We start from the raw sequence: 144,179 nt of genomic DNA, 5'->3' as shown, positions 1-144,179 counted from the left end.
TCACTTGTTCTATGGCTTTAGTCAGCAGTGCCTTACTCTTTTACTGATATGTTTGATTAGCTGTACTGGGATTTCATCGGGTCCTGCTGCCGTGTTATTAGGGACCTTTTCTGCTGCCTTTTTCCAATAAAAGCTTTCTATGCTAAATTTTGATCTCTCAGGCTTCTCTGTTGTTGCTGGATCTGTTGTCTGACTATACTCTTTCTTTCGTGCCGAAGTTATCCCTAATAGCGTTTGGGATGTACTGAGTGCATCGTCTCCTTCGTAAATGTTACCGTTTTCATCCCTTGTAGCCGTTTGCGAGTTTTTAGTTGGAGCTCCGAGTGTTTTTACGTGTTTCCACAATCTTTTTGGGGCGCCTTTGTCTCTTTTGCGAAGGTTATGCACCCAACGTTCACTTACGCATTTAATTTTCTCTTGCACGAGCTCACTCGCCACCCTTTTAATTTCTCGGTATTTGTTCCATCTAAGGAGCACCTCTTCTTCCTGTAATCCCACCATTTTAGCTTCTCGATAAGCCCTAGATGCCTCTTTACGCTCTTCTATAGCTTGCTTTATTTCCTTGTTCCACCACTTAAGTGGTTTCTTCTTTCTAATCCAACAGTTTTTTTTGCCGTGTCTGTCTTATTGCCTGCTCCATAACGTCTACCAGTTCCTTATCATCCTACAGACTGCTGTAGGAGAAGTCTCAATTTTCCTCTATATGATTTTCGCGATCTCTGTTATCTGCTCTTCATTCATGTTTAGAAATTCTGATGCTATGGGTTCGTGTTTTGCGTTAGTATTTCTCCAAAAATTTAATGCTAAACGTCCATTATCGCCACCCAGGCTATTTCTTCCATTTTCGTCTATTTTCATTTGGTCTAGTTGTTCGTAGACAATTTCTGAGACTAAGGCGTAGTCGATATACGACTGCCTGTTTCCGCATTGCCACGTTACCTGTCCATGACACTTATTCTCCCTGTTAACTACTATAAGGTTCTGCTCATCACACAGATCCAGCACTTAGAGAACACGATGCCTCGATAGCAGCACCGTCGTAGGGAGGGAAGTGGTACTAGCCAGGCACCCTAGCAAGCACTGTGTCATTCACTAGTTGATTCGCCTTATCTGACGCTTGAACAGGTGACTGGACAGGCTTTCGCGTTTTGAGACAGACAGGGTGACTGCTAACGACCTTGTCGACGGGATCAACCGCATAATATGGGCACACTAAAAACCTTTTCCTTTCTCTCTCTCTTTCTCCAAAGGCTACACGGACCTGCGAGGCAGGAAGTTGCGTCAGAAAACCGTCATCCACGCGAAGCAAGGAGGTTATGCACTGAACGCACTGCAGTAGCTTCCGAAGCATTGGTGCGCCAATGAACGCCATCAGAACGAAGGAAGCTATAATGAAAGATACGAATAAAACGAGAGCGGGAAAGAATGAATGAGAAAAATAAGAAGTAAGCAAGTAAACAAACATAAACCGACGAACGAAATTAAAAAAAAAAAAAGTTGTCGCAGTTTCACCTGAAAGGCGAAGCATCAATTGCGATAGCAAATTTGTAGAGAGCTATACGGAGTAATGATATTAGCTTTATCAGCTGTATAAACTTGGACATGTAGCAGCACCGGCAACACGCAGAACTATTGTCGACGCCGTCGGCGTTTTGCCCGCGTTCGCTCAAAATGCGTGCGGCGTTGGTGACTGTTGCCGGAGCCTCTGATATAAATAGGCACTTGGTGCCGCAGCTAAACGTCGCCTCCCTTCCCTCCACCTCCCCCCCCTCCCCCACGGCCTCTCGCGCGTCGGAAGAAGGCGCGTTTGCTCTACATATATGGTGATTGTAAAGGAGGAAAGAGACGCTTACTTCTGCAGCCCTTAAGCGAGCACGGCGCAGAACGCTAGTTTGTTCTCCGCCGTGCGTTCACTCCCCGTGAAAGCGCGCGCCCCTCGCGCCCTTTCACTCGCACATACAGCGTTCGGCGCGCGGCGACGATTTCATCTCCATTGACGTCATACGGAACCTCACGGCGACGGCTACGGCGACGGCGACGCCGACGGCAGAAATCTGGTTTTGAGTGTCCATATAATTGCTATCGCAATAAAATTATGCGCCGGAGGCTTAACTAGGCAGGATCGTCGCCATCAAGTCCCATCAGTTAAGCCGCTTCTTTTTTTTTTTACCTTTTATTCGTAAGCTTTTTGAAGTCCACCTGTGGTCATCCTCGATGAAGAGTGTCAGCGTAAACAGGTTATTATCCGCAGGTACCCGCCCCAACCACCGCTATAGTGTCGCACGTGTTGAGATTGCCTTGCAAAATAGCCTGGACTCCTAATTTTCCTCGTCGGCTGAGCACGAAGACTTGAAATTCTGAAGGCTGTACTTTTTACGTACGCATGGCCGATGTGTAATCTCATGTCTGAGTCGCGACGCTTCTTCTTCTTCTTTGTTGTATCGATGAAAAGAGGTATCAAATTTTGCATGCTAAGAGTGCAGGTATTGCCAACGAACCTAGGTTAGTAACGTTGGATATTGCAGTGGACGGCGTCAGATTACTCAAGAGGAAGCCGACATTTCTGGCATGTTTACAGCGCCAATAATTGACACGCTACTTAAAGAAGACAGGGCGGGCCCTGAACATCAACTGGTTTGCTAAGACACATGTGCTGGAAGTCAATGCCCTTGCGCCATTAAAAAAACCAAATATCATCATTTAGAAGTCAACAGCAGGGCTGGAATTGATAATCAAAAGAAAATTCACCACTAATCGCGCATTGCGCAGTCAGAGGCTGTGCGGTCCGCATGCTCAATGAGTGGCGAATTTTTATTAGGATTCTTGTTTTTCTAGAATATCGCAAGCCTTTACTACTGTCCAGCCAGTAGCTCACTTTCACACTGCGAAAGTGACGTACTGGCCGCACAGCCGTAACTCAGCGACTCTTCTTGAGGTTGTCTGTTCGTGTCTTATGAACTAATTATCCTTACATATATGTGCGCCAACTTTCACGAAATGCTCATCAAGTATTGCGTCAGCGCTGAGTTGTCGCTTCACAAACAACCATTTGTAGCGTTATGCTGCTTAGGGAGCAAATCTTGCGCATATTTCGTATCTAGCGCGGACAAAGATTCTGCCCCGGCTGTTTAGGCCAATTGGCCTCGATCCATCATTTAAGACTATCATTATCTATTTCCTCCTTTTCTTTCAGTTCTGGGGCCAATTAGCACAAACCGACTACGGGAGTCACGCCCAGGACAGGACAACGGTGTGAAACAGGAAGGAGAAATTCAAATTCAAAAAGAACACTGGTGAATCATCGCCTTTCGCATCGTTGTCGAAGCAGATTGTCTCGCGCTTCGATCTTAGGTAAGATTAGATAGGTTTTAGGTGGTGGATCAGGTTTAAAGGTAAAAAACACGTGCTTCCGGCTGCTCTACATCTCTTAGTGGTTCTGTCGCGATATACCGACCTGTTCATGCCTTCTTGCGAGACTTCTATAGAAAAAAAAAAAAAAACATACTGCGACCACTCACGAGAAGTCTGTGGATGCTTTCCTTCGAAGTCAATAGATAGCCTATGCGCTACTTGTGGGCTTATAGTCTAACAGACCTTGTTGACTAGTGGCGATAAGCTTTTTGCAAACAACTTACTTGTAACTTTATGGACCACAAATATACGCAAGGAAAGAGACATTTTGACGACGTTTACTTAGAGCCATAAACTTTACATAGTCGAAGGCGCGTCTGTGAAAGACAAAGCAGTCTCCAGGACGTCTTTAGACAGTTTAGCGAGTGATAAAACAAACGTTGTAAATGTTCACCAGCACAAAAAAGAAAAAAAAAAAAAAAACGTGGGTAGCTTGCACTATAGTGGTGCAAGGCTGCAGTAAACAGCGGAGCTGGTGATCGACCTAGCTGCTTCCAGGTTTTACTAGGCTTGGCTAAGTCTTGCTAGGAAATGCTAAGTGCTGCTAGGCACGGTATCCCGAATCGGCTCGCCGCCGACGCGCAGATTCTCGCTTGGTCGCGCGATGCGCTTCAAGATGAGCGGCTTCTTCCTCGGGTGTCCGGATCTTCTATGGTCGTCCCATGCCAAGGCTATATGGTACTCGCCACAGAGTCAACGAGAGTTATGCCGCCGTCGAGGCGGCTCCGAGCTTTGTCTCCCCGTTGACGTCACGGCCAAGCTGCGCCTCCACATTTGCCGATGCGTGGCTGGTCGAAAGCTTCCGAGCCAGAAACCTTCCGAGCCAGCAGTCGCCAGAAGCGCCTGCTGCAGTCACGGACACCGCGCGTGTTCGGCGCGAACGCGGGGAAACGGGAAAACGCGAACGGCATTGACAGCTGCTCTATGCGTTGCCTCGTTGGTGCTGCTACAATTTTTTTTCTCTCTCTCTCTCGCTCTCATTTTCTCTTTCTCTCTACCGAGCATAACGCGCGCCGCGCGCGTGCTCTCCTTCCCTCTCCTTAACGTCCCATGCCAAGGCAACATGTGCACGGCACGGAGAGGAGGCGAAGCACACGCCGCTCTGCGAGGTGGTTGCTAGGCAACGCGCGGTGACGTCATCGCTCAGCGAGTTTTTTTTTTTTGTACACGCTCCACGGACGGTGGGCTCAATACAACAGCTCCACTGTTGAAAAGACTATCAGGTTTGAAATCTCGCCTCTCAATTTCTCAGCATCAACGCCGACACATATAGCATATTTACGCCACCACTTTCTTGCTGTGACATCGTGGAAGCCTAAGGACGTATAGAAAGAGACGTTTTGACTACGTTTACCTATAAACATAAACATCAAGTACCCAAAAAGGATGTAAATAATAAGACAAAGCAGTTGAAAGGGCGTCTCTTTCGACAGCCTATCGACTGCTAAAATTAACCTTGACAAACAAATGCTACATCAGACGTGAAATCTCCTTTCCTCACTTTCTCAGCGTCAACCTCGACACAAATCTGTTACGCCACCACTTCCTCGCGCTGACATGCTGCCGGCATCTGCGCAAACTGTCGATAAAGTTCTCTTTACTTCGTCTTATTCCTTCCTAATCGCGTACCGCTTCAAGCCGCTCATTTACGCGAGTATGTGGATCAATGCGCACGACCCACTTCGTGCTCGTCTTGAGACCCGCGTAGTCGGTCATGGCCGGCTTGTTCTCCTTTCATTTTCTTTTCCTGCGCCAAAGAACGGCTCATTGCGCAAAAAAAAAAAAAGAAAAAACATACACTTCATCGCCATGCTATGCTGCATTCACGTAGCTGCAATGCGATGGCGTTGTTTCGTGCTCGCCCGTCTTGCCGGCGTTCGATCGTGTCGAAGCACGTTTCTTGAGCGGTTCTACACCTTGGGGGTCTGGGCAAACTTTCTCTGGAACCTTGTCGCCGGTGGGTTCGTGCTTACAGAAAAGAGAGATTCACTAACGCACCGGTCCTCGTCGGTGGTGTGGCACGGAGGACCATTCTATAAACAATCGATTCAACAGTGTGTGCGTTGGTTTCCGTAATCGGTGTCCGAGTCATTGCTCAGGAACTTACTTGAAGCAAGGTTGTGTATACGCGCATGCTTGTAGTATACTTTTGGGCGAAGCCCTTTTGATCCGTCGACGCAGCGGGGTGTGTGTGTTTTGTCCCATAATCGCTGTAAGGGTGCGGGCTCGGAGGCTTGCCCGACTGGAGGTCGGCTACAAGAGTTGGCTGCAAGAGACTATGTCAGATGGTTCGGGCAATGGCCAAGCTGCTGACACGATGGCGGGGCCTCATGCAGTCTCCATGCCGTTGTTGCCAACCACGAAACACACGTGCGTCGAAACTATTCGTGTGTCGTGTGTCTCGTTGTGCCAAGACGATAGGACAAGCTTCTTGCTGTATTTTCAACAAGTTTCCAAGAGTCCTATCAACAATTCTTCCTGCGTAAAGTCCGGTGGATCGGCCGGTTATGACGCGCATGCGTTTACCACTGTATCGCCGTCTTCGGGCCATTCTTGTGTTCTGTCGCTGTCGTCGCGCTAGTTACAGTTCGTTCGGGTGGCAGTGTAGTAAACGCCGTATTGAAAAAAACGGGTCTATAGCTTGACTCTTAATTCGACTCGATGTCGTCGCGGCTATTTCCTTTGAATCAGGCGGCCACATGTTCCGTGCAACAGATCCGATTCTGAAACACAGTCTCCCTTCGATTGAGGAAGACACTGCGCTTCAACGACACTTTTCAACGATTCTTACGACGACAAGTCACTTGAGAAACACACCTTTCCTCGTGTGGGCTCTAGTGGCTATCGGTGTTATCCGTTTTTTTTTTCAAAATGTTTGCTCTGGAATTGCCGTAAAATGTCATTGAAGCGCAGTGACCGCTTTTGTAGATTAGCAGCGCTGCAATACACTTTCTTAAGTCGTAGTACTTTCTCGGGACTCGTGCTAGCTGATAGCTTTCGAGTTGAGTAACGTGCTACAATACCTGACTGAAGGGGGCAGGACGTTCTACATATATTTATAGCGATTTTTTTCCATGCTGATATGAGGTAAACCCGCTCTTTGGTACCTTTCTAAAGCATGTAACGTGGCTGCCTTTCGTATAAGAAATAAATATGCCTGTTGAGCGATGTTGACGCCTCTAAGAGGCCTCAACATGGTTTTTTTTAATGGTTCTGCACTATGGTTCGAACATGACTCTTATGGTTCTCCGCTCACACAGACTGAACGTTTATGTTCTGGTGCGGTAATTGTGTCGGTATTCGTTTTACGAGCATAAAGATGTATGCGCAGACCACGCGAACGCTTCCTCAACTGCATTTTGTACGCCACTTTCGCTTTCTTGTGCTTGGCTGTCCTTATTACTGGCTTCGGAGTCAGTGAACTGAATTGTGCGGTTCAACGTCCCCGAAGTGCTGTACAACGGGGCTATGAGGGACGCCGTATGGTGGAGGGCTGCGGAATAATTCTGAGCACCTTAGGTTCTTTAATGTGCACCCAAAGTACGGTAAACGAGCGCTTTCGTATTCCGCCTCAATCTGAATGCGGCCGCCGTCGCTGCCGCCGGGAACTGAACCTGCGACCTCGTACTCACCAAGCCCACCGTCACAGCCACTGAGAGCCACAGCGGCAGGTGTCGAAGTCGGTGCCCGGGGAGCTTGTGTAAAGCGACACTGATGTATTCGATAGTTCGACGGAAGCCCGTCTGGTCGGAATGAAACACGACAAAGTAATGCATACTCCGACCAAATAAAACTTAAGCAAGACGTCTCGGCTTGTTTGTGAAAGTTTGTGAAAGAGAAATACTGTTGCTCTAATCCTAAAAAAAAATGGCGTCAACTTGACTGTAGCACAAATCTACAAAGAAAACGCCCTACGAATTCCTCAGCAGGACAGCTTTGCAGTCGAAGAATAATTGCTTTCCTCCACTTTGCAAGCTTCCGCATGATTGGCCATATTATTCAATGATCCAGTGCTTCGAGTTGTCGATTAATTCGCCGTCGCTATGAAACCTGCTAGCGTCTTGGCTAGCTCAGATGGCAAAGCGACCAAGGGATGGCGAGGTGTTGATCTTGGGTTTGAATCCCGGACCAGGACGATTTTTTTATTGCGATAGCAATTATATGGACACTTCAACCGGATTTCTGCCGTCGGCGTCACCGTCGCCGTCGCCGTGAGGTTCCGTATAGATAAAATCTTCGCCGCGCGCCGTATGCCCGAGCGGAAGCGTGCGGGGACGCGCGCTATCACGGAGAGCGAACGCACTCAGTCTCCCACGCACAAGCAAGGAAGCGGGAAGCCAGCGCCGGAGGGAGTGGGGGGGGGGGGGGGGGGGGGCGCAATACTACTCTGCCAACAACCGACCATTCACGCCAATTTTGGGCTGTCCAGAGAGCCCACGATGCGGCGCTGGAGCTTGGTCTCCCCGTCCCGACGTGGGTGCGGCCCGCGGCTTCGTCGCCTCCCTGAGAGGGAGCAACAGAGCTTCTCAGGACCTCCATTAAAGTTCTTTGTCTGTCTGTCTGCCAACAACCGCGCTCGTCGCTCGCCCGCACCGTCTCTTATCTCCACACGGCTCTGACCTTTGTATGCGCTGTGCATTCGCCGCTCAGTTTCCGTTGAAGCGATAGACCGCACGTACCTTCGCCCGCTGCGGCGTATGCTCTTGCTGCCAGCGTTTTGACAGTCGTTGTCTGCAGTCATTCAGTGTGATCTATTCATGTTTGTGCGCGCTCACACCACGCTTGTTCATTCAGTAAGTAATAGTCGGGTCACATTTTCCAACGCACGCTACACATGCAATGCTGCCCGGATCGGCAGTGCAGCGCTACAGGTGTGTCCCTTCGCACGCGCTGCCCACGGGAAGCGCTTCTCATCAACACCACCGTTTCACAAGCGCCTTCTCGTGGTCATCGAGTCTCTCTTCATGTTGGTCTACTTACGCCGCAGCACACCTGCTTACTTAATCAGCTCATGTTTACTACAATTCATATTGCTACCAAAGCCGCTCACCTTACTTCGTGTGACATTGCTGTGTTGCTATCGCATTCATTGCTTCGCCCTTAGGGCGAAACTGTGACATTTTTTTTGTTCAACTGCAGAGCTTTCTTTCTGAGAAACCAGAATGAGTCTCCTATGTAGCTTCGTGCCACATAGCCGGATGGGGATGACAGTTTTTTTCCGTGCGTGAGCATTGTTGCTGTTTATTAAGTGTGACAGTATGGACAGTTTGGCTACTGAGTAGCGCTAGAAGGCTTAAGACTGACACAATAATCACAACACACGGCGCTAACTACAAGCTGGTCGTTTCAAGAGACACGCTTATCTTTATACGGACCTCGTTGCGCATATAAATAAGAGCATGACACCCCGTCAAAGATGGCGCGGGTGCGTGTCTGTTTTAGAGAGCCAGTTACACACACTGTTAGGGAAGCAGTGCTCACACATTTGACTGCTGAATTTTGAATATTTGCTGCTTCAGTTAACTCACGTTCTATAGCTGCTCTCTGGATCTGCGCATGACGCTGCACTGATGAAACTATAGTGCGCTTCATACATAGCGTGCAATGCTGTGAAGGTATGCAGGGCTTCTTTCGGTAGCTGCGTTGACAACAATACATTGTTTTGTTTTTTTGTCAGTAATTGTGAAAACTTCTTTGTGTTGGCTCAGTAATAAAGAAAAACGTTTCAATCCTTCAAAAAATGAGCAGACTGTATTATATGGCTAATAATACGTTGTTCTAGGTCATTCTAAGTGATTATGCTTGTCGCTGTCTTTCTTTTCAGGTTTTTCGTTAGCACCCCGGTTGCGGCAAGCTTGCGCGCAGGCTTGCGCGACCATGTGTGACCACGGGAGCAGACCACGAAACGCGCAGGGTGACACGTTTTGTTGACCGAACTTCTTGCGTAGCTCCCATAGCGTTGTATGAAACTGAGCACATACGCGTGTACTACTCACACTCGTGTGAAACCCGCACTCAGGGAAAAGCCACCCTTTGACAGCGAAGCTGTTAGCCTCTAGTTTGCCGGGATTTCTCGTGTCCGTGTGCGCGATCCTTGCTCACACAAAAATGGGGGCCGATTCCGGAGACAATGCAAGGAAGAGGGAATCGCACAGTGTGCTGCTTCTCCAAGAGGCATCACATAACGTCATCAGGTGACATCATCACTTGACGATGACATCATTGCGTGACGTCACGTTTGACATGATGACGTCATCACGTCGTCAGGCGATATTATGACGTGACGATTTTTTTTTGGGGGGGGGAGGGGGGCAGGGGGGATCTGCCGACTGAACGCAGCGTGTTTTGCATTGCTGTGCGCATTCACGCCAGAGTCAATGTGCCCGAGCGATCGCGATTGCGCAAGTGTACGACATCGCGCTGGATGAACACACAAACCGAACGCGTGTATGAGGGGAACGCACGGGCATCCGTTGCGTATGCGTAGTGAATTCGATGCACGTCTGTATGAGGACACATTGCGGGCGCGTTGCAGCGGATCTGTCCGGGACAAAGCTTCGCTGGCACGCGTTTTGGCGACGCTGGAGTTAAGGAGGCAAGTGTAATTAAGGCCGCGCGTCTTTGCAGTGTGCGCGCGCGCGCCTCACTCTTGTCTCAGTAGCCATACTGTGTTTTTCTTTTTTTCGCCGGTGCATGCCGCCGGTGCATAGAAGACCGTACGGGCGTTTATTTGCAACGCCCCCTCGCGATTTTATTCTTGGAAGTCCTTGAGGCTGACCCTCAGTGCTCGGCCGGACTTGCTACTCAAGAAGCCAAGCCATGAAGACAGATCGGTCATGAATGCGAAGCTGTTTATTCTAAAGATTAAGTGAAAAAAAAATGAAGAGAAACAGAGGCAGAGGGCCGCAGAAGGCAGTTTTCTCGTCCCACCAAGACACGTTCGCATGCCTGACGACCTTAATGGAGGGCTTAGGAGACGCTACTCTGTACCATTTTCTTTACATTTGACATTTATTATTAAAGCGAATAGCTTTCTTTGCATCCTTAGCCTGTTTTCGTGGTTCGTCGGTGGTCAACGGTCGGTGGTCGGAATCGGCAAGGAAAGCGTTCGTTCGTTCGTTTATTCGTGCGTTCGTGCGGTCGCACGCTCGTTCGTTCGTTCGTTTATCCATTCGTTTGTTGGTTTATTTTTTCGTTTGTTTGTTTATTCGTTCGTTCACTCGTTCGCTCGTTCATTCGCTTGTTCGTTCACTCATTCGTTCACTCGTTCGTTCGTGCGCTAGCTCGCTCGATCGTTCGTTCGTTTGTTCCTTCGTTTGTTTGTTTATTCGTTCGTTCGTTCGTTTCTTCGTTCGTTCCCTCGTTCGTTCGTTTATTTGTTTCTTTGTTCGTTTATTTGTTCGTTTGTTCTTTTATTTGTTCGCTCGTTCGTTTGTTCGTTCGTTCGCTTGTTCGTTCACTCGTTCGTTCGTGCGTTCGTTCGCTCGTTCGTTTGTTCGTTCGTTTATTCGCTCGTTCGTTCGCTTGTTCGTTCACTCGTTCGTTCGTGCGTTCACTCGCTCGCTCGTTCGTTCATTTGTTCCTTCGTTTATTCGCTCGTTCGTTCGCTTGTTCGTTCACTCGTTCGTTCATGCGTTCGCTCACTCGCTCGTTCGTTTGTTCGTTTATTCGTTCGTTCGTTCGCTCGTTCAGTCGTTTAGTCGTTCGTTCGCTCGTTCGGTTGTTCGTTCATTTATTGGCTCGTTCGTTCGCTTGTTCGTTTACTCGTTCGTTCGTGCGTTCGCTCGCTCGCTCGCTCGTTCGTTTGTTCGTTCATTCGTTCGTTCGCTCGTTCAATCGTTTATTTGTTCGCTCGTTCGTTTGTTCGTTCACTCGTTCGTTAGTGCGTTCGCTTGCTCACTCGTTCGTTCGTTTGTTTCTTCGTTTGTTCGTTTATTCGTTCGTTCGTTTGCTCGTTCAATCGTTTATTTGTTCGTTCGCTCTTTCGTTCGTTGGTTAATTTATTCATTAGTTTGTTCGTTCGTTTATTCGTTCGTTTATTCATTGGTTAGTTTGTTTATTTGTTCGTTCGCTCGCTCGCTCTATTAGCGTACATTGTTAACTATCGTCGATGGTTTCTGCACATCGTTTTTGTGTGACATTACAAACGTTTTTAAAGCTTAAAATGTTTAAACGTTTTGAGCATTTAAACTTTTAAAACGCTTTAAACTATAGACGTTTTATGAACCAACTAGCCCGCCAGAACGTCCTACTAGTGACATTATATATTTATATTGTATCGCTGGCAGGACGTCGTGGCGGTGATAGTGTTTCGGCATTGGATTTAGCAAACCCACTAAGAGCCAGAATGCTCCATAATCGTTACGACTGCCATTGCAGCGAAACTAGGACCCACTGTACCAAATGACTGGCAGCCTATGGAAGCACCTGAACAGAGTTCGATGAAAAGGTGATGTTTTATTTTAACGATCTGCATGTACATGAGAACTTAACACCTTTGGGTGGTACAACGACTGCCCCTCGTCGCTGGGCGAAAAAAGAAAGCGAAAGCATAAACAGCCCTGAAAAAGCAAACTAAACAAATAAGCAAACAAGCACCAAAACAATCTAAACAAGACAGAAGTTGACAGGACGATGGAGGCTTGAAATGTTTAACAGTGGCTGAACAAGGTATGTCGCGAGAGCCAACGTTTCAGCAACAGTGTTTGAGTTTGTATTCATCAGGGCGACGAAGATACGTCCCCTTGTCGAAACGTCGGCTTCAGCGATATTTCTTGTTCGAAGATTGTGTAACAACACGAGCACGTGCAAAGTTCGGCACGCGATTCCATGGAAGGCACACAAGAGAGCAATACAAGGGGGAGGAAGAGAGACACAGACAGTGAATACACCGGCTGGCTACCCTGTGCTAGAGCAGGGGGGGGGGGGGGGAGGGTGAAGGCCATTAACGATGACAGAAGGCGACACGAAAGAAATACAAAATCCTACGTGAGTGCCATGCAGCGAGCGACGCTTCTCAAAGTCTGCCACTCGGTCCACTTGTCCTCAAGAAGCCAAACGCGGTCGACGCCTTCTGTGCAGATGACATTGTCGACCAGGATTGTCGCTTCCGTCAAAGAGCGATTTTCCAGCCTGTCTATCGTGCTTGATTGTCCTTTTCCAGGCGCATCCCAAGCGAGGACATTCACGAAAGAGACGCGCAATTGTCTTCTCGCCGCAACAGTTGTCGCATGTATGCCGCTGTCGGCCATTCCGATGCGAAATGAAAAAAAAAAAAAGTCACAGGGTCTCTTATGTTATCCCTAAGACGACTTCAAGGCGAAAGCCAAAGTGCCGATGCATTAAAGACTGACCCACTTAATTCGCTTAGTCTAAATCGCTTAGTCATCCCCGTTACTGAACCTCTTAATTTGCTCACTCATAGAAGACGATCACGACGCTGACCCACACACTATCAGAATTGTTGCTTGAGCGTTTGCATATAGGTAAGCTATACGGGGGGGGGGCTATGAGCCATTGATGATGATAGTTTGTGTACCTTTCGTGTTGCGGCGTGTTTTCACTCAGGGATTTGAAGGTCGACTGAACAATGAGACATATAAGGCTTTCGCCTTAATAAGCGTTCGTGAAGGCCACGCCACGCCAGAGAGTGCAAGAACGCGCACAAACATGCACGTTGGCGTAGACGAGCCAAAAGAAGTGCTGTTCCGTTTCTTTGTAAGAGTAACCTACTCCAGCTCTTTCATACGGGTTCGGGACGCGGGGTTCCCCGACCGGAACTTACGTTGCTAAACGCGCTGGCATAACAGCGGTATAGGTGCGCAGCCACGGGCACATAGACCTGGCTCGCGGTTTGACGCGCGCCACGCCCGGGCGCATCGTGATGCGATGTTATTGGTACGGCGCGTTGCCCCCCTCGATAAATATTAATTTACATTTCCTGTCACACTCGGTGGACTTGCTTCAGACAGCACGTTGAACTTCAAGCATTCGTCGTATTTCGAAAAGTTGCGAGGGCACCCCCTCCGTATATCGCACTTGTACGGTGCACCGGCGGAAAAGCGTGCAACGTCGCTGCATCCGTTTCGCGAGAAAGGCAAACGTTGCACCGTTCTCGATGCCATTTCCTCGATAATTTTTTTTTCTTTTTTTTCTGTATCGTGATAGAATTTATATGGACACTGCAGGTGAATTTTCGCCGTCGTTGATCCCGCCGCCTACGTTGCTGTGAGGCTCCGCATGTATTTAGGTACATGCATGCTATATGCTTATCCGTGCCGTTCATGCAGGTTATATTGCTACACTATTCAATCACCTAAAGCTGCTCATACCATGTCTTACGTTCTTGACTAAATTATTCGTCAGAATTTTGAGAACCCGTCGTGGTGGTTTAGCGGCTGTACGGTGTTGCGCTGCTAAGCACGAGGATCGCGCGGGATCAAATCCCGGCCGCGGTGGCCGCATTTCGATGGGGTGCGAAATGCAAGAAACGCCGTTATATATCTCCTGGCACGTTAAATATCTCCTGGGGGGTCAAAATGAATCCGGCAGTCCCCTACTGCGGCGTGCCTCATAATCAAAATCGTGGTTTTGGCCCGTAAAACGCCGGAATAATTCAAATCAGAATTTTGAGAATGTCCGCCCGCAAACAAATGTCATGAAACCCTAACATTCACAGCGCATGCCTTTACTCTTAAATCTTCTTAGGACTATTAAATACTGGAACTTCAAAACAATGTCAGTGCTCAAGCCTGAAAGTGATTTAATTTTACTGCCGCGGCTCTTTACGGGCAGCGTACACTGTAAAATAATTTACACCCTTAAAAATGTAAAAGGGGTGTAAATGTGTCTATAACTCACACCCTAACACCAATAAGGGCGTTTGGGTGTGAGTAATAGACACATTTACACCCCTTTTTCAATTTTAGGGGGTAAATTATTTTACAGTGTAGTGGTGCCTCTGCGATATCATTGCAGGTTCTACACGGCGTGTTAATGCTTTTAAAGGATACAAAAATCTTGCCGCCCCCGCGTATGTCACGTTCGCGTTAGTCGGGCACGCATATAGTTAGAATACCGTGCGAGGAGCTCAGGCGCAACACTAAACCTTTTGTAGCGAGAGCTGCATTGGCCGTATTCTCACCGTTTCGCTGTTGTCGGTGGCCGCACAGTGAGCTGAGCCGTTGCCTAGCAACCACCGCAGCTGGCAGCGCCGCTCGCCGCGCCATCTGGCATGACGTCAGAGGAGGAGCCGGTGAAACCGCGAGCTTAGCCGTTGCCTAGCAACCGCCGGCGTTGCAGTGGCGTTGCCGGCGTTGCATCGCCGGAGGAGCCGGCGTTGCATCGTATATATAGAAGGGGCGGCTCGGTGGGATTCGTCGGCGGATATAGAAAGTGAGTAGGAGAGACTGAAAGAAGCCAGGCTTCGTCGTATTTCTTTATTACTTGATATGTAGTAAATGTTGACACTCTTAAATGGCACCGCCTACTCTTTTTCACATAGAATGGTTTGTTAAGAAGACTGAAACAAGCCGGCACTCAACAAAATTCACAAAGGCACTTAAGCCTTCTTACGTGCATTGAATGCGAAAGCATTCTGACTCTTCCGCATGATACTTTTCACTTGGTCATGTGCTCGAATTGGGCGAAGTCAGTTTTGAGGGTGGGCCGCCCAAATTCTCGGGGTGGGCTCAGTCAATTTTGGGAGTGGGCCAGGCCAGTTTTCAACGTGGGTCAACTCAATTTTCGGATTGGTCAAAGTCATTTGTTTTAGTGTGGGCCACGGCGTCCATCCGACTCCGTGGCTGTTCACCGTGGGATTTCGCAATGCGAGCCGCAGCAGGTCCAGCGCCGGGAACGTGACGTCGTCCCTCGGTCACGTGGGATTTGGCAACATCGGATGTTAACGCCGGACGCTCGCCGAATTTTCCGCTTCATAGGGCATATAATGCATTTGCATTAAAAAGAAAGGCAACAAGAACAAAAAAGGTGGTATAAGTGCGCTAAGGGCAGCTCAAAGCAGAGATAGACGAAAGACAGGCAGGGAGGCTAACGAGAACACGGATCCGGTTTTCTACACTACAATGGGTGGTGGGGGAGGGGAATGTAGAAAGATTAGAATGAAATGAGTTAGAGAAACAGAGTACGTGCACACAACAACTGCTGTTCAGAGCATAAGTTAGAGTTAACAAGTCTGTCAGTGCTAAAGTAGCTTGTGCCGGTTTGTTGTCCATAGGAATTTCAACAATGCATTCGTAGCACTCTGCTGCGACGGCTTGTGAGGCGCATATATGCTCCTGCCGCCACTGAGACGCTCACCGCATATTTATTGTGTTTGAATGCTGCGCACCCCCAGGGATGCCATCCGAGTGATCTCGTCGTAGCTCCTAGCGGAGACCGCGTAAAACATAGCGGTTTACGTAAAGTCAGCTGACACAAATGCACGAAAGAAAAACTCGCAAAGGTGGTCAAATGAAAATGCACTGGAATGTACATTCAGTTCACATAAGTGCGCTGAAGGCAGCTCACAAAGGAGGCCATATCAAACAAATTGGAGCGTCGAGTCATGGTAAACACTATGTAGGCTCTTGCACGCTGCAGACGAATGGCCCGAGAATGAATGTTGGCTGAGAACAGAGGTTTATTTACGGGCGACTTACGGGAAACAAATATGGGGCTGATTTCCCGAAAGCTTGTCGTTCGTATGTACTGTTTCCTCCGGCAAGCCGACCGGCTGCTTTCGCTAATAATATGTCTACAGCATCAGGATTGGCCGGAATTTTCTCTTACGAACAGTACTTTAGCGTAAGAGCATTTTGTGAAAATGGGCCATGGTTGTTTTACGCACTATAATGATACCTTCGACAAACGTCACCAAACCTGGATGAAGTATACGCTACTGTGGTATATACGTTACGTGCATAATACATCTACAATGCGGTATACACAACTCTGTCGCGTTTTGCAGTCCGTCTGGGATTATAACCAGATGATTGACTTTATGAGGCCAGGGCGCTTAGCCTTTCCTGCTTTTTAGGGCGCAGCTCTTAGGCGCCCGTTCCTGCGGTGAGCGTCGGCGTCGGCGTAACCGAGCGAACGAGTGCAGCGAAGGATGAAAGAGCGAACTCAGAGCGCAGCGGGGATGAAAGACACGAGGAGGAAAGCGTAGGACGAGGTTGCAGCGGAACCATGAGGCGGAAAGCGGAGGACGAGGGTATGGCGAAAGCGTGAGAAGAAACGTGTAGTGCGGTGACGATGGCTACAAGATGACGCCAGAGTAGCGCGTGTCCGCTGGTAGGTCTGTCGACGGCGGCTGCTGTGAATCGCGCCCACGCGTCACCCACGCGCTGGCTCTCGCAATCTCCAGATTAGCGACGCAATAGTGCCACACTTCACTCCGTTTGCAACGTGCCGCACGAGACAGAATGTCCGCGTCAGCCAGTATATTGCGAAATAAAAACATGTATTGCTTGCGTCTCGCTCTTAACGCGTATAACGTAGTAAAACAACGTGCGGCCTTTTTGCGTTACGAGGCTGCAGCGCTCGGTATTTGAGAGATCGTTTCCGCCGTAATGGCCTTGGGCAAGGCCACTCCGAAGAGCGGTGCGGTGTATTTCGACGCGCCGTTGAAACATGAGCTCGAGCTTCTTTGATTTAAAGACAGCTGGAAATAAGGTCACTGCACACCGCCGAGCCGTTCACCCTGAGACTAACTACCGCATGCTGCAAAAAACGCTTCGCGGGAACCCTGTAATAGAAGCAGCTGCAGCAATCGCCACACTTTCACTTCGGCTTCTCAAGCCGCACGAAGGTATGGCCTACTTGCGAGACCCTGGCTATCGTTGACCGAGGGCACGCGTGACGTATTTGCATGCTGAGTAAACTGCAGGGAAAGCAACAGCGTTAATCGGCAGTGAATGTTGCCGCATAAATAACTAGTACTCGCTGTTAAGAGGAATCCAGGCAAGTGAGTGGATTGGTTAGTGAATAGGCGATTCGGTCTCGGCCGTCACCCAGCAGACGTCAGTGAAGTCGCACGAGCAAAAGGAGAATACTAATGCTACATTCGACAGGCTCCCGTGGTTCTCTATGTTTGCAAAGAATGTGGACACCTATCTAGATGGGATCCAGAAAATGTCTGCCTCAGCCGAAAGTCCAGCCTGCTTCCAGAGCAATCGGAGTAGCCGCGTGATCGAGTATCCGTCGGATCTCGGGTACGCACCTGCCCTTTGAAGGTGGGAGCGCTTCTGAGCGCTCTGAGCGATACAGTGCGGCCCTCTGAATGAACCAAGCGAATGTGTTCCGAGCGCTCGATTTGGATCAGCAGAATAGAATACGCACCACGAGAGCGCTCTGAGCGCTCGAGGGTGAGTATTCGAATGTGCCATAATCGAAGCGGTGCTTGTTGCCGTCTTCGCAAAACACTTCCTGCATAAACCTGGTCGTGCCGATAGTTTGACATGCACTTGTGGCCACGTGGTTGAAGATGTACTACATCGTTTCTTACTATATACTCCCACAAGTATGTGTATGAATATGTTGCCATGTTGCTGCCTGTTCTTGACGGGGAGGTGGGTCCAGCCAAGCTGCCGTTATGCAGCTTTTATCCTGCCATCTCCACTGCTTATGCACATCAGTGTAGTTATGTAGTAGATAAATAAAATTTTTCTAGTTATTGCCTAGAAAGCGTCGCACATCAAAAGCAACTGCAGTGCGATACGTGCGGGGTCATTCATTCATTCATTCATTCATTCATTCATTCATTCATTCATTCATTCATTCATTCATTTATTTATTTATTTATTTATTTATTTATTTATTTATTTATTTATTTATTTATTTATTTATTTATTTAAACATACCTTACAGGCCCCTGAATGCATTTTGTAAGGGGGGTGAGTACAATCAAAGGTAACTTATGCAATAATTAGAATACATATGCAAGAAATATAGGGTAATAAATGCTCTAATATACAGCATAATATAGTGGTACAATGCATGTTCAAGGAACAAACCGAACGTTTTTGAACGCTACAGCTCATTCAAGAATAAAACTTAACACATTAAAATATTATCAATAGAATTACAGAGCGAGCAAGAAATAATTAGGCTATAAGAAAACAGTATTTAACGCGTAGTTGCACGTTAATTACAGGAAAGGCAATGACAAAAATAATAATTTAGGTTCTGTAGAGTTTGAAGAATGAGTTGGAAGAAGCCGGAAATTGACTTGCTCACTCTCATGAACTATGGTGTTAGGAAGGTCGTTCCAAAGACGAATGGCTCTTGTAAGAGCAGAGTAGTTAAGTGAATTAGTCTTTCCGTAGATGCGCGGCCCTATTCTAAATAGATTTGAGTTTTTCGATCAAATATTTCTGATGGGGAGACCAGACGGATGCAGCGTATTCAAGCTCAGGTCGAACAAATGCTAGGTAAGCTAGTCTGCGAATATGTTTAGTAGAATTATGATCGCAATGCTCCGCAGCGTTATTATTCTCTCGGCTAAGTAAAAAGAGAGAAAGAGAGGTAGGAAAGAAAGAAAGAAGGCTGGAATGACGCAAACCTCGACCAAGAGACAACGTTTCGACTATAGGGGTCTTGACTTCGTATCAGTCGTCGCTCTAACGAAGACAAGTCCCACTGTCGAAATGTTGTTTCCATGCTTCCTTTGTTCAGGCACTGTTGATCACTTACCAAAATAGGTAAAGTTAGCAAATAGTAGGACATTCTCGGCGCATAAAAGAGCAAGAACATTTACTACGTACACAAATTAAAAAGATCCAACATTCTCAACGCTGGTGGCCTTGTGTCATGAGCGAGACCTGTATGAATCGATCCGTATGAACACGAAAAGGTTAGTTGTGTCAAGCGTTGTTGTCAGCTGATATTGATTTCTTTGCGGCAGTATTTCTTTATAATAACAGGATGGGGGGGGGGGGGGGGGGGCAGTATCGGTGAATTTCGTTTGCAGGGTATGCTGGGTATCCTATATGGAGAAAAAGAAAACGCCGAAAAATTGAAATGCGGATGCAACGACTCCTTAAAATTTCCGTACCTTCTTCCCTGTGCGTTACGGTTCGTGGTATGGTCTGGAAGGTGCTCGTTAATGTTTCCTGGTTACCAAGAATTGCACTGTATTCAAGTGTAAAGGGAAAGTGGCTACACCTGAATGCAGTTCTTTCGTGCGCGACGAAAGAGTAAGACACGTAATAAAAATGTAAAAAAGAAAGCATGCGACGTGACAATGACGTCATCACTGCGGAAAGGATGTTCGGTAGATGTTTCTCCTTCCTCTCCGCTAATAACGAACTGTCTCTTGTGCCGAGAAAATAATGTATGACTTCGTAGACAGTGGGCAAAGACCGTCTTCAACAATGCGCTCAGAATTGTGAAGCTAATTGATCAACTTGATGGCTTTGAGCGATGGCTCATCGGCGATGCGTTTCATAAGTTGCCGCTGCAGCATCTGCATGAAACTGGCCTCCATGCTTTCACGTAATTTCACTTCCACGTTAAACCCAGGCGAATAAAAAAATGTGTTTGTTTAAATTCGTAAATCCTGTGGCTCGCAAGGCTAGGCACAAACTCGCACACGCAGTTATTTTGCTTGCCGTTCTGTAGAAACGGCAGTCGGCTATGTCTTTCTGAATACGCCGGCTCTCTTCAGATCGCCCAAGCGAAGCATCAGTTCGGTCCGGTGAGTCGTTGAGTAGGAGATCGCCGGGGAATTCCGACTACTGCTCGATTTATCGCTGTCGCGGCATAGTGCTAGTCCACGCCCCAAGAAAGACAAGTCGCGGAAAGGGATTTCCCCCACGCCCAGGTGACTCCCGTACCTTTGAAGGACCGGCTGTTAGTCTAATTGGTCTTGCACTCTGACTGTGGCGCCTCAGCGAAAATATGTAACCGCCACTCTCCGCCACTTTGCATTGAGTTACGATAGTCAGGACTCCTGCGTCGCTAGTGGGCCTCCTGTTGCGCAAGTAAGGCTCGCTGCAGCTCGAGAACAGTTCGTAACCAGACATTATCTTCCACACGATTTCTCGGCCAGGCCTTTCACGGGGAGGGCACGGCTATATAGGCGGGGCTCAGCGGCAATGGAGCTGATAGTGTCTTTGTTTTTGCTTTGAAATATGGCTGTAGATAGAGAGAGCGTGAGAGAGAGAGAGAGAGGGAGAGGGAAGGGAAGACAAAAATGTTAAAGTCCAACTGCAACAAAAGTTTGGACGATGTTGCAGCTAAGTGGCTGGATTTATCAGATGCAGCTTAAGCGCAGAGGCAGACAAGTGATTGTGCTAAAATATATACCGCCGAGACCGAATGTCGAAATCTTAGCGACTGCTAACATAGTAGGCATTGCTTGCTCAGCGGCACACCGTTATAGAGCGCTATAGACAGCAATGTAAACGTTTGTACCAACTAGCCCGGGAACAAGTTCCATTGAGCACGTTAACTCTGCCTGTGCACAACAAAAGTATCTAAGCGCGCTCTACCGGGGGTGTATCGAGAACTCTCGAAGGTGTAGCTCAATGTGGGACGAGCAGTTACATCTCAGAAGAGGATCGAGTTGCCAGGACTCCCTCTCAGCGGCATAATGCTCACGCACGCCAGCACCGAAAAGTATTACACACTGCGGATAGGTCGGCAGAATAAGAGGACGCTCACTCGTATTCACTCACCTATATTTTCGCAGGCTATGTGCTCACTCACATTCACGCGTACTCAAACTTTTCAGCACTCACTCACGTTCCTGCTCACGCGCCTATTCATACTCTCCAACGCCGACTCGCGTTCATAGTGGCATTCCATTCACACTTACCGGCACCCACTCACGCTCATACTCGCGTCCACTACCATTCACCGGTACTCGTATACATACAGTCAATCAGGTGCATACATCCACTCAAACTTACCGTCACTGACTCTCCGTTCATACGTTAACCGCCATTCACTGCCGGTTCACGCTCGCGCCCTCTCACACCCTTCGTCGCTCACTAACGCTCCGTCACACGCCTGTGGAATGAGGGTGGAGCGAGTGCACGAGTCAGTGTACCCTTGAGTGAGTATGTCCAGCTATGCCTGACACTGGTGGGGAAGTTTCGTTCGTGCTACGTCGCAAGCACTTTCTCGCGCTTATCGCTCACGTGGGAGGAAATTGCCGAAGGCGCGCTTCTTGCGGCAGGTATTCGGGTAGCCAGGCGTTGGCGGGTTCTTTCTTATCTCCGTCGTTGTGCAAGACGAGGGGGTCTACCGCGCGCAAGGCCGGAGTACTCAAAGGTGGCGCGTATTTTTTTACGTCCTTTCCCATTATTAGGCACTGTGGAATGTAGGGCATTGAGATCAGTTCTATGATCTGTTTCACGGCGACGAAGCAAAAGCGGAATCAACGGCGTATGTGAATGATGTTTAAGGAGGGCACGTCCGACGTTTAGCACGCGCGCACGCGCACACGTGTGTACGTTTCATGATTTCCTGATTTGTTTTCATTGTTGATTTTTTCATGCTGCTCTGCAATTGGAGATACTCAGATTATTTTTTCCATTCCGCCTAATTACATAATCAGTATTCATAATGAATGAACTTCTCAAATATTATAATTAGATTAAATGTGTCAATGAGAAAATTGTTGCGCAACATGAAAAACTCCCGATGCAGCTTTCTGTCGCTCAATACGTGCTACATACGGGCATCGACGGCACAAGTGTTTTACCGAGCTTGAAAGAAGCCCGCGAATACACGCAAAATTGCCGCGTGACTGGCCGCTCGAGGCACTTTGCATGTATATTCGCGGGCTGCTTCACACTCCGTAGAACAGTTATATATATATATATATATATATATATATATATATATATATATATATATATATATATATATATATATATGTATATATATGTAGCACGTATTGAGCGACAGAGAGCTGTATCGGGAGTTTCTCATGTTGTTCTAGAATTTTCTCATTCACACTTTGAATCTAATTATAGTATATAAGAAGTTGATTCATTAATTAAGATTAAATATCCAGTTAGGCGGAATGCAAAAAATAAGCTGAGTATATCCAAGTGACGGCAAACAATATTACCTTGGTTCTGTCCAGCTACGTGGCATTTTCATATATTTAAAGTTTGGTGCATGATAGTTGGAACACCCTGCTATATACGCACACACATAGCTTTTCGCACTCTGGACACGAACAAAGCCTGGCATTTGCCGTAATGAGGAGACACCGTAGCGGCAATGGGTCGGAGTTTCAAAAATGCTTGACAAGTATCCGCTGGCGACAAACATTTGTCGATGAGGCAACACAGAACCTGTCGCACGCTCCACATGCGGAGCCGAAATCTTTGACCAGAGTGCGACCTTCAGGTTTCACATGTATCGGCTGCTATGAGTACTTGTGGACGGTTCTGGAGCTTCACCGCTGCCTCTCTCGACTCGTTTCGCGTAAGTATCTCGTGTTCGCGTTTCAAAGTCGTTCCATCTGCTATCACACGCCCTCTTTTCCTTGGTATCTGCTTTTTTTTTTTTTTTGTCGCCATAAAAGCTCAAACATTGCTGGAGCGACTCAGGAGACCCTGTAAGGAGTTCTTGACTTCGCGCTGCGTCGCGTACGTTACAAATGGTACTACTGTTGTTCTTTGTTAAGTGTTATGAGCACGCGGAAATAAAGGGCCGGCTATTAAGCCAACATCAAAACCGGGCGAGGAGGAAAAAGAAAGTCAAGGTAGAAAGAAAAGGCATTGAAGGAATAAAACATCTATTAAGTCGAGCATATACATGTATATATAGCTAGTCGTGCTCTATGCATAGTCAGAGAGTGTGCTATATCGTCAATACGAGAACGTCCAGTCATAAGCACAAATTACCAGCACATCTTTACCACGACCGCATGAAGAACATACAAAAGCAGAACGAAATGAAAGTGGTACAACTCACTACGCCAGTAAACGTTGAAGCCATTACAGTGATCGCGCTTGATGTTTGGGAAGATTTGCAAGAGCAAGGCACTACGCGGTGCCCCCTAAATGGTGCTCAAGCATGCACGTCGACTTTGCTACGCTTTTGCGTTCAGCATTACAGCTGTGTCATTGCCATATAAAGAGTGGTTGTTTGTTCGCAATGAATGCTTCTGTGGTTTTACGCGTCAAAACCACGATTTGATTACGAGGCATTCCGTAGTGGGGTACTCCTCCGGATTAATTTTGACTACCAGGGGACCTTTAACGTTCCCCCAATGCACAGGACACGCACGAGCGTTCTTGGATTTCGCCCTCATCGAAATGCGGCCGCCGCGGCCGGGATTCGATCCCGCGTTTGTTGGGAAAGCAAAGAACAAAGGCGGCGTGATGCTCGTAACTATTTTCTTTTGTGGGCGTACGAGCGCTTGTTTAGGCAAGCTGAGCTAGAGCACTAATTGAGTTGCTGCAAAAACGCTGATGCACCGTCTGATAACATCCGATAATGTCGTAATAAGTGTGCGTAAATTAACGGATGAAAGATTCCAAGTTTAGAGTCACAATCGCATGCTGCGAATCAGCATCGCAAAGACAAAATTACGGCAATTATCTGGCGAGTGCTGCGTGACAATTAGCGAAATGTGTGCCACTAGCAGGAGAATCATTTCACTGCCCTGGGGTTCTGCACATGCACGAAACAGTTGGCGTAAATGCGAATATCCTGGGGGCTGTTGCCACAACTGAAGCATTTCGACGAAAGTAGCCGAAGGTCAAAGTGTAGGCCTACACTTGCTAGCTTAATAACGAATTCTTTTTTCTTCTCGGTTTGTTACTCAATCGTTCACTCACTCGCTCTCTCAGGCACACATTGATGGGACACTGAAAGATTGTTAAGCTATATTACTAAATTACGCTTCTGCAATAGCGGAATACCCACTAATTTTGTGGGAGGAGGTTTATTACGCCAATAATGACCTTCGATGCTGCTTTGATGCTGGGCAGTGCCATGTCTAAATTTGCTAACAACGGCCTCGAACGGTTTGCTTTGTGGAAATCATTGACAACATCCAACAGACAGCATCATACATCTAATAAGCAAAAATGTAATTGCAAAGAAACCATTATGTAACGCTTCGGAGGCTGTGACAAGCCATGTAAGCGTAAGCTTATGTTGAATTCGGCCTCGGAAACTTACACAGAAACATATCAGATGGTTTGTCATTGTCACGGTTTGGAGGTGGCGTTTCGCTGCGATCTACTATCTCTGCAGTCATCAGTAAAGAAAGCGGGCCACCTTATATAACTTGTAAGGGTGGTCCACTTCAGAGGAAACTTTAGTTTGGAAGCTCCTATCTAAATGCATGGGAATGAATAGATAGTTTGTCTCGACAACCATCATTTTCATGGGCTTCTTGCATTTAAAGGGAAATGTTTAAGTCGAGTAACTGTAGCGGGGGGATTAAAAAATGTGCCATAAAATTTCAATGAATGTTATTGAAAAGTACGTGTAACATACAAAAAAAGTTAAGTATCAATTTACAACTCTGACAGAAGTTCACAGGAAGATGGAGGCTTGAAGTGATGATTAACAGTGCCGGATCAAGGAATTTCGCTGAAGCCAGTGCTTCGACAAGGCCATTTGTCCTCGTCAGGGCTCTGACGTTCAGGACATTCAAAGTCTCATGGCCGCTGTACCGCGGGACATCGCGTATTTTATTATTCACTGCGGAACTAACTAGTTGATACACAACACGGCTGATGACACAATAGAGGCCATAAAGTGACTGGTAAGCGATGTGCAGACTAAGAGACCAAACGCAGAACCCACCCTGAAAACAACACTTCCGAACATCGCAAACAAACACAAGCCATTTATTGACGTAATAGTTCAGCGGAAATCCGCTAGGTGGAGATAAGTAATTAAAGGGAAACTGAGACATCCACCCAAATGTAGCAATTGCTACAATGGAAACCCAACCGGGTTCCTCGAAAGAAAGCCTCGCAGTTGAAGAAAAATTCGTCCTGGTCCGGGACTCAAACCCGGAACCACCGCCTTTCCGGGGAAGCCGCTCTACCATCTGAGCTAACCAGGCGGCTGGCAGATCAAGTCAAACACTTGGTCAGCTAGCCGCCGTCAGCTAGGTGGCTAGCAGGCAAGTCAAACACTTGCCTTTGCTTCGAGTTGTCGACAAATTCGACTTCGCCCTGCCATCTGCTAGCCGCCTGGTTAGCTCAGATGGTAGAGCGGCTGCCCCGGAAAGGCGGTGGTCCCGGGTTCGAGTCCCGGACCAGGACGAATTTTTCTTCCAACTGCGAGGCTTTCTTTCGAGGAACCCGGTTGGGTTTCCATTGTAGCAATTGCTACATTTCGGTGGATGTCTCAGTTTCCCTTTAAGCCATTTATTCAACAATCAGATACCCACCTAGTTCATATACAAGGGACACGTAAAATTATTTTCCTCTAAAAAGTGAACACTCAAATGAAAACGTAATGTCACTCATCATGCGGAAGAACGCCTGGAGCCCGACATTCCTCTTGCTTGGAAGGAATTTACACCCTACCTATTAGGCGTCACAATAAATTCCAGGCACGACAAGTACAGCACCAGAAACGCATTTAAAGAGACGCTGCCACCAACACACTGTAATGGACCGTCCCATGGAACCGAACACGAGACGCTAGAAACTTCCAACGCTAGCTGCAACTCGGCTTTCATCGAAGTCAAGACGCGATAAGCATCTAATCAGACGGTGGACGTGTAACCAACACCACCCGAACAACACGCGCAACAACACACAACCACACGCACTATTTGCACGCAAACCACTGCGTACACAAATAAACAAAACAGATACACGAACAGACATCGAGGCCTACGTCACCACCAACACAAAGCATTAAAAAAAAACGACAAAAAAAAAAAAAACGTTTAAACGGCACACCTATAGGGAGTAAACGGTACTCTCCGAGGTCTGCCCGGAACAAGCGCAAATGCACTACCGGCAGCACATACAACTACAAATATTGCTCTGTTCTTCAATCACCTAAACTCACCGCAATGCAAATAAAGTACAGACTGCACTTGAGAAAATACTCTTGTTACACTACAAAAAAAAAAAAAGGAAAATTCTGATAGGTCTTTGGATAGGACGAAGAAAACTCCCCTTGTAGCGTTTGCTTCAGCGACATTCCTTGTTCGTTTGTTGCTCATCAAATTTACAACTCTGTAACTCAGGGGAAAAAATTCGATAGCACAATTCCGTAAGCTCTACCTAACGATACATTTAGAGTACACAAAATTGATGTATTATACACTGCTCGGAAATATACCACTTATACGTCAGTAGGACTTTTGCAAAACCCTTGTAAACACTGTAATAAAGTTTACAGAACTGCGATAGATGTTCCTGGTGCAAAGTTATGGATTTGTAAATCTGGTGCTTCGATTGTTGAGTAACTTAGTAAAAACATTTTGTAAAAAAGAAAATGTCGCAGTTTCGCCCGAAAGGCGAAGCATCAATTGCGAAAGCAAATTAGTAGAGAGCTATTCGGAGTACGGATAGTAGTTTTATCGGCTGCATAAACTTGGACACATTCTCTTACTAACTGAATTAACAAGCGTGCTGTCAGTGCGCACAAGCAAACATGAATAGATCACACTGAATGACCACAGACAACGACTGTCAAAACGCTGGCAGCAAGCGCAGCCGCCGGAGCGGGCGAAGGTTCGCGCGGTCCATCGCTTCAACGGAAACTGAGCAGCCAATGCACAGCGCATACAAAGGTCAAAGTCGTGTGGAGATAAGAGACGGTGCAGGCGACCGCCACCGCCGGGCAAAGTGCAGAGGAGTTGTGCAGAGGAGAAGTTGTTGGCAGAGGAGAAGCTGCCCCTCCCCTCCCTCCCGCGCTGCCTTCCCGCTTTCTTGCTTTCACGTGGGATATTGAGTGGCCAGTTCCCCTTGCGCCCGGTTGCAGGATAAGCATTTGGTGAAGCAGCACAGCGTCGCCGCGCCTCCCTCCCATACCCCCACGACCTTTCGCGCGACGGTCGCGTTTGCTTTCCGCCGTGCGTTCGCTCTCCGTGATAGCGCGCGTCCCCCGCGCGCTTTCACTCGCGCATACGGCGCGCGGCGACGATTTCATGGCCCTTGGACTTTATACAGAACCTCACGGCGACGACGACCGCAGAAATCTGGTTGAAGTGTCCATATAATTGCTATCGCAATAAAATAATTGGTGCCCTAATTCAAAATTCTGCTTCCTAGAGATAATCGAACTTAAATTTCTCTCAACTGCGCCAAAATTAATTCAGTACGGTACGGCAGTTGTCTCGTAATGACATGCCTTACGTTTTATATGTATTTGAATAGGGAAATTCGAGTTGGCCCCGAGGTAAGCTCCCTCTTAAGATTACTCCTGCTTATTAAAAAAAATAGATTATGTAAACTCATTGTTTAGGGAAACACAGTTGTACATATCGCTTTCGTCGTGTGTGAGTGTGAGGCAGAAGAATAGCGAAATGTGCAATGAAACAAGATTAATGAGAACAGCAGAATCTGTTATGGCAACGCATTCGCTGTATGGGCTCAGAGAAGTTGAATCGAGCAGTGACATTCCGGCAAACACAAAAGAAATGTGCGTAGTGCACTGGTTTTTACGAGAGTCATTCACATTCCGCGAAACGGGTCTCGCGCAATGGCCAGACGTGTCGCGGGTACTGCAGGCAATGCACTCGCGGAATACAAATCTGACTGCCACGCGCACGACACTCAGCAGAAGAGAGACGCACACAACCGCGTTTTCGGACGAAAAAGAACGTATGATTCCAAATCTTTTGCATTGTCTTCCGCAATGTGGGCTTTCCGCCTAAATATACACCGCTCGTGCAACACAGGATAATGTTGCCGGTTGTCTCTTCTCTGTGTAACCACAATAATAATAATAATAATAATAATAATAATAATAATAATAATAATAATAATAATAATAATAATAATAATAATAATAATAATAATAATAAAATATTGGCTGAGGTTTAACTCTTGTAAACCTAGTTATCACGAGCTTTCATTAATGCACGCTTCCGCGCTTGGTAAGCTTCTCTATAACGTGCTAATCCGGCCTCCCTTTGCTCCGGTGTTTCAGCAGCCAACTTTGCCTTTGCTTGAGATTTCGCAGCCTGCCGTGTAGCTTTATCTACTGGACTGTGTGGAAATCAGCCTGTCGCTTGCGCTGAAGCGCACGCACAGACGGCCCAGCCGTCGCGATATCCATGGCGAGACTGAGCAATTAAGCGCCGGCGAAGGAGCCGTTAAACCCTCGCTTAGTCACGTGGTACCGCAACGGCGAGACTCCGAGCGAGCGCAGCTGCGACGCCTCTCCGCAGCGGATCACGTGGTGTGACGTCACACCTGCCACATTTGCTCTCTGGTGACTCGCGCTCCGGCGTCTCAAGGTCATTGCGACGCGATGAATGACCATGCGAGAGATGGCGTAGTAGAGCTTTCGCTCTAAAAAGTTTGACTTATCACTGCGAAACAGTTTGCAAGCTCTTAATGGCGCGAATTGACACACTCGGGCTCGAATGCGTGCGTCTCGCTTTTCAGCACTGGAGACACATGTTACCGGGGTATCGTAAATGAGACAACGTTAGATTTGACGAGGATATAGCCCTGGGTAGTTCTGACTCTCTAACTTGCTGTTTTGCTTATGAAAACTCGAAATCGATCGCATGAAATGTTCACACGAGCTCATGCACGCAGTTAGTAACATTACTCGGCTCTCACCGGGGCGAAGCGGCGCTTCCAAAATGTTTATACTACAGAAATTGCTTGGAATTATACAGGCGGGGGAAACCCCATTCGAGAGAGCGCAATACGTACACGGTGGCACGATCGACGCGATCTGTGGCATCCGTAAGTGCAGCGGGCGTTCCATAATATCGGTGACCTTGTGCCGTTTCTCTCTCTTCTTGCTATTACCAAAGCCCAGTGGGCTATCACAAAGCCCAGTAGGCTGGCGCGAAAGGTGGTGTCGTAACGGGCATAATGGGCAAAGGATTTCCCCCACAAATTCCTCTAAACAGCATCTTTATTTTATTCCCTCCACGTCAGAGCATTTTTTTTTCTTCTTGAAAGCGATGGCGTACCCCCCTGGTACTCGACCACGTCGGAAGTTTTATGCAGAGGCGCGGAAGAAAGTTTTTTTTATTTATTTCTATTTTTATTTCAAAAGTACCCGTAAAGGCCCTCAGAGGGGATATTGCAAAGGGGGTGGGGCTAATACAATACATGAGTATTAAACAATCAGTAAACACACTATTGTAAACAGTGTGGATTGTAAACAGTGTGAGCTTTCAATATCATCCTTAAACATGCAAACAACTCGTATAATAACCTTATAAGAACCTTTAAAGAACTTTACTTTGAATCGTTTCCTCTTAAGACATATCACAGACCAAGGAAATCGCGGGAACCATGGATAACAAACTACCTAAAGCGACAGATAAACCATAAAAATAAACTTTACCAGCAGTTCGTTAAAACACGTAATGCGGACTTATGGACTGAATACAAGAGTGTTAGAAATAAGTTGAATAAAGAAAAAGAAAGGGCGAAAAGAGACTACTACTACCACATATTTGATCCACAACGTCCAGAGCGACGTAATACCATGTGGAAAAAACTGAACGAAATACTGAATAAAGGAGCCACTCCCACTAAAATCGATAATCTGGAAATAGACGGAAAAACGTTGAACGGAATTGAGCTCGCAGAACAATTTAATGATTTCTTCGTGAAAATAGGAAATACCAGCCACAGCGCAGAAACAACAACCGGCATAAATACGATACCAAACACGCTTTTTCTTAAACCAATTTCCAGTTCTGAAGTAATTACACTATTCAGTAGAATAAAAAATAGTCGCAGCTGTGATCCTGACGGCATAGAAATGCGACCAATAAAGTATGTATTAGACGTCATAGCAGAAGTACTAACACATATCTATAACTTGGTGTTATCAACAGGTACTTTTCCTACACTCATGCAACTAGCAAAAGTTACCGCAATATACAAAACAGGAGATAAAAACAATTTAAGCAATTATCAGCCAATATCTGTACTCCGCATTTTCTCGAAATGTCTTGAAAAAATAATAAACGATAGAATTGATATCTTCTCGAGAAAGTACAATCTTATTACCGAGTGTCAATATGGTTTCAGAAAGAAACGTTCAACTGAAAGTGCTCTATTAGCACAGAAAGAAATCATATTATACAATATCGAAAAGAGGCTTTTAACACTTGCATTATATTTAGACTTCAGTAAGGCCTTTGATCGCGTGAGTCATAAGTTGTTATTAGATAAATTAAAATGCTATGGATTTAGAGGAATCTCACTAAAACTTATCCAGTCGTATTTGAGTGCGCGGTTTCAGTATGTTGAAATAAATGGCTTTAAATCGCGCACACAACCAATTGAAACCGGGGTGCCACAAGGCAGCATTCTAGGGCCTGTATTATTTTTATTTTACATCAACGACATAATCAACATTGATGAAGATTGTAAATTTATAATTTATGCTGATGATTGCACACTATTTTTTACTGGGAAAAAGTTAGGTACTCTCGAGGCGCTAGCAGCAAACACCTGTTATAAGCTTCGCGATTGGTGTACTAAAAACAATTTAACGCTAAATGAAACAAAAACAAAATGTGTCCTTTTTCGAGCCCTTGGCACATCCCTACAGCTACCTAACCAAATTACCCTAGGCCCATACAAAATCTTTTATCAACGGTGTGTGAAATACACGTGAATGATATGTCTCAGCATTGCTTCTCTTTCCAGTAGGTAATGCTAGCGACTCATGAAAAAAAAAAACTTATAATAATTTGCAACATTATTGGGGATGGAAACATCGCAAACGTGCATGCAGAGGTCATAAATATATATATTTACTTAGTAACCGAAGTGAGGTCAAGCCGGATTCATTCGAAATCAAAATCAATAGCAGTCATGCGCAGCAGAGCTTCTACTAAGACTCAAGAAAAAAAAAAAAAAGAGGCTGCAGTTTTGCCTGAAAGGCGAAGCAGTATTAATGATAGCGAAGCATTAGACAATTACACGAAAAAGATTCTTCCCGTATAAATCAGTGTAAGAGCCGCACCCCCAACATGAAAGCAAATATTTTTTTGTAATCCAACCGAGAAGCAATCGCGGTCAGCGCGATTCCGAACGCGCTCCACTGCGAATTTTCCAGCGCAGCGTATTTTCACGCATCGCAACTATATATATAAAGTCGGTTATAACTTTAGAAGATAGGAGAGGCGCCCTGCCCTGACCACTGAAGCGCAGCAGCCGATTTCCACTGCGACTAAAGAAATAGTCCCGCTGATGCGACTCGGCCCAGCTCGAAGCGCGGGCTGCCATGTCCTCCGTCGGCGGGGTCACCCGCCGCCCGGCTCGCGACGTCATTCTAGAGTGCCCGTCCATTGGTGGATTCTCGTGTGAATCTGCCTTAGAGGGGCAAATGCCGCTGCCTTCTAAAGTTGTACACGATTATAGATGGCGAGAGGAGGCGATCACGGAGGTTTACGGCGGATTTCATACTCGTAGTTGGAAAAATTAGATAAAATGACCCGGTCCCTTGTAAGGCTCGTCAAAATTGCGGCAGAAAAGTGCGGCTTTCACACGAGTCTGTACGTTGGTCACATCGCCCATATGAATTGTAGCAACATTTACTCACTAATTAAAATAACAAACATCGTGCAATGCACGGACCGTGTAAACCTGTAAATATCTCACTGTATGACCACGAGCAGTCGCTATCACAACGCTGACATTATGATGAACGCCGGCAGTGGGGGCGAACATTTCGTACAGCCACGTGATTCACCGCGACTCCGCATATTCGATTCATCATCATCATCTGACTATTTTTATGTCCACTACAGGACGGCGTCTGTGAGCGCGATCTCCAATTACCCTTGTCTCTTAACTTCGGATATGCGATCTGCAACACTTTGGGGTCGGAAAAACAGCCTAAGAAGGAAGACAGCGTGCATGAAGTTAGCAGCCATCCCTGCTCGCGCTTGATCATTGCACCCCCCAATGATTACCAACAATTGGATACGGCACGGGGGCCGCGTAAGCGTCAACCGCACACAGTAATTTGCAGCTGCGGCAGGGCTAGATGAGAAGACGCGTGCTCTGCTTCCCATGCGCGCATTTGATCACGTAACCTCCAACTAACCCGAATATTGAGCGCGTGGGAAGATAATGTCCATCAAGTGTTACGGCTCAGCGTTGCGGGCTTTTTGTCGCACCCGAAGTGTATGTGTATCTCACTCATATGACTTTTGGACTTTATAGGAAATATCACGGTGACGACAGCAGCCAAAATTTGCCTGGGGTGTCGATACAATTGCTGTAGCAATAAGAGGAGAAATAGAAAACAGGCATCGAGCTCGCTTATACCGCGGCTGCGGACGTTGCAATGTGCACCGGCTACAAACACAGCATGACCATCAACGACAAAACCAATACTGGGCACCTCGCTCATCGGTACTTCGCCAGAACCCGTCTGACGCTGAAAAGGAAGTGTATTTTCCACCGTATAAGCATCAGCGGAAACATAACACTAGGCGCGCGGGGAGATTGCGCACGCGAAGGGACCAGCCATCTCGGATGGCCCAAGCTTGAACTCGGCGCAGATTAACTCCAAAATGAAGCGCGTGACCCACATATGTATGGCAGAGGCAGGAAAAGTAGAAGTTGAGGACCCGTGTGTTCTATAGCCGCTAGGCGAAAGAAGACTCCACGCCGCTATCAAGAAGGTTCCTCAGCTCACGTGTATCCATCAGTGAGCGACATGTACCGCCAGAGGTTCTATGAAGTACTTGACACAGTGCGTTCTTCGTTAAACAACAGGTATCCACCTGATATGTGGCAGCATAAGTGCCACATTGAGCACCTTGCCATAGGGAAGGAAGACGAAGCATATATAACATAATTCTACGGTGACGACCTTGAACCAGGACGCCTGATTTTGCACAGAGATATGCTGATTGACATTTTAAGCCAGCAAAGGTCGGTATCATTGCACACATTTGGGGACGTCGTGCACATGTTTACGGGGGGCAAGGGCGAACACCTGCGAAACCTTTTGCCGGAAATGGCCAAGCTAAAAAATTGCGTTGGCCATACCGGTCTCGTCGACCACATCCAAGAAGTCCTTTTCTTGCCTTCGGCGACTGCAAATGTACTTGCGGTCGACGACTAGACAAGCCCGTTTGAACCATCTGGCAATTGTGCACACCCACAAAGAACTCTCCCGCAAAATCGATTTGAATAAGATTGTCGACGACTTCATTTCCAGATCAAGTGCCCGAACGAACACTTTTTCAATGATAGTGAAATCGCCACATCAGACAACGAACTGATGTCTTTAATAGGAGAGAGAAAGGCACCAACTTACAAGTTAAAGCAGACCACCTGACTTAGAATACAACGCAAAAAGTTATGCAATGGAACGAAAATGGGGTCCATAACAGCGCAAGCACAGTGAGGGCATTTGGGTAAGAAAAGACGCGTGGTTGCGCTATTTGTAAAATTCCCTAGTCTATTTGTACATTTTCCTTAATAATTTTATTCGTCGTATGCTGCATTTGCCTCTCAATAACGCAATCCAGGATGTTCCTATATTTGCTATCGAGTCCTTTCGCGTTTTTGAGGTATCGCTGTCTTATTTATTTATTTGTTAGTATGTTTATTTATTTGGGCACCTTGATAATTATTACTCTATAATCCTTTGTTCTGCCTCCGGAAAATAAAGGAAACCAGTGGCATAAAGCATGCATATATATATATATATATATATATATATATATATATATATATATATATATATGCATGCATGTGTAGCGTTTGGAAAGCTGGTCAGGCCCCAGCCCCCCACCCCGGACAAATGAAAACTTTCCGGCTATGGGCTAGAGCATGCTAGCTCAGGCTGACCTCTCTGCCTTCTTTCAAATAAATTATCTCTCTCTCTTGCTGCATTTGTTAAGTCTTTTTCCAAGTAACTAACTCATCTTGGCGGGCTAACGAGGGCAGCCTTGGCCTGGACCAAATGCTTCTACAAGTGGATTTGTCTTCGTCAGTGCCGTGACGAAGACAGATTCCTTTGTCAAAACTTTGTTTTCTGGCTAAGGCTTCCTTTGCTAGTGCATTCAGAAATGTCACTTAAAAAAAAGAAGGAAAACAAAACCTCCAACTGCTGCCACAAATTTCTGAAGCAAAGCGACTTGTCTTCGTCAGGTGGTCAAAATTATTCCTTTGTCTCCCATCGCGGCGTGACTCATAATCAGATCGTGGTTTTGGCGCGTAAAATTACAGATTCTTTTTTAATTTAGAAAGCAGCTTGGACGTCGTTCGTACCCCCCTTTCAATTTCGCTCTTCGCGCTGATAAGCGATCGGCGGACGCACTTGGCAGATCTGTGAAGATGATACGACGCTGATCGGATCAAAATGGGCTTCAATGACGTCATGGGCCCACACACTCACGGCAGCAAGGGCTCTGATGCCGGCACAGTCGCGTATTTTTGAGCGGTTTGATTTTTCTATCAGCTGTCACTCAGTATACCACGTTCGAGACGCGGCAGCCATCCGGTGTACAAGCGGACGGCTGACGTACTCGAACAGTCGAGTAAATAACTCCCTGCTGTATAGCTTGCCGCTGTGCACGGTGATTCTCTTACGGATTAGGCGCCGGCCATCTGGGTGCAGTGCGCGTAATCTCTTCCGCGCCATCGGATCACGTGTACACAGCACATGGAAATACTTCGTGCTAGCGCAGTATTTGTTACAACCGCAAATAAGATCAATATAAGATCGTACGCTGTCACTTAGTGGTGCTTCTGTGTAGTATATATTCTGCTGCAACGGCGTCAACGAAAAAAAAAATTGAGCTCGAATGAGTTCCTTTCCTCACCAGCCGCCCTTGGGCAGAGGTAAGGTGATCGCAACGCTGCTGCCGCGTTTTTACAGCGAAGCTGTTAAGGGATATAGTTCCGCAGGATCACGTCCGCGTGTAGAAAAAAACTATCATCATCAGTATTTCGGCTCCATGGGCGTGGTGGTTTGGCTCCATGTATGCGGCGGTTTCCCGCCAGTTGTGCCTTAGCACACGTGACAAAACGGATGACTAACATGACTGATAGGTCATAACATCAATAGCATCACATGCTGGTTAGTTACGTCACGATTAACGATAATAAAATCACGTGTGGTGCATACCCGCATTGGATATGCGTGTATGAACCAGGGACAAGAACGAAAGGAAGAAGTAAGTAAGTAAAGAAAGAAAGAAAGAAAGAAAGAAAGAAAGAAAGAAGGTAAGAACGAAATCACGCATGGCTCATACACGCGTTGGATATGTGGGTATGAGCCGCCGAGAGCAGGAGCAGGAGAGATTTCACATGATCCTGACACTGCCGTGCAGTGTGCCGCGGCTATGCACGCTGTGGCTCATACGCTAGTCTATGACGATGGGGTGGCCTTGGCGCAGCAAACGCACAACTTGGCCATCGCGCCGTGGGAAAACAAAACGCCGGTGTCCTTACTCTTTGACGAACATGCCGAAGACGCTCAATACAGTCAATAATGATAATATATAAATTCACTATAGCAATATTCACTACAGCAGACCCACCATGGTCACAACTTCGTTGGCTTCCATCTTCACAGTAGTGGACGAGCTCTGAATTTTTTGTGAGTGGCTTGTGGAAAAGCAGCAGTGCAAATGACTATATGCCTCACAGGTAAAAATTTACACGCCTTCGGTCTATAGAGCCTTCGACGGCTCTGCTTCAGACGAAAGAAAGCATCGCTACCCATCGTGGTGACTATATGATGTCGATGACCCACAGTGGTTATGGCGTTCTGATAGTGAGCACGAGGTAACGTGTTCGATACCCGTAGGGAGACTACATTCAAACGGCGTTGCATCTAGGCTCCCTAGATACCCGCTGCTCGCGGCGGTGGCAATTCGGTGGAGGCGTAATGGAAGTACTGCTTATGTACTTAGATTTAGGTGACCCCAGGTAGTCAAAGTTAATCCGGAGTCCCCCCACTACTGCATGCCTAATTATCGGACCGTGGTCTTGGCCCGTAAAATCTCGCCATTTGTTTGAAACCAGCACATGTAAGCTTCGAGCCTGGTGTCTAGAACTTAGCGGCTGCTGACATACTGCGCCGTCGTAACAGTTTCTTATTCGCGTAGTTTACGCATTGTATGCACGCAAATATAATAGGCATTGTTTGCACCGGATGACCTGCCGTGGTTGCCTAGTGGATATTGCGTTGCGCTGCTAAGCCCGATGTCGCGGGATCGAATCCCGGCCGTGGCGGCCGCATTTAAGTGGGGGTGAAATGCAAAAACGCTTGTGTACCGTGCATTGAAAGCACGTTAAATAACTCCAGGTGATAAAAATTAACTACGGCGTGCCTCATAATCAGATGGTGGTTTTTGCACGTAAAAACCCAGAATTTGTTTTTAATTACACCGGAGCAGGTCGCTTGAGCGCTCTAGGGAGCAATGTTAGATGTCCGTACCGGTGGCTGGCACCGGGCCAGCCGAGAGCTCGCGTAACCATCGCAAGATGACTGCAGTGGATTGCGATTTTTCCGCAGATAATTGCATTAGGCTGTGTGTATGAAACTTTCGCACCAAGGCAATGCCTCAGAATTACAAACACTAGCGAAAACAGAAAGGCAAAGAGGGATAGAGAACAAAATGTTTAGTGAAAAAACTGAAAAGAAGAAAAAAAAACCGCATCTCCTAGGTGATCTTTGGTCGTTGCATAAATAAAACCCTTGCCTGGCTGTCGAGCATGCATAGCAATGAAACATTCGATTGGCATTAGCTCACCAGCTGCATCAAGAATCCAGTTTGTGATAATGGTATCACTTGCTTCGAAGTCCAGAGAGGTAGCTGCAGTGCATTGCGTATAGTGCCGGACATGTCCCCAACACTCCCATATGATTTTTACAACATCCTATATAAAAACCTGCATATGTTTCCGTAATTATATGGGATATAATTGGAAATATAAGGTAATGAGCATATGTGCTTCTTTAATAACTAAACGGTTCACTGCAAGCTAGTTCACCTCTCCACTCCTCCACCAAGAAGCTCACGCAAAGCAACTTGTCGGGGCTAGAACGTGCGCGTGGCCACGGTTCCGGTGGAGGATTGTCCCGCACCAGCGCTCTGGAAGCCTGGAGTGAAGGGGTGAGGCTATTGGGTGAAAATCGCTTTCAGAGCAAGATTGATTGATTCATCATCTGTTTTTTTCTTATTTAGGAGCGAAGCTCCTTATGCTCTCACGATGTCCGTTGTCGCCGTCGTCGTCGTAGCTCCCCGTCGCGCACGCAGTGCGCATACCGACCGCGCACAGGTGGTGCGCTGCGCCGGCGCCGCTGTCGCTACACTTAGCACTGCAGTACGGAGGAGCGTGAACGTAAGCGCAAACGTCGTGACTTTGATCCTACACTTCGAGAACGAGACGCGGCAGCGCAATGGCAACGCCGCGAAGCAAATCCCCTGCTACGAGCACGAGAGGCAGCAGCACGCCGGCAACGGCAGCAAGACCCCGAAGCGAAAGCTCGAACAGCAGCCGTAATCGTCCAAGGAGCTTCGCTCCATCATCAGCATTCACTTCGTGGATCGGCTGCCAATTTTTTTACGCATGCACGTAGTCTGCATATTGTAACGTCCATGCCAAATTCTTCCTCCTATTATTCCAAGGAGGCATGATGATAACTGACATCTTCCTGCCACGCGGGGCAGATCCCATGCATGGTGGACGAAGGACCTTAAGCGATGCGTGCACAGTTGAGTATGCCAAGGTTGTGCATCAAATGCAAGAACGCTGCTGAAAAGGCAGTGATATATAAAGTTTAAATAATACGTGCAAAGTGCTTTCATAAAAGAAAGTCCGATGATTACGATACTTCCTAATGCGAAATTTGAGCGCAGCTGTATATGTGTTTTCATTTCGCGATATACTGAGGCGCTACACAACAATTTGAGACCGAAATGACCGCACCCACTGGTAGTGGGACAGTGCTGTCAGCGCCTTTGCAGAGGGAGGGGCAGTGTGGGAATGCTGGCATGCTGAGCGGCATCGGAGCGAGTTGTGGAAGAGGACGACGACGAAGGCGCCACCAGTGGCACGAGCGCGTTCGCGTGGTTACGCCGAGGTACGGCGACGCTCACCCAGGAACGGGCGCCTAAGAGCTGCGCTCTAATACTATGGCGCCATCTCGCAGTCTCGTACAGCACTCTTCTTTCGTCCTCACCCTTTCGCCATACTCTCCTCCTCCGCTTACCTCCTCGCGCACTCTTCGCTATCGCCGTCTTTCATCTCCTGCTGCGCTCCGCGTTGGCTCTTTCATCTTTCGCGGTGCTCGTTCGTTCGGTTTCGAGGGACGCCGAGGCACGCCGACGCTCAACGCAGGAACGGGCTCCTAAGAGCTGTGGTCTAAAACGAATTGAAAAGTATATGAGCGGATGTATGCCTTCGGTAGGCATGAGTACGTCGTTACGTCGTCATATAGCGGGTTCCATTTTTATGGTTCTTCAGTGTTTTATAGCATGAGTATTTTCCATTTGGTTGGATAGTTGCTTTCCAAGTTTGCTAGACATCAAATAGTTGATGTTCTCACATCTGACGTTCCTACGAGAGTTCTGTCATGGAGTCCACATTCTGCAAACCTGGTAAAAGACACTGAAAAATTGAAAAAAAGTCGCTGTTTCGTCTGAAAGGCGTAGCATCGATTGCAATAGCAAATTAGTAGAGATATATACGAAGCAAGGATAGCAGTTTAATGGGCCGTATAAAGTTGTAAACATTCGCTTACTAACTGAATATACAGGCACGGTGTCACGCGCGCATAGGTAAACATGAACACATCTCGCTCGATGACCGCGGCAACTCGCTGAACGCCGGAATGAGAAGGTGCGCCAGCAGCAGCGGGCAAATTGACCTTCGCGCTGTCTCTCGTCTCGCTTTGACGCGAACTAAGCGTCGATAGCACAGCGCATACGAAGCTACCGGCACACTCGGCGCATGCACTTTGTCCCCATCGCAGATCGCTTTGAAGATGAAGCCTGCGCGGGTGCGCACTTCGCCCACATCGCAGATCGCTTTCAAGATACGGCGCCCGCGCGGCCGTGTTGTGAGCAGCCGCCGACGGAACAGAACGCCCCCCTCCCTCACCGTCACCTCGCCCCCGTGTTTCGCGCCCAAAAGAAGATCGCGCGCTTCCGGCACGCCTTCCTCCCTCGCGTGTGCTACATTGAGCCGCGATTGCCGTATCGCCCTCGTACGCTTTTACTGGCACATACAGCGTACGGTACCCAGCGTAGATGTTATCGCTGTTGGACTTTATACGGAACCTCACGACGGCGACGTCGCCGACGGCAGAAATGCGCTTGGAGTGTCCATATAATTGCTATCGCAATAAAAAAAATTGAATCCGTTCATAAGCTTTACGTTTTTCATGTTACTGATGATACAAGAAATGTAGTGAAATTAAATTTTCGATGGAAAATATTGCCTGGTGCGTGAATGAATTAACAGGTACTGCTTCAAGAACGCAGCGCAAGAAAATAACTAGGACATGAAGACAATGATCTCTCGATCCTTCTCTTTCCTGTCCTTGTCAACTTGTTTCGCGCTTAATTTTTCTTAGTTCTTTTCGAAGTGTTGCTGGTTTTCTGGTAGAACATCTGCTCTCCTTTCCTACACTCTATGAATGATGTGCAACGCCCGCTACACGGGGCCCGGGCTAGAACCCATAAATTACACAATCGCATACGCACAACATCTAGACGTTGCGTCAGTGCTTTTCGATTCATATCGCTTCGCTATATGTTATACCAAAAAGGAACCAGGACAGAAGGGACATCCCGTATATATAGCTGGTCGTGCGTCATCATCGATTTATTCCGGTTCCAACGCGCAGGTTGGGAGATTGCTATCGCACGTCCACATCCGGTCGTTTACGGCAAACGGCGTGTCCGTTGCACACGCGGCTGCTATCGTTCAATTCGCTGCGACGGCGTAAACTTGTCGCGAACGGGTGATTGTTATGCGCGTCTTTATGTTCACTGGCTGTTCTACCTTGCTATGTGTTACATCCCCGTCTTCATTCTATAGTTATTTTCCCCCGGCGTGCGTCTTTTGGGCGCCGAGAATAAATTGCCGGGGAGAGCAGCGCTTTTTGCCCGCAGGGGCCGGACAAGATTCTCGCACCCGTTCTTCGGTACCGCGAGTTCTCATAGTGCGTTGGTTGATTGCTGTTTTGCTTCAGTTCAAGGCCGCGTATGAATGACGCTCAATGCCTCGGCGCCAGCTAGCTGAAGTGCGTGCGAGGAACCACTCCTTGCGTCGGTGCCTCAATCGAATCAATTAGAGCAAATCCCAGCTTGAAGAAAAAAAAAGAAAAAAAAAAGAACAGCGGCAAACGTCGAGGTAAATAAATGATCACGCCTGTGCCCGGTCCGAGCGTGCCTTTTCACGGTAAGTTGCGTATGTAGTCACGACGAGCGTCTCCGCAAGGCCACTGACCGTCAGTTGAATCAGCGCCAAGACGCTGCGAAGACCTTGACTTCTTTGTAATTTCTCTCTTTGTACTTGTCCCATAAGAGGACGACAGTGAAGTAGGTACTGTGCGCTATACAATATGTAATGAACATTAAACCTGTATTCTTAAAACGAAGAAGGAAAAAGGAAATTCATCCAAAAATTCCTCTGGTAGTTGTCTAAGTGTGAGTAAGCATTGTGCCACCTGCTCATCTACACGCAACCCGGTGTCATTATCAATATTAACGCGATAGCGTTAAGGGCCCCGTGCTGCAGAAAATCCGGCGTCGGCGGTGGATGTCGGCGTCCATGGCGGAGAAAATCATTCCCAAGCTCGCAAGGGGAACGCGAAGTCACATTTCTCTCAAACGCTCTCGTTTCAAAAGTCTCATGATTCTGGCTCTTTTCTGTGCACTTTATTTCGTAATAAAGCGCACTCCAATACACGGCTGCTGTTGGTCGCTGCTGTCGGCTAGTAAGTAAGTAAGTAAGTAAGTAAGTAAGTAAGTAAGTAAGTAAGTAAGTAAGTAAGTAAGTAGGTAAGTAAAGTAAGTAAGTAAGTAAAGTAAGTAAGTAAAAGTAAGTAAAGTGAGTAAAAGTAAAGTAAGTAAGTAAAAGTAAAGTAAGTAAGTAAAAGTAAAGTACGTAAGTAAGTAAGTAAATGTAAAGTAAGTAAGTAAAAGTAAGTAAGTAAGTAAAAGTAAAGTAAGCAAGTAAGTAAAAGTAAAGTAAGTAAGCAAAAGTAAAGTAAGTAAGTAAAAGTAAAGTAAGTAAAGTAAGTAATGCCCCTGTCAAGCGGGCAAGTTAAGTGCACTTACGGAGAGTGTCACTCGGTTTAAGTGCACTTTGCCAAATCTAAACGTCGCAAGTGGAGTGTCACTCGCAGAAGAGTGTACTCCGGTCGAAGTGCGTTCACGGAACGCACTTTGCTGGCTGAGTGTGTAGCCTCGCCGCCAGCGGTTTCAATGGTACAAAATGTAATGCATTAAAAAAGGACACAGAAGTTCATTTTAGTGGTTGAACAGCTCTTGCGCACAGATAATAGCCTAAAACCAGCTCATATTCTGTTCTAGCAGGATCAAATGCCGTTTCGTTGCACGCCGCTAAGTCGTTATGGATTGGCTAGGCATTTTTCTTGGGCGGCATTGACTTGCCACACTCTTATAATAAAAAATCTTTTCGGTTTTTGCTGAAAAAACAGATTAAGTTTGTTTTTATTAATAATACAACGTAAAACAATCACTTTTTAGAAATACTTTTCTTTTTAATCTGCATCATCACAAGAAGCGCTCGTAGTCTGTCGCCATTTTTTATACTGCGAGTGCGCTCTGTTTTCCCGTTTAGAACCGCGTAGACTAAAGTGTCACTCAAGGTCCCGAAGTGCACTCCCCGTAAGTGCACTTAACTTTACCGCTTGACAGGGGTATAAGTAAACGTAAAGTAAGTAAGTAAGTAAGCAAAAGTAAAGTAAGTAAGTAAAAGTAAAGTAAGTAAAGTATGTAAGTAAGTAAAGTAAGTAAGTAAAGTAAGTAGTAAAAGTAAAGTAAGTAAGTAAACTAAAGTAAGCAAGTAAGTAAAGTAAGTAAGTAAGTAAGTAGAGTGAGTGGTCCTGATCCCTTTTGATGCAGGGCAGGCGTTTGTCAACGCCACAGGAGATGTAGAAAAACAAGAAAAGAAATAAAGTGAGGCGTATTAAGTAAAGAGAGGAAAAACAAAATACAGTTCGTCACACTGTAGTCATTGTAGTCACAGTCTTTGAGGCCGTCTGGTTGGTCCGGTTCACTGTTCACCACTCGTCTCGGATATCACCAAAGCCAGCACAATCCGATCCACCAGCCATGGCGGGGTCAGGTGGGCGCGTCCCCCTCGTCCCATCCAACCGTGTTGCCGCTTCATCAGTCGCGATCAGCTGGAGCCGGCAGAGGCTTGCGCATTTGGCGTGGCCGGCATCGGTAACCAGCCGCAGTCAGGGTTCACCGTTGCTGTGACGAGGTGGCTGTAGCTGGAATGTCAAAGGACTGTTTGGTTGTTTTTTTTTTGACAGAATTTTCGGCGCACCTGCCTTGACGTTCCCACTGCTCTAGCCGGGTCTTCGTGGCTTCGGCGCGTGCAGCTCGCTCCTCCTCGGTGTTACCGGTCAGCGCCAGGCTCTCGGCCAGGGTACACGATCGGGGGTCTGGGGGAAGCCTCGGGCATTGCTGTAAGACGTGGAGGAGGGTTTCTTCTTGTGCACCACATAAGCGACACGTCGGATCCGCGCCGAATAGTTCGTGGCGGCGTTGGCTTGTGAGGAGAGCGCCGGTGCGGGCTTGAAACAGTAGGGCGCTGCCTCTGTCTCCTCGATAGTGTGGTGATGGGCACGGTTCTGGCTTGTGTTGGTGATAGAGTGCCAGGCTATGTTTCTTTGCTACTGCCGTGCGCCATATTGATGTTTCGGCATCATTGATTTCTTTGATGACTGCCTTGCGCCACTCTGTCTCTGTTTTAGTCTCGTGGTGTTTTGAATTTTGGTTGTATTTTGTGTTTAGGGACGTTTATTTCCGTATCCAATCTGTCTTTATGTTTTTGTATCTTAGGTGTAGGTATATTCTGCGACTGTAGTTTGTGTTTGCCATGAATTTTAGTCTGCCGGCGTATTGTAGTTTGGACCTTGCCTCCCTTGCCTCGTGCGAGGACCAGCTCATTTCCCCGCTTACTGCTGCATTAGCTTGTAGCCATGCTACCCCCCAGCAGCCAGCGGCCCCGTTCTATTTGATGGCGCTCCAGGCATTTTATGGTTTCGCTGGAGTAGGCCAGCGCGTCGTCGGCGTACGTTGTCGCTGGTACAGCCATTGCCTTCCACAGTTTGCGTCCAACAGTGTAAGGGTTGTATGAGTGCCTGGCCAAGTTCCTGATGTTGCCTTTAAGGCGATTTGATTTTTTGACTAAGGCGTTTTGGTGCTGATATAGATAATTTGGTTGATCGTCGAGTGTTACACCGAGGTATTTCTATTCAGATGTTTTTTTGATGAGGTGCCCTTGGAAGGTAAATTCGTTGCCAGTGTTGCTTATGTTTATTCCCAACCACTGCGTTTTTTCAGTCTTGAACCTTAGCTGGTTGTTTCCTGCAACTCGGGAACAGATGTCAAGCTGCTGTTCGAGGTCAGCTGCTGATTCTGCCAACAGCACAATATCATCGGCGAATGCCAGGCATGAGATCTTGGTGTATTCCTCCTGCCCGTCAGTTGTTATCGTGGACAGTAGGAGGCCTGGTCCCTCGTTATCTAATGCTTGAAGGAGTTGTGTAATGTATACATTAAATAGTGTTGGGGACAAGGGACATCCTTGTTTTAGTCCTATCTTTTGCCTGGACTTTCTGCGACCTAAGTTCGTGTAGTCTGTACACTGCTGTGCAACCCTTGTATAGGTCCTTGAGGAGGTCTATGCTTTTACATTCTGATCTGATGCCCTGTAGTTTTTGCCAAAGCCTCGAGTGGGGAACACCGTCATAGGCTTTTTCCATGTCTAGGAAAGCCAGATAGAGCGTAGATTTTTCCTTATTTTTTCATTTCTAGAGCCTGGGTCAGCTCTACACCGCAGCCGCCGCGAGTCCCGCCACGAGTCCAGTGGCTAAGCGCACTGCGGCTGGCTGAAGACAACCGCGTTTGGATTACGTTTAGCGCTATGTAGGCATCAAAATCGGAAGTCCAGAATGAAATTTGAACTGCGCGCCACGGTGACGCTTCCGAGGCGGAGCTTTGTGGCCCAGCCCCACTCCGCCGTAGCCTTCGCAGTGCAAGGCATTGAAGGAGGAAGGGGAGCACATCGGAGGCCGTGTTTGATTGCCAATGACTCAGCTTCTGCTGAACGCATTGAAATACTTTTTGCGGCAAAGTGATTCTGAAATAGCCTGTTTTCACTTGAAATGTATTTTCCACTTCGATAAAAAGTGGTTCGGGGCCGCGATTTTGTAGCGAGGCATTATGACTTATTCTACTCTAGTCTTATCATCCACCGCTCACGGCCGGCTGATCCCGTTGATAACGCGAGCGGACCGTCGCTCCGACCACTGACAAAGCGCGATAAGCGCGAAAAGGCATTATTACCGGAAAGGCATCGCTACAAAATGCCGGCCCAGGGCCCCTTTAATATAAGACGACTTATATTGCCCCTAGAAAAACGTCTTCCCAGCAATGCGTTTCTGTTTAAATGTGAAGCCGACTTTAAGAGGATCGGTGTAAACTTGGACTTTATAAGCTGGCTTTCCCACGACGGTATGCGTTGCAGTGAAGTCCACTGTAAGAAAAATGCGATGCGAACGGGACCCGATAACGCTATCGCGTTCCACTCTCAAAGGCGAAGCTTAAGCGCCCTCCAATTTTCATGAAACTTGATCAGACCAGCTGCGGCGACACGAACTGCTGCGGACGGCGACGCAAGGCGAATTGATGACGCAAGCGAACTACTGCAGGTGGCTGCGACGCGGGTGCGCTGGTGACGTTCCGATCATTATAAGCCGTTATCGCTCGTTGCCGTCTTATCCATCCGCGTCGAAACATGAACCGCGATCAACCGTACACCGGCGGCGGCTGCGTAAGGCGCGGCCGCGCGGGCCATATATCTTGAAAACGGTCTGCGAAAGGGGCAGAGTGCGGCGTGTGCCGAGAGCTCCGTGCGCGCTGGGTTCTCGCCGCTTCGTTGGCGCTGAGGTCAGAGGCAGCATGAAGGTGCATTCACTCACTGCTGAGGGCGCTATCTTGAAAGCGATCGTCCTACGGGGTGGACGGACGGATTTTCTCGTTAGGTAAGCATTTCTATGCTTGAGAATTAAAAAAAAAACAACAACAACAACAACAGAAAAGAACCTGAAAACTATGCCTTGGTCGGTCGGTCGGTTGGGCCATGCGTCCGTCCGTCCGTCCGCTTGCCCGCCCGCCGGCTACGGTAGATGACCCATGATGCATCTGATCATTCCAAAGCCGAGTAAGCCTGGTACGAGGAAAAAAATAATAGATCAACAGGAAGGATCGAGAACGACTGAAGCAAGATCGAGTGCCGTTTGTGTTGCCAAGCGTTCGTGCGCAGAAATTTCCCGGAACAAAATGGGGGGCCCCGCGACATTTCTTCCTGTATCATTAAAAGGAAGCCACGCTTGACCATAAAATCTCGATCGAGCATAATTTGCAAATGGTCCTCTTTTCCTTTAACCTCGCCACGGCAGCGGTCGCGTAAACAAAATAGTTTCCGGGTCTCCCGCATCACTAACGTCTACTCTCCTTCTTTCTCAAACCAGCACGAGTGCATGCCCCCTTTGGCAGATGCAGAAGGTTCTCGCCGACTAACTACTCCTTGGCCAAGGCTCAAAATGATTTCGTGATGGAATTATCAGGACGGCGTCAGCACGCTCCTACCGTGGTAACCACTGAAAGATGCTCGCACGCTCATTTACGTGCGCGTGCATTGCGGAAGTCGCGAATATACGACATTTACATCGGCTTAAGTAACATACGAAAACATTTAACTTTGCGTCCCCCCCCCCCCCTCCGCCTGCTCACTTTCTCACCCCTGAAGAAAATTACGCGATATCTTTCGCCAGCAGTTATCTTTAGGCTAGCAGTTATGTAAAGCCCAGGCATATGAACCCCTTCCTTCATAAAGCCGGTGCATCCGCCGTGGTTGCTCAGTGGCTATGGTGTTGGGCTGCTGAGCACGAGGTCGCGGGATCGAATCCCGGTCACGGCGGCCGCATTTCGATGGGGGCGAAATGCGAAAACACCCGTGTACTTAGATTTAGGTGCGCGTTAAAGAACCCCAGGTGGTCCAGATTTCCGGAGTCCCCCGCGACGGCGTGCCTCATAATCAGATCGTGGTTTTGGCACGTAAAACCCCATAATTTAATTTTTTTTAATAAAGTCGGTGCAAGCATCAAGCGGAACGGAGTGTTTTGTAGGGTCCGTGAAAAAACGCATCACGTGATTCGTCGCGTTTATCTGTTTGATTAATTGCAATCCTAAAGAATTGCAATCCTAACATACCCTACTCAGCGCCCACTAATGTCTTCTTGCACTCCTTTTTGCCTCGGACCAGGAATGAGCGGAATGCGTTTCCATATAAAGTATTTTATGAGAAGAATTACCGTGACCTTGAAAAAAAAACATGTCTTACATTGCATGACTGGATGAAACTATGTATGATGGCCGTCAGTATCACAATGCATACAAATGTGCTAGTATAGTTGTGCTTTCATGTGTTTCACAGTTTTTACATATCTTACTATGATGCATTCTAACGAAGAATCACATCTTAACTACTTCCAACGTTTTGTGTATCACTGAAACAAAAACCGACAACTTACTTGTTATTCGATCAACCGATTGATGAATTGAACTGTTCTTCTACTCCTATTACATCCAGGCTCTGATTGTAGGCTGGCGACTACTAGGTACGCCGATACTACAGAAGACGGCACGTGCATATGCAATGTTCAGTACGTAGACATCGAAAAAAAAAGGGTCTAGACGGCAGTACCCGTTTCTACTCAAACATCATCAGCCTCTGCGGGTCGGACATCAGAGTTTGAAATCAATGTACCAATCTTTGTTTCCAAAGAGTACGTGCGCTGAAAATATTTTCTTTAGTTCCGTCGACGCTCAGATTGGGCTTCATATCTCATGTGAGTCAGACTTCAGAAGTGCCCATGACCTAGGAATTGTCAACAGAATGTAATTCGTGGAGTTTGTTAAATCTGCTGATCAAGGTACGGATATGACAGTGTCTTCTAGCTCTGTGAGACCCCCCCTCTTTGACATAAGAGCGATACAAATCGTCACATAGGAGAAAAGACAAATAACTAAGCGAACGAATCGCACGATCTGAAAGTCTTACAGCGTATCTAGCCTGAGCTGAAAACAACAGCCGATGCTGTCGCCTATGTGTTTAGGATTTTCCACCTTGTATTTGGAGACCGATGGGCTGAGATAAATCTCCCACTCCTGCATTGAACGCATAACAGTCCTCAGGCGGCTGGCTTCGCTGTCATAGATTTGATCTGCTCGTCGAGCTGTGTCAGTCGTAATATTTCAAAGGCGACGAACACTTTACATCAACACTATATATATAAGCGCCTGCTCATGAAGGACATTCTATTTATAGTAGCTGCTGCGTACTCCGATGAAATTCAGGCTAATTACCTTCACTGACGTTTTTTTCTCTCTCTCTCTCTCTCTTTAGCTTAGATGCCGATGACTGAAGCAACGGTGAGAACTCTTGGTCGTGGTCTGTTCCGACGATCGTAATTGTTACATAACTACATTTGAAGCTTATAGGGATTCGAACAACGGACCCTCCAGGAATTTTTTTATCGGTGCAGTCGTTGCTGCGAACTCGTAAAATGTAATTGGGAGTCTGACGGGACACAGCCTGGTCAGGTACACTCGTCATTAATGCATTAAGAGGGACTTTGTCAAGCTCAGGCAATCGCACTTGAGTTTACTTGCTCAAAGAGCGGACGCAACGCACTCGCTTGAAATTGCTGTTGTAATACATGAGCGTATACATCAGCGGACAGCACAGTTTAAAAACTGGCGGAGACAATAAGGCATTTTAGCGGGTCCGAGAAACGGCGTTTGCGAAGCTGCTCACGCGCTGAACGTTACTTCTACGTTAGGGTGACGGCATCTGTTAATTTCGGGTTTGCTGTTTCTCAAGCTCTGCAATATGTAATAATCAGTTGCTAGTTGGTAATGTCTGTGTGTATTATATTCACAGACATTACCCACATAATATGTTCCGTGTGTACGTATCAGTGTTTTTCGTGTATTATCTGAGCAGTGAAACTAATTAATTCAAGACATGCATGTCATGCCAAATAGCCCTTTACCTTGAAATTAATTTGAAATACCAGGTGTTTTATTTGAGAGCTAAATAAATAAATAAATAAATAAATAAATAAATAAATAAATAAATAAATAAATAAATAAATAAAAATTTTTAAAGATTGCCTGTGGCGTGCAGTGCAAATCTCACTAAGCTGGATCACTCGATGAGGCGGACAATGTGTGCCCATGAAAGCAGAATGCGTAATTTATAAATAAACAAATTCTCGTTACCAAACTTTTGGACTAATTACTTTAGGGCACATATTCAAGTTCACCAAAAGAAGTCTGTGGGTTCTCAAGGCACATGCAGTTGGAACGAAATTTTGCATCTAACAAGTACGCTTCTTCCGGTAATCCAGCAATTGTGCTATACACCACGTGTCATTTAAAAACAATTGTCAACATAAGAATAAAACATCTGGTATTCCCGAGGTGAACACCACCCGTTCTATCTCCTGAAGCCAGAGCATGGTTTAAAGGGACGCTAAAAGCAAAAAGGAAGTCGACGTGGACTGTTTAAATAACATTCTATAAACCTCGCAATGTTTGTTTCGCGCGAAGAAAAGACAGTCTACGAGAAAGTTGCATCTGAAGGGTCCGAATACCTTTATCACAATTCAAATCTCCCGCCACACAACCGGAGAGTGGTGACGTTGCATGCACCATCACCGCCCTTTGCTGCCATCGGTGAGTAAAACGCGAACGCCCGGCCATGAAGAAACCGAGCCAAGACACAGCGGTGGATTCGCCGCTGCAGCTGCTTTTGGTCAAGTTGCGTGGACCGTTTCGGGCGTCCCGCGACATCACGTGGAAGTGGAATTCTCTGCCACTCGCAGTTTGTGCGAGTTTCGCGAGCCAGCTAAACCAGCGCAGCACTACGCGATAACGAAACTACCGAAACGCGAAGGCGCGGGTGGTGCAGAGTCGAGCGAAAACCAAACCTTTCGACCGCCCGTGCCGTGTTCGAGGCCAATGTCAATGAGTTCTTTTTTTCTAAAGATTAAGTAGAACTGGACAAGTAGCATTTTCCTTCCTCTTATAATACAATACTACGATGTTTTTTATAACGAGTGGCAGAATTTAAATGAGGAGCGCCTTCGACATCGAGCAAGTACTTGAATGTCCCGAGGGAGTCATGCATTTACCTCAATGTCTCGATTACTAAGGCTCTGTTCGCGATAATATTGACGCCGTAGAGATTCTCGAGCACTAATCTTTCACTTCAGCTTGGCTTAATATTTGCCTTTAGTGACCGTTTAACTGTGCACTTGCCGCTCTCAGGAGGCGCACAACGTTCGCGACGCTATTCGTGGCATACACATTAGGAAATCCAGTGCGGAGCCCTCTGTTTGTTTCGCTTCATTTCGAAGAAACAAATGAAGCGGCGTATTTCCCCGTTACGTATAGCGTAACGTCGGGAATGTAAACGTTCGCTACTTGAAAACCGGCTAGCGCTTGGTAACCTACGAAGACGACGTAATAACAGCTTCTTTACCCTATACCTCATTTGTTATCTTCTTTTTCGGACGCGGGATAGATCGACCTTCGCTTTTTGACTGGTGTTTACGCGCCTTAAGCGAGTCTTGTACTGGCGCTTACGGGGCGTCGGCAGCATTGGCAATGAAAACTCAACGTTGGACAGGGTTTTTTTTTATTTTTTTTTTTCTCTTTCTTCCTTTCTTTTCGCGAGCCACTCTTTTATTCTCACCACCGCATTCACGGTGATTCTCTCTTGGAAATGACGGTGTTTTCACTGTATTCAGCAGCGCGAAGGGCACGCATGCTAAACGTGTTATCGTTGTCTGCCACGCCATCTGTAAGCAGTGACGCTGAGGCGCCTTCAAGCGCGCACGCACGCAAGCATAACACCGTGTTCATTTGAATGCGCGTTTCGCTCACATTTCTCCGTTGTGTTGAGTAAATGTTACGAGTGGCCTTTTTGTGTTTTTTTTTTCTTTTTGGAGCCGCTAGATTCGGAAGATTGCTATTTGTGCCAACCGTGCACATTTCATTCTGGCGACGCCGGTATGTTGATTCCACGTTTTTGCGCGTCTCTGAATATGACATGAATGTTCTTATATCTGTCACGTGCGCATACGCATAGCCGCGCCCCCCTGTCCTACACATGTGTCGGCAGCGTTCACTGTGATCTGAGTTATAAAACGGCTTCTCTTGGTGAAACAGCGTTAAGAAAACACGGACAAACACGGAAAAACACCAAGAAGGTGTAGTACCAAAGAGCTCGCGCCCAGTCCCTATTAAGTTACTGTTTCTCTTGTTTTGTTGCCCGCTGCGGTGACACAATGCCTAAGGCGTTCTGCTGCTGAGCGCGAAGTAACGGGTTCTATTGCAAGCTGCTGCGGCCGCATTCCAGTAGGGACAAAATGTAAAAAAAAGAACATGAAAAAGCTCGTGTACGCTGTAAGATAATTTACACCCTTAAAGTTGAAAAATGGTGTAAATGTGTCTTTAACTCACAACCTTACATTAAAAATGATGTAAGGGTGTGAGTTATAGACAGATTTACACCATTTTATAACTTGTAAGGGTGTGAATTATTTTACATTGTAGCGAGCCTATTCAGTCGGCGTTAAAGAATCCATTGTGTTCGAAATTAATCCGAAGCTTTGCATTACGGCGTGTCTCCTAGCACTTGCGTTCCTTTGGTATATTCAATCAATCAATAAATCAATGAACAGATCACATTATCAACAAGAGTGCTAATATGGGCTAGTTGGTTTGAACATGGACCTTCTGAACAAACGGTGCAGACAGCAGGACTACGAGAAGACGACAGCACAGTGCCCGTGTTGCTGTCTTCCTATATATAGTCCTGTTGTCCGCGCTGTTTGTTCAGAATATCTGAATATCTAATGTTGCTCTTGCTTATTAAGAAGAGGCTTTACTAATGGGTTTCTACAGTGTAATTGTACGGTGACGCAGAAATCATTTTGCTCGACCAAATTTGAAGACGCTTGTTGCATTAAAAAAAGAAGAAGAACTATACCGACTGTGGGAAAGAAATCTTTAATTGTGGCTATTTACGAAAATTGTTGGAAATCAGAAAAGAGAAGCGATGCATTGAGTCTACAACTCTGTAGCCCTGCAATAAAGAACAATATCACAGTTCTCTATACTGCACCTAATCAGAGATATAAAGCGGAGAAACTTGATGCATTATACATTGCTTTGAAATATATTTCTAATTTGTGAGTTAGGACTTTTGAAATATCTTCGTAAACATTGTAACAATTTTCCAGAATCAGCTATAAGCTCATTTGTCGAATTAGTCCACTTTAGGCCTTCGTCCTGCAGTGGACATAGAAATAGGCTGCTGATGATGATGAGGTGCTGTAACAGATCCAGTCTATGGTACTGTGCGATACCTGTTTTTATGCGGAGTTTCGGACATATAAAGTTAGGGCTTCGAGACTGGGCACGATGGCATTTCGAGGACGTGCTCACCTAATCCGTTTGTCTTCATACCGCAGTTGTTTATCGGTGTGGTGTTGACTATACCGTCTTCAGCCTCGCCAGACCGCCGCTGCTTGAAGATGACTGCATCATCCTGAATAACACCACCTTCCACGTGGATCCTGTGCTTCGCCCGACCCCGTGGGATCCCATGATTACGCAATCAGCGACAACACGCGCTGATGGCACCACGCATCTCCAAGGAGCAGCGCCCCCTCACCACCCGCCTATGGATGACCCTCTCGGGACCTGCGCGTCCGCTGGGCACGATGGCATTTCGAGGATGGGCTCACCTAATCTGTTTGTCTTCATACCGCAGGTGAGGAAACAGTACGGAAACTGCGTCCGTTCTAGTGATCCCTTCCTATTTGTGCTGCTGTGCCCACGGATGCTTTGCTTATTATGTACCTGAAATAATTTCTGTTGCTGGGTGGTGACATTGAGTCAAATCGTGGTCCCAATGTTGCACAACTTTCAAAACTACTTGAATAATTGGGGCACATGTTAAAGAGATGAAAGAAACACGATTAACTGACATAGACACTAAAACGGAGCGCGATATCTGTAGTGGAAGCCAATATTGTCACCTGTCAAAACCAACCAGCATCAATGAAGCGCGTTCTTGAAAACCTGGAAAACAGAAAAGACGACTTGCAAAACCGCAGCCGGAGGTCAAACGTTTATGGCTTAGAAGAAGAAGAAGGCGAGACCTCCGAGTCTCTCGAGAGTTCCGTGAACAATATATATATATATATATATATATATATATATATATATATATATATATATATTAAAGACATGAATTACCGCCAGTTAGTATTGAGCAAATCCACCGTTTGGGTAAACACGCAGAAAACAAAATTAGACCAGTTATATTCAAGCTACTGGACTTCCGTCAAAAAAAAAAACAGAAATTCTAAAACACGGACGTAAACTAAAAAATAGTGGCATATCGATCGGTGAAGACTTTTCCCCAAAAAAGGGACATCAGAAGAAAGCTCTCAAACAGTGCCAAGCCGAACCGTGATAAGAAGGATAAAGTTTCATCAGCATTTGACAAACTTTATACCAAGAACAAAGCCTACATCTGGAACGATGTGAAGTACGATAAGGTACCATTGCAAAAAAACTACCCCAAAAAGCAAGCGCAACCCAAAGCATTGTTACAATTGCAATCAACACCATAGAGGATAATTATATAAGCAAACAGCATGTTTGTACTTTTGAAAGCAGATTGCCCCAAAATAAACGTACTCGAGGGGACAAGGGAAGTGCTTCAAAGGACAAGCAGCTCCGAATACTCAACGCTAATGCCAGAAGCATTACTAATAAGTCTGATCAGCTTGAAATTCCTCTCCTTCAATATGACCCTCACGTAACAATTGTAACCGAAACGTGGCTTTACAACGAGATTCCTGATGACCTTATCTTTCCCCCCTCGTACAGAATATATCGTAAAGATAGACCCTCGAGGGGTGGAGGAGTGACCGTGATTGTTAAAAACCAAATACGGGCTGTTCTGCTCGAATACGAAAAACCAAATACAGGCTGTTCTGCTCGAATACGTACCTGATCTTGAGTGCCTTTGCTTGAAACTGTTTTGCTGGGGACATTGCTTTATTTTATATGCGGTTTATGGGCCACCTAACGTCGCGAATTATTATTTAACTAGGTGACAACTTCGTATGTCAAAATACAGAAAGTACAAAATATTATTGGTTGGAGACTTCAACTTACCTGGCGTTGATTGGGAAAGACTGCAGCCGTGTTCACAGTACAACAAACACGTAGATCTTGTCTTCGACATAATGTTTACGCAAGACTTTTGTCAAGTGGTTCGTGAACCTACACGCGTATCTCGTACCAATAGTTCAATCTTATTCTTCTTTCTGGGGCTTTACGTGCCATAATTGCCCCTCATGACTTCCATGACTGCTCTGTAACGGTCGAGCAAGAACTTTCAGATTACCTTGTCAGCGTTTCAATACCCATAAACCCTCTTTCCAATCTAAAAAAAAAGTGTGACGCACGTTGTGTCCTTGACTAAGTGATTGATAATTTTGAAACTTGCATTGTTGATTTCGAAGGCAATGACGCCTGCGCACTCTGGAATCAGTTTAAAGAAATGTGCAATCATTGCCTAAATAATTTTATTCCTAAAAATACAAAAGCATTCGGAAGCAGACGCCTTGATGAATCGCAATATCATCCATCTCAAACGCCGACTAGAAAGGCTAAAAATACAACACGTACACAGAAGCACCATCGATCAACTAAGAGAAAGCCTCGCCCATGCTGTTCGCCAACCAAAGAATTATTATTTCAAAACAACGTTGCCAAACTTCACAAAAAACGATCCTAGTAAATTCTGGTGCCACATTAGCGAATCCAAAGCACCTATATCTGAAATAACAGTAGACAATACAACTATTACCAATCAGACTTCTGTAAGTCAGATTTTTTAATTACTTCCATAGCGTGTTTTCCCAATCAAAGGTGTGTGATGTGCCATACTCAACACCTGCACACCAATCACAAGTTAACTTCTCGTATGACGGCGTCGTTTCCATGTTACTAAATTTGAAGACAAATCCTGCACCTGCACACCTGCACACCAATCACAAGTTAACTTCATCTCGTATGACGGCGTCGTTTCCATGTTACTAAATTTGAAGACCAAATCCTGCACCTGCACCTGCACACCAATCACAAGTTAACTTCATCTCGTATGACGGCGTCGTTTCCATGTTACTAAATTTGAAGACCAAATCCTGCACCTGCACCTGCACACCAATCACAAGTTAACTTCATCTCGTATGACGGCGTCGTTTCCATGTTACTAAATTTGAAGACCAAATCCTGCACCTGCACCTGCACACCAATCACAAGTTAACTTCATCTCGTATGACGGCGTCGTTTCCATGTTACTAAATTTGAAGACCAAATCCTGCACCTGCACCTGCACACCAATCACAAGTTAACTTCATCTCGTATGACGGCGTCGTTTCCATGTTACTAAATTTGAAGACCAAATCCTGCACCTGCACCTGCACACCAATCACAAGTTAACTTCATCTCGTATGACGGCGTCGTTTCCATGTTACTAAATTTGAAGACCAAATCCTGCACCTGCACCTGCACACCAATCACAAGTTAACTTCATCTCGTATGACGGCGTCGTTTCCATGTTACTAAATTTGAAGACCAAATCCTGCACCTGCACCTGCACACCAATCACAAGTTAACTTCATCTCGTATGACGGCGTCGTTTCCATGTTACTAAATTTGAAGACCAAATCCTGCACCTGCACCTGCACACCAATCACAAGTTAACTTCATCTCGTATGACGGCGTCGTTTCCATGTTACTAAATTTGAAGACCAAATCCTGCACCTGCACCTGCACACCAATCACAAGTTAACTTCATCTCGTATGACGGCGTCGTTTCCATGTTACTAAATTTGAAGACCAAATCCTGCACCTTCACCTGCACACCAATCACAAGTTAACTTCATCTCGTATGACGGCGTCGTTTCCATGTTACTAAATTTGAAGACCAAATCCTGCACCTGCACACCTGCACACCAATCACAAGTTAACTTCATCTCGTATGACGGCGTCGTTTCCATGTTACTAAATTTGAAGACCAAATCCTGCACCTGCACCTGCACACCTGCACACCAATCACAAGTTAACTTCATCTCGTATGACGGCTTCGTTTCCATGTTACTAAATTTGAAGACCAAATGATCCCTAGGACTCGACGATATCCCCAATGCGTTTCTTCGGAGCTACGCCGAATCACTGGCCAGATATTTGGTTATCATATTTCGTGCCTCTTTGTTGACCGGTAGGGTACCTGATGACTGAAGGATGGCCCGAGTTGTGCCTGTTTTTTTAAAAAAGGTGATCGCTTTCAGGTAGAAAACTACCGACCTGTATCTTTAACATCATCTTGCTGCAAATTAATGGAGCATGTCATCGCAACTAGTACTAATGCATTTTTTAGATCGCAACAACATTTTGACAGATTTCCAACATGGCTTCCGTAAAGGATTTTCCACAGTGACTGAGCTACTTTCAGTTGTCCACTCTTTTGCAAGAACTCTTGACATTAACAACCAGATCGGTGCGATCTTTCTGGATTTCAGTAAAGCGTTTGACAAAGTTCCTCACCACAGTCTAATTCAAAAACTCAAATCCACTGGCCTTCCGACCATTTTTATCTCCTGGATACAAGATTATTTAACTAACCGCAAACAACAAGGTGCGCTTGGTCTGCACCAGTCGGGTTGTCTTGCAGTGTCATCAGCTGTGCCACAAGGGAGCGTTCTGGGGCCACTACTTTTCTTAGTATATATAAATGACATAATTGCGGAATTTCCCCGGGTGTACAAATCCGATTGTACGCAGACGATTGTGTTTTATTCCGTCAAATTGGTAATGCTAACTATCAATGCGACTTACAATATAGCCTTACCAGTATTGGACAATCAAGCAGTGGGACATGACTTTGAATACGGAGAAAAGTGTTTTTCTTCGAGTAACTAACAAGAAAAACCCACTAGAGTATGCGTGCAAACTCGACTCATCACTTTTACAATAAGTAACATCCGTAAAGTACTTAGGTGTAACAATTTCTAATAACCTCACTTGGAACACTCACATAAACATCTCTTCACTGGCGTTCCGTAAGCTGCGTTATGTTAAGCTATTAAGGTATAATACTCTAATTAGGCCGAAGCTCGAATACGCTTGCATAATTTGGGACCCATATACCAAATGTAATATAAAGAAGCTCGAAAGCATACAAAGAAAAGCAGTCCGATTTATATATTCAACATTTGTACCTACTGACTCCCCGTCAGATTTGATGCGCGCCCACGGCATCGATCAACTTCAGTTGAGAAGGCGAAATTCTCGTTTAGATTTTCTTTCATTACTTCGCAACAATAAACTCAGACTGGACCCTTCACCGTAACTTTCCCCAAGGCCAGCAAGTAATACACGATTCTGTCACAAAGATTTATTATCACCGCTTTTTGCACGGACCGATCTGTACAAATTTCTCTTTTTTCCACGCACCATAAATGACTCGAATTCATTAACCGTATCTAGGCTACCTATTGAATCTAACATATGTTTATGTTACAATATTTCCATGATACTATATTGTATACTTACCTGTTATATAACTGTATTGCTATATCTATGTTGTTATATTGTTACTATATTATCTTATTTTTGCTGTGATTGTGCCTTTGTATAACTGTGCCCTTCCTGCGTGGATCTAACCATGGTCTGCAGTGTGTACATAAAAACAAACAAAGAAAAGACGAATAGCTTTCTTTTGCTCTTTCGCCTGTTTTCGTGGTTAGTCGACGGTCGGTCGTCGAAATCGGCAAGAAAAAAGTTTGTTCGTTCGTTCGTTCGCTCGTTCGAGCTATCCGCTGACATTGAAAATCATCGTTCATGGTTTCTGCACAAATTCGATAAAGCGTACCTATTTCGGTGACGTTATTTTTGAAATTATGAGGCCATCAATCAGAATTGTCCTTCCTGTTTGTAGAATGTCAACTATGTTTCTTAAATGCAAATGCGAAAAATATTATTCAAGCCGGTTCAGCAGTTGTCTAAGAAGAGCAGTTCTGCCTGTCACATGTATTTGAATGAGGAAGTCGGTGTAGGCTCCGAGCTAAAGCCTCTTCTTTACTGAAAACACATTAGAATAAATGGCTACCTCGCAAGCCTAATATTACAAGACACAGCCAAGAAACCGACGCAACAAAAGAAACAAGTTACGCGGATCCCACGCGCCGTGGGAGTCGATGTAAGGGAATCGTTCTGTGCTGTTTGCGTTGATCCACGACTTCCACGAAACATCTCGTAAGATGACGGCTAATGTTTGGCCTTGGCGCTCTTTGGCCACATCTGGCCCTTTCGCCAATAAACTCCGATAATAACAATCATCATCATACGGCGAATGTTTAAGTTCTTCGGCATTAAGTTTAATACGGGAGCGGTGATTTGATGTTAAACGTTACCTTGCGTGCACAGCTTCTGTTTCTCTACGAAGTTCGCAGAACGCACACAGCGAGACGTGTATGCTTGAGGCGTTGTTGTGAGTCACTGTTCATAGCCGTCAAGAAGCTTTGCACTGCCATTGCCTCCCACGGCACATCGCATCGTGGCAGAAGCGATAAACTTTAACTATGGGGCTTCACGTGTCAAACTCGCAATCTGATTATGAGGCACGCTGTAGCGGGGGACTCCGGGTTAATTTTGACGACCTGGAATTCTTTAACGTGCACCTAAATCTAAGTATAAGATCGTTTTTTGCATTTCGCCCTCGTCGAAATGAGGCTGCCGCTGCCGAGGTCGAAACCGCGACCTCGAGCAACGCCATAGCCCCAAAGCTACTGCAACGGGTGCAGAAGTCTTTTGATGGGCGGCTGCTTGCGTGCTGTCATCTAGACGCTCCGGTGCTGTCATGCGACTTTGCATCTGCACGTCCTGCGTCAAGTCTCCGCTTGAGAAATTTGCGCGTCGTTTATTTTTCAGGAATAGCAGAAACGTACCGCACGTGTCGTACCTTGAATTTAAATTGATACAGTTTGTCCGAAACAGCCAGTTTGTCCGAAAACAGCTAGGAGTGGCAAAGCTGATATTCACTCGTTTCGTGACTGTGTCGGTTTTACTATACCCCATTATCTGTCTCCTCTCTCTGCCTTCTCTCTACCACTCTGTCTATCTTTCCTCTGGACTGTGGCACATTAGTACAGAGGTAAGGGGTGCAGCTTTTGCAGTGCTTTTGCAGGAAGCCCACTGATAATAACATCGGTCTAGAGGGTATTGTGACGACGCCCAGGGAGCACCAGACGGCATTGTGGCGACGCGATGGAAATGTCCAAACGAGTTTCTCACGTAGCCTTTCCCCTCTGCCACTCTCCTGCCATGTGTATACACACTCTGAACCACTTCCCGGCGCGGCGTGTAAGACAATAGCAGCAGAAGCAGCAGTGCAAAAGTCGAAGGAAGAGGCAAAAGAAAGCTTCTTTTTCCTTAAAAAGAAACGCTGTAAAGCCATATCACAAACGTTACTAACAGTACAGAAGAATATAATTCAAATTTCAAATTTTACAAGTAATTCTCACATTATTGTAGCATGCCAGAAAGGACAAGAAATAAAAAAAAAGTCACGGTACAATCATACATGCATTATATGCTCAAAGCACGTTGATCTAGATGCCAGTAATAATATGCACGTTCAGTGGCATTATTAAGTCCTGTGAACTTGGTAACTGAACTCACTGCATGCAACGCCAAAATGTTCCGGTGCTTGTTCGCACCATCCACCTTTTCCAACCCACCTTGGTTGCTTCGTGGTTATGGTGTTAGACTGCTAAGCACGAGGTAGAGGGATCGAATCCCGGCCACGGCGGCCGCATTTCGACCAGGGCGAAATGCAGAAAACAACACCCCTGTACTTATATTCTGGTGCACGTTAAGGAACCTTAGGTGGTCCAAACTGATCTGGAGTCACCTACTACGGCCTCATAATCAGATGGTGGTTTTGGCACGTAAAACCCCATAATTTAATTTTAATTTTTACCCACCTTTTCCAGAGATTCCGCACGTAACTTTAAATACGACCTGCTGTATTTTTACCTCTACCACCGACCATAACGTATTTCTTGTTCTTCGTAGAGGGCCAGTCGAGGAGATTCAGATGCTGCACAGAATACAAAACTGGTGTCCCGCTTTTGACGACCCGAATAGAGACTGGCACTTTTGGCCCTATTATTGGGTTAAGCGCGCTACTTAGCTACTTTCGGTGAAAGATAACATTCAGAATACCCTTGCGTTTGAAACCAGCACATTGAGTTGGATATGTGGAACGGAGACCGAAAAGGGAAGCTGTGCCTCGGAACGACTGCATCCATCTGAGGAGCGTTCAAGGACGCGGATATCGTGGCCGAAAGGCCAAGAAGGAAAGTTGAGATGTACCTGCCGAATTATGAGAAGAGAGGCTAACTAAATGGTTCAGAAGGTAATGGTAATTTAATTGTTAGCAGGAGGAAACAAGATTGCCAAAACAAGTTTTAAAGCGTATAATTGAGGAAGGTTCTGCACCCGGAATATGACAAAAAAGTGCTTGATTGATGAAGCAAAGCCTCGGAGGAAATTTGTGAGGAACAGCTACTCCGCAGATTGCAGAAGTCGTCGTTTGCAGTCGTGACAAGACATAGGAAGGACCATCAGCTAATTGCACTTGGTATGTGTCAGCAGCTTTGGCAATCTTGTTCACTGTCACGTGATGTGAGCCAAATCTTCTAAAGCGCTGTTCGTCGAGGGTTTCGCAGGAAGATGGAGAGTTGAATGAATCAAGAGTGAGTGAACGAGAGAGGCCTGTGGGGGCCAGGAGCCAGTGCTTAGACAAGGGGATTTGTCTTCGTCAGGGTAAAGACATGGCTTGGCGAAGACAAGGCTTGGCGAACACAAGTCCCTTCTTTGTCGAAACTTTAGCCCCAGCTTGAAGTTTCTCTTGTTCATTCTAAGGAAAGTTTGCACTCTTTGGGGCTTATCTTGTCCCCAACCGATAATCGTCATCTATATTGCGTGCATTTTCTTCCTTTAACGCTGGGCGCCCGGTACTTCCAGGTCACGAACAACATGCGTGTTGGCAGCGTGACATTGCATTTATTGCGATAGCAATTATATGGACACTTCAACCGGATTTCAGCCGTCGCCGTGAGGTTCCATATAAAGTTCAAGGGCGATAAAATCGTCGCCGCGTGCCGTATGCGCGCGCGAAAGCGCGCGGGGGGCGCGCGCTATCACGGAGAGCGAACGCACGGCGGGAAGCAAACGCGACCGTCGCGCAAAAGGCCGTGGGTCTATGAAAGGGAGGGAGGCGGAACGACACTCTGCTGCACCAAAGGCGTATCTTGTGACCGGGCGCAAATAAAAATTAAATTATGGGGTTTTACGTGCCAAAACCAGTTCTGATTATGAGGCACGCCGTAGTGGGGGACTCCGGAAATTTGGACCACCTGGGGATCTTTAACGTGCACCTAAATCTAAGTACACGGGGAACTTGTCACTCAATCTCCCACGCGAAAGCAAGAAAGCGGGAAGGCAGCGCGGGATGGAGGGGGGGGGGGGGGCGCAGCTTCTACTCTACCAACAACAGCGCTCGTACTTTGCCCGGCTGTGGCGGTCGCCCGCACCGTCTCTTATCTCCACACGGCTCTGACCTTTGTATGCGCTGTGCATTCGCCGCTCAATTTCCGTTGAAGCGATAGACCACACGAACCTTCGCCCGCTGCGGCGCCTGCGCTTGCTGCCAGCGTTTTGACAGTCGTTGTCTGCGGTCATTCAGTGTGACCTATTCATGTTTGCTTGTGCGCGCTGACACCACGCTTGCTAATTCAGTTAGTAAGCGAATGTGTCCAAGTTTATGCAGCCGATAAAACTACTATCCCTACTCCGAATAGCTCTCTACTAATTTGCTATCGCAATTGATGCTTCGCCTTTAGGGCGAAACTGCGACATTTTTTTTACAGGTATGCAGCGAGCGTACAGTTTTCAAGGAAGGAAACGCAAGTAAGACAGATGAGGTGACGGTTATTATTAAGATACCCCCCTAAGGGCGTAAACATTCTTTAGTGTTTGCACACTTTTGACCGTCATAGGCAGTTTTTTTTTTTGTTCGAGAGGGAGAGGGGGATTCCTTAAAAGAGGAAGGTTTAGAGGTTGGCCTGGATTACTGTGCTCTAGCCTCCAAACCGGAGAGGAGTCCTCAGAAAGATAGAAGCTTCAAGTGATTTAACAGCGGTTGAACAAGGAGTGTCGCTGGAGCACACCCTGTCGCGCTGTCGTGTCGCGGCGTGGAGCAACCGCATGAACGCGACATCGCGGAAAAGAGTAGCGACGGATTTACATTGTTGTGCGAATAAATGTTATCGTGCGCGCGTAAAGAAATCTCAATTTTATCAAAAGGTCAATGTTTTATCTAGACCTAGCTAAAATATGTTATCATCCCCAGTGAAAATCCGTCCCATGCGTCCCCAGTGGAACTCCGTCCCATGCCGCCAGCGTAAGCTGCCGAGGCGCCATCTGTTGAGTAAAACTTAAAACACTTTCTCGGCTCTCGGTGGCGTCTCAGGCCTAACAGCGTCAAAACAAAACAACCGATCTCAATAATAACGACAAGAGAGCGCCGACACTTAGTCTTCAGCTAGCGATGAGGTGAAGCGATGACTGATTTTACTATTTATTTTTTGCTGTCACAGCAGAGAGCAAGTTGCAAGAGCGAATTCAGATCGAAGCGGGCAGACTGATTGCTGCCATGTTGTTGTGCAATCGCTGTCCCCAGCGGATGTCGTCGCGCTGACTTCCGGGCGACAAGCGATATTTTCTGGCTGGCCAGAAACCGGCGACACGACCAGCGACAGCGACGGATCGCCCTCCGCGACGGCAAAATCTGTCGCTCGTCGCCGTCGCTTGTCGCTGTCGCTCGAAAATCGCGTGCATGCGGTTGGGCCTTTAACCTCTCGACTGCAGGACTTGGCTTTGTCAGGACAACGGCTCCTCTGACGGAGATAAGTCTTCTAGTGGAAACGTTGGCTCTTGCGACATTCCTTGTTAGACCGGTGGTAATGTCTTCTAGCCTGCTGGTCAGTGTTGGGGCATGGGGAAGGGGAACAAAGGGAGGAGAAAGGGAAGATTATAAGTAGACAAAAGCAGATGCACATGAATAAAAAGTACTGGAAACACTTATTACTGTTGCATATCCAGTTAGTTCTCTCTAAAAAAATCGGGGCAGCTTGCACTAGTGGCGCAAGGCTGAAGACACAGCGGAGCTTATCGGTTCCTTGCTGGTGCTGGCTATACGAAGTGATGCTAAGTTATACGATGTGTATAAGCATTTCCTCATGGTCCGTGGCATCGGGGAACGCCTCGCGAAGCACTTGCAGTCCGAGAACACGTAGGGGAAGTGGGGCGAAAGCTATGCACAGTGTACGGGCGGCGCGCAGCAGATGACACGCCGGGATGACGTCACGGCGTACGCGCAGTAGAACGCAGCTAGTGGGAGCTCTGCCGAGTCGCCGCTAGAGGCGCCTGCTGCAGTCACGGACACCGCGAGCGTTCGGCGCTAATGCGGGGAAACGGAGAAGCGCGGATGGCGTTGGCTGCACATCTGCGCGTTGCCTCGTTGGTGCTGCTACAACTTGTTTCTCTCTCTCTCTCTCTCTCTCATTTTCTATTTCGCTCTCCCGAGCATAGCGCGCGACGCGCGCACTCTCTCTCGCGCTCTCATTTTATCTTTCTCTCTCTCCCGAGCATAGCACGCGACGCTCCGCGAGGTGGTTGCTAGGCAACGCAGTGACAGGCGGCACACATTACGGCCGGTTAAACAGCTCCGCTGTTAAAAAGCTACAGTAACTTTCATGGCCCGACACACGGAGTATTTTGGACATTGACCATACTTTTACCATTTACCACGCGGGATACATTTAGAAAGTGGCCGATTACTGAGGCCTGCGTGATTGTTAGCCATTGATCGTCTCTGTCTCAAGTACAGAGGTCACGCACGAAAAGGCCATGGTCGATAGTCTCCGGCGCATGGTGAAATTCTCAGAGTCCGGGCTGTCCGCATGGGCAATAAGATGGCGATAGCGTTGACTAAAAGCGACGCCAAGTCTCACTCTATACGAGAAAGCTTGCATAGCTTTTTTGGATGTTACGTGGCATGCTCAAGGCTGCAGATAAAATAAATGAAGGCTGCGGTAAAGGTGGTGTGGCCGAGACCAGTAATTTGCCTCAGAAACACGCTCACCGTCATATTGTAATAGTGTATGCCGTCGTACGTAACTGGGATTGAAGTGGAGTCAGAATTACGGAGGGCCAGCTTACCCTCTTCGTCGGCGTGTTTGAGCAATATACAGAGAGCGCGCGAAGGAATTGAGTGGTCTACGATAATAACGTTACTTTAGGGTTAGCTTGGGGCCGACAGGTTGCGGGACGGAAAAAAACAACTGGAGCCCCGTCCATTTGTATGTGCGAGAGAAAAATCAGTGTCATCTCGAGACGCCGCGTGCGTCATAGGTTAGAGACAAACAACGGCCGTATAAACAGGGTCTCGCGTACTTTCACTTGGACTTGCAACGCCGCTCAGCCATAATAGGAATTCATCTCTGTATTGCAGGATACGTGTGGCGTTGACACCGCATGGCAGTGCGCTCTGAATATATTTTACCACACTTCTCGGCACGCATAGAAGGGAGACTGTTATTCACATCGCGTAATGTTTTCTTTCCTCTTTCTGCTCCATGGACTATTTGTATTTGTCAACTGGCATGATTTTGCAAGCAGAAGAGAGAGAGAGAAAATGATTTAATGAAAGGCAGGGAGGTTAACCAGGACTGAGCCCGGTTGGCTACCCTACACTGGGGGAAGGAAAAAGGGGAGAGAGGGATTAAGAGAAGAATAGAAAGTCCACTGTTGATATCGCCGATGTAGCAACAGATCTCTGTTCTATCACTGATTATCAATCAGTCCGAAGATGCTGCCGCAACTGACTGCGGTGACGCTTATTCGAGACCTATTCTCGTCGACGTTAGTTCGGGTGGTGTCTGCGTCTATTGCACTTGTTTACCTAAATGACACACTTTACTGCAAAATTATAATAAGGGCTTTGTATTATACTATGTTTTCAATGCTGCAGAATGGGCATGCTCACTATATATACCATACCACTATAATTGTCGGGCTTGAAGTAAAAAGATAACAGTGAATGTTCTTCTTCCAAGGAGTCGACCCGTTGCACATATTATAACGCCCAACGGCTGTTAATTGCTCAACAAAACATGCATTATCATTATGCAAGCAAAAAAAACAAAAAAAAAACAATGATGCTGAAATTTTCCGCAGTCTTACGGCGGGTTGTTTCAGTGGCCAGGTCAGCCTAGTTCTCTCCAGAAACATCCCTCGACTAAGGGAAAGAAATCAGCTACCAGGGCAGCGAACTTTCAGCTAAATAATTCCAGTTTGAAGTTTCTGGCTGTGTATGAAGACGGAGGATGCATTCTTTTGCCACGAGTTCGAAGGTGCACGAGTAAGCCTGACAACTTTCTCCTGAGCGGCTTCTGAATTCCCGTTGTGTATTTATTTACATTCTCCTTAAAACGTCACTAGCTAATCACGGTTCGAAATGCTGCACTTGAGGAAACGCGAGGCAAATCGGGCAACCCGATAGCTACAAATTAGGGGCACTTACGTCAGGGAATCTTACTCAGGCCTTACAAACCTCATTTCATAAATGCATGTACATCTACACTCTGTAATAGCGTCCTATATCCACCGTATAGGCGGGTTGAGCTAGCAAGCACTTCTAGAGGTTAGAGGGTGAGCTTGCATAAACTGTCATCTGTGAAATCAAGGTTGGGTGCTGACGCCGCCATAGCATTAGCGGCATCGTTTCCTGACATATACCAATGTGTGATGGTATTCACTGAAACTTGCCTGTTCTCTCCCCCCCCCCCCCCCCCCCCCCGAACAACGGAGTGCGCTTGGCTGCGAAAACGATGAAGCAGAGTGCACGCACCATCAACGCCATGTAGTAGAGTGTGGTCAACGCTACGCTCAATTGCCTCGGTGTCAGAGCAAGGGCAGCGCCTTTCCCTTCGCTGCCGGCATGAGCGTCGTGCGCATGCGCGCTATATACGCAGGCTAGCGTTCCCGCTGAGCTGATGTGTGTATGTGCTGCTGTGAACGGTAAACGTCAAGTATAACGTTATCTAATATTTCACTGGGCGCTGACGAACGCGGTCTCATCTCGCGCACCATCCAGGTGAGACGCCTGCAACGCCACCTGGCGACGCTTATCAGCACGCCAGCGTTGTGAGACGCCCGGTAAACTGCCAGGGTGCTGTTTCTCCTGCCCAGCAGGAGCTGTCTTGCGTGCAGCGTCGCGCCGACGTGTCGCACCCCGTATGATTAGAACGCCGTCCCAGTATTACCAGCGCAATGATAAACCTTGCTATCGGGGTCAGTGTTTCACCCTTCAGGCCAGTCTGCCAAATTTTTAATTTAAGCTTAAAGCGGTCACTTTGGGTGGCGCACTCGTAACGCCAGAAAATGCCTAGAAACAGCTTGTGTTCATCGAAGCGGCAGAACCGACTTCGTCAATAACACTGCGGGAATAGCCGTATGCCCCCAATCCTCTAGAACCTTGAAAGTTGGGAGTAGTTAGTGTGCGCCGAAAACTGCAATCAACCGTATACACAACTGTGTTCACGCACCTGATCCGTTATCTCACCAGCTATGTTGCTTTGGAGATCTGCAGTAAACTGACGGGGGGTCCACGGTGAAACGGCCGTCCTTGAGTTCGCGTAGTCGCGTCGTGTTATCGCGTCGTAATCGCAGCTATTGATTGTGCGTCGTACGTGTTGGCGCTATTTGCAACCATGCTGTCATGCGTTTATTTATTACTTAACGACTCCCCTTATCTGCAATCTTTCCAACTCTCATTCGAGAAGCCGTAAGAAGCAGTGCTGCATAACCTCCTAGCAATCGGACTAGTGGACTCGACTTTCTCTTGCTCCTTTTCACTGAGCTGCCGAAAACCTCCTTTTCACTGAGCTGCCGAAAAACTGAGTGAGTGACCAGATGTACCGTATAACGTTGCGTGTAGACAGCTGGATTTCTCGGCGCTTGTTTTGTGCATTAACCGAAAAGATTCACATCGCTTCAAGTTCAAATTCACTTCGTTCGTGCACTTTCACGTACTCATTGGTGACGTTTGCTTGTGCAAACTCACTCGAAGGTGATTGTATGTCAGGAAGATTGAACATCAATGTCACGTGTAATGCGCCAGCCCAGAAGTTTCACATGGTTTCTAAGTTCAAGTTCACGTCATCTGTCCTCTTTCACGTACTCTTTCACGAACTCAGCCGACGATTGTTTCTCAGGAAGATTGAACGTGACTGTCGCATATAATGCACCATCACAGAAGTTTCAAATCGTTTCGAGTTCAAGTTCACGTTGTTTGGGCTCTTTCACGTACTCACTGGTGACATTTGCTTGTGTTTATCTATTCGAAGGCAACTGTTTTCAGGGAGTTCGAACACCGGTGTCACGTGTAAAATATTTGTTTAGCATCTTACCTTTACGCGTTACGCACAACTAACAAGAGGGCCCGGGTGAGGCATTAGTGGTAGTCGGAAATATTTACACTTTTATCGTCGAATCGTTTCGCAACGTACATTACATGTTCATAGCATGCCTCAAATGTCATTATAATATTTTAATACATAGTGTATTTTACGTAATTTACAGTGAAAATTTAGGCCGGAATACAGCCATGTTTCATCTACCATTTGTCACTGCCTACACCATCGCCTACACCGTATCATTTCTTGGCCCTCTTTGGCCATCATTGGCCCTTGCTCCACAAAGTACCTCATATCATCATCATAACTGGTAGACAATAAAGACCAGGCAAGTACTACAGATGAGGAAAGGAGGATTGCAAAAGCAGGTAACAATTTACAAGACAAGCAAGCCTAACACTCGTACAAAAGATTGCTTGCTTGTTTTGCTATCGATCCCGGCCGCAGTGGCCGCGTTACGATGTAGGCGAAATACAAAATGATTGCGTACCATGCATTGGGTGCACGTCAGAAAACCCCAAGTGGTCAAAATTATCCCAGAGTTCCCCACAATGGAGTGTCTCATTATCATAACGTGGTTTTGGGATGGGGAACCCCAGAGTTATATTTTTTTCCCTGCTATCCTTAATTGTTTTGCGCATCCAAGATAGGACCACAACAACTGCAATATGCAAATGCTTTTTATGCCGGTTGTAGGTTTATACCAAGGAGAAAGGCGCCGCAGCACGTTGAAAACAGAGCGTTGACATCATTTACAAGTAAATTAGGCGTAGCTAACTTTATTAAATGAACAGCATCTTCGACTCCTAAAAAAAAAAAAACACCGAGAAAGTATGCTCTGACGATTTCTATTGAGATATCACATGAAAGGCTGCAGACAATCTTTTTATGTGTTTTCTGTGCGCCTACATTTACGTGCCATGCGGCGTGAAGCGCCAGGCAAACACCCTTATTCCAATAAATTCCAAGGAATACTGCAGATACATTGGCTTCACTAAGTATTCCGCATGTGTCGTTTTCTCCATTACTCCGTCTTTTATTTGCGCTGTTTTCATGCATTGGAGACTGAAAGGTCGTGCACCCATACTGTACGTCAACCACGCCACTAAAAATCCGTTTTGTGTGGATCTACTTGGAGAACGTATCTTGATGTGTGTCATTGCAATTGCGTCGCAAATTTTCTCGCTTAGGTCTCCTGTCTCGATATTCGATGGGAGATGCTTTTAGAGGGTGCGACTCTGTAGTGGCCCTCTACTGGCGTCCTAAAACGCCCTCGAGAACTACTGGGTTGAGTCATCTAATTATATGTTTGAGAAGTTGATTAATTAGACTAATTATGTAATTAGGCTGAATGCAAAAAAATTATGCCATCTTCCCGTAGGGGAACCCTGAGTAGTATGCGAAGCAGCCATGGGGTCGACTCAAGTTCCTATTAGTTTTCAGATCGGCCTGTTGCCGCTGCCGTTTCGTGGCAGCGGCTCGAGCCATCTTCTCCGCGGCGCTGTCCACGGCGCTGACACTGGCGTTGACGCTGGCGCTGTCCGTGGCACTCATCGCGGCGTTGCGGGAGGAGAATGAGAGGAGCGGAGCGCACGCGCGTGTCATTGTACCGCGAGCTACAGTGGCGCCCCCCAGCGGAGTATGCAGCGCCTACCGTCGCGCCTCTAACTTAAGCAGCTTCGCATTATCGCGCGCGGAGCCGCAGGTGTTGCCATTTGTTGCGCAATCCGGAGAAGAGAGGAGCGTCGGAGAGGAGAAGAGGAATGCCGAGAGGAGAGGAGATGAGACAAGAAGAGGAGGGGGAGGAGGATGCGCATGCGCAGTGCTGGTGTGGACGCCGCACGGCGGATGGATGGAAGGAAGGAGAGAGTGACATAGCCCCGACCATAAGCTGCTTCGCATCTAAATAAATAATCTCAGTATCTCCTAGCGGTGGCAAACAACATTACCTTGGTTGTGTCCGGCTACGTGGCATTTGCATATTTTTTAGTCTCGGTGCACGATACTTTGGACACCCTGTATATATAGATGTGATGGTGAAAAATATCACGCTGGCTCCGTTGATATCGCGTAAAACAAATAAACACGGCGTACGTGGAAACACGTTCTTTTTTTACTGTCAGACATGTCGATTAGAATAAGTGCAGGCGCACGTAGAAAAGCAAAAACAAACATTTAATTTCGCCGTTTCTGTCTCAATTCCATGTGCTTGCAATCGCTCTCTTGAAGAAGGCCGGACCCCGACAGAAACGGCGAAATTAAATGTTTGTTTTTGCTTTTTTTTCTACGTGCGCCTGCACTTCTTTCAATTTACAGGGTGTTTCAGCGAACACATTCAAAAATTCTTAAAGGTTGCCTGTGGCAGATAGCACAATTCTAGTTCATGAGCTGGTCTACTCGAAGAGGCGGAGATTACTTATTAAAATGCATAATCGAATAATGAACAAAAATTTACTAATTTACTTTTAAACTAATTACCTGATGGCTCATATTGCAATTTACAAATTGTAGCCGTGGAGTTTGTAAGGCGGATCCACTTAGAACGATATCTCTGGATGACACCAGTTTCGAGATATTAATTCCCGAACTTTGCGGAGAAATACATTGGCGTTCCACTTAGTTTCTTAACAAAACGTTGCTTTATGCATTGAAGCACACAATTAAGTGGAATGCCAATGCATTTCTCCGCAAAGTTCGCGAATTAATATCTTGAAACTGGTGGCATTCTGAGAATTTATTCCAAGTGGATCCGCCTTCTGAACTCCACGGCTACAATTTGTAAATTGCAATATGGGCGATCAGGTAATTAGTTAAAAACTTCATCAGTGAATTTTTAGGAATTAGGTGATTATGCATTTCAATTTTTTGTGCAAGTAATGTCCGCCTCTTCGGGTAGACCAGCTCAATAACTAGAATTAGGCTGTCTGCCACAGGCATCCTTAAATAAATTATGAAAGTGTTCGCTGAAACACCCGGTATATATATATATATATATATATATATATATATATATATATATATATACACATTGATGCCTTCAGGTAGCATATGTGGGTTTATTGACCAGTTGCCATCACCCAAAAAGATCACGTGCACGTGATGCCTGTGGCAGTAAGGATGTTCCACATCCGCCGCCATGGTTTGTGAGTGGTGGCGCTGGCTAGCAATCCCAGGGTTAGCTCTAGCTGTAAAACATAAATACCCCATAAAGTGGATGGGAAAACGGCTCCGCGGTAGTTCAATGGTGAGAGCATCGCACGCGTAATGCGAAGACGTGGGATCGTTGCCCACCTGCGGGCAGTTCTTTCATCCATTGTCATTTCCATTAATTTATCATTTCTCTAATTAAATTAGTAAGTACAAGTAATTTCCCATATGATGTCCTTGGTGTCATTGGTTGTTGGCTTCTTATGACATATATATATATATATATATATATATATTATATATATAGTGTGTGTGTGTGTGTGTGTGTGTGTGTGTGTGTGTGTGTGTGTGTGTGTGTGTGTGTGTGTGTGTGTGTGTGTGTGTGTGTGTGTGTGTGTGTGTGTATAGTGAAACTCCGAACCACCGCCCGTCTCACTTCGCTCATCGAAGAGACAGGACATGTGTAGAGTGAGCTCCTGAGCAACACTTCGCAATCTGATTGCGCGGGACCTCGAAGATCCGGGACCTCGAAGATGTGCGCGACGTAATGCTGCCGCATTTCCCTCGCATTTATCGCTATATCGCCACTGAATCTGTTATTCTGCAGTTGAGATAACCCGGCCTGACGTACAACGAAAGCCCGGAGTGATGCTATAAATGTCTAGCATTAGAAGTACGCGCAAATAACCTGTATACAGATTTATCAACACTTGCAAAAGGTTATGGGACGATAGAGAGAGAGAGAGAGATTGATTGAAAGGAAAGTGGAAAGCATGCTGACCACACCGTAACTGTCTGTATAGCGCGCGACAGTAGTGTGGGGAAGGAAGAAGAAGAGAAAGATTGGTGAGACATAGAGGGACACAGTAAGATGAGGCCTGATGGAGTTGGCTGCGGAGCTCGCGGAAGATGGACCGCAAAAGTGCTCAACAACTCAACAATTCCACGGCTTCTTCCATTTCTTTCATTTTCTTTGAGTTAGCAATTGTGTATGTGCCACCTGGTAATAGGTTCGAATCCCGGACCTGGCCGAATTTTTTCCTCAACTACGAAGCGTTCTTTCCGAGAAAGTAGCTTCGTGCCACATTCGGGTGTACGACAATCTTTCCCTTCATAAGCATAATATATTAAACGTAGCAGAATATGTTAAACGGATGATATGTTAACTCAGTTGTACGCACGTAGATTGCTACATATGCGGTGTATCTGCATAACCTTTTTGTTTTTTTCACTTTGCATGATGAAGATTCAGCAGCACAGCGGTGGCGATAGTCTGTGGCTGCTGGCGACCCGGGGCCCAAACCTTTTGAGCCGCTTTCCGTTCAATCGATTGCCGCCGCCTCTCGTGCGACGAGCCGCAATCGGCCAGAAACACGCGTGTGTGTTACCACGCCCCGTAGGAACATGTCCGCGGTTACTGTGGGCATTTTTAGCTCGCGGCACTATTCTCGGGACAGCTGCCGTAAACAGAAATCGATTAGACGTGCTTAAAACGACGTCAAGTATACCCAACGGGACCCGGGCGATTATACCGAAATGTTTGCTTAGTAAGAAGATTCTCGAGACGCAAGGTCGTGTGTATATACAGCGGATACAGTAACGTCAAGGTAACCTGTTTTTTGAGGCCCGGGCGCTTCTAAAAATAGAAACTGTGTAGAACCTGTTTGTCTGTTTGGGATTTTTTAATTTTTAATTTTTTTTATTTACACGAGGAGACAGGAGATGCTGGTGCGTGAATACAGCCTTTAAACATTATAAAGATACTAGGCTTATCACCAACAGACATATTAAGAAGGCGAGATATAGATATAGGCCCTTCAGATATTTCTGGAAAGGAGTAATATTGTTGGAAAATAGTAATTGCAGTTTGTATGCCTTCATCTGCCCGAATCCATGTGAATTTATGTGACCTGACTTCGTGTTTTCTTTTTATTTGTATTTTGTGCGTACATGAGAGTGTCTTATGTGACTCGGTTCGGGTTTTTTCTTTACTTTAGTTATTTGAGCTGGCGTTACGTTCTAACTTGTTCTGTGTGACTTGTTTTGTGAGCTGTCTTTTGTGGATTTATACGAGATGAAATTTTCTATGTGTTATGCGATTTCTGTTGTGAACTGTTTAGTGCATTTAGGTCACCTGACTCTCTACTTTCTCGTTCTTGTTACCTCTTCTTTCTTTCAGTGCCTGATTAACTATTGTTTCATGTTTAGTATATATTTGTTCGATGTGAAAAAATGAGTAGGCGGCGCTGCCCAAAGGCGCCAGCATCTCCTGAATATAATTCATGCCTTCAAAAAATGCTGCGCCGGCTGACTCCTTCTGATATTGAGAGATAAGGTTGCATTTTTGCACATATGCTCATATGCACTCATATACATAACCCTGATACTTTGGTGCATATACTGTACATATAATATGCAACATACATACTGCATACGTTTTATAACATATATGGTTCTACATAGCAATCTAAACAACAAAGAAACTTCTAGAGCAAGAGTGCGAACAAAACAGCGCTCCAACTAAGACATATAACGCGCAGAACGACAGTTCGGTTGTACCTTCGTTTGCTTGTACAGAGTGTGCAGCCTTATTGTGGCGACTGCAGGAATGGGCAAAATCATCATCATCATCATCATCATCATCATCATCATCATCATCATCATCATCATCATCATCATCATCAGCCTATATTTATTTCCACTGCAGGACGAAGGCCTCTCCCTGTGATCTCTAATTACCCCTGTCATGCGCTAGCTGATTCCAGCTTGCGCCTGCAAATTTCCTAACTTCATCACCCCACCTAGTTTTATGCCGTCCTCGACTGTGCTTCCCTTCTCTTAGTATCCATTCTGTAACTCTAATGGTCCAACGGTTATCTACCCTACGCATTACATGGCCTAGCCAGCTCCATTTTTTTTCTCTTAATGACAATTAGAATATCGGCTATGCCCGTTTGCTCTCTGATCCACACCGCTCTCTTCCTGTCTCTTAACGTGCGGCCTAATTAACATATTTCGTTCCATCGCTCTTTGTGCGGTCCTTAACTTGTTCTCGAGCTTCTTCGGTAACCTCCAAGTTACTGCCCCATATGTTAGCACAGGTAGAATGTAATGATTGTACACTTTTCTTTTCGACGACAGTGGTATAAATACTATATGAGAAAAAAATAAAAGGTGGCCAAATAGTCAAAGCATTGAGCTGCTGCGCAGCATGGGGGACCGTGGTTTGATCTCACCGTCGGACACGTAATTCATTATTATAGCGAAGCTGTATACCTCTACCCCCCATGCATTTGTCGTGTCCGCGGGCAAAAATAACCTCCTTCGTGGGCCGATCCCGCAGGTAGTGCAATCGTAGGCTAAAATTGAAGCAACTCTCAGCGCAAGCGCCGAGCGTGGCAGGATGATGTTTAATGTCGTGAAGACGAAAACGCTGCCTAGCGATGAAGGTTCAGTGAAATCAAACGTTTCAAGGGCGCAAATTCTAAATTTAACTAGAAATTTCTCGGTGCAGAATTTCGATTTAGTTGCTCCGCGTGTGATCGACTGTGGATCCAGGTTAAGTGTGTTTCGCTTTTCTCTGGTCCGCTCTTTGTAGGTGCACGAAGTAGCGGCGCAAGCCAAGTCGCAGGCCGTTTAAACGTCTTTGGCTAATAATTAGGTAAAGTGCATGTCAATGTTGCCATGCGAATAATTTCAAGCCAAGTCGCAATGGGTAATTGTTCCAGGTGTCGTTTACAGCTTCGCTGCCAAACGACCTTCACAGCGTGGATTGGAGCCCAATTTTTTTAATGGGAGATTTTCGGCATGCAGCAGCCACAGTCAGGAAAATCCTGGAGGGTCCGCAAAGATTCGCTTTCAAATATAAGCTAAGCAACTTGTTTTTCTTCGATGCAGTTTGCCGCGCGAAGCTTGTGTTGCTTGTGTGCGGCCGACTCATCATCCACCTGTCACGCCCTCTACTGTGGCGTGTCGAGCCTATATTTCGAGAAGTGTTTGTCGGAGTGGGTGCTCATTGCGTATACAGGGCCGAGGTCACCTGTTACGAAATGTTTTTTTGAGGGAGCAGCGCCGACGTTTACTGTTGCGAAATGTTGTTTCGACTTCGCGCAACGCGTAGACAGCTGACGTCATCCTTTACGAATAGCTCGGTCTCAGTGCGAACACTCTGCTTAGAGCACAGCCGAGGTTATCATTTCGGAAATGTTTCTGAGGGTGGTTCATTAGGCAATGCGAACAGCCGCTACTATTTATCCCACTGATCGTTTTCTTGCAACTGTGGCGGCACATCAATTTCCTCCCTGTGAGGAATCCACGGCCTGTGAAGCTTTTCTGACGTTTACTGATGCTGATGTGCATTCCGTCCCCCCCGCCCCCCCCCCCCCCCTCCGAAAAAAAAAGAAAGAAAGAAAATACGAAGCTCAGCTGGCGATGAAGGTACGCGTTGTTTCAAACGGGGTCCAGTGGTTGCCATTCAAGTGACACGTGGTTCTAGGACGATGAGTTGTTGTCGCGGACCCGGAGCCTACAGAAGCACAGTTCCTTAGCAGTTTCAAGTCTCCCGCTGGTTGCATGGCCAGAGGAAGGTTTGTGCCACCTGGCACCTTCACCTTATTCAGCACAACGTCGTGGTGGCTGTACGCCCTTTTCATTTATTTCCGCTTTCTTTCTTTCTTTAACATGACATGGTCCGACTTTGGGCGACACCTCTTTCATTTCACTCCGGGCAGGCATTTCGCGCCGAAGTTAACGACGTACGACATTAGGCGTTTCTTTGAGTTCACTTTTGTTTGGGGTACTCCTCCAAGCGTGAGGATAGAGGGGCTGGGGCTCGACGCCGCATCAAGAACCGACGTCTGCATCTTTGAAACCAGGTCTACACGTGGCTGTCCCGCAAACGACGGGCGATTCGGCGAGAAGGTGCCATTGCGTCTGAAAGCGTGTGTGCGATAACAGACGTTGCTGAAAACACTGCTTTGCATACAAGGTCATCTTTGAGGACGTTTTATGTCGCGTGATCCTTCTTTCATGGAAGAGCTGTAGCAAGTGGTGAATGTCCGTTGTAGATTCCGCACGTAGCAGAACATGTTGGCCAAATTACAAGGTCTTCAGGTTAAGATCATAGGACCGTGTGCTGAGGGGTCCATGGCTTATGGATAGCTACTTTTATATGCCACTGGTAGAATTCTTACATGAGGAGGACCATTCGCACATTGGTTCTCATACGCAGCATGGTCAACCTGCACAAAAAAAAAAAAAAAAAAGAAGCGACGTCAGGCGAAAAAGTACTCAGCGCGGACACTTGAATTTGTATCAGTGTAGATCGTGCACGTAGATCAGAGTACGTCTGCAGGTGACGCTTGCGACATGCCTGAGGTTACCGGTTAAACACGGACAGCCGAATGCAGGAAAAAAGAAAGCATGCCCGGCATTAAAAACGCTTATGATGGTTTGACAACACACACTGTTGATTTGCAATCGGTTCATCGGCCACACATAACGCGGCAAGAATAAAGAAAGCAGGGCCAACGCGTGGGTTAGGAAGTCATTATCTGACACACATGTGGCTATAATTCGAAGATATTCATTTACAGTCTGCTCCGGTGCTCAAGCGTTATGCGGGTGAAAGTCTAACCGAAGCACATATAACTTGTGTGAGAGCAGGAGAGGTAATTTTATTGCAGAAAATATATAAGGGGGGGGGGGGGGGTAAACCTGAGCCAGCTTGCTCTGGCATTCTACTCTGCACTGGGAAGGGCCAGAACGATGACAGAAAAAAAAAATTGCCCGCCAATCCACCCTGTGAAGGTGGTTGGAAAGCGAAGCTTTTTACGCCACCCTCACGGTGACTGCGGCGCACTTGATATTTCACACACTACAACGTAACTTTAACCACGGCCTTTATTATTATTTGCTTCACAACAATGTTCACTACTGCTTTATGATCGGTGTAATATACACTCAAATTTTCAGTTTTCACTGTAGTTACATTCTTTGCCAAGGTTAAATCAATGCACGTTCCGCGAATGGTGGTTGGTTATTTTGCATTGGTGAAGCACACGAGTGCTAACTCTTTCCGTGGTCTACCCATAGTGGGGTAGTCTAGAAAATGAACCGAAGCAGTTACTAGGCTGTAAGGGTTTAGAATGACGTCAACCCTCTTTCAAGCAGCTGCATAAGCTTTGCAACAGCTGCAATCTAATCTTACGGACCGCGCCGAGCCTGTTTCTGTTGTTTGCCCGCAGCCCTTATCATCCATCATGTTGGCTCATCACTTTGAAGCTTGTTTTTTGTGGTTTTTCTTGCGAAAACGAGTGCTTAGTAGTACGCTGAATGCCTGAATTCAAGTAAGCTATACTGCTATACCTGCAATTGCAAAGCGGTTCGTCGGGATCGTTTTTTGATTACAACGACGGACACGACAGAACCCTTGGCTGGTAGAGGTACAAAGCTTCGCTTTAAAAATCACCAGCCCTTCCCCTGTCGAGAAAATGGGGTATACGCGAAGCTTGACGTGTGTGTACCTGACCTACTAAATTTCCTTCCCTCTCGTACTACTTGTCATTCCCCTTCCTTCTACTTTTACTTCCCTTTCGTGCAACTTTTCATTCCGTTTTTCAACTTTTCTGTGCTCGTCGCCCTTGTCGCTTGCGTTCGACGTCTCGAGTTTCCTCCTCGGCGGCGTGGTCAGCAGCATTCGCCCGCCATTGCCGCTTGCGATTGTTCGAAATCAAATTTCCTCAAAATTAAATCTGTCCGTCACGTAAGACAATGAATGGCTCATACCCCCCTTCAGCAATGGCTCATACCCCCGTAAACGCGGCCTCTCCATTACGACGACAGAAGAGAACGCTGGAACGATGAGCGGCAACGGCGCCAGCTGTGGCAGAAGACGACGACGACGAACGTGGGAGCAGTGTCACGAGCGCGTGCCGAGCACGAGCACGAACGCAACCCGAGGAGCGCCAATGAGCCAGCTGTGGAAGAAGCAGACGACGCTCGAGCCAATGCTAATGAGGATACCGCGTACACCGACCCCCACACAAGTGTCCCTATAACGGTTCGCTTTAAAGGGGAGGGGGCGGGAGGGGGGGGGGGGGCAGAGTAGGAGTGATGATCATTGTCCAAGTCAACAGAAGCCCCAGCGAGAAACTCGCCAAATTTTCTATCCTCATCAAAGCGCACAGTTCCGTTCCTCTCTTGGCGGCGTTTTCCTTTCGTGGGAATCTGTTACGTCTGTGTAATATGTGACCTGCGGGTTTTTTATGCTGCGTAGTACGTAGTCCATTCAACTCCTTTCTATAGCCTACGGTCCAAGTTTACCGCATAACTGGCGATGCTAGGTCGACCTCGACCGCACAACCAACCTCGGAGTCGTGTCGACGGCCGCATTCGCGCAGATGCGTCGCCCTCGCCGGGGCTCCCGACAGTCAAGTCACGGTTTCAGATGTCATTGCGCGTTGCAGCGAGTCTAACAGCGAGCACCAAAGGAGGTGCTTTTAAAAAATTTGTCACGCACGACGCGCCGTTTCTTTTCCCGGCCTTTCAAAGCCTCGAAATGTATATACGAACGGAACGTGATTAAGTAACGTGTCCCTCCGGTCGCTGCCTTATGGGGATCACACGAGTTACGTAAGCATTATAAACGATCCGTCGACCTATAGTGCCGCCGCCGAAGTGCGAAGTCGTACATCCTCGAATGCCTGCAGCATTAAAAGGGCTTCGCCCTATCAACACCTGTCCCGGTAATCGGAGACTAAGTAAAGCCCGTTACTTACAGCAGCCTAGGCTTGGCCGTTTATACTTTTTTTTACGCCCGTTAACACCTCCTTCGCGAAATGTTTTTGAAGGTTGACGGCCGGGATATCGCCACATTCGGTTCGAGATGAGCCAGCAGCAAGGCGGCCCAGTGTTGACAGATGGTCCATGACGTTTGACAGCGCGAACTTGGACAAAGGAGGGCGAAAGAGGCGACGAACGGATACGAGCGCTCTTCCTGTGGTCAAATGTCATGGATCAACACCAAGTAGCCCGGTCGCATTGTTTACTGGCAGTTGAGTCGCTTTTGGCTTAAGTTGATTACAGGCACCGTGCTCTCAAGCTATCCGCACTATAGAGCATGCAATATAGAGCATGCCGACATTCAAGGGGCCGCGCCATGTACAACCGTGAGCAAAAATATACGGACCACAGGGTCGCCGAAAAAACTGAATTTGTACGTAATTAACACGCATAAACTAAAATTCGCAAAGCCAAATTCGCAATGCCAAGTTTGGACTGCAGTGCTTAATTTCAAGTTTCATTCGCAGGCAGTTTAAAAAAATCTGCTTTTTCGCGCAATCCCTGGTCCGTGTACTTTTGCTCACGGGTGTACATACATCACCACCGGCCTTTTCACAATCACCACGTGTATACAGAAAGGTGATGCCTAAAAAACGTCGCAACAAATGAATATTCCTCACTAGGAACAAAAGTTACCACGCTCTGCGAATGTAGTAGAACCATTCATGCGGTCCATGACTATAGGATATGATGGCTAAGGTCCATGAATTAGGCGTTCTAACGCTGGCGTAGATCGGGCAAGGCTTCGCTTATCAAGTTTAAGCAAGCCATGATATTGATTTCTAATATTCGATTGAATTGGTTGATTCACTTGTGTTTAATTGCAGAAAGTGAAGAATGTGTCATTTCGTTGCAGCATTTTTCTTTCTGTATTGACTGTATAAGCATGTTTACAAAATGTAATTTATTGCCGGAGCGTTCTTTCGTATCAGTTCGTGATATAATCCTTTGGTCATTGGACAATTTGCTTTTCGTGGAGATTCCGGTTACACAATAGTTGCCATCATATCCAATTTCACCGAAATATATAAATCACTCTCTGGCAAACGGGTGCGCGTGTGTTGCTGTTCCGATTGTCGTCTCGTTTCGGTCGTAGTCCAAGCGGTTCGCGCATCCTCAGATCTTGTAGGATGATGATGTTGATGATGATGCTTTATTGACATCCCTTTTGAAACGGGGGGGGGGGGGGGGGGGGTGACACATAGTCAGCTAAGCCTGCTTGAGTTCAGGTATGGTATATTCATTCTGTCATTTTTGTATACATCTTTTCATTCATTTTCTCTTCCTCAAAACGTCTCTATCTACCTTGTACCGCTACCTATGACTGTAACGGATCCGGTCGTATCAGTCTGTTCCCTGCTTTTTTTCCCGCCAATACTCTAAACGTCTCTTGCTTATATGGACTGCTGAACGGTCCGAGCTTCCGTCCACATTTAATCCAAGTGCCGCTGAAGCAGCTGCAAAGCGATCCACGGCCAGTCGCGGTGCCTATACGTCAGACATGTATAGTCTTGAGCAATATGAGTGGAAACACCGAATTTGCTTTCAAGAAAAAAATTCTCATGCCGTGTGAATTCTAATGTTACATTTTAGCGTACAGCAGGTAGCTCTCCCTCTAGGGTTTAGTGGCATTGAGAACTTTTGGGTTTGGGATGTGTGTTTAGCCATTACAGCTTTTCTAAACAATTTTTTTTTCTCGTTCCTTCTCATATTGCTGGAGAGGGTAAACTCACGGCCTCCGCATGGTGGTTGAAATCAAGTGGTATGGCGAGGTGCGCGAAGTTCGACATATGCAGTGTGCTGACGCAATTCTACGTTATGGAGCTGTGTTTTGGTTGCTGCCGTGGTCTCCAAACATTGGCTCGTAATTGTGTATCTCTGCCTTTTCTGTTCTCGGCTGTGCACTTAAGGGCATATATGGCAATTTGACATCATTCTCAAAAGAGGCCCTAGCCCTAACCCTAACTTTTAAGTAAAGTAAACCATTCGATCAGTGAAAGGTACAATGAGCCTATGAATCAAAGCATGTTTCGTTATGCACGCCGTCCTGATTTGTCGACCAAAGCCTTCTGTTGCCGAGGGCAAGGTTGAGTGCTGGTGTGATTTCCGAGCCTTGGCAACTGCATTCGGCGAGTGGGTGTTGCATACGATACTATAAGTAGTGTCTGGAACATGGCACCTGTGACGTGTTTCCGGCTCCCGTAATTGCTTCCCGCACATGCAGCTAGCGAAAGCATAGCCTTCGAGATCTGCTTCTGTTGCCCAGACAGAGTCGCTTGCTGGGGCGTGGATTTGTACACCACCTACTTATAAAGCCCGCGGAACCTTGCACGCTCAGGAACATTTGTACCATTTGTGGCTTATCTTGTCCTCTCAAAATTATCGCATATCTTGGACGAATTCCCCTTTTTTCAACCTTGTGCTCCCTATAATTTAAGGTTACGAACGGTATCCGTCTATCAGCATGGCACAACGATTCTAGCGGGAAAGTAGAGACGAAGTGTACACAAGATTGATGACAATGGGCCATTTGCAAACTTCTGTACGTTGGCTGCCCTGCAAGGTCGCAGGTTTACGCACTACATTTCACTCTGCGCGATTCCCCCTTACCTCAGGGAGGATGCGCGAGCAGGAAGGCTTTCCGAGAATCACTCTGAAAATTTTTATGTCGTTGTACGTGGCCTCTGAGATCGCACCGGTGCGTCTTCGTGCCCTCAATCTTGGAAGCCGCGTGTCGTTGTTCCCTCGCACCTGTTCTCCCCACTGATAAAGAATGCATTGTTGCCAAGCCTTTAATAACCGCCAAAGTATCGCAGAGTAATAATGTACGTGTGTGGAGGTTTTGTGGTGGTAACACACTGAATTGAAGCAATAGTTTATTCTGCTGGCCTGTGGTCGGTGGCAGGGAGTGTTTTAAATGGAGAATACCTCTCTCAGCGCATGCCTGGCGTCATTTTTGGATATATCTCATTATTGTAGTGGGAAAAGAGACGCGGCGAAAGGAGTAAAACTTTTTTTATTGTGTGAGTAATGTCAAAAGGCCATTTAGAAATTCAGTTGATATGTCGCCATTGACCAGGAGGAAGGTTGTCACTCAGTGTCACGGCAGTAATTATTTAGGCGCCGTAGGGGAAGATCGACACGTATTAGTATTCTCAGCTGATCAAGGAAATGTACAGGGAGGCAAGGACTTACGTTCGCCCCTGCCTCGGTGGAGTGAAACGCTTCGAATGGAGCAGAAGGACGGCAGAAGGCCCTTTCCTGTTTAACACAGTGATAGGTGTTAACACAGCGACTGAATAGTCTTAGAGAGAAAGAATGTATAAAAAAGGCAAGAAGTTTAACCAAATGTAGTTCTGGCTGGCTACCCCGAGAGCCAGCCATAACTGTGAGTTGGCTACCCTGGAAAGGGGTACAACATGAAGGAATTAAATAACTAGCAGAGTAGCATTGTGCGACACGACTGAAGTCAAACGTGGCCAAACGTATCGGTGCAGCACGTGATCGCCACGTCAGAGCACGTGGTAGGCTTTACTGCTCCCGATCTGCAGGCAGAGCTACGACAGGACAGCCGAATAGGTGCGCATCGACTAAAAACTGCCGGGATCGAACCAAACAATCTCGGCGAATACGCCGAGTGTCAGAGGTCACGTGTTGGGCCGACACGGCGAGGGAAAAAGCGAAGGGGTTTCTCGAAGAGTTCTCTTGCCAAGGCTAACTGCTCGACGTAATGCTCTCTCCTAATTTATTTCCTTTTGCCAAAGAGCATCCGCACAGAAGGCCTTATTCGCGCTACTAAGATTCCTGCGATCTACGGGGCTTCACGATAGACTTTCAGAACGCCGCCCCCTAACACTCTATAGTGTACGCGGTTTGTTCGCGCTCGTCTCTCTTTCTCTCTCGCTCCGCCTACCGCTCTCTCTCTTTCTCTTTTTGTCCCCTTACTCCTCCCCCCCCCCCCCCCATGCAGGGTAGCCAACCGGAGCTACCATTTGGTTAACCGCCCTGCATTTCTTTACATACTTTCTCTCTCTCTTCATGGGGCAAAATAAATGAGAAATGTGAGATTCACGAAGAGCGTTAAGCACGCTCACGATTCAAGGCTAGCATGCAGCGTTCTGAAAGTCTATTATGCAGGCGCGTGGACCACAAGAAGGGCAGCGCTGATGAAGCCTTCTGCGCGGAGTTCTCTTGAGAGTTGCGATCTAGCACCTTTTGTTCTAAGCTGTCTAAGCTAGCTGTCAAACGCGTTGCTCATCACTTGTGGCGTGGACAGATACTGAGAAGGTGTGTGAAGGTCTTGTCGTCACAGCTGCATATGGTGCAGAGGAGGGGGGGGGGGCGCTGTTGGCCATTCCAATGAAAAATACACAAGAGTCCATAAAGGGGGTGCAATGCCACAAACGATCATTTTGTTCCTTTACGATATTGAGAGAAAGTGCTGACACAAAGTTGGAGAACTCTGGGAAACAACTGGCGTAATGAGGTTTGAGAATCACGCTAATCAACACCGTTTGTGAGCTTCAACACAGGGCTGGACGACACGACGATCAAAAGGGCAAATTAGTTCATCCACGTTCAGTGAACGACGGTTGACGAAGGTAGCTTAGAGAGAGGTCATGAATGGAATCAAAATAGAATCGAAGGTTCGGAAGAGACAAGGAAGGGCCGGCAGAGTTTAAAAACAACAGGTTTAGAATACAGTGGTACGAACCGCAATTACTACAAGGACCACAAGTGATTACTTTGTATAAGTCTAATGAACAGATCGAAGGTGTGAGTGGCTGAACTACAGATGGTGACATCTGTAGTTCGTTCGAACATTCGTTTCGGATGCATTCGAAACGAATGCATCCGAAACAAACATTCCTCGGATGCATTCGAAATGAATGCATCCGAGGAATGTTCGAAGTCGTGGACATTGCAGCAAATGCTCACCATGAAAGACTGGCGCACTTTAACTGCGCAGGGACATATCGGGTTAGAAAGCGATGGTGATTGCTCACGGAGGCAAGACGTAACAAGATAGGCTAGATAAAGGGTGCCGAGGACATTGAGAAAATTACAACGAAATCAACTGAAGAGGGAGTGGATAAGCGGCAAGATAAGGGTGCTCCTTTAAAAGAGTGGCATGTTACAAAAGTAGCAGGTAGCTGACAAACCCCAGAGCAAGTGTATCTGTTCAAGAGCATATAACTGTTGTCAAGCCTTAGTAACGACTGCTACTAAAGGCTGTGGCAGCTATTCCTTGCGTCGTGCTAGTTTGTTCTCTCTGAACAGGTTGTGTAAACGGCTCATCAAATATGGGACATGATTATCATCGATGAGCTATGAGCAAATTTGAGAGAAGGACAGCGAACATCCTAAACGTATTAAAATCGTCATTCAATTGCACCACCTGCACATTAACCGATTCTGTTACCTAGCAAGGCTGTCTCCGTTTATGACCTGTGCTAATGGACTGCATAATTAACTCTCATCGCTTTCCCGGAGCAGCTCTACCGCAAGTTTAATTTTCTTCGAGTTAAGTGAAGGAATCCTTGTTATTTAGTTTTGTAACTCTGGCGGTGTTTGAGAATGCCAAGCCGTTTGGTGAAACGTTTCCGCATGAATGGATGATAGCGGGAATTCGACTTATTCGTAAGTGCCGCAGTATAAGCACTTGTTGGCTTCCAGAGCGTTGAAAATGTGGCAATGTGGCGATATTACAAGTTATCGTAAAGTCTAATCGTGTACATTGACGTTCTTTTCTTTTATTTTGTTTTATTTTATTTCATTTTTCACCCTAATCATGTGGATTAGCATGACAGTGATCTCGCTAGGCTAACATCTACCTTTTTTTCTTGGCCTGAATAGAAGCATTTGAATTGCAGTTAGAAGTACTTGTATGCGAGATTACAACATCCAAAATTAGTCTCACACCATTTGCTTAGACTTGTTTAAAAAAAAAAGAAAAGAGAAACAGAAACTGAAATGGGCAACTAACATAAAACAATGCGTTTCTATTCGCGTAGTTTTGCATCGAACGAACACTGACTTTGCAGGTGAACCGGCCGTCTCGCAGCTTATAGCAGTCAGTAAAACTGTCGGTGCGCAGACACGTCGGCTTCAATATGTGAACCTGAATCGATGCAGTTGCATGCATTTCTCGCAGGGTTCAGCCTTCGTTGGAAACACCATGCGCCGAGCGTTGTTTTATGTGTCAGGGACGCCGACACGATAACGTGTTTTTTTTTTTTTTTTAGACGACCACACATGACGTCAAAACCAGGATTTCTCTCGGAGCCGTGTTTTAATTTATGAGCTGAGACTCGGTATGTCGCGAAATAGATACAGGCTAGGAGAGGTTAAAGATTTTCTTTCTCTCTCTCTCTCTCTCTGCGGTGGCAGGCGGATGTTGGGATCACTGACGCGTGGAAAAGGGGTGGCAGGTGACGTTGCTTCAATTTCGCTCCGCACAATTCGTCTCACGTCTTCCGAAGCCGGGAAGACGCTGCATTCTGCTGTCTTCGCATGAGGAAGTCGCAGCTGTGTTCGGCAAGCAGGCGAACGACGTTGACAACGTTGCAATGCGGCGACTCTTTGCCTGCTCAAAGCGTTGGCACTCCTTGATAATATCGCCGACAGTCGCACAATTCCTACACATTAGCAGATTGAAAGCATCGTCAGCGATGCCCTTCAAAACACGCCCGACCTTGTCCGACTCGTACATGCCACTGTCAGCCTGGATGTAAGCGACGTCCTGGATGTAAGCGACGTATAATTCCGTCGACGTTTGCGCACGAAGCGCTAGGTCTTTCTTAGCGGCGTTATTCCGCCCGAGTGGACGGCCAAACAAGTCCTTCAACTTCTGCTTACACGTTTCCCCAGACCGTAAGATCATCTTCGTGGTTGTCAAACCACACCCTCCCGGCGCCTTGCAAGTAGAACATCAAGTTCGCCAGCATTACGGTTACCTCCCACCTGTTGTGGGTACTCACACGCGCATACATGGTGATCCAATCTTCCACGTCGACGTTATCGGTTCCGCAGAACGTTCCTGGATATTTCGGATACGGCAGGACAATGGTTGGGGTTGTCGCCGCTGGCGCAGGTCCCGCGTCCTCCGTCATGATGTTAATGCTGAGGCGACAACCGCTGCGGAGCTCCGTGGTCTCTTGGGAGTACCCCGCACCTCCACAAGAATGCCACGGAGCAGAAATAGTCAAGCGACGGTGTATTTACGTGTATTTACAAATTGCAGCTTCTTTGTTAACCTCCATGCTTCTGCCCCATAAGTTAGCATCGGTTGAATGCAATGATGTGGGAGGTTAACAAAGAAGCTCGAGAACAAGTTAAGGACCGCACAAAGATCGATGGAACGAAAAATGTTATTAGTATGTTATTAGTAGACTGTGTTTTCTGGTTAGCTTGCTCACTATAAAGCGCACATTTCAAGAACGATGAGAGGAGAACAAACAGTGAATGCCTTTGAATTATTTCTTCTTGTCGCTTTACAGGCTTGTGTTGCATTTCGCCTCATGCGGCTGCGCAGTGTGCAGAAACTGTGAACCTCTGCGTTCTGAAAAAACGCGGTAGGTGCATTGTTGTCAAAAAATTCAACAAAAGATCGACGGAACGAAAAATGTTGGCCCTAACGTTAAGAGACAGGAAGAGAGCGGTGTGGATCAGAGAGCAAACGGGGATAGCCGATATTCTAGTTGACATTAAGAGGAAAAAATGGAGCTGGGAAGGCCATGTAATGTGTAGGATGGATAAACGGTCGACCATTAGAGTTACAGAATGGATAGCAAGAGAAGAAAGTGCAGTCGAGGACGACAGAAAACTAGGTGGGGTGATGAAGTTAGGAAATTTTCAGGCGCAAGTTGGAATCAGCTAGCGCAAGACAGGAGATCACAGGGAGAGGCCTCCGTCCTGCAGTGGACATAAATATAGGCTGATGATGACAAATTGCGGCAACGCCATGGATACACAAGATAGCTGCCCGAACGTGCCGCGCGCTGTCTTTGCAAAATCGTCGTCTTTGTTCATGGACACACCATGCTCCACATGGTCCGTCACAATATATATATATATATATATATATATATATATATATATATATATATATATATATATATATAGAGAGAGAGAGAGAGAGTTGTATTGTGGTCAACAATGCACCTACCGCGTTTTTTCAGAACGTAGAGGTTCACAGTTTCTGCACACTGCGCAGCCGCATGGGGCAAAATGCAACACAAGCCTGTAAAGCGACAAGAAATAATTGAAAGGCATTCACTGTTTGTTCTCCTCTCATTGTTGTTGAAATGTGCGCTTTATAGTGAGCAAGCTAACCAGAAAACACAGTCTATTAATAACACTTCTGCAAAATACACTGCGAAGCCCATTATACATGCGAAGTTGGGCTAATTGATTGAGCAACATTAAGAAAAGCGAGCACATGCCCAAAAGAAAGACGAAGCAACACAGGCGCTGAATTTAAACCGGTGGTTTATTCATAGTAAATACGTACACGAAAAGGCAGGGATGTATTAGGGATAGCTAACATCAAATATGCGCGTCACATAAGGAAAAAAAAAATTAAATAACCGTAAAGAATAAAGAGGTTTGGCTGGCAACCTATCAAGCGAATGAAATGATCATTCGATAAACAAAGTGCAAAGAAAAGTAACAATAATAACAGGTAACTTCTTGTGAACGGCTAAGCACCGAAAAGAGAACAAAAGGTAATGTGACTGTGGTAAAAAAAGATAATAATAATAATGGTGGGTGGCCGGAGGTGCGAAGACCGAATCCTGCTATGATAAATATGTAATCTCCTTGTCAAAGGGGATTACATACTTGCAGGCAGAAGCTCTGCCTTAAATTTGATACGCCTTCCAAATCTAATTTCACGTTCTCGCCGATCGCGATATTTCCGTAAGGCTCAGGACCTCGGTTTATTCATAGGAAAAACATAGCTGCAAAGTGCAGCGATCTTGCGTTTAATTTCACTTTGATGTTTTAGTTAGCGCTGAAATTTTTCATGATGAAAAAGTATCTGTAGTTCACATCCGACGTCCCACGCTTTTCAAAAACCTGTCAAATCTGCGCGCCGCCATACTTTTCCACGTTTCAAGCCCCTTTCGGTGTTTATATATACCTAGCGCCAAACGCAGCCACGAAACACGTTTTCGTGAGCGGTTCATAAAAACGGAAGGCAATTTTTAGCTCAGCCATACGCCGGGGCCGGCTCGATATAAGCGCACATCGATGACAGGCATGATTAGACCGGGGTGTATTGACCTGCTTTATACGCAACGAAGCCGGCGAAGGCTCAAGTCCACTGAGATGCTCGAGGTCACCGAGTGGCGACCCTGCTTGTAAAAATACGCGCTGGCTGACGTCAATGAAAGCGACTCGCTGCTCGCCTTTGAACCCATATTCGTAAATGATAGTACCCTGTTCGCGTCCGGGAACCGGTTTTATTTGTTCCCACAGCGTTGTATACTTACAACGAAGCAGCGAAACAAAACTCAACATGGGCCGGTGTGACGCGCGGATGTTTTGTGCCAGCGTGTTATCGACCCCGTAAGCTGATTCCGCGTATACGTCAGTAGACATGGGGCGCATCGAAAGCGTTGAAAGATGGTGCCAACGTTTCTTTTTTTCTTGCTTCTTGTTTTAGTTTTCGTAGAAAAACTACGGGCTAGAAACCCCGGAAAGCTGTGTGGAAGGAAAGTCTTGGGCTGATGGTGGGTCCCGAATACGTGGATAAATGAGTCTCGATTGCGGGCGAGACTTGGTGTTTCAAGGGTCGGCAGTTTGCAACGCGGCTTATAAAAGTTCGCGAACGCGACCTGGGTAGCCCCATGTGTTGTAAAAGACGCCGTGAGCTAAGGTGGCCACAATCGCTGTACGCGACTGGAACGCCGTATTACGGTATTATACTACCAACAGGTCAGGCGCGTTTACGCGCGTAATGCAGGGTTTTAGCTATACTGGGAGGGCTGTCGTACATCCCACGTTCTGTGCCATTCGCTTTTTGACAGTTAAGGTTCGTGGAAGCTGCGCAGAATTTGTTTCAACTAACGGGCATACTTTCAGGCTAGTTGTCCTCCTGATGAATTATAAATAACGTACCGACGGTTTTAGCTCGGCCAAGCAGCGCGACAGACCACAAGAAGCGAGCATGTGGATGTCTGATGACAGGACAAATTCGGCATCAGTGAAAGCTGGCTAAAATGTTGTCGCAGTTTCACCTGAAAGGCGAAGCATCAATTGCGATAGCAAATTCCTAGAGAGGTATACGGAGTAATGATATTAGCTTTATAAGCTGTATAAACTTGGACACGCAGCAGCACCGGCAACACGCAGAACTGTTGTCGACGCCGTCGGCGTTTTTCCCGCGTTCGCTCAAAATGCGTGCGGCGTTGGTGACTGTTGCCGGAGCCTCTGATATAAATAGGCACTTGGTGCCGTAGCTAAACGTCGCCTCCCTTCCCTCCCCCTCCTCCCCTTCCCCACGGCCTCTCGCGCGTCGGAAGAAGGCGCGTTTGCTCTACGTATATGGTGATTGTAAAGGAGGAAAGAGACGCCTACTTCTGCAGCCCTTAAGGGAGCACGGCGCAGAACGCGCGTTTGTTCTCCGCCGTGCGTTCACTCCCCGTGAAAGCGGGCGCCCCTCGCGCCCTTTCACGCGCACATACAGCGTTCGGCGCGCGGCGACGATTTCATCTCCATTGACGTCATACGGAACCTCACGGCGACGGCGACGCCGACGGCAGAAATCTGCTTTTATTGCGATAGCAATTATATGGACACTCAAAAGCAGATTTCTGCCGTCGGCGTCGCCGTCGCCGTCGCCGTGAGGTTCCGTATGACGTCATTTGGAGATGAAATCGTCGCCGCGCGCCGAACGCTGTATGTGCGCGTGAAAGGGCGCGAGGGGCGCCCGCTTTCACGGGGAGTGAACGCACGGCGGAGAACAAACGCGCGTTCTGCGCCGTGCTCCCTTAAGGGCTGCAGAAGTAGGCGTCTCTTTCCTCCTTTACAATCACCATATACGTAGAGCAAACGCGCCTTCTTCCGACGCGCGAGAGGCCGTGGGGGAGGGGAAGGGAAGGGAGCCGACGTTTAGCTGCGGCACCAAGTGCCTATTTATATCGGAGGCTCCAGCAACAGTCACCAACGCCGCACGCATTTTGAGCTAACGCGGGCAAAACGCCGATGGCGTCGACAACAGTTCTGCGTGTTGTTGCTACCAAAGCCGCTCACCTTACTTCGTATGACATTGCTGTGTTGCTATCGCATTCATTGCTTCGCCCTTAGGGCGAAACTGTGACATTTTTGAGTGTCCATATAATTGCTATCGCAATAAAAATCGGGGCAGCTTGCACTAGTGGCGCAAGCTACAAACGCGCGTTCTGCTCTGTGCTCCCTTAAGCTGCTGAAGTAGGCGTCTCTTTCCTGCTAAACATCATGTGAGGGCATACTGTCCCTAAGGAAAAGCCGCACGGTTGTGTCAGGAACATACGCGAACGCAACGCGTTCTGCAGTGGCGAAGCCCGCACCGCGCGGGCGTCCGCAAAAAGCGACCGCAAAAGCCGTGTCCGCAAAGCACTAGACCTCTCCCACCGGAACTGACGCCGCCGTGATCACATGCACCAGCACAACGGCGCTAGTCGGCGCGCTCCACTCCGCCGTAGCAACCACCTGCAGCCGCGTTTTTTGGCCAAGTAGAGATCCACAGAAACGTGAATGTCGCCCGATGACAAGCGCGAGATCAGGGGATACAAGTTGGTGTGTGCTACGCAACGAGAAGCCAACGCGGCAGCCGCTGTGGCAATTTTCGCCAAGAACGATGTGCAGATCAAGCTTCGAAGACGGCCGAGTTCGAAGACACCGGTGTCGAGGTGGTGTGCGCGTACATGACACCCGGCAAGTCGCAGAAGGAAGCCGCGGGATTCATCAGAAAGAACCTTCAACCTGCGCTATCGAGATGTACTTGCATCGATCTCGCGTTCACCAACGTGTCCCATACATGGTGCGAGATGTGCTTTATGTCTCCACCTACTACTCGGATCACAAGGCCACGGTAGTGTTGATGTAACTCGACGCAAGTACGCTGTCACCGGAACGACAAGAGGATGGCTACACCGGAGACTGTTAAATGACACCACCCACAACTCCGTTGCGGTCTCGTACTACTTCGATATACCCGAGACCTGTGATGCATACTGCTTCGACGATAAAATAGAAGAGAACATGTAAAGTGGTGTCCACACCTCTTTGATTCTACCAAATCATGTAAATAAACACAAGTCGTCCTCTGGCATTGACTCATTCTTTATACAACTTGTAACACAACTCGGCAACACCGCCTTCCAGCAGCCCTCCGTAGCAACAACCTAGCCAAAAGAAACGCTTTCGCGTTCTAATCTCGTAAGAATATGCTTAGGGATCTTCTGCAACTTTTTTTTTTGTCACGTCAAGTCATCCATACTTCGTTGTCATTAGCGCGTAGTTTCATAGAGTTTGCGAACTGCAAAACTTTTGCCAGCTTGCTGCATAAAACTGCACAAAAATCAGGCAAGCCTAAGATTGTGGGGCCGAATTCGCAAAGCATTTCGTTGAAAGATGTTGTCTACCATCTCGATTGGCTGGATGGACTTGCTCTTGCAAATATTTCCAGCGTAAGGGTGTCTTTGTGAATACGGGCCTTGTTTCTGTCTTTCTTGCATCGAGATTGAATCTTTTGGATCCTAATACGGAACAGCCTTAATAATAACATATTGGAACTGTGGCAAAAAGAGGTGAAATGGTGGCCTACCCGAAATAAAAAAAAGGAAAGAAAGAAAAAAGAAATGAAGACAGGGAACGATATGAAAGATGTGCAAGAAATGTAAGCTACAAGAGTGACGTATGATCGTTCACGCGATGGCGGCATGAGTGATAAAGAAAGGAGACGAGTAGTGACATTCATGAACACGAAACAGTGGTAATAATTTGTATGGATTGAAAGAGTGTGGGTCAATATTCTTGTGGATCAAATCATTCAGCGTCCTCAGTGCACACGAAACAGAACCAGCTTCGGGGAGGATGGAACGCTGCTGTATACATTGACGGAAGAAAGGATTCTGCTCTATGTGATACTTGAAGTGTGTCCAACGGAATAAAACACGCCGCTTACCCAAGTGCCAACACTAGAGGGACAGGTTCTGCGAGGCGAGAAAGCCTTCCACCGGTAAAGCAGCTGCAAATACTTTGGCGAAGATTGAGTTGCGCAATCGTGTGGCTTGCGTGCTGACCACCCGCCGACGCGCTTGCCCGAAGAATGCCAACGTTGTCCGGGGCAGTGTCAACGCGCTCATCTTCCGAGTCTCACTGACCACAGGGGTTAGTAGGTGCTTTGGGACGGATGGCGTAATCCACTGGACCAGTCCTGGCTGGGTGCCGGACCTGCCGAACTACTTTTTTCTTGTTTCCGTTCCGGTGAGAGAGTTTGTCCCCTTCACTCATCTTGTACCGGGGACATTGTGCGCTGTTCTGCCGTCGAAGTCCTGCCAAGGTCATAAGTGCGGGATCTTTCGTCTTGCTTTTATTGAATTTAAACAAATATAAATAAACTTCATTTCACGTTCCACGAGTTGAGACGATGGCTTTCTCCTGCGCTCATTCGAAGTTGCGATATCAGGACACGTATAGTTGTGATTTCACTTGTCTGCGCTTTTTTTTTTTTTTTTTTTTTTTTGCTTTCGACGTTGCTTCAGCTTTTTCTGATGTCCGAACTTTATGGATTTTATTGCGTGTATTACAGGTAAATGTTATTTTTAAACGTTAATTTGTGGCACGCTACCTTTAGCAAGCATTTAAGAATTGCAGCTTGGTTGAAAAAACGTACAGCCTCCTGTAGTTCGAAATTAATATGCATCTTTCTCCTTCGAAATTAAGTATGAAAAGCCTCCTGCAGTTCATTGTTGCTTGAATTTAAGTTTGTTTGTATTAGATTTGGTTTATTTATCTTATTTCTCATCACGTGGACGACGGGGTCTAGGGTGAAAATTACGAGCTTGACGGGCCCTTGACCCCTATGCATGTACAAAGACAACAGGACAAATAATTATCATAACGACAAGACCTCTTTGTCAAAACGAAAAGAAAAATGCAATCTGCACCTTAGACATATCTAGTGTTGTACAAAATAAACAGACAAACATATATACATTCATCATGTGCAGCAATATCGAACTATATGCGAAAACTAGAAAGGAAGTCTGTGTCCGGTGTAAGGCATCGCTGGTGACTTACTATATACGTATAGGCTGCACGTAAATCGTACAAATGCACGTAATAATCGAAACTTTCAGTGGCAGGTGTGTTCCGAAATTAATACTTCCTTTCTGCGAGCGATTTAAAAATTTTGCGAATTGATAAGATAGGAGTTAATCGCCGTAGTTCGTGCGCGCTGTTTAAACAAGCCACGTATAAAGTATTCTTGTTTTATAGGCCGTGCTAATAGGAATTAAGGATGCCATTGTTGATAATTTAATAATGTTTAGTCATTTTTTTTTTACCGTGAAATCAAATTGAAATCGTAGATTGCGATTTTTTTATTATTATATTGGCATGTTGAAATGCCTCAGTCTCGTGCTTCGGTATTTCTTGAGCTGAAAGGTACTCCTTATAGCTTTATCTTGCAGTTTATAAATTTTGTCGAGGTTACTCATGGAGTTCGTACTCTACACAAAGTGACAGTAATTCATATGTGAACAGAACAAACAGTTGCAAAGCATCTGTTTAATTTTACGAGGAAGCAATGTTCGCCAACAATTCAACTGACCGACGGCGTGTGCCAGTTTCGGCAAGATGTAGTCCACGTGATCATTTCATGACATTAATTAATTAATTAATTATTTATTATAGCTCAAGGGTCCCGTGAGGGACGTTACATGAGGTGCAGGGCATACAACATAATTACAGTAATAAAAATTGGTGAATGCCGGTCAAGTGAATGCAAGGCATGATAAATAAAATTATAATGATGCGCAGCAATGTACGCGATAATCCTATGGGTTAGCGTCGATGCGTGTGATTGCTTCGACGGCGGATTTGCAATTCTGCAGGGGATCGGTGATCGTAACGATATGGCCGGGAAGGCGATTCCAGCAGGAATAAAGGATGATTGATGAAACGTTGTGGTGTGGACACTTGGAGGGACGATCGCGCTTGGATGGGCGTTGCGTGACATGCGATGGACGGTAACGATGAGGTCGTTTTTAGGCGGCCAACAGTGAAAGAACTGGTGATAAAGATTTACTCGAGAAATACTGCGGCGATGAGCCAGGGTGGGTAGATCAAGTTGTGATTTCAGCGCCGTGATGCTAGAGTTGTAAGAATAATCACTCGAGATGAATCTAGTTAGCTTGGTTCTGGACGGCTTCGAGTTTTTTATTAGCTTTAATTGGAAAGGGTCATATTGCACTTGCACTCTCAAGTTTTGGACAGACGAGTGTGTTGTATACAATATATAGCAAGGGGGAGATTGTGATGGATGTAACCCAAGACACGGTTTGCAGAATTAGTAACTTAATTAACATGTTTGGTCCGAGTTAAGTCGTGGGAGATGTGAACGCCGAGGTATTTGAACGTGTCACCGAGATTTGTAGGACAGTTGTTAATGGTGTATTGAGGAGCTGAACAGTTGCGACGGTGGAATGGAATGGAAAAACTTTATCGAGGTCCTTCGGAACGTGCGCTAGCACGTAGCGGGCTGCTCCCACGTCGGTACAGAAAGGCCTAGCCTCTCCGCCACGTCGCGGGCCCGTTGGACTGCCCATTGTTGTGCTTCAAAATCCGGACTGCGTAGAGCAGCCTCCCACTTGGACGACGTAATGTCTTCGTCACCGCGTAACGCGGGGCACCGCTAGAGCATGTCTTCTTAGTTGGCAAAGTCTGAGCAAAGCGCGCAAGTGTTAGACGTTTGAATTTCGGGATAGATCCTGTAAGAGTGCGGGGCTAGGGTATGCCCCGACCTGCAAGAGTCTGAGTATCAATGCCTGAGACCTGTTCAATTTACTGTGCGGCGGCGGATACTTACGCCTCCCCAGATAAAAGTACTTATAGTGAGTTCGTTGTACGAGGCAGGGGGATCCCTGTTGTCCGAAACCTCGGACGCCGCGCCATCCGGTAGCTACACGGTCGACGACTCCTCGCGCAGCTCTGTGGGCCGACTCGATGAGGTTGGACGGGGCGCCCTCGATCTGTCCCATGTGAGCGGGGAACCAGGCGATCGTGGGTTGCTTGATTTCCTTGTCCCGTAGGATCCGCAAGGCCGGTTTCGAGACGGTACCCTTGGCGAATGCTCGGACCGCCGATCTCGAGTCGCTATATATCGTCGTTCTCCCGTCGTCCAGCAGGGCCAACGCTATTGCGGCCTGTTCGGCAACCTCGGCAGCCGTCGTCCGGACCGTTGAGGAGTTTGTGAGTTTCCCTTCTTGATCGACGCTTACTGTAGCGAACGCCTTTCCGTCGGGATACCAGGCTGCATCGACGAAACAGCAACTCCGGGCACGTGCGCCGGCCTTTACCAGAAGGGCTTTAGCCGTAGCCCGTCGTCTGCCCACGTTGTACTCGGGGTGGACATTCCGAGGAATGGGGGCAACGATAATGCGCTCTCTCTGTCCTCGAGGAATGCTGCAGAAACTGTTCTCGATCTCCGTCGAGCGCGCCCTTTAAGTCGTTTTAAACACCACAACGCTGACGGTGAACGTTGGAGAATGACGCCTGTGGTCGTAGTTCTGGCAGGTGGGCTAGAGAGCTTGATTGCATACGTGAAACGTGGCGAATATGGGCCCTAAGCGTGTCGGTGGTCATGTAAGTCGTGATCGGATTTGGATTGCCTTGAGCCATGATAACTTTTCCCTATGTTGAGGCGCTCCGTGGGAGGCCGAGGCAAACACGTAATGCCTGTGCTTGTACGCTCTGAAGGGCTCGAATGATTTGACTTGCATGTTTTAGAAAGCACGGGAGAGCTATAGCGTAGGAATCCGATAAAAAGTTCTCGGTACAACTATAGCATGGAGCCCACTGATGATGCCCTATGTTTTACCGGCGATGAACTTAAAGAGGTGGGCAATAGACGTGAGCTTTTTTCTTCAAGTGGGTAACCTGAGGGTTCCAGGAGAGATCCCGGTCAACAATGACACCCAAGAACCGATGATTTCTCTTGTAGAAGGTAGGCTGGCCATTGATGCACACTGGATAACCAGACATCGCTTTTCGCGTAAAAGGGACTAACGCACATTTTTCTGTCGGAATGGTTAGGCCTTGTGTGCAAAGATAGCCAGATGCCTGTGCTGCTGCTTTCTGTAGCCTTGCACAAACCTGCAGGCGAGTCACCGCTGATGCCCAGATGCAGATGTCGTCGGCGTAGATTGAGACACTCACTGTTTCCGGTAGGGAATCGGTCAGCCGAAGAAGCGTGACGTTGAAAAGAATAGGGCTTAGAACACGTACGCCTTGAGGAACGCCACGGCATGTGTAGTGGTCGGTAGTCGGACCATCTTCCGTGCGTACAAACAAGGACCTTCGTGTCAAGTAGTTTCGGATCCATCGAAATACTCGCCCTCCTAGTTCCAATTTCAAAAGTGCGTCTAGGATGGCTAGATGGGAAACGTTGTCGTAAGTGCCTTTCACGCCAAGAAAGAGTGCTACTGATAATCGCTTCCAAGATTTTTGCTGCTCAACAGATGATACTAGATTGATGACATTGTAAATAGATGAACGGCCTCGTCGAAATCCCGCCATAGAGTCAGGGTAAAAATTGTGGTGTTCAAGGTACTATTCGATATGCATTAGGACCATACGCTCCATGAGCTTTCCGACGCAGCTGGCGAGTACTATAACTCGATATGATGCCAGTTATAGCGGCGATTTTCCTGCTTTTAGCAGTGGTACCAGGCGGTTGCGTTTCCATTCCTGTGGTACGATGCCATATTGTCAGGGCCTATTAAAACGATTGATAAGTTCTCGTCGCGCTTCTCGACCTAGGTGGCGCAAAGCAGTATGTGCTATTCCGTCGGACCCTGGAGAAGGCGAACACCTACAGCGCCAGCGCAGCTTCGACCTCTTTCATAGAGAATGGAGCGTCCATACTTGTATGTCGTGGACCAGGAATGTCGCCTAAAACCATGTCAGGGAGTAGAACTGTCCCGCCGGCGACTTTCGCGCAAAATTCTACTGCAACATCTATCTCACAGCGGTTTTGGTAGACAGCAAGGGCGTTAAAAGGGTCACACACGGGACAGCGGCTTGCGGGGGTCCAATGATTAACAAAAGCATTTCCATCTTTGATCCTCTAGCTTATTCATTCGGTGCTGTATCTTCTTTTGCATTCGCCGACCTACTCTGAGGTCAAGAGTTGACTTCGTGCGCCTGTACTTCCTTTCAGCTCTGCCACGTAGCGCACGAAGCCTTTTCAGTTCAATGTCACGCTCTGTACGCTTCAAAGAATGTGTGAAGCAACGCGTACAATCTTGCATTGCGTCTGCAATTATGTCTTCGAGCCTGCATGCGATTGGTTTCTTACATGTGTCTTCTACAAGATCTTCAAAGACTGACCAGTCGATTTGGCAAGATACAATCGGTAATGTGGCTTCTAGTCCATCAATTCTTACATAGGTAGGAATATGATCACTTCCATGGGTTTCGATATCAGTGAACCACTGCACTCTCGAAGTGAGGACAATGTCGGGCTTCCGTCATTTAGAAGACGCAAGGTTGTGGCCTGATGCATAGGGTATGAGTGACCTGCCCCTTGGATTTATCCCTGAGCTTCCCATATCTGGTGGTGAGCGTTGAAGTCCCCTGATATTATCCAAGGACCGGGAGTTGCAGCCACAATATCTTTCAGTATATTTTTTTTTGCGATCGAACTGACTTGGGGAAAGTTAGACGCCAATAAGTGTAAAAGACAGCCTCTTCTTTTTCACAGTAACACAGACGTATTGGTTATCGTCGTGTGGCTGCGTGGGCTGGGCAACTTCTCGAGGCGCTGAATAAATTGAATTTTTGCGTGCTTTCGTGCTACCCTGATTATTTTCATCTCAAATGGTGCCCGTCTCACAGTTTAACTTATGCATTGAATACATTACTATCGTGCGTATTTACTGCCGTTTATAATGAAACGGTTTTTTTAACCTGTATTGGAATGGTATTTCTACACAGGCGAGCCTGGGTGTAGCGAATGGACTGTGCTTGGGTATGTTCACTATTTGTCTGCCAAAAGTCATCCAGTAATGCCAAATTCCGGACCTCACCCTCCAAATTAATGGGGCCCTGAAACACTTTTCATCGAAGTCGAGAAATTCATTTGAAGGTAAACTAGACTATTTCAGAAACACTTTACAATAAAGGTACCTAATTAAAATTAATTACGTTATGGGGTTTTACGTGCCAAAACCACGATCTGATTATGAGGCACGCCGTAGTGGAGGTCTCCGGAATAATTTGGACCACCTGGGTGTTCTTTAACGGGCGCCTAAATCTAAGCACACGGGTGTTTTCGCATTTTCGCAACTGACGAGAAGGCCTCGTTTGAAAAAAAGAGTTTGAGAAATATGTGACTTGGATGTCCGCGTGTGAGCTCCACGCTACCCACACAACTGTGAAATTGGACTGAGATGTTCACTGAGCGGCGTATGCTATCGGCGGGCTGCGTTTTTTCACCAATCCCGAGGGGTGGTTCAGGGCTCTTTTAAGTTTCTGTTCACTGTTTACACCTTCACATGATCACTCCATGAACCCCGCAAAGAAAACAGAGTGTTTAGCCATGCAAATAACTATACACGCATATCTTGCAATAAAACGACGGTTTGGGCTAGTTGGCTCATTATGCAAGTGTCCTATTTAAATGTCCTTTCTATGTCCGAGCCTTTTGCCCGCTGTCATTCCCATCCTGACTATATATATTTTCAACAACAAGAAAGAACAAGCTTAACGAAAAAAAAAACTGCTTAAGAAAGCAGTTTTCTTGCAATTAGGAAAATTTAGTTTCAACTAGACAGGGCATGTACACACGCGATTTACCGAAGTTACCAAATGCCCAGCGACACGCGACGCCTTAGCTTTTTTTTTTTTTTTTTTTTCGTCGTACGCCGGCATATGCAGGGTTGTCGTGCTTCGGCCACTGCACCTGTAACGCCAAAACGTGCTCAGCAAGGGCGCACTAGTATCCACGTACGTGTCTATGCTAAAGATTTCAAGATTTGATACCTGTTTGAAAAACCGGTGTCCTTGTTTACGTGCTGTACGGTAAGAAATGGTAATGCTGTATACGGCAACAGACTCCGAGTCCCTTTCTCCGATGTTGCCACGTTTGAAACGTCCTTAATCAAATTCTCTAATAGGCACGTGTTTTCAGCTCACAGGAAAACAAGAGTTGAGCAAGCGTGAGACCATAGTTTGCACCCCGTTCACGTGTGCAAGGCTTTCTCTTGCGTTAGACAGCGCGGCGTTAAGCAGAATATGCCTATAGCTAGTAGCTAGCACCTTTGAATATGTTATTGTAATTGTAATCACCCATTTGAATGAATTCAATGTGGAGTTGCTAGCAGGATGTAAGTGATAAGAATGTATGAACGCGTAACAGCTTTTATCTGTTTGCCTTTTACAACATGTATACTAGGTGCAGATGCAGAGACAATTGAAGGACCTCCACTTTTGCCATTCAAGAATGCGCTTTTTCCAGTCACATTTCGTTCCAGAAGGCGACGCCTTGAAGCGGTCACGTGTGCTACCCAAGCTCAAGTTACGACGCCAATCACTGCAAGCTTACGTAACTTCAAGTAATGGTGTCAAACTGTTCAGGCAGTGTTGCCAGGTTTGGCTATATATAGCAAAATTGGGCTACAGGAAAAAAAATTTGGCGTCGACTTGGATGAGTTGGCTATGTGGCTGTATTTGGGCTACTGAAAATCTGCGACTTGGCTTTGTTTGGGCTATAAGTGGCGCCCTAATCCACGCTCCAGATGTGACTCTGATTGGGTAGAAGCAAATCTCGAAGGCTATGTTTTAGCTGGCTGAGCCGGCCGTGGCTGTGCTTGTGTGCGTGCGCGAAATGACCCCCCCCCTTTACCTTCCCGTCCCTCTCTGAGCCGTTGTCTGAGCCGGTGCGTTTGATCTTTGATGCACGTAAACTTACACCCCGCTTGACCGTTATGCACCCGATCCCTGGGCGTCGCGATGGACGTGGGAGTAGTGGGTTTTTCACAGTATACTGTACTAACATGGCTATAGGCTCAGGAAGGGAGAGCAATCACATAGGGTCAGGGCCGTCGGGCGATCGTGGCGCCGACATGAAAGAAGGGAAGCATGGGTGGATGACACGCTCCAGTGTGTTCATGGCCATGTCTTCTGGGTGAAGTATCGCGCCGGGCACAGCTTTCGACCTACTCCACGTTTCTCGCGCGAAGCTTAATTGCCATTTTCCTTCTCCTGCTAGATGAATTTTTCTTCGTGCTTACATTCGAGATTCATTTCGATGGGTTGGACGTGAGATCGGATCCTCCTTAGGGACGAGAATCCAAACATGGGAAAGTGGTTAAAGTATGCGAGAACGTATAAAAAAGAATGGGAGCAAGACCTCGAGCCAAAGGTGGGTTCTGGTGCTTTTACTTCTAGATGGTTTGCCCGTAACGTCACGGAGGCAGATACTCATTCTGCTAATATCGAAACATGTTTGCCACGATGGCATCAGTGCACCACGTCACATGAACTTTGCACCACGTCACATGATTGCTCGAATGTATCTGTTGCTGGCTGACACTCACGCTCACAGACCCAAGCACAACTTTCAAGCTTACACACCACACTCCAAAGTCAGCTTTTCTCGTGAACAAAAGGTGCTGCGAGAGAGACACCCGTGGAAAAATCTTATCTCACTTTTCAGAGACCGAGAGCAGCAGCGAAAGCTTCAGGAGCGCAGTTGTTATGGCAACGTTGGCATTTAGGGTACCCGTACCAGTGCTCCTTTGCGAAAAACACTGTGCACGAAGGCGAGCTTTCTGGTTCTTTTTTTTTCCCGAACACGACAGGTGCTGCCGCTGCCGTAAGGTCCCTATATAAGGAAAGTACCGCCATCCTTTGATAAACGCCGCTTCTCTCTCTCCTGTATCTCCGATTGGACGATGATAGCGAGCGCTTTTCACTTCTTTATATTTTATTTTTTTCTGCCTCAGAGCCATGTTGAAAGTCCCCTGCGCCGCCGCAGTCGCCGGCGGAGGCGGCGGCGCGCGCCCTGCCTGAAAGCTTCAACGTGGACTTTCTAGGTGCGCCACCGTCGACTTGGCTTTCGCAAGCAAAAAGTAAAGAAAAAGCAAGCGCTTTAGGAGAGGAGGCGGCGGAGGAAAGAGTAGATGGCGGTACTTTTCTTATATAGGGACTTTACGCTGCCGCGGAGGCGAGCGCCATCTGGTGCTGCTGCAAAAAACCGAGCAGCGTACGTGGCGTGCACCGCTTTGTGATTGGCAGAAACGCGCCGCGCTGTGATTAGTAGACAATTTTCGCGCACGGTCAACGCACGGTTATCGCTTTAAAGTGCGCTGACGCTGTCCGGTACGAAGAGCACGAAAACGGCACGGCAGCGATAACAGATGTGCGCGTATATAGACGTTTGCTTTAGCCCGTTGCGTCCAGCCAAGCTGGCAACGCGCATGCGCTCTTACGGTTTAGCCCGCCAGTGCTCAGTCAGATCAGAAAATAGGCACATGTGCGTGAAGATCTGCGGTGAAATCAATGACGCGAAATCGTGGCATGTGCTACTGAAAACTGTTTTTTTTTTTTTTTTTTTTTTTTTCGCTCGGCGTGCTTCGACGCCGTTGCTGGCGCGCAGTTTCACTGCCGCGGTGTTCCGTGAGTGCAGTACGAGCGTGAGCTGAGTAGTGGCTGAACTTGTGTACGCGCGTCGTTTGGTGCTGGCTGTTTTTCTGACGGATGTCGGGCTCTCGGCAGGTGATCCCGGACGCCGATATGACGCTTGAAGTGTTTGCCCGGGTGCCCCCGTGCTGCCTCGCCTTGGCGTCGGAGTGTCAGGAACCATTCAGCTATAGAATTCGACTGCACCAGTAGTACGGAGCGTAAGTGAGAGTTTATGTTTACCTCGTATATTGTCGCAAGTATTGCCTGGTGACGCGAATGGCTGTGGAATTTAGTAGCTCTACGCGGTATTGCAGCAAGATCCCGCAAGAATATGTAGAAAATACCGATCAACACAATACAGACACATAGCCACCACAAGAAAGTTAAAACGTAGCAGCAAATAGAAATGCGGTAAGATCGGCTATCGATGACGAAACTGCCTCATAAGGGCAATGGTCTCACGAAGTGAGCGTAAAGGTCAGATGATCGGGCACTGAAATTTTACTCAGGTTCATATTTTTTTTTCCAGCGCTTCGCCGCAATGCGGTGCAATGTTTCACTATAGGGTGCACATAGAGAACTAAGGGGTGCGTGCGAGCGAGGGTGGCAGAAGTTTTCGTCTCTGTATTGGTCGAGAAGGGACCCGTGGTGTCGCTCACGGGCCCATTTTCTTCGGTGCTGCAGACAGTATCGCAATAAACTTAAGCCTAAGTACACGAGCATTTTTGCACTCCACCTCCGTCGGAATTCAGACACCTATATAGGCCGGAAATCGAACCAACGACCTCGTACTCACAGCGGAACGCTATAGCCAATTAACCAACGTGTCGGCTAAACTTCAGGAATGTTCCAGCTGTCTAGTGCGCGACACAATTACAAAATCGACAAAAAGCACTAGGTTCTGTAGTTCTTTCGAAGTTAGGGCCGTGTTGAAGCCGGCCCTATAGCAATGCGCTTTTTTTTTTTCCGTAGCGAACACCATGTTAGACGATACTTTAGTGCGAGCTTCATTTCAAACTTCTCAGATCACCTTCGTCGGATCACAAAACTACAAAAACGTGCATCACTTCCTTCATAAGAATAGATTTGAGCTATAGTTCGTTTGTGCTCTAGGATGGCTCATGTGTTCCGTCTTTTTAGACCGCAGCTCGTAGCCGCCCGTTCCTGCGGCGCCGGCGGCGTCGTAACCGAGCGAACGACCACAGCCAAAGATGAAAGCGAACGCGGATCGCAGCGGGGGATGAAAGACGCGAGGAGAAAATCGGACGACGAGGGTTCGGCGACGGCGGCCACGAGACGGCGCCAGAGTAGCGCGCGTCGTCTGGGAGGTCTGACCAAGGTCGATCCACATAGGTCGCGAAGCTTCGGGCGAAAAGCGGTTCAGAACCAATTGTCACCGACATCAGCAAAGGTGGTTATGGGAGCAGCGATTGAAGCGCGACTATGTTTGGAGGGAATAAACACTGGGAAAGAAAAAAAGCGTTTTTAAATTACAGCGAGACGCAGTTAGATTCATTCAACGAAAATAAAATTCCTAATTCATTTTATATATGCATGGCGAGAAAAGATACAACTGTATTTTACTAGATCATTATCAATATATACCTTTTTTCAGGGCCCACCGTGAGAGCACCCATCGATAGCGGTGGGTGTTGACGCCGCTATCACTTGCAATGCCATGCAACTCTTGGAGTGCGTGGAAAGGGGCACTCGTAAAGTTCACCTGTTACAATACGCCCCCGTCACATGTGTTGTGTTGCATGTCGGCGTTTGTCTGAATTAGGTGACGCGGGTAGTTTTATTGTTTCTTAACCTGTGCCGTCAAAAGTAGTGAGTTGCGACCGTCAGATACTTGTTTACTTTAGTTGTTTTCGTGCAACAGCGCTGGCCGACGGGCTTGGCGTCCGACGAAAGGACGAGCACTCTACGCAATCTACGCCCAAAGTGTTCGTCGGCCTCCAAAGAAAGTATGTTCTGTGCAGCGATGCGATTTCGACACCCGTACGGCGGATTTTTTCCGGCATCGCTTTTCGCGCTGAAAACTCGGAACGCCCATGAAGTCGAATGGCGGGGCATTTGAATATACAGCTCTAATGGCAGGCCTCCGAAAACAAATTTCGCGCCTACGAGAACAAAATGACGCCACTTCTGTTTTTGACGGATATGACGTCAAATTATTTTTTCTTCCGCCGGAAGTGTTCCCTCCTCACACAGGTGGCGCTAAGCCCCATAAACCGCCGGTAAGCAACCATGTTTTGAACGTATGGGCTTCTATGGAAGCTTCGCTACCAGGTATATCAACCTTGGTCTGACTGCGGCGGCTGCTGCGAATCACGCCCACGCGTCACCACGCGCTGGCTCTCGCGATCTCCAGATTAGCGAGGCAGTCGCGCCACACTTAGCTCCGTTTGCAACGTGCCGCACGAGAAAGATTGTCCGCGCCAGCCAGTATATCGCGAAATGAAAATACGCACACAGCTGCGCTCAAATTTCGCATTAGGGACTATATCGTAATCGTCGGTGAATTTTTTTTGTCCAGTCGTCAGTGTTGTTCACGATGTTAATCACTTTTTCTTGACGACGTCCAAGATTGGGCTAGTTGGTTGTTCTACGTGAAATAAAATGTAACAGCGCGACTTTGGACGAGGGACATACACCGAAGAGCAGATAAGGTCAAGCGCTGCAGTCGTAGGGGACAGCAAATCATATTTTCAGTGGTGTTTGGTCTATGCGTGACTTCTTGTTTATCCTTTTGCTCATCGTTTTCACTCTGAAACACGTATTTATCTTTCATCTTGTTAAACAACGCGTGGCGAGACACCTCTTAATGCAGTCCCTTGTCTAGTTTCACGCTGTTTAACAAGATGGAACACAAACTAACCCAGTCTCGTAACCTACTTCAGTCTATTTATAATTAAAATTCCCAATTGAAAGTTAGAGCTTGCCCTTGTCTGCGGGCTTCAGTTTTATTGCGATAGCAATTATGTATGGACGCTCCAAGCGAATTTCTGCCGTCGCCGTGAGGCTCCGTGTACATTTAGGTATATGTGTGCTATATGCCACGCCATGCTGTATGGTATGCGCGGGTTATATTGCCACACCATTTTATCACTAAAGTTGCTCATACCACGTCTTACAATCTTGAGAAAATAATTCCTCAGAATTTTGATAATTGCAGCCCACGAACTAATGTCATGAAACGAAACACCGATAGCGCATGCCTTTTATCTGAGATCTTCTCATAGTTAAATATTAAAAGTAATATATAAAAGTGAAACATTCAACAGCTCACACCTGAAAATGATTTAATTTTATTGGCCCGGCGCTGTACGATCTTCGGGATCGGCCAAGGAAAGAGGTTTGAAATATACCCGATGCGGACAAGGGGTGTTAATCTCTCTAAGAAAGACGATGACTTTAATTAGTAAGCATAAATAAAGTTGTCCGATGGCAGGATTCAAACAGAGGACCCCTAGCACAACAGATCGTTTCTACTTAGTCAGCTTACGCTTACTTCAATTCATACTGCTTACAGCTGCGAGTCCTACACTTCGTGTAATATTCTAACACGTTGCTATCGCATTTAGGGATTCGCCCTGATGTCGAAACTGTGATATATTTATATCCTCGTCGAAGTCGCGTTGTTACATCCTGAATTATTCTTGGCTAACGCATCCGACGATAGTGCAATCGTTGTCGACGTTGCATCTATCTTGGGCCAAATGACCGGCACCAACCTAACGGCGAGAATAACAGCTAAATTGCCAGACCGAAAGGAAAAAATATATATAAAAGAAATAGCAAGGAATACTGCACTCGAAGGACGTGCAAACCGCGGATCCACTGGATTCCCCCATCATTACCGTGCTTTTCTTTGCAGCACGCCTGAACGATCGCGTCTCCAGCTGGATCCACTCTTCTTGCGGGTCAGTCGACAATCACGCGCGTATATACGTCTAATTGTCCGCCCTTGACTTCGAGCTGTTGTCTGAACGCTGCTTTAGTACCGCGACGGCAACTCGAATGGTAATGGATGGTAAGTCCTGATCGTCAACAAATTAGCCGCACTAATTCGTCACTGGCCAAACCTTCATCAGCCACGAGACCAAGCTATAGGCGGCAGCACCGTCGCCGCATTAGTGTGGAGAGGCGGCCGGTAGCACGCATTGAAGTGTACACGGCCAATTGTATTTGTTTATTTATTTAGGATATACTGTGGTCAAAAAGACAATGCACGTGGCGCGTTAAGATACAAAGAAATTGTCTTTGTTTTCTTGCACCGCGCCGTGGTTGCTCAGTGGGTATGGTACCATGTTGGGCTATTAAGCACGATATCGCGGGATCAAATCCTGGCCACGGCGGCTGCATTTCGATGGGGGCGAAATGCGAAAACACCCGTGTACTTAGATTTAGGTGCACGTTAGAAGAACCCCAGGTGGTCCAAATTATTCCGGAGTCCCCCACTACTGCGTGTCTCACAATAAGATCGTGGTTTTAGCACGTAAAACCCCGTTATTTTTGTTGTTGTTTTGGACAATAGAAACTGCTGTAAAGTAACAGACAAATTTTGTACAAAATTGAACAACAGAAGACAAAGCGCGACAACTGCATCAAATGCGCCGACGGCGACAGTGAGCTGATAACATATTCCCTCCAGTGCCATGTTTTTGCAGGATACGCGCAGCAGATTCCTATTTTGCGTGGCAGAAGTGAAAATTGTCATTCAACGGTGGACTGGCACTCAGCCATCACAGGCTGTTTCGTCACTTGCTCCGTGGTTTTCGTGCGCGTTCCGTTTCCGTTCTCCTCACTCTGTTGCCATTGATGTTGCGCAACTCAGCCAATGCAGCATTTTCAGCTAATCTTGCACTGGTCTTAAATTAAAGAAGGCCTGTTAATGTGTTCCATGTTATTGTACACTCTACTTCACCGCTTGTACGCACTTGTACGCATTACTTTTTTTTTTTTTGTGAAGGCGCAGTTGTTTAAAATAGGTTCAGTAATGCGCTGTCACTGTGAGTGACAGCGCATTATCTTCACTCACCATTTTTTTATAGCAGTCACATTAAAAACTTTCAATTTATTTTCGTCTTTTCCTGGCGTTTTACATGCCAAAACCAGTTCTGATTATGAGGCAAACCGTAGTGGAGGGCTCCGGATTAATTTTGACCCCCTGGGTTCTTTAACGGTGCTTAATTGTTCCTGTAATAATCACATTTAAGCCCAAATATGTCTTGGTACACATGACATCATAATGATATGTCGTGGTTTTGGCACGTAAGACCCCAGAATTTTATTTTAAAGAGCCTGCGACAGCATTCTGCAGTGATGCAGCACAGTGGATCATTTGTTACCCACAGCTGGTCTACTAGGAGGGCCTACTTTTATGCACATCCGCAAAGGCCTATTAACTGGACGGCATTTTTCAATTTCACATGGATAGAAATGGATTTCAGGAGCGACCCCTTTAGAACGGGTTCACGACTATGGCTACCAAAGAGTTGTCTCTACTGACTATAGTCGTATTACAGCTGCCCCTCTGCTAGAGCACGCTAGCTAACACCGACCTTTCTGCCTTCCTTCAAATAACTTTTCTGTCTCTTTCTGCTCTTATAAACTTACATCACATGGGCGTACCTTGGCTTCCGCGAAAGGACCTTTCTGCAAATTTCGCGAAAATAATTTTCAAATCTACGCGACTATATGCTTCCCTTCCTTTTGTATGCCACCAAGCTTCTGTTTTCGTTTGCTACCGTAGGAGAGAAATTGACTTTTACAGCGAAAGCTGTATATGGCTAGGCCAAACGAAAAACCGTTCGTCCCATGTTTCGCTGAACGTCTCCATTGGCTGCACCGTCAGTTACGTCGTTCTCTACGTCGCACGCAAGCGCGCGCGCCTTTAGCAGCGCCGTTAGTGACGTCGTTCTCTGCGTCGTACCTGCTCTGCCTAAAGCCGCTCTGCCCGCAACGCCGGCTCCTCGGCTCGCCGTTGTCGCATGCGTTCGTTATCTCGAGTTAGCTCGGCGTCGTGGTTAGCAGCTTCCGCTCGCCATTGGCGCTTGCGTTCCACTAGAAACACAACCATGTAACCAATAATTGAGAAACGCTCCAATATAGCGTCGGGATTAACGCACTGCTAAACACCGGGGCCGCATGTTTCAGCTTCGCTGGTTAACTATCTGTGCGGAGTACTTGGGCGGTGTTTTTTTTTTCTACCATCCTTTTAGACTAGAACCACTGAAAGACTTACGTACAGTTCGGTCCACTGTTAAAGGGAACACTCAAATGTGCGCCTCTCACTTTGCTGGCGCCTTAGCTGCAAGCGGCTGCGGAAGCAATGCCAGTTCACTGACCAGGTGGGTCGAAAGGATGTTGGGCTGCTAAGCACGAGGTCGCGGGATCAAATCTCGGCCACGGCAGCCGCATTTCGATGGGGGTGAAATGTGGAAACACCCGTGTACTAAGATTTAGGTGCACGTTAAAGAACCTCAAGTGGTCCAAATTATTCCGTAGTTCCCCACTGCGGCGTGCCTCATAATCAGGTCGTGCTTTTGGCACATAAAACCCCGTAATTTATTTTTTAGGAGCGAAGCTCCTTATAGCGGCACCCGTTCCGTCCCCGTCATCGGAGTAGTAGTGTGTAACCAGTCTGAGAAAAATGAGAAAAAAAATTCCGAAGTTGTGTCCGTAGCGCGGAATCGAACCAAGGACCCCTGGTTTCCGAGCGCGCGGCGTTAGCCCACTACGCCACGAAGCGCACATAGACACACGCACCACGATGGCAATAAATACCCAACATTAACGAAAGGCCGCGTTTCTAGCGCGTTTCTAACGCGTTTGTGCTAGCGCGTTACGGCCCGTGTAAGAAGCTGGTGTAAGACGCTGTGGCCTCTCCGCCTTACCTTCAACGCGTTTCGAACGCGCTGCCCAAGGCGGTGGCAAGTCAAGTTCAAGTCGAGGAGTGTTTATGAATACGGGGGGTATACTCTCTTAGCAGTCATGTGATGGCGTCGGCAAACGCGGTGCACGTTCCGGCATGTGTAAATGGCTGCGTAAGACGCTGTGGCCGCTCCCCCTTACTAGAGAGTACTGCACGTTTCTAACGCGTTTGTGCTAGCGTCCCCTTAAGCGGGAGATCCGATGATTCCCTCCGGAGCTTCGCCCACTCATCATCATTCACCCCGTGGATATGCTGTGATTTTTTAGTGTCGAAAGGAGTCAGAGCTACTCGTCAGCTCAGAAATCACTGTGATGCGTTAGCTCATTGACTGCTGCAGCGGAAAAGCAGCGTTGTCTCCAACCGGGGAGGGGGGGGGGGGAGGACGAGTCGAAGCGTGTTTGTGATTGTACGGCGACAAGCTGGTAATCCGGGTCGGCAATTGTTTTCAACATAGGCGTCAGTTATAGCCCGCAAAGAACTTCACGTCTCCTTATCGAATTCTTAAGATAGACTGGTTTGATGGACATTTGGTGAAACCCTTCAGCGATATTGTAAGAGACGCTCGGGTGGAGCAATTGCTGGCCTTGATCGCCAGGCTAAACCCGCCTGTTGCTACAATTCACCACCACCACCCCATGTCTCTAACAATGCATATGCAGGAATCGCGTAGAAGTGTGAGAGGAACTCAACGACTCCATTACTGACAACGTTGTCTCTTCATTGAAGTGTAGTTCCTGCGCACGGGCAAGGAAGTACTCGTTTATGTTTCAAAATAGTTCCAAATTCTGCGGCACTGTCCCAACCTTCATAAAATGTTCTTTGAGTTGTCGTCCTTTACTGTTAAGGAGTGCCCAAACACGCTACGTACGCCAACGCTCATTGGTTGAACGCAGCATCTAGGAAAGTTGTGGTGAGTACGGGACGGCAAATCGAAGATACCTAAATTATATCATGTCCCTACTTGACCTTCTCGGTAGTGCCGCTTTTTTTTTTTGTGATCTGAAGTCTGGCAAGCCAAAAGGCCGGATGATGTGCATTCGTAGAGAGAGAGAGAGAATAAACATCTTTATTGAGAGATTCTTTAAGAATTGTCTTCGGGGTAGGCTTTCGCTGCGTCCACGGCCCTCGCTACCAGCTGGCGCTGGCTTGCGAGGGTGGAGCTGGCTAGGGCACTCTCCCAAAGCTTACGTGTGTGGTATGGATTGGATGTGCTAAGGGGTGATTCTGTACAGCTCCCTACCATATGGTTGAGGGTGCCCTGCGCTCCACAAAAGTGGCAAAGTGGAGAGGACATGTAGGGGGTGAAGTGGTAGTTTCTAGATAGAGGGGGGGGGGGGGGAGCTGTTCGTTTGGAGTGTTCTAAGAATGCGGTCATTATCTTTGGTTAATTTTTCATGCGGGGTCGGAAATATTCTTTGTTGCAACCTTGCAACCTATCGTGCATGGTGATTTCCTGTTAAGAGATTAGACGGTGTGGTAGAGCACTGCACGGGCCCGGCCCGGGCCCGTTTTTACGTTGGGCTGCCAGCCCGAGCCCGACCAAAAGCTTTATGGTGAGACCCGGTCCCTGCCCGGGCCCAGAAATAATCTACGTTACCCGCCCGGCCCGGCCCGGCCAGCCACCCCTTTAACTTAGGCCCAAGCCCGGCCCGAGCCCGGCTCGAAACCGGCCCGAACCCGGCCCGAGACCGAAAAAGATCCCCGAGCGGCAATAAAAAATAAAATGAAGAGAGAATGAAAGGAATTTATTCTTAAGGCATATGCAATGTCACGTCATATGCAATATGCTTGTCATATGCAATGTCATGTCACTGAGGTAGAAACCGACATTAGCGACTGTCATTGTCGGGTCCAACCGATTGTTCGTTGAGACGCGCTCGTAATTCCAGATCCAGTCATCAACGTCGACGTTGTGGGTGCCGAAAAAAGAGCCTGGGCCGCGGGGTTGGATCAAGATCACTGGCTGGGCTGCCAGTGTTGCGGTTGACGCAGTATCTCCGCCTGTTGACATGGTGGAACTTGCCAGGATACGTCCGCTGCGGAGTTCCGTCTTGAGTAGTACCCAGTACCTCCACCAAAATGCCACGGGAAACGGTATGAATGAAAATATATTTACAAACTATATACAGCGAGCTGTAGCACTGCCAAGATGGCGGAAAGACAATCTTTTCAATCGTCGTCTTCTTCACCCCAATGGTGAGCGTCGTCTTTGTCCCGTTGAGTGCAGTATCGTAACAATAACATCGAAAGATGGCTGTTTATCAGGAGGTCTGCAACAAATACCAAGAACACACACCCCTCCACCCACCTTCGGCCGTGCCTATCGTTACGATATAAGGTGAAGTTTGTGTCACGCGGAAAAACCCAATTATCAACTATGTCCGAGTTCAGCCACATTTCTGTTAATAAGACATCGGATCTCGTGTCACTGATATAGCTGTGTAGTTGATCGCGCTTTGGTACTACGCTTCGTATGTTAGTGACTGCTACATTAAAATGCAAGAACGAAGGTGGTCTTATGGAAGCGGAGCTTGATAAGTTAGTATCACTGAGGAATTGTTTAGTGGAGACAGTTGGTCTATTGACAAAAATTTCGGTCCACGCATACGCATGCCGCAATGGTGGCGCCCACTCTTTGACTTTCGTAGACGCGATGTCATAGAAAAAAAAAAAAAAAACACTACCCACAGTGCCCGGATTGTGGGGAGGAGTTTAGCACTCTAGCACATATGCTCTGGCAGTGTCCTGCGTTACGGGATACGTCACTCACCAGCGAACAGGACTGGGACGAGGCCATCTGTAGTACGGAACTCAAGCTCCAGTCCATGGTCGTCCAGAGGGCCCGTGAAAGAGCGGAGAGGCTTGGCCTCCCGATTCCGACACGGGAGCAGCCAGCGGCGAGCCGGGAGCCCAAATGGGTTTAAAACCGGCTAGTCCCTCAGAACCTCAATAAACGTTCATTGTCTGTCTGTCTTATTGCAGATATGAAGCCCTTATCGACACAAAGATTTAATGCACATTTGTTGGTTCGAGCGAACAGCAGAAGTTTAGATCTAATCGGGGGCGTGGCAGCTGCGATGTCTTCTCTGAATGGCGTAGCTGGTATCCTTTAATTTTTGGCCTTGGCCAGAATGTTGTTTGTCTTAAATTGGATGAATTAAAATTCAGAGCGAGAAATCTTTTCTTAGTTTAAAAAAATATATTACGATTCGGTGTGTTCGCTCCATGGAGCTAGTTTTTATTTGAATGTACAAGTTATCCGCGCACAATGACAATTTTTTTTCTTCAGACTTATTCCGTGATTCACTAATACAGTCGTCTCGCGTACGCGCAAATAGGGGGAATTTTGTGAGTATTTGTCCCTCGTTCTCACCGTCAGCAATGTAGACGGGAGAAATCGCTTCCACTCGAAATTGTTGTTTTCGCGCCAGAGCTGCGTTACGTATATACGGCTTTGTTCTCGCCGCATAATCGAGACGCTGATCGGAAGGTGCACGACGTTGTAACGAGAACTTTCCGGAACGGATCGTCTCAATTAGACGCGGCTCGCTGCCTGTGCCCTTGGCTACGTCGGACAAACAGCTGATCACAGACGCTGACGTGAGTTTTTCAGAAATAGTTTCCCCTTCAATTCCCCTCTAATGAGGCTCATGCCGGCAAAATATCGACTCATAGCCAGAAAGGCCCAAAATGGCGGGAACGATGACCTTGTGGTGTATGTATAGTTGAAAGCAATCGTCAAAATTTGAATTTCTTAGCACAATCGTGCAGCATGGAATTGTATTCCCTCGGTCGAACTGACACACGTTGACTGTACCACTTTATTTCCGCCTGTGTGCCTAGACTGTGAAGAAAAACTTGGGAGACGCTTAAGGTTCGCCTTTAAGAGTAGAATGCGATAGCATTCAAAGATCACTGACTGCTTCTCACGCTTCCCGGCAGCTGCAGCTTATGCAACCGTAATCTTTACCGGGAAACGCTTGCGGCGAACGGTATGCATGAAGGCGAGCTTTTTGGTTCTATTTTTTCCCGCACGGCCGGCGCCGCCGCGGCTGCGGATGCGCGGAGTCGAGCGCCATCTGGTGGTGCTGCAAGGAACCGAGCGGCGCGCGCCGTGATGTGATTGGTAGAAAATTTTTGCTCACGGTCCACGCATGGTCAACGCCGGATTTTCTGCGTTACGTAAATGCTTTAAGACAGATTTTTTTTCGCGGATCTATGGCTTCCAAACATCTGCTCTCTACTGTACGTAACTGACCCACCGCGTTGGTTCAATGGCTGTGGCGTTCTGTTGCGGCTGAGCAGCAGGGGCGCTATAACGTAAAGGTATTCCAAACTTTTCTATTCCAATTCTGCAATCAGCCCACCACGATTGGTCAAAACATTTTTGGGCCACTCCCAACTTCCCAACTTCGCCTGTCTGATATATAACGTGTACACACTGATTATGCATGATTAAACCGCACAAAAGAAAAATAACTATTCCTTGATTCGACGCCTTTTCACCATTAGCCTTCTGCTATTGGTCTAGTATTTTCGCCTATTTCCCGTAAGACCTATATCCCTTAAGATAACAGATTTCCTGCTGTTTACAAATTCTAGCGTGTGACACTGGAAGGCATATCCACTTGAAGAGAATTGTGTGGATGACACCATTTACGAGATATGCGCCGTGAAACTTGCGGCAAAAGTGCACTGTGGTTCCACTTCCTTTCTTAACAGAACATCGTTTTATGCATTATAGCACAAAAGTAACTGGAACGCCAATGCATTTCTCCGCAAACTTCGGGAATTAATATCTCAAAACTGGTGTCATCCTGAGAATTAGTTCCACGTGGATCCGCCTTGCGAATTCCCCGGATAGAATTTGTAAATTGCATTATGTGTCATAAGGCAATTAGTTTAAAACTCCAGTAGCGAATTCGTGTTAACTAGTTGATTATGCATTTAAGTTTTTTTGTGCAAGTAATGTCTGCCTCTTGGAGTAGACCAACTCACGGACTAGAATTGTGGTATCTGCCGCAGGCATTAAACAAATTTTGAAAATGTTCGCTGAAACACACGGTATAATTGTGCTCCGTGAAATTAGAGTAAAAAGAAAAAAAGATACCATTCTTGACTCGGGATTATTATCGGCAACATTGTGCTTTATGCGCCGGTTTCTCGTCGTGTCACCGAAGCTGAGCGGGATTCCATTTGGGTACTCTCTGCGAGGGACAACGTGAATACGTGAAAAGTGAGACAGGTGTGGTTATTGGCGAAAGATTCCCACCCCTAGCAATTACTATTTCATCCGTAGTCCACACTGAGTTGCAAATGAATATTTGCCATGGCACAAGAAAAAGAAAAAAAAAACTATAGAAGAAAGTGACGTGACAAATTTGAAGCCTAGTCCTAAAAATATATATAAAGGGAGGCTTATGGGAAATATGCCCTCACCACCTGATAGGAAAGCGGTAATTTCTAGAGCGGTGTAGCCAGCTCCGATCGTGACGATGACGTCAACACTATAGAACCAATGCCTTGAAAGATGTGGCAACCATGTAGGGTCTATTTCCCAGGAGTCAATGCGCTGGTGGGCCCCGGAGGAAAGGAGGGGCGACATCAGAGGAGATTGCGTTGATGTGCGGCCAGCTGCTGACGTCATACTCACCGGCGTGCGCAGTGATCTTCATTAAGGTACAAAACTATCGTGTAGCACCCCCTTCCCATCAGCGTTATTTTTCGCGTGCTATCTAAGACGGGACATTTCGCCGACAAGCAGCGAAATATTAACTGCCACGCATAGAGTATAGTACTTATTATTTATTCAATGATCGCTTATCACACTTCTGTGTTGTAATGCGTTCGGGTCTTGCGCAATAAATATTTGGTTTAGCGTTGGGCGAGTTGGTGCATAGCTAAAGAAATGAGTTGTGGCGCGAGGAAAAGAAGGAAAACCAAGGGGAGACAGGATAGGGCGCCAAACTTTCAACTAGTTTTATTAACAGCACATCACCCAAATATATACATTTCCAAAGCTTATTCCACATGCTTATATTAAACGCTTGTAAACAGCTTATTTTAAACGACCTGCAACCGTGCATCGAGCGCTATGATAAACCGATGCAAAGGACCGCTATTAACGACTTTCTTTTGCACGAGAACATGATCAAGGTGTCGACTGTCGCGCAGTTGTAAATGTGCAGGTTTCTTTTCAGAACTCTGCTTATAGCCCTAATAACGACACTTAAAGAAGTTCCGTCTTCCTGGAACTGGAAAACAACTTCCACAAAACACCTCTTTGTGCTTTTCGAGACAGTAGGCACTAACAACTCGGGATGCCAACATGGACAATATGAGTAAAGGCCTTAGCGATTACACATTCTGGCCTCACCTATATCCTGTCCTTGCATATCATCCTCAAAGCGAAATCCTGCATTCTTTTGACCAATGCTGAACGATCGAAGCGTATCTGGTATAGACAGCGCGATTCCCTGCTCAACAAAAGTCAAAAGCAATCACTGAAGGCCTTCATCGGACATGCAACTAAGCACTGCTCACTGAAGTTGCGCTCCCCTCCGCCTGAGGATGTAGCTGCAGTGTATCAAGTAGTTGTCGGTAAGCAAAATAAGTTCGCCAATGGCGGACGGCACTATGATGTGAGAGAACGTCTTCTGCGTAGTGGGACCAGGAAAAAAAAAAAAAAACAGAGCCGGCCGGCCATCGTATACATTTGGCATGCTCACGGTGAGATGTTCCTCGTTTCCGATTCTCAATAAGAGTGGCACGGGCGTACGGCAGCCTTGGAACCGCTGGCCGAATTGTAATGAACTTCCTCCGCGACTCGCGTCGTCTTGCATTGCTAGGCGCGGTTGCACGTGGCTCTCTCTAGCTTCCGCCACTTAGCGTTCCACGTTTTCCCCGTCCATGGGGTGGCGCAAGGTGATCACGGTTTCTTGGTTGGGTGGTTTGCCTTTACGAGTGGCTCACACGATATTTGAGAGGATGCCGGTAGCGCGCCGTCTCTAAGGTGTCAATTAGTGTTTCCGGAAAACTGTGGCATGAAAGTGGTGGGGGATTTGCCAAAAGTTCGGATGAGGTAATTTGATGATTAGTCAAATCTAAAAGTAAGCACTAATGAAAGTCTGATACGATCAAACGAAAAAGTCAATATTAAAGCTTATAAATTTAGCGAGGAAATGTATAGTTTGATTCAGATGGAAACTTCTCATGACGCGAGTGCTGCTCTAAGACGACGGCGAGAGTAAATAACTTTCTGTCCCTGATGACGACTCCAGTGATGCGATGATGATGATTGATAGGAAGGAGGTCTAGAGACATTGCAGGGATAAAGCGAAAGAACTTTATTTAAAAAGAAACGATCATTCTCAGATTGCGTTAAACACAGACTGAAAAACAAACAAAATGTTCGTTACTCTTACGAAACATTCTTTATAACGGTGCCAGACGCATCTTACGGGAGACCAGAACGAACAAACGGAACTGAGCGCGATCGGTCGAGCTAGCCGACGATACATAGCACGAGCCAATAGATCAGAACCACTTGAGTTATCACCAAGACAAAGGTCTTTACTACTACTGTAAAAGAAAACAAAGTAAAAGAGAAATGCGTAGTGCAATTGACAGTCACTTAAGTATCCTTACGGGATTTGAATGTGAAAGCATAATGACTTCTCCAAGTTGTCACCTTAAAGTAATACTCTGCCTTAGTCCACCTTAATACAAATTGCTCTAATTAATATTTGTACGTGCTTTAATCCACTTTAATCTCCACCTTAATGCAAATTTGGGAGTGTGCCAGGTTGGTTTCTTGGGTGTGGGCCACGGTGTCCGCCGACGCCGTAGCTGTTCACCGTGGGATTTCGCAGCGCGAGCTGCAGCAGGTCCAGCGCCGGGAATGTGACGTCATCACCTACTCACGTGGGTTTTCTTGCCATCGAATGTTAGCGCCGGACGCTTGCCGAATTTTTCGCTTTATGGGGCATATAAGGCTTTCGCCTTCAGAATTGCCGCAGGCAAATTGTATTAGCTGCCTGAGGCCAGTGATTCTCAAATTTTCTGCCGTCAGCTGACCCCTTCACGCTATCACAGGTTAGGTACGCGAGTATATTTAAATGGTGGTGTTAGATGAAGCAGTTTGAAGCAACACATTTCCGGCTACTGCAATTCCTGAGAAACGAAGCCACGCACAAGTACTAGCACACTGCGCATTGCTTAATGAAGCGACAGGGTTTATTGATACAGCAGATATCCAGCTGGAAAGTGGGCTCACGTGCAGATTCCAAGGTTACTTGAATGAAACATTCAGGCGAGAAGTACACATGGCAAAAACATTATCAAGATCGCGAAGCTTGTTCGGATGATCGCGATTGCAGGGGGCGCATAGTCGCTGCTGGTTTCATGCTAACGAAGGAACAGTCGAATGGCGATACATGCTCACAAACATGTCCAATAAGAAGCATCCTACATAGGCTTTCTGAGGAAAGCGGCGACAAAATTGTTCAATAAGTAAAATCTCGCAGGTTATCCAAGAAACCCTACCCTCTCTGGTACGTTTAGTTTGAAAAAAAAAATATGGGGTTTTACGTGCCAAAACCAAGATATGATTATGAGGCACGCTGTGGTGGGGGACTCCTGAATAATTTGGACCTCCTGGGGTTCTTTAACGAGCTCCTAAATCTAACTACACGGGTGTTTTCGCATCTCGCCCCCACCGAAATACGACCGCCGTGGCCGGGATTCCATCCCGCGACCTCGTGCTTAGCAGCCCAGCACCCACGGTGGGTTAGTTTGAAAAAATATGGCGTGCAGAAATCTAGATGTCGTGATGTGAAGACCAGTACTAAAGAGCATGTTATATTCCAATATGATACAGTTCCAGTATCAAGTGATAAACAACCGTCGAACAGGGGAAATGTTGCTGGGGCCAACGTTCCTAGTGGATTCGTCGTCGTCAGGGCAAGTCCGCTTGTCGAAACGTCGGGTGCAGCGACATTCGTTGTTATACCACTGTAAATCACTTCAAGCCTCCATCTTTCTGTGACTCTCCGTTTTGTTTAGTTCCAATCTAGGTGATTTACATGCATATGTCGCTGTCAGCAATCAATTATGACGAAGATGTTTTGTATCAGAAAGCAGGATGCTCACGTGCGGTTCCCTTGAACACTGTTCGAATTGCCAGATATATGCTCCACATCAATCCTCTATTTCCTGCTTTGCATGTGCACTACGTCGAAGAATATCGAAAATGCCTGACAGCTGGTTGGTCACAGAAATCGTGAACTTAGCCGCGGTTCGTCGACCGATTATCAGCGGACCTTGGCAGAACCAAACTGTAAATTATGGCCTCGGGCTGCTCGCATAAAATGAAGTGCTTCCTTCGAGCATTCCTGAAAATCGGAGGTCGTCACGGGACACCAACAAGTTAGTGCTTTGCTGCAGATATCTGCTCTATTGTGATAGTGCCAGTGCTCTCTAACCAGCAAATTAGTTTGCGCCCGCTGTGTTTAACTCAAGCAAAGTTACGTTACGTAAGGCTCGAGGTGCAGAAACCAGAAAGGGTGTATGACGCTTAAACAGAAGCCTTACCTGCTGACGATGTGTAAGACTAATTCCTTGGTGGTCGAGTATATGCTAGTACCGTCGCAAATACACGTCCATCGAGATTGATTCCTGTTTCAGTAATATGCGAAGCGCACTGGTACGCCATATATAATAATGTATGCGTGCATTGCGTCCGACGCCGCGACCCACTTGGAACAAAGCGGTTTTGTCGTAACTAGAAACCGGTTGTTTATGCACTAATAGTGCTATTTTAGGCGCCTATAACAGGCACTAAAGCTACGATTTAGGCCACATATAGACGCCACAAGCGGTTCTTTAGGCATGTATAGGCTCAATGAATAAGAATTTCCGCTGTGCATCTGAGGATCAATTACAGTTTTCTAAGGGACACAATCTACTGAGTCCCGGTTTTGTGAAATTCAGATTATTTGCTCGATAAAACGGAATGCGGCAAGTTGTGTAGGTTGCAAGAATTATCTGAAATCTCGTGTTGACTAGACACCATGAGAAACGTTGTGAAAGCAGTGACGAGGAAGCACCAGGTGAAAATTTTCGGTTTTCTAGTTGTGCCTATCTTCACTTAGTATATTAGTTTCTATGCAGAAAAGGAACACGCTCAACATTAATCGAAGTTAGCGGCACATTAACTTCGGAAAGTTCAGTGGTATGCAGTTTGCCGGCCAGAACCTTTGAGAGTTATTTCAGTATCGAAAACCCGTAAGAGGTCCATTGCGGATGGTCGCGAACATTTACTGAATGTCCAACATGAGCGAAACATTCCAGGTCAGAGTTGCGCCCGAGCATTCAGAACTCTCGGCGACGTTGGCTAAAAACGCGAAGTGAGCGCGCAATTAGTCTACGTCGCCGGGTGGAGAAGTTCGAGCCCTTCTCACAGCTACACTCTTGTTTGCTGTAAATCTGCTAATAACATCCTTTATTCATTTTATAACAGCGCCAAAAAACACGGACAAAGGAGAACACGGGACAGTGCTCGTCCCGTGTTCTACCTTGTCCGTGTTTTTTGGCGCTGTTTTAAAATGAGCGATCTACCCGCTGTGGTTGCTCAGTGGCTATGGTGTTGGGCTGCTGAGCACGAGGTCGCGGGATCGAATCCTGGCCACGGCGGCCGCATTTCGATGGGGGCGAAATGCGAAAACACCCGTGTACTTAGATTTAGGTGCACGTTAAAGAACCCCAGGTGGTCCAAATTTCCGGAGTCCCCCACAACGGCGTGCCTCATAAGCAGAACTAGTTTTGGCACGTACAACCCCATAATAATAAAAAAATTAAAATGAGCGATCTGTCCCAACTATATAGCTCACACCCAAACCCTTCTGAAGAGCCTTTGCACCAGCAAAGTGATTGTTCAACAATCGACTGGGCCTTCGGCCAAGTTCTCCAGCGGGTGTATAGCATTTTAAGCATTATGCTGTGGCAAAATAACGAAAAGAGTATTTTTACTCCTTGAAGCACAATAAATGAGCCGCTAAAATGTTTCTGGACCCACAGTTGGTGCTTATGTATTAAATATGCGCAATAAGGATGTAAGCAAAAAGTCAGCATTTTGCCTCAAGTTTGCTTTATTCAATAGACAACAGCGCCGTGCGTGCTGCCATCTGTTGTCTGCTCCTTGAACGCGCGGTGGCTCTATATCATTCGCGGGGTTTTTGAAGTACGTGCATGCAGTTTTACCGACATCGCCTCACTGTGGTGGTCAATAAATGTTTTGTAGACTTAACAGTGCGGTTTCTTGAGCTCCAACTCCATCGGTCATGTTTTACAGCATTTTCAGCTGCAAGAGAAGAGCAAGTGTTGATATTTCGGTCTCAGTAGTCTGGCGGTATTTACTGTTTGCAACACTTGCAATGTAATTCGCGGTCCTCTCAAAACTAAAGACCCAACTCACAAGTCGAAAATTTTTCACGATTGCTCAAATCGAGCTCGAATCGCTCGACCACTTCGGGAAAGAAGACGTCCAGGGCATATTTGAAGCATGCCAAGAACGCTGGAAGCGCTGTAGGCTGCGGAAGGGATCTATTTCAAAGGTGAAATTTTTTGAATGTACATAACAAATTCCTCCCTCATGACCCCTGCAATTAGCCCATGGCCCTCAGTCCCCAGCGGCTGCGGAGCACCTGACCAAGGCGGCCACCAGACATGCGAAGCGGCTGAGGGTGCTAAGAATCTCTGGGTCCGGACAGGCCGCCACTGGAAACTTAACCTGGCAACGCTCAACACGCGCACCCTATCGAGTGAGGCTAGCCTAGCAGGGCTATTTGAGGAACTATCAGGCATTGGCCTTAGTGAGATTAGAAGACCTGGTGAGGATCATACAGTGCTTAGTAACGGCCACGTCCTCTCCTGCAGAGGTCTTCCAGATAAGAGAGAATACGGGGTAGGATTTCTAATCCATACGGACATAGCGGGTGGCATTGGTGAGTTCTGCAGCATTAATGAGAGGGTAACAGTCGTCGTAATAAAGCTGAATAGGAGGTATAGAATAAAGGTAGTACAAGCCTACATCCCAACCTCCAGTCACGATGATGAAGAAATAGAACAGTTTTATGAAGATGTTGAATTAGCGATGAGAAAGGTGCAAACTCAGTATACTGTAGTCATGGGCGACTTCAATGCAAAAGTGGGGAAAAAGCAGGCTGATGAGCAAGCAGTTGGCAACTACGGCATCGATTCTAGGAACTCTAGAGAAGAGATGTTGGTAGAATTCGCGGAAAGGAATAGGCTCCGAATAATGAATAGCTTCTTCAGGAAGCGTAGCAACAGGAAGTGGACCTGGAAAAGTCCTAAAGGAGTAACAAGAAATGAAATAGATTTCATACTCGCTGCCGATCCAAGCATAGTGCAGGATGTAGAAGTGTTAGGTAAGGTTAAGTGCAGTGACCATAGGTTAGTGAGGTCTAGGATTTCTCTCAATTTGAAGAGAGAGAGAGAGAGAGAGAGTGAAATTAGTCAAGAGGAAACAGGCCAATCTAGACGGCGTATTAGTAAAAGCCGACTAATTCATGCTGTTGCTCGCAAACAATTATGCAGCTTTAGAAGATAAAGATGAAGAAAACATAGAGGTAATGAATGAAACCCTAACTAGGCTGATCGCAGAAGTAGCAATTAAAAATAATGTGGTTTTACGTGCCAAAATCACGATATGATTATGAGGCGCGCCGTAGTGGGGGACTCCGGAATAATTTGGACCACCTGGGGATCTTTAACGTGCACCTAAATCTAAACGGGTGTTTTCGCATTTCGCCCCCATTGAAATGCGGCCGCCGCGTGGCCGGGATTCGACCCCGCGACCTCGTGCTTAGCAGCCCAACACCATAGCCACTAAGCAACCACGGCGGGTTCAGAAGGAGCAATTGAAGTGGGAGGTAAGGCACCAAGGGCAACCAGTAGGTAAGCTCTCCCAAGTACCAAAGGACCTAATAAAGAAATGACAAAACATGAAAGTGTCAAGCTCAAGAGATCAGATTTCGCTGAACTGTCAAAACTGATCAACAAGAGGAAAGTAAGGGCTATTCGAAATTATATCGTGGGAAAGATTGAGGAAGCAGTAAAATATGGACGCAGCAGGAAATCAGTGAGACAAAAACTAGGCATAGGACAAGGCAAGATGTATACACTGAAAGATAAGCAGGGTAATATAATCAGCAATTTCGATGACACAGTAAAAGCAGCGGAAGAATTCTATAATGACCTGTACAGTTCCTAGAGCAGCCAAGCTACTTTAATTCGCAGTATTGATGAGCAGGATACAGAGGGCCCTTCTATAACTAGCGATTAAGTTAGAAGGGCCGTGCAAGGCATGACCAGGGGAAAAGCTACTGGAGAAGATGGAATAACAGTCGATTTAATCAAAGATGGAGATGTCATGCTTGAAAAGCTTGCAGCCTTTATAACCAATATCTCACGACTTTAAGTGTACCAGAGAGCTGGAAGAACGCCAAATACTAATCCACAAGAAGGGAAACGTAGAACACTCGTTTTGTGGCACAGTATGTTTTCTTATGCTTATTATGACTATTCTGGGCTTTGCAGAATGGAAGGCCGCCCTCACTGTTCCCATGTTAATGAAACCACTGAAGGCAAGAGTGTCAAGCAACCTTAGCACTTTCATAACTTTGTCGAGGTAAGCTCAAGAAGATTCTAGTATCCCGAGATCCATGTATGGTAGCTATGTAATAATTTAGAAAGAGGAGGGTGCAAGTGTGGGAGGAATGATTCTATGCACAAATACAATACGCTGCACGATGTTTATGCAAATATTGAGATGTGCCGAAATATTTTGTGGAGATAGGCTAATCAGGAGTACGCCCTCCCCCCTCCCCCTCCCCCCCAAAAAGAAAGAAAAGAATAAAATATTAGTCAGCAATTTTACATAATTGTCAAGATTCTGGAGCTTTCTTTTGCAGCGAACTTTCTCTCGCTCTGTATTCTCAGAGCCAGATTAAGGTAATTTATGTCGAACATAATCCGTGCATAGCAGAACTGCTGCACCACGTCTATGCGACGCTTACAGTGATCACACCGCGCGAGTGCCCGACCACGCCAACGCGCTCCAGACAACATTTCTCCATGTACTTCCCTTCCTCTTGTGACAATGGAGTGCCACCTATAGCTTCCCAAGAGTTAGTAGAACTCCGGGCTCACATGATACTTCAACTTCTAAAGTGCTTCCCCCTTGGTAATCTTTCGGCGACTTCGCTGACTTTCGATGCCTTTGTGTATCTTCCTCAGTCGTTTGATGACGCCTGCGGTCACTGATTATCATATTTCCCATTTTCAGCCTCGCTGTTAAGGTATTCAAAAAATGTTACAGTACCCCCCCCTTTAACGTTTTTTTAACCACGCGACTTCTGTAGCGTAACAGACACTCACCTGTGTGGCCTTGCCAACACCGTGAGGCTGCGTCGCTTCCTTCGCGCGCGCTTTCTTTTCTTTCTGCACAATTGGTAGCTTCACAGATATAATCACGACACAGTATTCGCCATTCGTTTTCCTAGCCGATTCGCTCAAATTCTATCAATAACAGAAGCCAGGGCATTTATTTGACGCGACGCTTCTGCTCGCCTCCATTATCCTTGCACGCTCATATGCAACTGAGCCAGTCCTTGAACGCCCGGCAGCTCTTGGTCTGGACGTCGGGCCTGCCGTTGGCGCACACCAGTGCGCCGTCCGCCTTGAGCACGACCAGCGTCGGTATGCCGGAGACCTTGTACCGGGCCTTGAGAGCGCTGCCAGGGAACACAAGTGAATAGCCTCTGTTTTCACTGCTGAAGTATATGATATATGGGCTGTAGTTAAAAAAATATTACCGCTGACAAGCACAAAAATACAGTCATATACACTGATTGCCTTAAGTACACTGAAGGCTCTACATCTGAAATCCGATTGCCATGACCGTGAGCGGCGTTGGCTAACACTCCCGGGGCTTACCATGAAGACACAGACGAATACCTAAGAAAGCGAACGGGAGGACGGCCATCGCGGTACCTTAATTGGTAAAGCATCGCACGCGTAATGCGGAGGTTGGAAGTTCGACACACACCTGCGTCAAGTGGGCTTTTCAGTCAAATTTAATTTACCTCTTCCTTGGTTTCTTCATGTGGTTGTAAGTATACAATATTATTTTACAGCAATGCTGTTTATGGGTAGGGTTTCGTGGATTTTCCGTGTGCGTAAGCAACAACTCAGGCCCCGCGCGAACGCGCTCGTGCCACTCCTCGCGCGTTCGTCGTCGTCTTCTTCCACAGCTGACTCGTCGACGTGAACGCGCTCGTGCTACTGCTCTCGCGTTCGTCGTAATCTTCTTCCACAGCTGGCTCGTCGGCGTCCCTCGGATATGCCTTTTCAGTAGATTAGTTATCAATAGGCACCATTTTCAAGATCAGTAATTTCCATAGTAGATAATAAAGGTTTTCCCAGAGATTTACCGCTGTGCGACCTGCATTGGCTACGTCTACGTTCACACCGCCCTCTCTTTGTCGGTGTTTCAAGCGCCTTGTGTGTCTAGTTTTCTTTCCTACCACTCTCCTACCGGCGGTGCCGTCTAGTTTTCCCCCGGCTCCTCGGGGCGCTGGCCCCGTCGTCCATGCGAATGTATATATATATATATATATATATATATATATAAACCAAAGACAAGTTGCCGATCTCCATTTTGAATTTCACTTCTCTTCTGTCGTAGTAATGGGGAGGCTGCGTATAGTCCAGACTCCCGAGGAGCAACGCGCTTACGTGCTAAACAGCTTCGCTGGCCATCCACTTTCACAGAGTGTAATGGCTCATGATTTTTTTCTATAACATTATTTTTCGGAGACCGTAAGCAATACAAGACGTGTCCAAAGCGATTCTCGTTCGATGTAGAGACGATACATATTATATAAATGTCGGTACCTGATAATGTATAGCAGAAAAATGAAGTGATATTCTTGGGTGTGCTTAGTAGTGTGCTTCCGGGAAAGAAATGGCTGATTGCTGTGACGGCTACTGTGACAAGCTGCGTGCTTTGCAACACCTACAGATCCCATTGAAACGTTAATAGGGTAGGTTTCGACAGAAATCAAGATGAGCGAATAAAAAACTAAAATAAAAAAAATTGACTGCCTAGCTTGCAGATCGTGCACGCATGATTGTTCTTACGCGTTTTGTCGGTGACCATAAGTCCGCAATAAACCAACGGGACCTGGCGTAATGCGCATTCCTCAAAGGGGCAGTCTAAATCAACTCATACCGATAAAATCGCCCAACTTCGGTTTTCCTTTTCTTTCTTTCTTTTTTTTCCCTTTTTTTTAATTTCGCGCCGAAACCCCAACGCCGGAACGTCAGTGTGACGTCAGTGTGAAGTCGGTCACGTATGGGGTCCGTTCTCAGAACTTCTTAAAAACTTCTCAATACTTCCCAAGTTCAGTATGAGGCTTGTCTAAGTTACATTGTAATCCATCTTTATAGATAAAAAAGACATGACTATTTTATGGATGAGTGTTGCCTACAGGCAACAAACCAGACAAAAAAAAACACCTTTTATTTCTTGTTGAGGTACAGTATTCCGTATGTAGTTTCTGGCTAAATGTATTCGGCCAACACTGAATAATAACGCGTCTCTATAAGCACACTATTAAACAGGCAGCGAGTGTTAATGGTTCGATTACAACAGGAACACAAGAGGAGGAAGAATTTCGGCACGTGGCTCGCCTTCTTTTGAAAGCACGCTCGGAGGAGACAGAACGAGATCCCGAGCAAGATCCTGCGCTACAGTGGCACATTGTTAATGTAAAGGAAGTGTAATGTACGCTTAGGTTGTAAAGGGAGTGTAATGTACAAACACTGCCCGTACTACTTCCGAACGAAGTCATAGGTGGCTCGGGTGAAGCTAGCTTCCAGTGTTCCCTCTGGTGTTTACCCCAACTGCTGTAGAAGTTTCCGCAAAATAGATTTACTTTTAATTGGATGTGTTTTTGTCCGTGTATTTCGCACATTTAGATGCAAAATAAACCTTTCCTTCGGGTATTCATGTTTCTCGTACTTAAAGTGCTAACTAGGCTCAAATATGTGCTGTAAAAGAATGGCATCATGACCATCTGCTGCGGAAATTTTAATGCGGCGTGGCCACCAGTGTTTCGTTGTTGCGTGTTTTCTGGCTTATGGAGCCTCCTGTCACGGTGAGAGCGTTTGTTTGTTTGCTTGCTTGCTTGTTTGCTTGCTTGCTTGTTTGTTTGTTTGTTTGTTTGTTTGTTTCTTGTCTGCTTGCTTGCTTACTGCATAAGCGTAATTTGCTAATACAGATGTACTTATTTTTATATTTCGTGTCCCTTTATCCTGCATGTTACAGAGATTAACGTGGTCAACCACAGTTGCTGTAAATGTGCGTTGTCTTTGAAAGCACTACGTGCGAATTGAAGCGTGTCGGAAAGGGTTCCCAACAAAAGCTTCCCTGCATAACTTACGACTGCAGCCCGTCGCCATAGGGGAGCGTAGGCCAGTCTTCGTGGTCGCTCTTAATGTAGGCGAGCATGTCGTTAGAGCTTTTATCCGATGACACGAAGACTACCTGCGTAGAGGGAGAGACCATCGGCTTTTTCTTCAGTGCCATACGTCTTGACATTGTTTTACGAGTACCATCTGGAAAATAGGAAAGATAATAGTCGGGTACAACTTAAGAAGGCAGGAGAGGCCCCGCCCAGATGACCGAAGTGCGGCAGCCGGTTGCCTCCACGACTAAAGAAATAGTCCCGTTGACGCGACTCGGCTGCAGCTCGAAGCACGGGCTGTCATGTTCTCCGTCGGTGAGGTCACCGGCCGTGCGGCTCATGACGTCAGTCTAGAGTGCGTGCCCATTGGTGGAGGTTCATGTGCATCCGACTTTGAGGAAGAAATGCCTTTGCCTTCTAAAGTTGTACAAGCTATAGATGTTTAGATGATTTTCTTTGGATTGCTTTTATCGCAGAGGAATACATTCAAACATGAATGTGTAGTACTTAGGCAAGCAATTGCGCAAACTAGACTAATTACCTTTTCAACCAAAATAGCCGTGCGACTAGTCCCGATAGATGACCTGAAGCGTGCCATCGGAGTAGCTCATCACTGTTTCCATAATTGCGAAAGCGGGACGCTGCTAATTTTTACAGCGTAATAATTCCGACCATTCTGACGCAGAAACACGAACTGAACAACCGAAGCTGCAGGCGCCCGTTAGTGACGTCACTGCTTGCGTCTCACTGTCGCGCAAGCATGACGCGAGCGAGACCGCGGCGTGATAAGGACGCTCGCTTGATGCTCGCCAACCAGCGAAGCGCAAGAAATGACGTCACTCATGGACATTAAGGGCCTGGTAGATGCGCTCTTAGGCTGTTCAATTTCGCTTTTCTGTGTGATACTGGCCGGGATTCATCATGCTGTAAAAATTATCAGCGTAAAGTTTTCGCGATTCTGGAACCATTTGAATTCTTCGGATGGTACGCTTCGTCTTCCATTGAAATCAATTGCAAGGCTTCTTTTGGTTAGAAAGTGAATTAGGCCAATTTGCATAATTACTTCAGTAATTGCTACATAGAGTCATTTTCCAATGCATGCCTCTGTGATAAAAGCAATTAACATAAAATGATTTAATTATTTCATCTTTCCTGTTTGTAACTATTTTAAAACAATTTCGAACACATTTCGGGAAGCACCCGCAATAGCCATCTTCATACTAATTAGAAAATCTGCCGGTGCCGGGCTGTGTTCTCTACGGTATATTGCAAAGAAACTAGAAAAGATACCTAAATATTCGAATGGCTAAAAATAAACAATTTCAAGGGCATAATTTCTCTATTAAGACGAAGCTTTCCTTGCCTTCGTTCCCGGGGTTTCGCACCCCCTGCTCTCTCGATTTCTCCTCGAGTAAAGCGGGCCGATCACGGAGGATGTGTAAAAGTAAACTTGACCGATACCGGATATCATGTAATCAAAACTGGGTCGATCTCGGAGACAGTGCAATCCGTGGTCGTATGGGTGACGTGGGTGGGTCATGTGGTGGATTCGCTGCGTATCGCGCCACTCTCTTTCCGAATGTATCGCGCGCTCTTCTCCCTGCTTCGTCGCTAAGTCGGTTTACGTAAAAAGCCGCTCTACAAAAATTCTGGCAGATTTCAAGGAAGCCTCTATCGCTGTCGTTGACAACCATGCGGATCGTTCTGACAATAGCCGAAAAGTGTTTCCGCTCCGTACATTTATTGGCCACAATTAGCAGATCTCCCTAGGCGTTGGTACGTCTCAAAACGGCAAAGGGCATTCTATAGGTGCGTCCCACGGGGAAGCCGTTTCATCAACGCCCGGCCAGACGGCGACGGGGCCCGACGTACACTGTGACGCGTAAACAAGGGAGCTCCGACTAGAATCTGGCTGCTTGTTTCAATATGCAAATAAACCTTTTCTTTCGCTCCTACTCCCGGACGTACTCATCCCAATGCCTGGAGGATACCTGGCCCAGACGCTACCCCGAGGCGCAACAGTGTTCGTAAGCGACAAATAGCGATCCGTACTTCGATGGGCAGTCCCTCGTCTTTGGCCTTCCGGTAGGCATCGGCCAGCAGCGGCGTGAAGGTGCGGCACGGCGGGCACCACTGCGCCGCGAAGTACAAGCAGATGAGCCGCTTGTTGCGCAGCGCGCCGTCGGCCGAGATGGTCGTGCCGTCTTTCTTGAGCAGCGACTTGCCCCGGAACAGCTCCATCGGCACGCAGCCACAGCGGAAAGAGCTAGGGAGCAGGGCCGCTGCGGGGAAGACATGGAATAAAATGCGATAGAGCTGCATTCAGACGAATTAAGGCCCGACGTATTTCCCTTCCTATGCATATTCTCTTTTTTTTTTAACCCCCAAAGTCCAGCGTGTCATTCTCTTGCTACGCTGAGTGAGATGTTTCAGAACCTCGATTTCAGCACGAGGAACCCAATGAAAAGCTCACCATAGCGTTCCTGATACTCTGCAACCAATTTTGTTTTGTGGAGAGCCTTGAGACTACCGTAAGGGTCGCACTTTTTTTTTCCACAATTTTTAAGAGTCGCGGCCCTTACACGGGACCGAAACTCTTGGTAAAAATGGCAGCCGGCGACAACTGCGCACCCCGGATTCCCGGATGTACCATTGCATCAGAGGTCAACCTGCAGCTACGGTGGTAGTGCAGCTCTCGCCATCTAGTAGGGACACGTGGAAGTACGCAGCGCGCGAAAATCCATGGATGCGCGAGCGCAGCATCGAGGCTCCTAACGCGATTGCTCCTCTGATGGAATTTTTGTTTTCCAAAACTTGGGCTGCCAAGTTGTGGGTGCGGCCTTTTACACGGGTGCAGCCCTTACACTAGTCTATACGGTAATCAATAATGAATTGCTGTACTATTTCTACTGATGTAACAGTTTCTTTTTTTTTTTTGCACGAATGTACTCTACACGACCATAAATAAAGGCCGTTTTAATTTTTCCCGACGTGAAATGGTGTTTGGGCTTTGTGGGACTACATATCTGGCCGAAGCTGCACACTTGCTCGCCTGCACTGACACGTTACGCTATGCTGAAGAAAGAGAAGTCGGGTTCCGGTTACCTTTCCAGGACAGTCTCAAGAGCGAGCTCCGGAAGCGTTTAGCGCGAAAGACAGGGAGAGATTACATTCACAAGAGTGCGAAGTTGGGCCAGTTGGTTGAGCGAAATTCCGAGAAATAGCGCAGCAACAGGACCAACGAAAGACAGCGCCTGTGTGGTTATTGTCTTTTATTTGTCCGGTTACTGGCGCTGTTTTTCTCGGAAACATTATGATTTACAGAATTGCACGTCTCAAATCTAATCATGCAGGGGCTATATGGGTTGTGGCGTAACTATTTAAATGATCTAGGTTTGCCTAGACCACCATGAGGTTCTAGACAGGCTGTAATTTTCAAATACACGGAAGTTGATTTTTTTTTCTTTCGCCGTCATTCCGAATCTGTATACAGCCGCCGGGAACGGGAATCGAATTCGCGACCTCTCCGCCAGCAGCAGAACGCCATAGCCGCTGATGCCAAGGTGACGGCAGACAGCCTTCAATGAAAAGTACAGAAATCGAGTCTAACCGCATAAGCCCTGAATGCTACCTGACATTGCCAGTGATGGCAGGCGCACACACAATGCACACGCAGGGCTAAACCTTCTTGATCATTCTTGTATCCTCAGTTTCGCTTTCAAAGTGTACGGAGCGAGGCCTCCCCCTCGGCTGGCGTCGTCCCGAGGCTTTCACTACAATCGTGACGACCTGGGACTCCACGGCAACTAGAACGCGCTATTTTTTGCTTCGCTGCCAACAGTTATGCGACTGACCTGCGCACGAAACGGATGAGGCTGAAATCTGGCTGAGTGCTGAAGCAGCTGAGCTCAGTGGACGCTCAGTGCTCCTTCAATCTTCTTCTGCTTCTTCTTCTTGTCAGTACGCCTTGCCACGGTGCCGAGGTAGCAACAACCACAACCCTGTCACCGCTTCACTGTTGCAAGAAAAAAGTCGCAGTTTTGCCCGAACGGCGAAGCGTGAATGCGATAGCAAATTAGTAGACAGCTATACAAAGTAAGGATAGTAGTTTTATTGGGCGTATAAACTTGTAAACATTCGCTTAATTACTGAAGTAACAAGCATAGTGCCACGCGCGCACAAGCAAACATGAACACATCCCACTCGATGTCCGCGCACACTCGTTGTCGAAACGCTGTAGTGAAAAGCGCAACACAAGCAGCGAGCGAATTGAGCTTCGTGCTGCGCCTCGCTTCGACACGAACTAAGTGGTGAGAACACAGTGCACATGAAGCTGAGCGCTCGGTGCACCTAGACTCTGTACTCATCGCAGATCGCTTTCAAGATATATGGACCCGGGCAGCCGCGCCATAAGCATCCACTGCCGGAGTAGAACGCCCCCCGATGCCTTGCGCGCGACGGTGTATGGCGCGCTTCCTCCCTACTCTCCTCCCTTGTGGGCACGAGGTTGAGCCACCATTTAGGACAGCACCCTCGCACGCTTTCACTCGCACATACGGCACGCGGCGACGATGTTATCGCCCTTGGACATTATACGGAACATCACGCCGACGGCGACGGCAAAAAATGCGCCTTGAGTGTCCATATAACTTCTGTCGCAATAAATGAACGTTGCAACTACCTCTTCGAAGTCTTGGCCTGAACTTAAGAAGCCGTTCACTCTTTGGTTTGGCACCTCGACTCTAAGATTAAGTCACAGGGATGGTTGCTCCGCCGTCCAGGAATTTGTTATTGGGACCAGCTGAATGCCCTGTTAGATTTGAATCTCTTTTCTCTCTGTTTTAAAGCGATGATTTCTGTGCCTCTTCTCCCGACTTTCCGGGCGTTGCTGCTGCTGTTGTGGTCTGGCTCGCACCCGCCGCTGCGTTTCTTGCAATGGCGCGCTCGCCTCCGCGGCCGTGTTTCACAGTTTGTGCGTGTGGCACGTGCTGTGCTTCCTTTCATATGCGACAAAAATGCAGGTGCTGGGCTATGGAGGCTGCGTGCTGGGCTGTGATAGCGTAAACATTGCCATCGTCCATTGCCCGAAGAGAGCGCTTGAAGCTGGCGTCTCAACAGCGCGATGGCCACGTATGCAGAAGGAGCACCAAAACACGCGTCACCAAAAATGGCTCCAAAGCGTGCACTGAGCGTCGAGGACACCCAGGCCCGAAGGAAGCGTCGCGCGGAACAGGAACGTCTTTGCTACGTAGCGAAAAGTGGTGCACACCGCGAATTTATTTATTTATTTATTTATTTATTTATTTATTTATTTATTTATTTATTTATTTATTTATGTATTTATTTATTTATTTATTTATTTATGTATTTATTTATTTACAGATACAGCCAGACATTACGCAGGGCTATAGCAGGAGTGCAATACGAACATTTACAAAACTAAGATTTTGTACATTGAAAATTGTACATTGAAACACCAAAAGGGACAATAAATAAAATAAAATAACACCAGGAGGTAACAGCATTAGCCGCTGAAGATAACAGATACAGCGTAAAGTATATTAGTTACAAACAAGGATATCTCCAATGTGTTTTGCGAAGAAATAAATTGATGAGGATGAAGCGGCTTCTTCCGACAGGGAGTTACATTCTTTGATAGCTCTTGGAAAAAAGCTATAATTAAAGCAATCGGTATGAATAACAGGAGGACGAATAAACAATGATTGACGATGTCTACTGGTTTCACCAGAAAGAATTTCAAGAAAGTCTGTATACCTAATATGAACATGATGATGAATTATTAGGTAAAGATATTTAAGTCTTTTCATATTTAGTTCTAGCCTGTAATGTGGGTAGGTCGTGCGGACTCCCCTTCTCAACTATGCGTACAGGCAGATCTGCCTGTGCGCATAGTTGAGAAGGGAGTCCGTCCGCCGATATTTATTGAATATGAATCTGACAGCCAGACGCTGTATTCTTTCGATTTTTGATATATTTATAGCAGTGCAAGGGTCCCAGACAACCTTTGCATATGGGGCTTCTTATGGCGCCAAGTGTCGTGTTTCCTCGTAGCGTAAAGAATAAAGACGACAAAACGTGCCGATGGCTTGCTTGCTGCGGCAGCTGGAGCTTCGGTCGAAGTGAAACAGGCGTACTGCTTGCATGCACGCGTAAAAAAAAAAAAAAATACATGGCCATGCTCCGTACACAACTGTCACTACTCAGCCAACTGGCAATTATAAGTGATTCAGTTGCGCGCCCATGTAAGCATTTACGGGATTCGCGCTGCAGTACCCCTGCGAATGCAATCACACGCAATTTTGAAAAGACAGGCATTTTTTAGGAGCGACCGCGCGTTCTGAATTTGTTAGTGAGCGAATTTCACGTGTAATTTGCGTAGAGTAGAAAAGGAAAGGTAGCTTAACAAGGTCGAGGTCCGAAAAGACCGAGCCCCCCCCCCATTCCTGTTACCTGGATACGCCAAGTAGATCATCTATCCGTAGCATGTGTTAACAGATAATTACTGTGTGCACTCTATGTTACCTCGATGTGCACTCGAGGGAGTGCACAGCCAGGTAACGTATAGTGCACACACACACACAGGTCACATCCTGCCTTAAACACAAAGGACACATCCTAAAGGAAAGATTAAGTTTGCTTCCTCGAGTCGTACGAAAGGATCAGTAAACATGCGGTACACACGAAGTATGTTTCCTCAAGTTCACATAAAGGACAAGGGAAAATAAAGGTGACATAGGGCGCAAGAAGGAAACATACAGGAAACATAAAGGTCGTAGTCATTTTCATAGGGGTGCACTTTTTATTTTTAAGAGTTGAGCGTTGTGTCCGACTCATTCAAAGGAGTAACTCTCCCCGCGCTCTTACAACTCATCGGTTCTTGGGGAGGAGTATGCAGCGTTCAGCTTCGCGACCAACCTGCTTAATGAAAAAGATCTCTCGCTGAAGTGTTAATAATAATAACTAACAACTTAACTATGAACTACGCATAGGCAACTTTTATAACTGTACCGCTCATTGTGATCACAGTTACACGTTGACAACATACAGTACAAGCACAGTACCGTTCGTACGCTATAAGTTTTGCATTATAGCTTGGCACTGTTTTATTGCCGTAGAATAAGCATAGGAGGTTCTAGATTAAGTAACTCAACTTGTACCTAAACTTATGCTCTGATATATATCTATAATGAAACCCATGAATTTTGTTCTTTATTTTATTTCTATGTTTCCTGGTTTATTTTGATTTTCATCTTCGGTTGTCTCTGCTAATTAATTATAATTATTTTAGACAGTTGAGTAACTCAGCTCGTAACTAAACTTATGCTATGATATCATATCTATGATGAAGTCCATGTATTTTCTACTGTACTATATTTTATATTTTTCCTGATATATTTTAAATATCGTCTCTGCAAATTCTAATAATTCCAGACGCTTCCGTAACTGTACTTGTAAATAAACTTGTACTCTGGTATCATATCTATAATCAAACCCATGAATTTTCTACTGTGCAATTCTTTCTTTTTTTTGCAGAATTATTCTGAATTTCGTCCCCGGTCGTTTCATCTAATTCTAATTATTCGAGACACTTCAGTAACTGAATAAACTCTCTTAGCGCCGTCCTTCCCAGCTACCGCGGACATGCTTCGTCTAGGCACACCGACACCGCGTGCCCGCCGAGTGATCACTTGAGCACGGTTCGCGGGCTGCATGGGCTTTGTGGAGCTGTGCCCGGCAAGTGTGGAGGCGGAGCTTAGTCGTGACGTCACCTGGAGATAAAATTCTCGGAGTCGCCGCGGCGGCGGCAGAACTCTCGTTGACTCTGTGGTTAGTACATGTAGCCTTGACACGGGACGACCAAAGATCCGGACACCCGAAGAAGAAGCCGCTCATCTTGAAGCACGTTGAGCGGCCAAGCGAGAATCTGCGCGTCGGCGGCGAGTCGATTCGGAATACCGTTCCTAGCAGCACTTCGCATTTCCTAACAAAACATAGGCAAGCCTAGTAAAACCCGGAAGAAGCTAGGTCGATCACCAGCTCCGCTGTTTACTCCTGCCTTGCACCACTAGTGCAAGCTGCCCGCATTTTTGTAAAAAGGAAAATAAAAACGTACATTTCTGCATTTAATAGGCTAAACATACAAGGGAATTGTTGCTTTATTTGGCAATATTTCGAATAATCAATTTCGATTTTTTCTGTCAGTTTTCTTGCCTGATAAATCACGATGAGCAAATGTATCCGCGTAAGCTACAAACAGCGAGATTTCGAACGCCGTTCGACAGAATGTTGTGCCTGGATCGAGTTTCCGCCCATTAAGAGTGCGGCTGTACATTGGTGAGGTTCGTTGTACCTGCTAGACCACCGTTGTACGCGGTCGTCACTTCGTAGTGGAAAAAGAATTGCTGTCATTATTTTTTTTTTTTCTGGTGCGGGCCGTCCCCCAAGCAACAACGGCGAGGAGCTCCAGCAGCCGGGGAAGCTGCTGTCATCCAGGGGCGCCGACACCCGGCTCGATATCAGGGCGCGATTGGCAGGAGTCCGGTTCCTCCCCGGGCACCAGGCCGAGTCCCGTGAAAAGGTTGGGTCCTGGCTCCAGACCCGGCCAGACGGCGCGAAGGCAGCGAAAGCCGGTAGCAGTGACGGCCACCGCTTCGGGGATTCCTCGCCGCCGCTCGCAGGAGGACGTGTCATGCAAAGTCGAGCGCTGGCGAACAGACTGCCTCAGTGGCGTAGAAAGCGAGGACGACGACGGACGGGCTGTGCCGGCTATCGACGCCTGAGGACGCAGTGGCACTGTGATGGAAGTTGACCCTGCGAAGTTATTCTCAAGTGCATTCTACGAGATGTTGAGGTCAGCTTCGGCATCGGTACAGAAGATAGCATCGACCTGCGTCGTATTGAACGATCCTTGCCAGCACTCGGAAGACGACTCGTCTTAATCTTGGAGCCGGTTCCGCTGGTTTCGCGCACCGAACCGCTACGACACGCCACTCTTGTTATACAAAGGAACTTATTAGTACTTTTAATTTATTCTTCCGGGGACACTACGGGTTTCTATATAATTTGTCACCGCACCGTTTCAAAGGAGATGCCAATAAATCATCATCGAGTTGAAGTGGAGGGCTTAGGGGAGGAATGTTTTGTTTCAAAGGAGATGCCAATAAATCATCATCGAGTTGAAGTGGAGGGCTTAGGAGGGAATGTTCTAGAATACGTGGGTAAGTATACCTATAGCTTGGCCTGAACCCACATCAGTCCGGAAAGCCGCAAGAAAGCGTCTGCAATACCCAAAGACAGCACACATGCAGTGTACGTCTGTAGCCACAGGGCGCTTTTCAAGTGCACTTGAATAACGTGAACACCACTCCTCTTTCCCTTCCTCACCCCGCTCCCCAGGAATAGAGTAACAAACGAGGCTCCTGAAGACGGTCGCACAGCCTTTAGTACGCGCGGCCACAGCCAAGACTTGGCGCCGTTCATTGCACAGCGGTATATAACTGCTGTGTGAGGGTGTATTGTTCTTTTAGGGGCGAAGCACCTTAGCGCCGAGCCTTGTCCCCCCTCCCTCGTCGTCGTTGTCCGTAGCTTTGGTTTACATGGAGTCCGCTAGGGGCGCTGCGGTGCACAAGGGCTTAAGCCCCTATATATAAAAAGTAGCGCCAACCACTTCCCTCCTCCTCCGTTCCGCTGTCGCGTTCGGCGCGGCCAGCGCGATCGAGGCGCGATATCGACAGTGGCGCCGCCTACGTCGGGCCTGCACTCTAAAAACAGTTGCACCCTTTGGGGCGTATTTTTGCCACAGAACAATAATCATCATCTGACTTGCGTGGCTTTCCTTTCTTTAACGCTGTGCGCCCGGCAATTCTCGGTCACGAACGACAAGAGCGTTATCAGCGTGACACAGCGTTCTCGACAGGAAAGTAGCAAGTGCAGAGTTTTCAAGATAGGAAACGCAAGCAAGACAGATGACGATTGTTGTTGTGTGGCAAAAATGCACCCCAAAGGGTGCAACTGTTCTTAGAGTGTGCCGTGGCAGACGACAGCTACCGCGATACCAGAGGAAATGCGCGGAAAACTTCGATCGCGCCTTACGGAGCAGTTCTTGAGCCGCGATTTTGTTTCGTCAGTCACTAACTGGCCTTAATAATGCTGTTTTGGAAGTAGCAATGCGATGATGCGAGACGGCGCAAATACCAAGTGTGCAGCAAGCGTTTGCGCTCGCCGGATGGCAAACAAAAACGGCCTTTTGCCCTCGCTTTGTCGGTTGCGGCAACTGAAGGCGCAGCAGCATGCCATCACAGCGAAGTTCTTGTCCCTAACGCGTTTGATCCGTTTGTGCGTACAGCACTTTCGTCGCACAGGTCCGAAAATGGCTGTCGGAGCGCGCTGGAAAGAAAAAATATACAAAAGTGCAACGCGTGCTTCCACGTGACACGGATTGGCCGATGGGGGAGCGGAGGAGGCTGGGACGACAGGAGGCGGCGAGGAGGAAACGCGGTGAGGGAGGGTGAGCGCGGTGGCGGCAAGATCTAAGAATGGCGCTACTCTTTATATATAGGGGTTTTACAAGGGCTATATAAGCGCTCGTTCCCGACGCGCGCTCTTTCTCTCTTCAGCCATGGGTGATAACGGTTGCTACTGATAACGGCGCGCCCGCTATGGATGAGTGGCGGCTCAACTGCAAGCGGAGTCGAGGCCTCGCAAAGCTGCTGCAGCAGGGGACGCAGACAACAAGCGGACCCGGAGTCTAGGGTGCGGGAAGCTGCAGCAAAACCGCAACGCCGGCAAGCGGACCCGGAGCTGAGGGCTCGCGAAGCTGCAGCAGCACAGCAACACCGGCATGCGGACCCGGAGCTGAGGGCTCGCAAAGCTGCAGCAGTACGGCAACGCCGGCAAGCGGACCCGGAGCTGAGAGCTCGCGCTTGAACTGAGCATCGGCGCCACCAACCTCAGCTAGAGAACTCTTCCGGCGTTTTGCCGCCGCTTCCCGCGCTCTCGCCGCCTCTGGGTCCGCTTGCCGGCGTCGCCGTGCTGCTGCACTGATCAAAAGGCAGTCTTAATAAAGGGAAAGCGAAGTCCGCACCTCAATACCATATACGACCAATAAAACAACATTGTATATACTGTACACATGTGTTGTCACTCATTTGCATGTTCGAGTGGGCAATGTACGGGGGGATTCGCGGTTACCCGAATGATCCCCCTGTGCTTCGCCCACTCATCATCATTCACTTCGTGCATATGCGGTGCTTTTTTTTTTCTTCAGGTAACGGGCGTGCCGCGCTAGGCTCAAATCATGACTATAAGAAACAGGTAAACATGACCGGCCCATTTTGGAGCACGTGACAGTCTTTTGCACTAAGGACCTACAAGTTTTACTGCGAGCAACAATTTCATGTGCTCTTGAGTGCGCGGAATGTGTACGCCCGTTTGCAGATACTTTGAAAGATTTTTTTTTCAATAACAAATTATTGAAGAATGCGCACTGGCATGACGAATCAAATCAGCGCTCACGTGACTCGAAGCCGAGCATTACAACCCCTACTACACGCACATCTAATCAGCCGTTGCAAGCCGCGAGATAAGCTCAATGTCGTTCTCGGCTGGGCAGATTTACTGGGCTGCGCAGAAAGATGCGCAGAACGAAGGGAAGGGCTTCGGCACGGTGACTATGAGACTAGAGGTGAGCATAAAGAAAGAGAGCGAGAGGTAGAGAGTAAAGCCCCTATATATAAAAGGTAGCGTCACGCTTTGAAGAATGCCGCCGCCTCGTCGCACACCCTGTCCGAGGCCGACGCCGCGTCGGTATTGGCCTAATGGCATCACGTGGACCGTCGCGCCGCCGGGCGCTGGCTGCGTTTGTTAACGATCACGCTCCATCGTCATTTTTGCCCGAGAAGCGTCTACCGACTGGCGAGGAGCACAACGATAGCGGCGAACACCGTCGGCGATCGTCGAATCTGATCAGCAGCGAAAGATAAACAAGTGCACGTGTTTTAAGCGGTGTAGGCGGCGCAACGGTCGAAAAAGGAGCGCGAAAGAGAGGAGAAACGAGGAAGAGGAAAGGCGAAGGAGGAGAGTGTCGCCACTTTTTTATATAGGGGCTTTAAGAGAGAAGTTTAACGCCAGCTCGCGATATCACTGCTGTATGCCACCATTGCGAAGGCAAACAACTGCTGCTCGCAGTAATTGAGTTCATAGAATCAAAGGGTCACTGGCGTCTGCCGGCTTTTTCTTTGAGGATGCCATAAGATCCATAGGATCCATATACCATAGTATCACACCATAAGAAGCCTACAAAGATACCAAGGACAACATAGGGGAAATTACTTGTACTTACTAATTGAATTAAAGAAATGATAAATTAGTGGAAAATTAAAATTGATGAAAAAACAACGGGCCGCCTGTGGGGAACGGTCCTACGTATTCGAATTACGCGTGCGATCCTCTTACCAATTTCGAGCTACCGCGGCGCCATATTCCAGTCCACTTTTTGGGGTGTTTGTTGTACTACTCTAACTAACCCTGGAAATGTTAGCCAGCGCCACCACTCATGAACCTTGGCCGCCGATATGGAACATCCTTACCGCCGCAGGCGCCACGAGTACAGGCGCTCTCAGAATAATTCGGAACGCCGGACACGCAGCAGCGCGCCGGCGGAGTATGCGCGCAGAAAAGTAGTACCATGGTCTGCGCGTGCGCGGTCTCTCTAGCAAGCAAACGTTGCTCCGTATTGCACCTAGATTCGCGTTGTGTTGCTACAAAACGGTGCCCTATGTGTCCCTTAGCGTTTTGATAAGGGGCGCTGGGTGGGTGGTGTCTGTGACAAGCCGCGTGTGCGGATGCACGCGCGTTGGAGCAGAAGCCGTCGTGCGTGCGTGTTCGTGTGCTTAGATGACTTTTTTCTTTTGCTACTTTGCTTCCTATTTGTCATATGATCAGATTATTTCCGGTAGGCGACTGTGACTAACGCTCGCAAAGGACGGTGGTTTCATCTGACGAAACCGTGAGCATATTGGTGGCCAGATTGATAAAGAGATACGAATATATTTGAATCATGCCAGTGACACGAAGTTCACCTTTTTCCTATCGAGGCAGCATGTCGAAAAGAGTACCGATCGATGTGCGGAGAATAACTGAGCTCTGGTTACAAGAGAAATCTCAGCGCGAGATATGCCACCTCACAGGGAAGTCTTTAAGCGCGGTCAACCGCATTATCCAGGCATACAGGGATGAAGACGACCGACTATCAGATGCATCACGATCCTGAAGATACAGATGCACGTCGGAAGAATGCGACCTTCTCATTGTTGCTGCAGCAGTCGCCGATCCTTTTCTGAGCGCCGGCCTAATTAAGGCAGCTGGTGCCGTACGCTCTGGACGGGCCATTTAAAGATGGCTGCTACTTCTTCCAGCATGACTGGAGCCCGGTGCACACCGCCAGAGCTGTGCAAAATCTGCTTCAAGAGCGTGCCGTTTGTGTCCTTGACTGGCCTCCGAAAGGTGCAGACTTGAATCCGATAGAGAATGTGTGGGGCGCAATGAAGGAAAGTTTGTCCTACATGAATCTGGGAAGTGCCAGTGCTGACGAGCTCTGGCTCGCCATAACCCGAGAGTGGAAGCGCCTTAGTGAGAAGGACTTCGTAGAAGCGCTCTACGAGTCTATGCCACGCCGGCTAGAAGCTGCAGTTCGCGTGGACGGCGTATTCACGCGATATTAAAGCTGAGAATAACAATCGATTCTTTCGATTGTTTTGTTTTTTATGGGAAAATAAACCCAATGTTCTTCCTGATATTTAATTCTGTTTATTTTACATTCCACTCGCACAGCCTCTCTTTCTTAGCGTTGTAGTCTACCGCCGAGCAAAAGAAAATAGCTATCTGCGCCAACAAATAAAGACATGGGATCAAAATGTAAGAATACTCGCTACCAAGCAGCCAGATTCCGTAATTGATTGGTGCACAAATATGCGCAGACGTCCTAATGTGATGCGCAAATCAAAGATTGTGGTGTCGTGTAGAGCTTAAGATAGCATCTTTTCGATGGAGGCGAAAATACCCGAGGGCCGTGTGCTTAGATTTAGGTGCACGTCAATGAGCCCAGGTGGTCGAAATTTCCGTAGCCCTTCACTACGGCATCTCTCAATTTCGTGGTTTTGGGGCGTTAATCCCGAACAATTACGAATATAGTACTCATGCAGTGACTTCGTCTGCATGAAATTGGACTTGACGAACATGGCGCGTTATTTAATTTCGTGAACTGTTTTATTACCGCGATCACCGACACACCTGTAAGGGAGCGGTCTTGTAATAGTCCAAATTGAACTCTTATTACCGAGCTAGTAGTACCATGGATTGAAAGATAACTAAGTAGGAACTAATACTTCGTAGAACAGACAGACATGGTTGAAAAGAAGGCAGGGATGACCTTGTGCCCTTGCCGCTTCAACCTCAAATAGTATCCCAGAATGAATGCAGATAATGACGAGAACAGGCCGCAAGGAATCGAATTGAGGTGCGCAGTACGATACAGGGCCTGGTCCGTCGAGCCCATCTTGTCATAATGCTAAAGGGCACCTAGCGCTACCCATTTGGTGCAAGACAACGCCAATCGAGATGCACTAGGGAGCGAAACTAGCTCGCTAGGGAGGCCGCGCATGCGCACACCTTGCGTGCATTTATCCGCCGGTGCGCTCCGCCGGCGAGCGGCTGCGTGCTCGTTGTTCCGAATTATTCTGGGAGCACCTGTACATGATCTTATTGCGTGAATACAACTGGTCAGTAAACCCAGACATGCTACCTGAATGCATCGATGTTGCCGGATTCAAGACCCTTTTTATGTCATGAACGAGAAGAAAGGGAACCGAAAGGGCCCGATTTTAGATGCGAAGCAGCTTATAGTCGGGGCTATGTCACTCCCTCCCTCCCCCCTCCCTCCCTCCGCCGTGCGGCGTCCACACCCTTACTGCGCATGCGCATCCTCCTCCCCCTCCTCCCCTATCCTTGTCTCATCTCCTCTCCCTCCTCCCCCTCCTCTCGTCTCCTTGTCTCATCTCCTCTCCTCTCGGCATTCCTCCTCTCCTCTCCGACGCTCCTCTCCTCTCCGGATTGCGCAACGAATGCAACAGCCTGCGGCTCCGTGCGCGATAATGAGAAGCAGCTTAGGTTAGAGGCGCGACGGTAGGCGCCCCAGAGGCACCGGCAACAGTCATCAACGCCGCGCGCGTTCGGTGCGAACGCGGGCAAAACGCCGACGGCGTCAACAACAGTTCTGCGCGTTGCTGGTGCTGCTGCATGTCCAAGTTTATACAGCTGATAAAGCTAACTTGAGTCGACCTCATGGCTGCTTGGCATACTACGGGAAGATGGTGTAATTTTTTTATTAATCTTATAATTAGCAGTCAATAACCACAGACACCAACGACAACATAGCGGACATTACCTGTGCTTGTTAATTGAATTATTGAAACGATAAATTAATTTATCATGATGACTTATTTACTGTGATACAATTATTATTATATTATTATGTATCAATTTATCAATGATTATTTTGTCAATTTATTATATACTGAACTTTTTTGCTAATTAGTTGAATTTATGTTTCGATTTCCCGTGCCAGTAATGCGCGCCTCTTCGAATAATCCAGCTCAAGGACAACAATTATGCTATCTGGCACAGACGATGTTTTAAAATTAAATAAAACGTAGAAATTATCACCATGTATAGTGTACGGCTTCGATCAGTGTCCATTCTACCATTGTAAATGTCGGTTCACAAGTTCAGGAGGTATACTCATCCTCTTTGAAATCAGCAAAAACCACAACCATATCACGGGATCTGTGTGAATTGCTTCACAAACAGCTTGTCGTCCGCCTTCGCAGTGCAAGGACCTGGGCAAACTGTCTACCAACCTGCGTCGAGCGATGGCCATACTCCTGCGGAATGAGCCCTCCAATGGCGACAACTCCAAGAACGCATGCGTCGAAAGAGTGGTGATGGAAACGTTTCATGTCAAAAGACGTCTTGTCAAGTGGTTTTGGCTGTTCTGAGAAGTGGACACATGGGCAGCGCTTGACAGTGGCGACATTACGCTGATAGTGTTCGTGCTTCTTGTGTGTGTGTTTGTGCGATGAAGTTTTCACCACCTGGACGACTGCATTCTATGCTTCGTTCTTGCATAACACCTTGTACAATAAAGTTTCATCCTGCCGGCTAACTTTGTTACCGGCGCACTTCAGCGTTCTTTCCCGTTCTGTACTTATTTACTGCGACAACAGCAGGCTGTCGCAACTGTTACCACCGTTTGCGGATGTAGATTATTTCAAACGTAACATATGCCGCCATGTGTTCAGGTTGCACTACTTTCGGATGCGCACATCTTTCTTTACGGTACTGCCTGCCGTGCTTCACGAAATGCACGCAAAGATATCGCCACTCGGAGGTGGTGCGACAAACGAATTCAAGCAACATCGGCAAAATACAAATGTTGCACAATATATCTTGGCGTTTAATTAACTCTTCCGAAGCACCAATAGCACATTGCCGCAAAGGTAAGACTTTGATTTACAATATGGTGGGCGAGCTTTTTTTCTTGTTTTGTTTTTGTTTCATCTCTACGTAGTCAGTGTGGAACCTAGCATCCTCGCGTTAATCCCTCTTGGTTAATCCCACTTGGTTAATTCCTCCTAGTAAGCACAGGTCATAAACACTGTAGACAAAAACATTAGCGATAACGACGCACTGACGTGAGCAGGGGCACAGATTGGGCACAGATTATAGATTGGGCCGACCAGATTTAGCCAGCTCGTCCAACCGCTATAATCTTACCTTATCACACATTATGGGTTTATTGAACAGACGGCTGACATTATTCTCTGCTATCTGCAGGCTTTCTCGCCACTGCGTGATGCTCCTGATTTCATGGCCTCTTTGCCATCGTAACGCTCGGTCTAGATTACAGCTATGCGATTTATTTCCGTGGCTATAAAACCTGCGTGGCGTAGCTCTTCCCGTGACCTCATCCGCTGCCTCTCTGGTGATACCAGTACAATTAAGCGCCGCCTCGAGAGACTTTTATTGGCTTATACAATGCGAGATGGCATCCTTCATTATCCACGTACAGGAAGTGAATCGTACCTACCTGTGGTGCCTGTGGCCATGTGACCATCCATACTTTTCATGTGTCCCGACGCGCCCTCAGCTGGCCACCTGGGTCAGCAGAAGACTCTGATTCGCGTTAAGGAAATGTTTTAGTGGTCTGGCATGCCTGTATGTCTACCTGTAGGTGTAATCCTGCCCCATTTGTCAAGCTCGTAAGCTTGTCACAGACCCACAACCTGTGCCCTTGGAACCAATCGCCCCTCCTAACGAATCTTTCGATATCTCTGGCATTGATCGCATGGGCCCGTTTACTCGCAGCAAGCACGGAAACAAATTTCTAACTGTGGTCACGGACTACCTGACTAAGTGAGCAGAAGTTCGAGCCGTCCCTGATTCTACAACCGCTCATGTCATGACCTTTATTAAGGAGTGCCTCGTATTGCGGCATGTTAAGCCGAAGTTGCTGATTTCCGACCGTGTCACCGCATTTATATAGTGTTCCTTCAACGATTTCTCGTCTAAACATGGAATACGACACGCCGCAGCGTCCCCTCAACATCCACAAACACCTGGACAGGTCGAGCGCACCAATCGCACCATAAAAGACACCATTTCTTCCTGCGTCTGTCCCACACACGACGACTGGGATGACTACGTCGCTCTAAAAGCGTCCCAACAGGAAGTCACTCGCGCCACGCCGCTTCAGCTGCTCTACGGGAGGAAGCCAAGGTTACCGCAACAACACCTTCTTGGCTTCGACACGTTTCTGCAAGAACGCCCCGCCCGCAAGAGTGGACTCCAGCGAGACCCTGCGCCTGGTCGTCGACAGAATAGAGACGACGGGCGCCAGCCAGCCATCGCGTAGGGGTGCAATTGGGGACAGACAGACAGACAATAAACTTTATTTAAGGGACTACTTTGTCGCAGTCGCGGGCCGCACCTGCACCGGGGGCGGAAGACCGTGATCTTCAGTCCGTCGCAGGCCCTTTGGACAGCCCGAAGCTGGACTTGAAGGTCCTCGCTCTTGACGGCCTCTTCCCAGTCTTCTTGCCTGTTGAAAGGCGAGTGGTGCAACGCAGAACATTGCCACAGCATGTGGTTCAAGGTGGACCGTTCATCGCCGCAGTCGGGGCAGCGGGGATCCACACCCGGAGCGTAGT

The 144,179-nt window shown here is 47.1% G+C and overlaps 1 protein-coding gene and 1 long non-coding RNA gene across 2 annotated transcripts; one reads left to right on the top strand and one right to left on the bottom strand.

The window, feature by feature from the left end:
- Positions 1-101,418: 101,418 nt before the first annotated feature.
- Positions 101,419-142,125, top strand: LOC125941511 (uncharacterized). Its single transcript, XR_007464392.1, has 3 exons — positions 101,419-101,624; positions 110,236-110,440; positions 141,801-142,125. It is a non-coding gene; the product is annotated as an uncharacterized LOC125941511 (long non-coding RNA).
- Positions 122,928-126,065, bottom strand: LOC119432795 (nucleoredoxin-like protein 2). The gene is made up of 2 exons (XM_037699953.2): positions 125,872-126,065; positions 122,928-123,159 (listed from the first exon to the last, which is right to left on the bottom strand). The coding sequence occupies exons 1-2, from the start codon at positions 126,027-126,029 to the stop codon at positions 123,015-123,017; spliced, it is 303 nt and encodes a 100-aa protein (XP_037555881.2). The 5' UTR covers positions 126,030-126,065; the 3' UTR covers positions 122,928-123,014.
- Positions 142,126-144,179: the final 2,054 nt, after the last annotated feature.

Source organism: Dermacentor silvarum, chromosome 11, assembly GCF_013339745.2.
Source record: "Dermacentor silvarum isolate Dsil-2018 chromosome 11, BIME_Dsil_1.4, whole genome shotgun sequence".
Lineage (NCBI taxonomy): Eukaryota > Metazoa > Arthropoda > Arachnida > Ixodida > Ixodidae > Dermacentor > Dermacentor silvarum.
This window is presented reverse-complemented; position numbering and strand designations above follow the sequence as displayed.

What these genes read in the sequence shown, in the direction of transcription:
- LOC119432795 (XM_037699953.2), bottom strand. Translation starts at nt 126,029, where the DNA reads ATGTCAAGACGTATGGCACTGAAGAAAAAGCCGATGGTCTCTCCCTCT. An exon ending in TATGGCGACGGGCTGCAGTC is followed by an intron (nt 123,160 to 125,871) that starts GTAAGTTATGCA and finishes GTTCCCTGGCAG; the next exon opens with CGCTCTCAAGGCCCGGTACA.